This window comes from Dermochelys coriacea, chromosome 3 (assembly GCF_009764565.3).
Source record: "Dermochelys coriacea isolate rDerCor1 chromosome 3, rDerCor1.pri.v4, whole genome shotgun sequence".
In the NCBI taxonomy this organism is placed as follows: Eukaryota; Metazoa; Chordata; order Testudines; family Dermochelyidae; genus Dermochelys; species Dermochelys coriacea.
The window spans coordinates 95,194,110-95,326,155 of record NC_050070.1 but is presented as its reverse complement, the minus strand read 5'-3'; the positions used below and the strand labels follow the sequence as shown (position 1 = coordinate 95,326,155).

The window sequence follows — 132,046 nt, the reverse complement described above, 5'->3', positions numbered from 1 at the left end:
GAAGGGATATGGTGCAGTAAAGGTCTGCTCCTCTTCCCATTGAAATCAATGATAAAACTCCTATGGATTTGTGGCATGACTGAGACACAAAAGATTAACCAGATCTTTTCTACATTGTGCTGCCAAAATCCATGCTCAGTGGGAACTCTCCCTCTCTGTGTGTTTGTGTGTGTATCAAGGATGTTAATTACCTCCACACTACCATCACTCCTTTCCTTAGACCTCAAGGAGGATTCTGTATGAGGTTGGCTTCTATGAAGGGGAAAAGGCAGGAAATGCGGAGTGGGCAACTGACTATTGGGAGGGGCTTAGAGGGGAGAAATACTTCCTCCACACTCCAAGGCCATGAAACTTAGCTGTATGTGGAACTGGTAACATGGCCTGAGACTCATGGAGCCCCCTCAGCAATGAAAAACTCCAGGAGTCCCTAGTAATGTGACTGTAGAGTAGCCATGCAGGCAGAGAATGAGAACGTTTATGAGAGTAACAAAGCTGGCACAGAGACACGGGGTCTCTTATGGATCTCCTGAGATCAAGTTCAGATCCCAAGGGATCCTTCAGGCTTTGGTGCAGGCTCTGTGGTTCATTCCACTGGTGGGGAAGACAAAACCATATCCTAACAAATGATTGCAGAGGACCTGCATGGAGCCTAGTTTCTTCCTGCAGATTTTATTGTGTGAGGGAGCAATCTACCTCTGTGATTTTATTAAGTAAATTTTATTCTGTATTTGACATTTGTAAATACCACAAGCAGCTATCCTGCACCCAAGCTTATAAAAGTGGACCTGGCTAAAAGGAGTCTATACTTAAACATTATGACACACCCTTAACTGCAGAGGAACATTATTTCACAAGTTATGTGGTTGCTAAAAGTTGAAATGTCCCGGTTTTATCATCTACAATTTGTTAGATGCACTTCCCTCCTTACAGATCAAATTATCACTTTGTTCATCCTACTGGATGTGTATTAAACTCCCTGTGGGCTGATATTAGCAGGAGTTAGAGGTCACTAAAGTAAAAATAGTGAAAACACATACATGGAACTCATTAAAATTTGTCCCCACTAGAGTAGTCCTAAGTATATTTATTTGACTTCCACTGCTATTTGTGCTGCAAACTGCAATGTCACCTCTTTTACAATGTAATATTACAGTTATTGATCAGAGCACACAATTACCAGTGTAAATTTAATTTAGTAAGCAGTTCCGGCCACTAAAATAAGTAAAAAAATTCTAAGATCAGTGGACTGTTTACTCTAAATGAAAACTAAATATTCTTTGTGAATGGTGGGCTTCTATGTTTCTTTGAGCATGGAATGATCAGATACTATCTGCACGGCCAGATACCCATAATGGTAAAGAATTATCTTTAGGGAATCAGATGATTTTTTTTTTCCATTTGAGGTAGAAGGAACTCAAAAGAAATATGTTAGGAGAGAAAAACAGAACATAAGAAAGCACAGCTGCCTGAAGCAAGCTGTAGAAGGAGACATCCATTAAATAATTGAATTAACCTCTGTTCAGTCTTTTTCAACTGACTGAGATTTATTTTGATAGCTTGCTGTGTGATTTCTTCCAGGTTCACTCACAATATAGGAACCTTTTGCAATGGCTGCAAAAGAAGTTGAAGTATGCATCTCAGTAGTGGAAAAAGTCCCTTGAATGGGCAATAATACAATAAAAAGAAAAAATATCTGTAACAACTTATATTACTACAAATCTGGGGCAGCGGTACTCAAATATTTCATATTTCTGGACCATATCTTAATAGAGAGATTGTCCGGTGGACACCTCCGCTCCTATTTGCCACTGCACAGTCCTCCTAATAATCACATAACATCCAACAGCAATTTGTGTACTTGCTCAGCATAGGTCATTAATGAACTTTGAACTCAGCACCTGAATCTCCAATGAACCCACCTCTGCTGTTTCAGCTAAAACAAACTCCATTAACTGAAAGCAATAATAAGTTGTTCTATTCTCCGTGGACAAGATACTAGAGAGAAACACAATATGCAAGGTACCATCTTCTGATCCTCCTGTTCAATGTGTACACAAAACTGGTGTGAGGGTTAGAGAGGAGATGAGGGTTGCTGTGTCTTCAGTATGCCAATAACTCCCAGTTGTATATCTCCATATCTCCTGAACCAAACAAAGCAATCGATTACCTAACATTTGGATGAGACTGGGGCTAGCTGGCCAAGACTCAATTCAGGAAAGAATGAGGTGATGTTGGAACAGACGGGGCAGATACTGTCTCCTTTGACTGAAGGCTTCTCTCACCATTTTTGGGGCAGGTGGGTAATCTAAAAGTTTGATTTGTCTCACGGTTATTAGAAAATCAAGTGACAGCTACAACCAGGTCACATGTTTTTCATGTATGTACAACCAGGTAGTTGTGCCCATTTCTTTCAGACAGGAACTTTGAAACTGTCATCCATATTTTTTTTGCAGTGTTGTTATAGCCATGTTGGTCCCAAGATATTGAGGACCTGGTGGGTGAGATAATATACTGTATTGGACCAACTTCTGTTGGTGAAAGAGCCAAGCTTTCAAACTACACATAGAACACATCAAGAAATCTGTTATCTACTGCCAGGCACTCAGATACCAAAGAATATCCTCCAAGAAGATCCAGAATCCACACCTTAACACACTTAAACGTCCCCTCACCAAATAAGGACTCTTCACTAGAGAGGTAAATCACATAATGGAACAGGCCACCCAAATTCCCCAAGAGAACCTGCTTCAATGTAGAAAAAAAAACCCAGCAATGTTCGACTACATACCCCTAGCTGCCACCTACCACCCCCACAAACCTGTTGTGAAACCTGCACAACACCTTCAGAAGAGCCTAGGAGCTTAAATTCATAATTTTGCTAGACACCACAAAATCAGTCTCTGAAAAGACACTGATGTAGGGCTTATTACCACAATCTGTAATCCGCTAACCCCCCATTTTTTGTCTTATGACTGGAGGGATGTTAATGGACCCCTTCACCTTCAATAGTCCCTTACATTGTATTAAATACTTATGTTAAACAATCTGTTGCACCTTGTATTTAGCTGTGACACTTTCCCAGACCTGAAGAAGAGTATGTAGCTCAAAACTTGTCTTTTTCACCAGTAGAAGTTGGTGTTCTGAAAGATATTACCTGACCCACTTTATCCATTCCTTTGTTAACTCCAGGTTAGATTTTGCAATTCATTTTACACAGAGCTACATCTGAAGTCCATCTGAAGCTGGTGCAGGAATCAGCACTCCGCTTGATATGAGATACATCATTCTGGGAGCATAGGACACTATGCATTTGGATCTGCACTCGCTTCTTATAAGAAACTAAGTGGAATTTAATTTGATTTAATAGCCTGGGACCTAGTTAGTTGAAAGATCTCCTTTATCCCCATGCCATACTGCAACAGCTGTCATCATAGTAGGTGCCAGAGCAGAAATCACACTCATATGATAGAGAGGGGAGAGCTGTCAGTGCATTCTCTATGCGGGACCCTCAACTTTGTATCTCCCTCCACATGTGGGTCCAAAATGGTCCTAGTTTGTTAACCTCCAGGACACATTTCAGGACATAAATGTCACCCACTCGGTGGGTGTTGATGGGAGATCAAAAAGATCTGCAAAAATAAATAGCAGCGTTGAATGTTTCTGTACGTGAGGCATGGACACGCTCAGTGTTCAACAAATAATTTTGGGATACAATCTGAACACAGAATCTGAACATCAATACTGACAATTGTTCGACTGTACACAATGAGTATCATGTAGCTACAAACCCTGTAGATTATTGATGCATAGAAGAGTTGGGGCAGGGGAGGGGATTGTCACTGAAAATCCATGCCATTTGATGTGCTCATAATGAGGAAGAAGTCCCTGTCCTCAGACAGTAGAGTATCAGACCTCCCTGCTCTATCAGTTTCTGATAGCACCGGTTCTGGAATTCTCCTGGTGCTGCTTCCTGCTTTCCAAACACTTCAGGATGCTAGAGTCACTGCACCCATTGAGTTATTCTGCATCTTTTCTGCAGTCACAGTGGAAAACCAGCCTGATGCCCCCAGGTTTCCACAATGAGCTATGGGAAATCATTCAGTACATATGTCAGCTGAGGACCAGATTTTGGTACTCTCCCTCACACTCAGTAGTGCCTTAGTCACAAGTATTCTCACTGACTTCAATGGATGACTCATGGTGTAAGGTGCTGTTCAAAGGAATATGTGTAACAGAATCTGATCCTGAGAAAACATCACTACTGTATTTTACCAAAAAAAACCAAAAACAAAAACAAAAAAACCACCTTACATTTCCCTGGTCTATGGCTGATTTCTCATTTTCCTCACTTTGCTTTACCACCCACCAGGCCCATCTGCACTACCCAGTTGGTTTACAGTGTGGTGGTGACATATTTTGAGAACATTCTCTTCATCCCGATCTATGTACTTCAAGAGCTTATTAATTCCCATTCCTGTAATGTCCGAGTATCTCATAAGCTTTCATGTATTTATCCTCAAAACACATCTGTGAGGGAGGGCAGTGCTATTACCCTCATTTTACAGATGGGGAACTGAGGCACAGAGAGACTTACCCAAAGTCACAAAGGAAGTCTTTGGAAGAGAAGGAAACCAATTCTGAGGACCCAGCTAGTAGCCTAACCAGTGGACTATCCTTCCTCTCTCTCCCCATCAGCAGGAAGGCTATTGAGGGTCTTTCTTCCTCTCAAACAATGTTGTTGAAATAATGCCTGACAGGCTGCTATAAACTCAGATGTATTTGAATGTAGTCAGTTATAATTTAAAAGTTACATCTTGAGCACCTTTCAAACTTCACAGAATAATGTCGTGTGTTTTTGTGTTACGCCCATGCTATTTTCCTTCTTTATCCTTGACTATATGTTTATGTTCTTTATTAAAGGTCAGCTGTGTAACGCTAATAGAAACAAATCCCCTTGAGCAGATCCCTGTTATTTTACGATGTACAGCAAACCAAAATGACTTTAGTTGCACACAAAGAGTGATCAAGAAAGCAAAGAACCAGAGACAAAAATGACAACGGTTTTCAAAATCCAGGTGTAAGCTAGTAATAATTAGTCTGTTTCTACTTCAGCCTCTCTAGGTACATTCATGCAGGGTGATTTTTGACCTCCATTAGCTGTGCCCATTTGAAAGATCCTTATTAAAGGTTTGCATTGATTCTTATATTTTTCTGCTTACATTGAGTCAAATACAATAGACGTATTTTAAGAAAGAGCTGGATAATTTTGTGGCCATTATAACACTGCAGTAGTGATGCATGCAAAGAAAATGATCATCAAGTCTCATTGTTTAGAACATATCTGGATTGCCAGAAGGGTCAGAAAGGAATCCCTGCACTACACCTTCTCTCATGTAGAGCACTGCACAACAGTCCGGATGCATTATGGGTTTTTTCCGCTCCACTTCTTCTGAAGTATCAGGTCTTAGTCATTGTCAGAGGCAGGATATCAGATTTGATGGACCAGTGATACGATCCAATATGGCAAATTCTATGTTTCTGTGATGAAAAATAAACAAAACATGCACACAGAGCTACTTCGCTATAATGAGCCATGTGCCTTGATATATTTAAAGGGTTGGCATGTATAGTCCCTGTGACAGTCTGTACCCGTGTTCACCCCTTTCACAGGATTATGATACATGTTGTATAAAGTATGTCTTGAAAACTCACAATTTGCTGATCATTACTGTCTGGGTAAAATATGTGTGGCAACATTGTATGTAAAGTTATACAAGATTCCTCTGTATGGTATAACTAAGACATGTTCCAAGTCTGGGGAGTGGCCACAAAGGCAAAAGGCAAGCTGACCTAAGTCAGGTGTCAACAAAATTGAATGGACCATCATCTGTCTAAGTGACCGCTCTTTGGCAGGAAAGAGGTTATGGGTGAAAAATTGACATCTTGACAAAGAAAGAGCTTGTGATTCCCATCCACACAGACGTTTTGTCTCCTGAACCTCAGCTGGAGATACGTCTTGAAGGAGAGAAAAAACTATAAGAAGGGAGAGTAGACACCTCAAATCATCCCTCCCTTTCTCTCTCCCCACAGTATCCACAACACCTGAAGAACAAAAGAAGCAGCAATGGTCTGGGGGAGAGATGCAGAAATTCAGCTAGTAAGACTGCTGAAACATATGGGCAGAGAGACTTTGCTTTGAATTCAGTTAGCTTGTTTAGTTAGGCATTAGATGCATTTTATTTTTATTTTTCTTGTAACGTTTTCTCCTATTCTGACTCTCATACCTGATTATCCAAGAGAGGTTGTAGAATCTCCATCACTGGAGGTTTTTAAAAGCCAGTTCGACAGACTCCTGTCAGGGATGGTCTAGGTTTACCTTATCCTTCATTAGTGCAGGGGGCTGGACTTGCAGCCCAAGTTGGAAAACTGAGAGGATGCAGCTGTTCATCAGTCTAGATTGTACCCTGGGTATGTCACAGTCCCCAGATATGATATTTTGCTGTGATGAAAAAAAGGCTCAAAGGCCCATCTCAGATACTGAGAAGAGATGCTCAGTACAATTCTGTAGTTACAGGGGGATTGTAACTACTGAGGAATATTATCCAATCTAATCTTTCATTCAGACTGGAGGTTAACCACACAGCGTGCAGCTGCCAGAAATAGCTTTCTCCTTTATTCCCGTTTAGTTTCAGAGTGATGAACGTACAAACAACAACAAATTCAGTGCTGAACATAATAGCCAAAACCCTCTTTCAAATGTAGAGTCACACACCTAATCCCAGTATTTTAGAAGAAGGAAGAACAACATATCAGAATGAATTCTCTCTGTGGTGTATCCGTAAGTATGCTGAACAGCTTCCTTTGTTTATTGGTGTAATTTCCATGATGGGAGAGAGAATCACCAGTGTGCATGCATGCTAACATAGTTAAGGGGACACTGTCAACCACAGGGCTAGCTGTTACTGTGTTAAAACTACCTCCAGGTATGCCCTCTTCATGCTACAGGTTCTATGATTAGTTACACTGGTGGAGTGTCACTGCAGAAAAAAAAAAAGTACACATTTTCCTTGCATAGACATATCCTGAGTGACTGGAACAGCAACAGTGCATGCTATGGCTCAGGCCCTGTCTACACTAGCATTTTTTTCTGCATACCACATTTAGCACCAGTGCAGTTCTATGGCCACAAACATGGGGGTGCTTAGGTAGATGAGGAACCTGCTACTGGAGGGATTTTTAACTACCGTCTCATGTAGCTGCTCAGGCCAGGTCTATGTTATGTCATGATTGAAATGACAGCAAGCTGCCCCTACACTATCTACTGGCACTCCTGCTATTGCTATGGCTGGTGCAGCTGGTGTTAGCAACTGCAAGACATTTTTCAGAAAAAGTCTAATGTCTGACACACCCTTAGCATTCAAGAGAATGAATCTGCTGAGCATGATTGAAATGTCGTGAGCGGGTGAGGGAAAAGCAGACAAGAGCTGAGCTATGGAATGGCAAAGAAGCCATGCCTAGCCCAGCATTTATACGCAACAAGATGTGTTCTCTCCCAAAGAAGCTTCCCAGCTGAGCACCCATTTGTTCCCATATTCTAGTGCCATCTGTGGTTCTATTCCCGCCAGCCTGCGGCCTGAAAAGGTGTCTCTACAAGGTCCAAGGTCCTCAGATGTGAGGAAAAGTTGGAAAGTTGGTCACAGAGATTCATTGGTTTCCCAACACTGGAAAACCTGCTCAGATTGCTCAACTGGGCCCTCCATGCAATAAATCCCCTTTAAAGGAGTTTCCATGACTTGCTGCCTACAGGGAAAGCCATCTAAGGGTGGCTCAACCTGAGTGAAATCCTCATTTAAAAAAAAAAACCCACAAACAAGTTGCTTTATTGCCAGAGAAATATTCATTTTTTTTTTTAAAATGGCATATGAATTTAGGACTTCCTGTCAGAATTAAAGGAGATACTGTCAGATTACATGTCTTGGGTCAAAGTGTTCTTTTTATAGGGTTGTCCCATACAGGGGACCGCAACCTCTGGGAGTTTTGACCAAGAGAGTCTTCATCTGACTGTTCTCCAGTCTTCATCTGACTGGAGATTGCTCTTTTACCGACTGAGAGGGAGTTGAATCGAGAGATCCTTTGATATGTGATAGAGGCTGTGTGGCTCTACACCGTTTTCTGGCCTCCCCATGCTTCCTTAGTAGTATAGCTTCTTCTCATTACCGCTTTTAGAACCCCTAAATACTGGGCTTTCAATCAACAGTGGGGAAGACAATTTAAATTAATATTGACAGTGTCCTCACTACCATATGCCTGGAATCGCAGAAGGGTTGACAGGGAGATTAACAAATATTTTTACTAAACAAATATTTTTCATGTTATGTTATATAATCTATGCATTTATCAAAGCTAAACTCTTAGGCTCAATTAGCACATAGTGTCTCTAACAATAACAAATTGCTTCTTTGTTCAGATTTCAAAGACTGGGACAACAGCTAATGTATCACTCCTTGGGGAGGGAAAGGGGAGAGAGAGTGTGTATATGTTGAGGGGAGAGCCCACTGGCTTAAATGCTTTGATTTAAAATGTCATTTGCAAAGAGACCTTGCCTGTTTACCCTTGTGAGGAAAAAAAAGTCTGGAAAATAAGAAACAGTTAATGGAGAAATTTTAATGTAATCCTTTAATTACCTCATCTGCATGAGATTAGATACAGAGTGAATTAGACCAAGCAGAGAAAGAAGAAATTTAAAAAACCCCAAAACCCTAAAATTGCTGTCTCCAAACATCATGAATTTGCAGCCAGATAGTTTGTCACCATTCACAAAAAATAGATATCCATGTACAAAATAAAAAATAATAATCCAGAGGAAATTGTTTTCTGGTGTAATTGACTGTGGAGACTGAATGTACTGAACTGTTTGGGATATCACAGTCACTTCTGTGCTAATGAAGTGAAATAACACAAACACAAGGTGAATTTGTGACATCAGTAATAGCCAGATCCCCATGGCCAGTTACCTGGGAGTAAGAGACATAGTAGTCCTTTATTCCTGCATATACTGATTCTTTACAAGCCAGAATGGTCTTGAAGACTGTTAGCCTGAAGAGAGGGTTCATCACTGAATTCATAGAGCTACTTGCAGCTCCGGAGGGTCTGACCTCCTGTGTGACACGGGAAGTTTTCTGGCATGTGTTATGCAGAGTTAAGACTAGGTGAGCATAATGGTCCCCCTTCTAGCCTTAGAATTTCTGAATTGATGCAAATATATTTAGAACTTGATTTTGATGTGACAAGGTTTCATATAAAATACATCCTTTGTATGGATGGTTGTATGCATGTCATTTTTGTAACAGATGTATTGACCTGTGGTGTTGTGAAACTTCATATTTATTAGTAATGCAACGTGACATTGCTCTGTGCATTTGAGATAAAAATGTACAAAATATTCATTGTGAAATATGCATTGTGAAATCTAATCCAAACTTTCTCATTTTACTAGGAATTGGAAAATGGACCAATTTTGTGTGTGTGTAGGAAAAAAATATACTCTATGAATTCCCAAGAATTTGTTTGGAGAGAACATGGAGCAGTTTTTGAGTGAAAATGCACTGAAGACATGTATGGGGGGGCAAATTTCATACAACGTAAAATTTGAGGCCTCTGAAATCATACACCACCATACTTCAAAGATTCAGAAATGTCATGAAATACAAGTTTTGAATCTCACACCAGTCATTTGAGGACAGTATTGAGTTTTATGATTGCCATGGGTAAGACAACAGAGAAAGTGGTGGTATTCTTTCACATTAACTTTCACTTTCACCGTAACCATATATGGAGCTCCAAATAAGTGGCTTTACAAGTAACGTTGGAATTGGGAACAGGTACTGCTGGAAAGCAAACAACACAGTTGCAGAGATGGGCTATTGGGATGAGGTAAGGAACAATGTACTGAGGTCAAAGCCACTATTACTGTGTGCTTTTCTGAATAAAAGAAGCACTAGCTAAATCTGTGCATCATAAGATATTCTCATTGTGATCACTCCTGAGATTTTCCCTTAGAACTGGCTTTTCAAGAGCCTGCTCCATGCTGTAAATGAGCTTCTGTCTCCTACTTTATTCCCACATCCAGAGACAAGACCATATGGGCTACACATATATTATAACCACCCATTCTGAAACACTTTGGGCTATGCATTACTTTCAAACGTGACTTTCTTGGAAGTACTAAGCTAGCTAGTCATTAGCTCTTGTGATATGCCACTACTCCACAGCATTGCCACACAGTCCATTGGGCTACTTAATTTTATAAGTATTGCCACATCAAATCATGTGAGGCTTCTAAAGACACTTGTGTAATTCAGCTGGAATTGGCAGGGAATGACATTTCCATGAACAATACCTTGAAGAAATTATCTTTGAGTATTTTCTTAAATATTGTATTATCCTGCTTCAGCTTTGAAGTCACCAATGTATAATTACTTGTAAATTAATACAGAAAAAAATTGTGAATCAATGTTTCATAATATGCTTCAGGATAAAAGAATGAAAGATTTTTGTCTGATGAGTTATCAAGAATAAGATTATGCACAGAAAATATTTAACAAGTTCACTTAAAGAACTACTGTCCCCTTATTGAAACCCCAAATTTGATCTGCCTTACAATTGTTATAATCTGGTGGGAAATGCCATCCAATTTAACTTTTAAAGAAAATCCATGACTATCTCCGGCATACTAAACAAAACCAAACAACATGTAAAGAATTGTTTACATAGGACCTCCAATCTGTGTTCTCCTGATGTACAGACAGCAGAAGGGAATACATTATCTAATTAGCCTGTTTGTTTCCAAAATGTTTGCTGATATCAGTGTTCCAAATCATGCAGCTCTCCAATTTTTATATTTTTAAAGTCAGCCCCAAAGGACTGCCGATCAGCTTGGGAGAGCAATATTTTAAGTGACTTCCAGAAAGCCACAGTTAGTTGTATTCCTGACTGTGAAAAACCGGCTGACCAGAATATCTCCTGAATGGCGGGGGCTAAAATTAAAGGATGGAGTTACTGTAACAGCTACAGGAGAACTGGAACAGTTGCAGAGATGGGCTATTGAGATGCTCAGAGGAATGGAAAACCTACCGTATGAGAGGAGACTCAAAGAGCTTGCTTTGTTTATCCTAATGAAAAGAATGCTGAGGGGAGATATGATTGCTCTCTATAAATAGATCGGAGGGATAAATACGAGGGAGGGAGAGGAGTTATTTAAGTTAGTTGCCAATGTGGACACAAGAACAAATGGATATAAGCTGGCCATCAACAAATTTAGGCTTGAAATTAGATGAAGGTTTCTAACCATCAGAAGAGTGAAGTTCTGGAACAGCCTTACAAGGGGAGCAGTGGGGACAAAAAGCCAAACCGGCTTCAAGACCGAGCTTGATAAATTTATGGAGAGGATGGTATGATGAAACTGCCGACAATGGCACATGGCCAGTCTGCAACTCCTAGCGGCACATATCTCCAATGACCGGTGATGGGACACTGGATATAGAGAGCTACAGTTACTAAGTTATTACAGTGAATTCTTTCCCAGTTGTCTGGCTGGTGGGCCTTGTCCACATGCTCAGGGTCTAATTGATCACCATATTTGGGGTCAGGAAGGAGTTTTCCCCCTGATGAAATCAGTAGAGAACCTGTGGGGTTTTTTGCCTTCCTTTGCATCATGGGACACGGCTCACTTTCAGGTTTAAATTAGTGTAAATGGTGGATTCTCTATAACTTGAAGTCTTTAAATCATGATTTGAGGACTTCAGTAACACAGCTGGAGGTTATGGGTCTACACCAGGAGCGGATGGGCGAGACTCTGTGGCCTGCAGTGTGCAGAAGGTCAGTCTAGATGGTCATGGGGGTCCCCTGAACTTAAGGTCTATGAGGAGAGGACTGACTGCTAGGATAGCCAATGAGATCAATCATATGATCCCAGGCTATCAGAGTTACTGACTGGAAAGTACATCCTGCTCAGTACTGCCAACCCAAAGAGTTAAAAAAATCATGAGCCAAGTCCCCAAAATCATGGGATTGGTTTAAAAATAAAGATTTTTTAAAAAAAATAAAACATACATTTTAGCAGGGGTGTTGGAACAATTTGTATAGTGGGGGTGCTGAGAGCCATTGAACCAAACTGCAAATCCTGTACATGATGGAAACCACTTCAAGCCGGAGGGCTGTGGCACCCAGTTCCAGCACCTATGCATTTTGATTCTTATTGTTTGTTTTATTGTCATGGATTCTAAAAGCTACATTAGAGCCACATTCTCATGCTTTTCTCTACAGCCATGAGTGCTAGAAACTCACTTTTATTTTTTAAATGAAAGCTCCAGCTCACAACTGCAGGAATTGGGTTTAAGAAAAATACCAAATATAGCAATATGGCCAATAAAATTGTGTAAATGGGCAACACTGCCGGTACCACTAATGGACACCATTCATGCTAGTGCATTAATAAAAAAAAGTAAGCAGGAAAGTTGTATTATTTTCAAATTATAGTAGAAATATGGAAAATAAATATTTCCTAAATGGAGGAGGACACAAATGGCAGAATGAGCAACCCTTTTCTTATTCCCCTCCCCCCCAAACTTTGCTACACCAGTAGCTGATGGCACACGCAAAGCAACCTAACATTGGCTCTTTAGAAAGCTGCGGCCTTCTCTGGAAAAAAAAAAACGTGGTGCTACTATGCACAGAGGCAAAAGAATGGGCAGGAGTTAAGGCATGACTAAAATTGAGTAAGACAGACAAATTGGGGGTGTATAAACCTGACAATGGCCCTTTTAAGTGACACCAGTCTTCCATATGATTTGCTTTACTTAACTTAATTCTTGGAAACAAGTGACATTTTAAAAGCTTTTTTTTTTAAACCCAAAGCATATGATAAAATGTCTATACAGTATTACACATGCTAAAGCCCAGATTCTGGACTGTGTAGTAAGCTCCGATTGATATCTCAAGGGTGATCAACAAAGATACAATTAAGCCAAATTTATGGTCCCCCTGATCCTGGAGCCATCCAACCACAGGACCTATTCCTAGCCTGAAGTAAAGTAGTCTTAGGGTTTTCCTATTTTGTGCATAAGGGCTGTTCTGACAGTTGAGGATTGCTGAGGTTATAGAGATGCCCTGACCATAACCTCTTTCGACCAGACATCTCTTATGCTGACGGCTAGAAGGACAGTGGCGTGGGAACTGTTATGACCCCCTACCTCACCTGAAGATTTATACGCACAGGAGGAATCCTTGGGAGACTGGCTTTGTTCTGCTAGAGCAGGGACTAGGATTTGGCCCTGTACATACAATTGTATAATATAAAAGAGAGTGAAGATGTCAATTTGTGGTGGTGATATCTGAGCCCTGGCTACACCCCCACTAAAAAGTTAGAAGGGAAGCAGCATTCTCTATCTGTCTCACTAAGAAGCAATTCAATTCTATGCTTCAGCTCTCATTGCCTCCCTTAAATAATCACATGGAGATTGTCCTTGCCTGCAAATGGAGCAGAAATGTTTCCACAGTGACAACATTGCACTGCAAGAAATCTCATGCGTCAGGTTTTGTCTTCAGCATCATTGTGAAAACTAAACCATCGTTACAATTTAATTGCTTATATCCAAAGCAGATATGCTCTCATAAGGAAGAATCGTGCTTACTCTAAAGGGATTTAAAGCACATTCAGCCACAGTATAAAAAGATTCCTGCTCATGCAATTATGCTACTGAGTTTCCAACATCAGGGTGTTTTGTCTGGTATTTTGAAAAGCATTCTGGGATAAATTCATTTATGATGAAAATATGTTCTTAATGACGCAGCTTTTCAGAGGCCTGAAGAGATATGAAAAACAGTTTATGCAATATACCTAAGACTTTGAGTCTGAGTATTCAAAATTCAACATCCTTAACTATTTAAGCCCTAATGACAAACGTATTTGTTTTGATGGGCCTCCACTGAAGTATTACAAGTAGATGAATTCAACTCCAGACCCTCTTCTGTTGTCTCATCTCACTGTGGAGCGCTATGTCACTTCTGCACCATATTCATTGCCTGATCTGGGCCATCTCCAGTGTGCTGGATCATATCCAGATGATGGTATCAGAAACTGACAGCAGGCTGAGGGAATAGGGAGGTGAGGTTGGGTCTGGCTTCTTTTTAGTGAGCCAGATCCACTTCCCAAAGGCTCTCAGATACTACGGTGATGAGGGAGATACAAGAACCTTTACAGTATAGAACAGAATGAGCAGAAACACTTTCCCCGCATCACATTGATTTCAAGAGGCTGCCCCAACAACTGTGGGAATTGTCCAGTTCCTACAGTGTTGACTACCTAGATTAGCCAGTGGTCAAACAGTTAAAGTCCTGGGGTCTGATTCTCCATGCATTTACACAAGTGTAAATCAGGAATAACCATGGTGACGTAAATAGAATTATACTGACATGAAATGGGTGTAAATAAGAGAAGAGAATCAGGCCTGTTTATTCAAAACGCCATGATTTCCATAGGGGTTCTGTGGTCCATTACAAATCTCTTGAACCACACATTCTCCTCCTTCCCACACACCCCATCAAAGAGAAATACTTATTGAGCCACTATGCTTATAAAAATAATCCCTGATTTAAAGGGTCAAGAAAAAAAAGAGATGGTAATTGGACTGTCACTGTGATTTTTTTAATGATATCCATGTAAGCCAATAATGTGAGTGCTATTAGACCAACAGAAGGATAAGTAATTACTAAAATATATAAACTTAGTCAGAATCACATGCTGAACATCAGGGGAGTCAAAGTGTTATTTTGGTTCTCAAAGAAGCAAAAAACCTACTTTACTTCCATGGTCAGTTACCCTAGTTACTCATTCAAATATGCCATACTAAGTGAAACTAGGTGAAACGGACTGGTTTCCAGCAATTAGTTTGTCAGTGCTCAGCTGAGGCCTAAAGCTTTGGGAAGGGTTGGCACCTGGTCTGCCAGTTTCACATACCCTATCTCATTTCTCAGTTTATAGACACTATTCTGCAACAATCTAATCCATATATTAGACTTCTGACAGTAATAAAGTACAAACAGTAGTGCCATATGAATTTATGACTGTTTTCTTTCAGTCCTGGGACCTACAGATTGTACTATGCATTTTCATTTGTGTGTCTGAACAGCAAGAAGCTTTGTTTTTAACTAGGGTTTCATTTAATTCACTAAGGGCCAGATTTTCAATGTCAGACAGACACAGATGTTTATGGATGCCTGACCTATGTGCATAAATACCAGATGTGTGATGACAAATCAGGTATTTGTACACACATTTAGCCAGTTATATGTCTGACAGGCTCTGCATGCATGCAAATACCTGATACGAGCATGCATATCTGTACATTTAAGTTAGACATGGGAAAATATTTGGGGTGAACTCTGGTCTCCACTGAAGTCAATAGCAAAACTCCCATTGACATCAATGGGACTAGAAAGCAATGCTTAGTACATAGGAACACAGGATTTGCAATACTTATTGCATCAGACCCCCGGTCCCTCTAGTCCAATAGCCTGACTGACAGTAGCCGGCACCAAATGCTTTAAAAGAAGCATTTGAATGAAACCTTGCATTAGGCAGATGTAAGATACGAGTCTCCTCCTAATTGTTAGAGATTGTCTTAAACCTGAAGCATGAGATTTAATATCTCTTCCAAAAATTTATTAACATTAATTGTAACAACTCTGGATATTCTTGTTATCCCTACAAATATCCAATCTTGGTATGTTTTTGGTCTCAATGACATCCCGTGGCAGTGAGTTCCACAGTTTAATCAAACATTATGTGAAAAAGTATAAGTTTTTAATGCTCTTGTGTTATGAGACAGAGAGAACAGAAGCTACTAATCTACCTTCTCGACACAAATTATTATATATGCTTTTGTGATGTCCTTTCTTAGTAATCTCCTTTCTAAAGAAAATGATCCCAATCTTTTCAACCTCTCTTCATAAGCGAGTTCTTCCATGCCCTTTATCATTCTCTTGCCCTTCTCTGAATGCCCTCTATTTCTACAATATCCTCTTTGAGATGTGGTGACCAGCACTGCAAACCGTATTCCAGACAAGGATGCACCACTGATTTATATAATGACATTTTTGTATGAATAATCATCCTCCATCCCATTCCTTATCCATTTTAATACCATGTTTGCTTTTCTGACTGCAGCTGCACATTGAGCAGAGGTCTTCATTGATCTGTCTACAATGACACCCACTCTGTTTACTGGAGTTGTTATAGTTAATTAAGAAGGTGCCCACATGCTAATGCTAACATGAAAATCTGACCATGAAGCAGCAGGGGGTTTGCAAGAACCTAGCACAAAATTATTAATGTGACAAAACTCTCTGGCTCATGCCTTGATGCATTCAGATTTCAGCACTCAGCCTTATGGGCCAGATACCCCACTGAAATTGGGCCCCTCTGCACAATACAGGAGGGGAAAATGAGCTGCAAATCACCAGCAGAGCATTTCCCTGAAAAAGGGGATGGGCACAAGTGCACCTGCTACAGTACTTACAGCTCAGTCTAGGGAGCCATGTTGGCAGGGGCAGGAAGTGAGGAGTGGGAAGTGGAAGTGGCGCAGCTCTGATATACCAGTCCTCCAGCAATTTAGGGGCTCACTGGGGACCATAAGCCAGATGCTCAATCAGCCTGGCAGCAGCACTAAGTGACTTTGGAAGCAGGGTTGACCCTCAGAACCAAGGATCTGAAACAAGCTCCCTGACTTTCCTTCCTCTCCTGTGCTAAGCAGAGCTCTGGAATAGGAGCCAATCTGCCTCAAAGTCTTTGGCACCAGTTTAAACTCCCAAATGTAGGTCAGATCCTTGGTAAATACAAAATTTTACTATCTTGTTTTCTGTTAACTAATGCTGGATTGTATAAGGAACCAACTTAATCTTTGGTGTAACTCCTATTATATCTAAATCCATTCCCTTCTCCATTCAAGTGACAATGATTACCTGAAGGAATAGTGTTTGACAACCACTCTAAATCCTCCAACACCTGCAGAGTTAAATTACAACAAAGCTCATAAAGCTGCTAGATGTGTGACAGAATGGAAGTATATTTAAAAATTATGATTTAGATGGCTGGATAGATCTGATAACACATTATCCCCAAAAGTCTGCATGATTTTCCTTGTGTGCTGTTATTTTATATAATATAGCAATTAACATGGAATACCCTAATAGTTATTTCTGAGCTATTAATATTTATAAGCATGATAAAATTACTGCTTTCAGTTAATAGGCACCTGTTCAGGTAGGATAAATGAAGAAAAAATAGTAGATCAAATGTGTAATTGGAATATCATTCCAAAGACTCTTACTGGACTTTCAACATAAATAGAGCATATAAAGGCAATTTCCCTCCTTATTACCAATTTAATATTTAAAAATATTTTTCTTAAATATTTAAAATTCTTTAAATGTTTTGTTTGGATCAAAAGAGGTTTTCATCCAAATATTTGAACTTAAATGTCAGGATGACTGTTTTTCCATACTTCTTTCTCTCCCACTCAATTTAACACAGGGTAAAATACTTCCCCCTCACCCCACAAAAAAACCTAAGTAGTTCTGCAGTGGTATAACTTAACTCTATATTTTAACTCCTATGATAGCAGGATTTAAATAATCTGAAAAACGATGTTTAGGAAAACAGGAAATATGGTACAATAGACACATTCAAATAATTACAATTGACATTCACTTCTCATTTCATTAACCATTATGTTGATGGATTTTTAATGTGATTATATTCTTTAAAGTGGCTCTGTGTTAATGGTATTATGGGATTCCATTATATTGTCCGTCAGTGATTGAGATGAAACTGTCCTCGGTTAACAGTTAAAATGTTTTTTTTTCATAATATTGACCCCTGAACATTCAATCCAGGATCCAATGTTCCAGCTGAGTTATTGCCTTCTTGCACAATCTTACCAGTAAGAGTTTCTGCAGGCCAAACTGTATTCCCTGTGAAACCTATTCAGCCCCATTACCTTCAGATTATATCCTGAGGAACACCTGTGTAATTCCATAGTCTTCAGTGTGTGTGGGGGAAGTAATCAGATGTAACTGATTAGCTCTCCAATTGGAATTTAGAAAATATTTGTACTGTAACAAAAGTTCCTGTTCTACCTCGGTGGGTCATGCACTTATTAGCAGATTTGCTCACCTTGGAGCTTCACGGCAACCCTCAGCTTAGTTGTTTTTCTGAACCCACAGTCCAGGTTGACTCCTCCTGTGTCTGACCAGGAGTTGGGAAGATTTGGGGGGAACCTAGGCCTGCCCTCTACTCCGGGTTCCAACCCAGGGCCCTGTAGAATGCAGCTGTCTAGAGTGCCTCCTGGAACAGCTGTGCGACAGCTACAACTCCCCAGGCTACTTCCCCATGGCCTCCTCCCAACACCTTCTTTATCCTCACCATAGGACCTTCCTCCTGGTGTCTGATAATGCTTGTACACCTCAGTCCTCCAACAGTCAACATTTTCACTCTCAGTTCCTAGTGCCTCTTACTCCCAGCTTCTCTCACACACACACAAACCACAAACTGAAGTGAGCTCCTTTTTAAAACCCAGGTGCCCTGATTAGCCTGCCTTAATTGATTCTAGCAGCTTCTTTTTGGCTGCAGGTGCTCTAATCAGCATGTCTTAATTGTCTCCAGAAAGTTCCTGATTGTTCTGGAACCTTCCCTGTTCCCTTACCTAGGGAAAAGGGACCTGCTTAACCTAGGATCCACAGCCCTTTCATTGATTGCTCTCCTGTAGTCCTCTGGTCTGGAGGGAGAAGGCTGCTGCTAGTACTGCTGCTACACACTGGGCTCTCCCTGCTGTTCCAGCTGCTCCCTTGGCTGGGCCAGATACCGTCCCCCCCTTCTCTGATACCTGGTTGCTGGCTGGCTGTTAGACCCCCCACCCAGTTGTAGAGTGATGCTACTGCTCCAACTGCAGCCCCTTGGGAGGGGCCTGCTAGCCCACTCCCCAGAAGGGGGGGAGTGAGGGACCCCAGCTGTTGCTGCTGTGGACACCACCTGAGAGGGGTCCTTTCTGCCTGCCTGGATCACCACCTGGAGTTCCTAGAGCTGCTGCTGCAGAGTCTGCTGCCTGCTGAAGCCCTGAGGAGGAGAAGAAGAGGACCATCTGCCAGTGGGGCAGCACCTAGAGACTTTGCAGACCACCGTGGAGGGGGCCTTAAGACCGAGTAACTTTCAAACTGTGCTCTTGTGATGGGGATCTTCACCGTGTTTCCAGGGACACAGGGGGTATGGTGTGGAGCTGCCCCCTGATCCATCTGTGTCACCCCCCCACCCAGACCCCACCACTACTACCACCACTGCTGCCCCCTCCACCACCCCCGCTGGCTGTATACCATCTGCCTCAGCTCCTGCCTCTGGACTCAGCTACTTGCTTGGCTTACCACGCCCTATTTCCACCCTTTGGGCCAGAAACAGCAACCAGCCTAAACAGACTTTGTGCAAGGGCATGTGGGCGCACGTACTTCCCCTCCCCCCGGACTACCTACCTCACAGCTTTGCCCTTGCAACCTGCCCCATTTTCCCTTTGCAGCTTTTGCCCCCCCTTATGCCCCAGCCCCCCCTTACTAGCTTCAGTTTGTTTGCCTGCCCCACCCATTTCCTTCTGCAGCCTTTGTTTCTTTGCCCTGCCCCAGCCTCTGAAGCTAGACCCTTGGTTTCCCTGCCCTAACTCCAGACCGCTTAGCCTCTTGCTCTGTGTGCCCATGCCCCCTCCCATGCGCTTTTGCCACTCCCCATTTTAGTTTCAACCCTCTTCACTGCACCCCCAATGTTGTTGTATCCCCCGCTCCCCTAGTGCAGCTAGAGGAGCTGGAATTCCACCTTGTGTCGACGACTGACCCCTAACCCCTGATTGCCCCCACGTCCAGCCCACCCCTTTTGGCGCCCTCCTCCCCTGCCTGCAGCCTAGCGGGGAGGAGTGGTTGACTTGCTTCCCCTTTCGCTTCCTTATTCTGATGTCTCCCCTTCCCTCCCTGCTCATGATGGCGAGGGACGAGACGGATGGGGGCCCCCCTAGCAGCCCCAGCTACCCCTCCCCCGCCTGCCCCTCCATCACCCCCCTCAAGCCTCTACCTCTGCTGCTGCTGCCGAACCACCTGCCACCGCCCCCGCTGGAGCACCAGCAGCGATGGGCACCAGGATGACCTCCACTGCTGCCACTTCCTTCCCCCCTCAAATTCTGGGGGAGCCCCCCCAGCTGGCAGGAAGGGCCTCCATGGCAGGGGCTGCCCCCAGTTCTCCAGCCCCACCACCAGCTGGGGCATCCCTCCCCGCTGTTCCCTCCACCAGCTCTGCGGGTGTCCCTCCCCCGGCCCCCAAGGTGTATGCCCAGGTGGTAGCAGCCCCCCCGCCTGCCGCTACGTCATCTCTCCTGCCCACAGCCTCTGCTACCATCTATAGCGGCCGGGGCCCCTTTCCCACCATGACCAGGAAGCACGGCATCCGTTGCCTCATGGTGCCCTCCTTACCCCACGTGGAGACTGACGTGCGGGTGTTGGCGAGGGTGGTGGGGCCCACGGCCATTGTGGCGGCCTCCAAAATGTATGGCAAGGTCATCTTCTTCTTAGCATCGGAGGCCGCCGCCCAGGAGGCGGTGGAGAAGGGCCTGGCAGTGGGGGGCGTGTTCGTCCCCTTGGAGCCGCTAGAGGACCTGGGCGTCCGCCTGGTCCTGACCTCCATCCCTCCCTTTCTCCCCAATGCCACCCTGTTACCCGCCCTCTCTACCCTGGGGAAGCCCATCTCTGTCATCAGCCCTCTCCCGTTGGGCTGCAAAGACCTTGCCCTCCGTCACATCCTCTCATTCTGCTGGCAAGTGCAACTTCAACTGCCACTGGCGGCGCGTGATGGAGAGGCGCTCGAGGGGTCCTTCCTAGTCCCCTACTGGGGGCCCATTACCATGTCACTACTCCATGGGAGAGGCCCGGTGCTACCTCTGCCGGGCAATGGGGCACGTCCAGAGGGACTGCCCCTTGGCCCAGCAAGGAGGGGCATCCAGGACCCCCGAGCCCCGGCAGGGCACCCGCCCTGTCATCGCCGGCACCCCTGGCTGACGGGTGCCCGAAACCACCCCTCCTACTGCCCAGTCCACCATTGCTCCCACTTGGTCCCAAGGAGCACCTCCCCAACTATGCCGAGATGAGCGGGAGAGCCCCGCCCCTGCTGCTTGAAATCTGGTGGGGCCTGTGGAGGAGGGTGTAACAGGGACACCGCTGGGCATGGGAGAGAGCACACCCCAAGGGGAATCTTCCCTCCCTTGTGCTGCCCCACCGTTACCCCCTCGAGTCCCTGAGCCATCGCCTCTGCCCCCTGACACGACCCCTGCTAGCCAGCCCCCGGATGGAGGGCTGGGCCCTAGTCCAGGGAAGCGGGGCAAGCAGAAGGCTCGAGCTCCGCTCCTCCCATTGGATGCGGAGGCCCCCCGGCAGACCAGGAAGGGGGGCACCAATGCTGAGCCTTCCGCTTTATCCACGGGTGTGTTCCATCCACCGGTGCCGGCTGGGGAAGACGTGGCAGCACTGGAAGGCAGTATTTCCCCTCCAGGGGAGTCCCTCTCCTCCAAGGCCCCTGAGGAAGCCCCTCCTACCCTGGTGCCATCTGAAACCTCAGTGAGCCCCAAGGCGACCGGAGGGATGCAGCGATAGAGCAGTTGGAACGGGAGGTCTTAGAGCTGGAGAGGCATCTGGCCACCAGCCCCGAGGATCCGCCCCTCTGCGGAGCGTGCCGGGAGAAGTGGGAGGAGCTCCGGGCCCTCGAGAACCATCGGGCCTGGGATGCCTTTGTTCGATCCTGCATCAGTCTCCTTCAGGAGATGGATCGCGGATCCCGCTTCTTCTACGGAGAAAAAGAGGGGGGCCAAGAAACATGTCCTCTGCCTTCTGGCAGAAGATGGCATCCCCCCCACGGATCCGGTTGAGATGTGCGGGAGGGTGAGAGCCTTCTACGCAAGCCTTTTCTCCCCGGTTCCGACCGATCCTCATGCTTGCAGAGTGTTCTGGGAGGAGCTCCCTACAGTCAGCGCGGGCGACCAAGACTGGCTAGAGCTGCCTCTCACCCTGGCCGCGTTCTCGGAAGCCCTCTGTCGCATGCCCACCAATAAATCTCCGGGCATGGACAGGCTGACCGTGGAGTTCTACTGCGTGTTCTGAGATGTCCTCAGCCCAGACCTAGTCACCGTCCGGGCCGAGTCTTTGCAGAGCGGGGTCCTCCCTCTTTCGTGCAGGTGAGCCGTGCTCGCCTTATTGCCGAAGAAGGGGGACCTCCGCGATTTATGAAATTGGCGTCCCGTCTTGCTCCTCAGCACGGATTACAAAGTTGTGGCAAAAGCAATCTCGCTGCGGCCAGGGTCCGTGCTGGCGCTGCAGGAGCCGGAGCTGCGGCTGGTCCTGTCGGCATACGCTGACAATGTGCTCCTCGTGGTCCAGGACCCGGGCGACTTGGTGCGGGTGGAGGCTTGCCAGGCCGTTTACTTGGCAGCCTCCTCCGCCCGGGTCAAGTGGGTCAAGAGCTCTGGCTTGGTGGTAGGGGACTGGCGGCAGGCGAGCTCCCTCCCACCCGCGCTTCAGGCCATCCGGTGGAGCGCGGGTCCGCTGCTCTATCTCGGTGTTTACCTTTCTGCCACACATCCCTCTCCACCAGAGAACTGGCAGAATTTAGAGGGCGGGATGATAGTGGCTCCAGAAATGGACAGGACTACTCCGGTGCCTCTTCCTTTGAGGAAGAGCGCTGGTGCTTAATCAACTAATCCTGTCCATGCTCTGGTACCGGCTCAACACCCTGGTCCAGGCCCCAGGTTTCCTGGCCAACCTCCGGACATCGATTCTGGAGTTCTTTTAGTCAGGACTGCTCTGGGTCCCTGCAGGGGTTCTCCATCTACCCCAGGAGGAGGGAGGGCAGGGCCTGAAATGTCTGCTCACTCAGGTCCATGTCTTCCGCCTCCAGGCCCTGCAGAGGCTCCTTTATGGTGCAGGTGGAGCATACTGGCACACGCCTTCCTGTGCCGCTTCTGAGGGCTCCGATACGACCGGCAGCTCTTTTATCTCCATCCGAGAGGTCTTCCTCGAGACCTCTCCGGGCTGCCGGTCTTCTACCAGGACCTCCTCCGGACCTGGAAACTCTTTACAACAACCAGGTCTGTAAAGGCCACCGAAGGGGCAGATCTCCTCGTGGATCCCCTGCTACACAACCCCCAGCTCTGTGTGCAGGTGGCAGAGTCCCGTTCGGTGCTCCAGAGGTTGGTCCTGGCAGAAGTCACAAGAGTCGAAGACCTCCTGGACTATGACCAGGGAGACTGGTTGGGTCCCCTGATGCTCGCTCAGCGCATGCGGCTCTCCAGACCCTGTACTCCCTGGAACATACTTCAGGACGTGAAGGCCACTTTGCCGCCCGCTGCTCGGGTTTATCTCGACCGGGTCCTGCACGAGGGCACACCCTGCCCACCCTCTACCCCAGGCCCGCTGGACCTTTAAATTGGACCCCTGCCCCATGGACCCAACCAACCCCCCCCCCCCCACACACACCCCTTCACTGTAAGCCGGCTGCACGAGATGCAGCCGGTCTGCTTTCAAACCGCGCCAAGAAAACATCTATACACGCTCGTGCTCGTCACCCTCGTGTCCCACCCCGATACAAACTGGCGGGACCTCCTGCCACCTTTGGAGGGTGAGGAGCCCCGGTGGGCCAGCCTATATTCCACCTTAGTGCTGCCGGGGATGTCAGTTGGTGGCTCCTTCACGGAGCCATGAGCACGGGCGTGTACTTGGTGCGGTTCACCTCAATCCCAGACACCTGCACCTTTTGCGGCGTGAGGGAAACCCTGGCACACACATACCTGGAGTGTGCCAGGCTGCAGCCCCTATTCCGGCTTCTCACCAATATTTTATTACGTTTTTGGTTGCACTTTTCCCCTCACCTTCTTATTTATGCACTCCCTATCCGTGGCCCCACAAAATCATGGAATCTCCTAGTCAACCTCCTTCTGGCCCTAGCTAAAATGGCCATCTACAAAACCAGAGCGAGGAGGCTGGCTGATGGAGTCTCCTGTGACTGTGGGGCCTATTTCCAATCCTTGGTCTGTTCACATATCCTGGCAGAGTTCCTCTGGGCGGTGTCCTCTGACTCCCTTGAAGCCTCTGAGGAGCAGTGGGTGCTGTCTGCTCGGTGTCCCCGTCCAGTTCCCTTTGTTTGACACTTTGACCACACTCCTGTCCCTGTTGTTTCATTAGTTGTCCCCTGGAATTATTTGGTATCTAGGTCCTGTGGATCCCCTTTTAGGCTGTGGGGAATCCTTTAGCAGTGGACAGGCTTCGCCCGCCCACTTCCCGGATCCCAATAGGATTACTCTCCTATAGCCATCTAGCCTGACCCTGTCACAGTACTAATGATGATGCTCAATCTGGAATAGATTTCAGATGAGTTTGGCTCTAGGGTGAATAAGAGCAAAATTTCGTAAAAACACATTTTTTTGGTCAATGTTATGGCTCTGAATACAAACAGGGTACATCTTTGGTGAGAATAAAATTGTTATTTTGCATGTTTAGTTTTCAGGCTAGGTAAATTTACAGTTTTTATTCCTTCTACAGTGGTGGCCCTTAATAACTTTCTGATTGCTTTAGCTAACTAAGGTCCTGATCTTACCTAAATTATATTGAAATCAGTGGGATTGTTTTCAGAATAAGGAATTACACAATTTGAGTAGGAATGGCAGAATCTGATCCTAAATAAGTCTCTGAAGTCTGATGATCTCAATATTTGAAATATTTAAGGTATTTCTTATGGTAAGTAAGGTACAGGGAATCACAAGAAAGTACTGTAGATAGTGAGGTAACCTTATCTATTTAGCTTAGATAAAAATGAAACGTTTTTAGGAGCTGCCTCTGTACCTTTTTCTTTATACACAGGCAATACTTCTTGTTCACTGTTATTTTCTAAGGAGTCCCTTTTACATTTTTGTCTTGGTCTAATGTTATAACTAACAAATGGACTGCCTGTTCCTGGAATAGCTTCTTTATTTCCTGATGTCATTTGTTTACCATTAATATGGGACAAATGTTGGAGTGGGGAAATGGTGAATGTTGAATTTCTTTTGAATTTTCTCTGTTTGCTTAAGTTTTGTGTCCACTTTCAGTGAATATTTTCAGGAATGCATTTATGAGCAAGTATATCTGTGAAGATAGCAAATATACAGGAAATTGAGGGACGGATCCTCCACTGAGAGCTACCAAGAACAAGAGCAGTCAGGGAGTCACCTAACTGTCTCTTTGAGTCAGTGGCCAGTTTTGCATTAGTCCCAGTGGTACAATCTCCTTGACGATTTCTTATGATGCTCCAGCATCAGACTGTGGAAGATTAGTGCACAGTAGTTTGACCAGGAGTTGACCAGTTCCCCTTTGTGATATCCTGTCCCTTTAAATGTTTCAGCACTGCCCCCCTTCCCTATGCAAAGCCTCATTTTTTGGTTGGTTTCAGTTTTGCTGCAGGAACAATAAAAGTTTTAGCAGGAGTTAGCTGTGCTTAAATGAACTTCTCTTTGTTTGCCTATATCCTTCTCTGCTGAGTCCACATATAGCATCCTTCACACTGAGACAGTACCCAGCACTATAATTGGAGAGGGTACTATATCCATGGCACAGATAGGCTGTCCTGAACTGTACGTGGTCCTCTGTTTTTTCAAAGTTTAAAGTTCCATTCCCACAGGCTGCTCAAACTCTCTGCAGTTTTTGGCTAGGCCTGAAATGGATACAGATATGGCATATTTAAGCAAGACAGCCCGAGCAGCCAGAGGAGACCTCTCCTAGTAAAGACAGTGAGACTCTCAGTTATTATGAGAGTAGGAAAACATCAGAGCTAATTTGGTTCTGAAAGACTGCACACAGAATATTGTCTCATTAACCATAGAAAAAAATTCTTACCTGGCGTAATTTGATATTCCCTGCCCTTATCATTTGTATGTCTCCTACTGTACTGTAGAGCAGGACAGCACTGGTCTATCTATGCAGGACAGTGGCTTTTTCAACTTCTGGGATGTGCAGGAACTATTCTATGTTTAAGATATCATTAACGAAGCAGCCCACTAAGGATTATGGATCAAAGATGAAGCATCATTTCCTTTTCCATGAGTGGGAGAAAACTGGTTAGATGGGATGCCTTAGTTGAGAATGGAGGAATGTCTTCTAAGTGTGTGGCCCTAAGAGGGATAAGTGAAGAAATCTGAGAGGAATGCTAGCTTACCCTATTTATAGGATGCATGCACACACTCTTTCAGGTAATGGCTTCATTAATCTCTTGTACTTGAGGGATTTAAAGGGAATGGTGATAAACTAATTGTAAAAAATAATTTATTTACTCCCCGAGGTATGAAACAGTAAAATCACCTTCAGAAGGGGCCCTGCTCCTTGCTTTATGAATCATCATACATCACTTCAGTCTCAGCACACAGCAGTCAGGAAAAGAGGCTGCACTCTATGGCAAGTTTATCATCAACCAAACTCCTAGAATGTGGAGTGGGGGGTAGGAAGGGTGGTTCAGAAGGTCTTTCTGCCTGGCACCTCCAATTGGCTTACACATTCAGAGATGAACCATTGTTGTATTTCTGCTCGCCCTCTCTCTTTCATCTGAGGCTATGTTGTTCTAATCTATTGTATGTGAGCAGGACTTCGCCCTCCTCCTCCCCCTCCCCTCACTCCTTCATATTTATGACTAATTTTCTCCCCACTCCTGTGGAATAAAAGCCTAGTCTACTGCCCGATGTCCCAGATCTGATTACTGTATTCCCCGAGGAAAACTGTGATTAGTATACAGCACCTTGATGCCCGACTGTATGCTCAGTAAAAGCTCAGCTTCTTCAGTCTACTTAATGTGTAGATAGATGCCAGCCATCCTAAATCAGTAGTAAATATGAGACCAGGAGGATATGCACTGGACTAAAATCAGTGAAATATAATGGACTGTTATGATTAGCACTTTTCCAAAGGAAGGAATTTACTGATTTCCAATAAAAGCCTTTGGTTGGAAACAGGGGAGCTGCCATCTGCTGCTGTTAAAAAGAATGCTGGCATTTTCTGAGCTAGTCTGTGCACTGCATTTCCTTTTCCTGCTGTGTCTCCTGGTTCCTTAAATTGCCTGTTAACCGCTGCTGGCACCATTTATTTCTTGTTCATTAGCTTTAGACGACCCTATCACAGAAATCTCATAACAAGCCAAGAAACTATTGTTCCACCCGGTACAGTAATCGTTGTCACAGTTCACCCTTCCACATGAATGCAGCAGGCACGAATGGTACAGTATGTCCTCACAGGAATAGAAACATGCACTCATGGAGCCAGAAGGAGAATCTGGCCTCGAGAGGATAATAAGCAGGTGGCTCCAGGAGTCAGGGACTTGCTTGGTGTGGTGTAAGAACAAGAGGAGCTCTAAAAGATATAGGGGAGGAGGTTTAAAACTGGTAAGTAGGGCACTGAGCCAACAGCCACTAGAAAGTAGATTCTGATTCCAGCTGGTCCTGCTCCTCAGGAGATAGATATGGTCTGACCACATCTGGCTTTCAGGCTCCATATTTTCCCTGTGCTACCCACATCCATTCTGAAAATGACTTGGGCTCAGCTATCCCCACAATTTGACTCCAAGTATCCAGTCTCATTCTTGTGTCCCCGCCCTTTGAAAGTTGCATAGGTTCATAGATGAACGGTATCATCCTCAAAGGATAAAGGACAAATTAGATGCCTAAATGCATTTGAGGTCTAGATTCACAAAGGTGACTAACTGCCATTGTAGGTGCCAAAGTCCCAGATTTAGGCACCAGTGGTCTTCATAAAACCCCTATTCAGCTGCTGCCAAGCACTGTAGGTGCCTAAATTCACTCAGCACATACATTTTTGCAGTCAAAGTTCCCTAGGCAACTGTGTTACCTCCATTCTCTGGGAGAAGATGGGCGTTCCTCTGCCTAACTCGCCTGAGGGGCCTGATCTGGTAGATTGGCTCAGAGCACATCTAATAACAATGGCCTACCTTATAACCTTTAGCCGAGTAGTTAGGGTACTCACTCAGGATGTTGGAGACCAGGAGCTCAAGTCCCCTCACTTCCCAGCTGATGAGGAGAAAGGAGTGGAACAGGGATTTGTCAACTCTCAAATTAGTATTCTAACCACTGGGATGTGGGATATTCTGATGTGGGGCTCCCTCATACTCTCCCATTGAAGCTGTTCCACTTCAATAAATAAGTAAAGAGTCATTAGAGCAAGGGGACTGGATTCTAGATTGTCTTCATCATGGGTGAGTGCACCGACCACCAGACTATAGTCATAGATTCCAAGGCCGGAAGGGACCATTGTTCTGTAATAATCTAGTCTGACCTCCTGTAAAACACAGGACATAGAACTTCCCCCAAAATAATTCCTAGAGCATGCTCAGCATCACAACACTTAAGTTCTTTTGTAATCTAGCCTTACAGTCCAACCAAACCCAACTGGCTACCCCGTCTTTGAACTACGGATGTGGCTAATTCTAAGCACCTAGAGGCTTTGGCCATGCCTCTTGCCCCCTTTGAAAACTGCATTCACTTAGGTGAATAATAGATTCCAATGTAAGCACCTAGATAGCTTTGAAAATCCTGCCCATGCTACTATATACAAAATTATCAAGCAGCAAACAGTACTGTGCAGTCCTGAGGAAGCTTCTAGAAGGATGGCGTGAAGCCTTCTTCCTTACTTGAACAGAGACAGAGTTCTTATAGCAGATGCCCCCAATTCTCTGATAAATATATGGTACCCCCAAAAATGACTGGTGGGATCTAGGCAGTGGGTCCCTAACTTCTTAATGGGGGGCTATAATCAGAGGGTTCTATTTTTTAAGAAAAAGGAAATTTATATTACAGTGTACAATAGCCCAAGATGTTAATTTAAAATTAAATGTGCACATGGTATGGTAACTCAAAAGGCAGTCATGTTTGATTATATCATTAAATATGCTAGGCCTGTGTTTTAGTGACCCATAAATATACAGATCAGTTGCTTTGTAAAGCAGGACCTGCAGCAGTCCTGCCTTTGACCAATGGAGGATGTATTCTATTATAGGACAAATAAAATTACCCTTTTGAGAGTCTTAATGCTGTTAGAATATAAATACTTGCTTTCGGCCCTAGCCTGCAAACAGTCACTGCTGTATGTTTACTCCCATGCATAATCCCATAGAAATCAATGACACTATGTTTGGGAGAAACTGAAGGATCAGGACTTATTTAATTTTTAAAAAATTAATTTTAAAAATATTTCTCTTTTTAGAGCTATCTTGTCATGACAAATTGTTCATAGGGGCAGGATGGGAGGAAATATTTTGTTCCACTTTTTGAAAATAACATGTAAACATTTAAAATTAATTTACAGTTTAAAATTTTTAAAGGTAACATTTTCTTCACTTCTCTATTCCTCACATGGCTTATAAGCTGGATCACCTCTCTTGTTACACCTCTTTCTAATATTGTCTCTCTTCTCTACCCTTCTGCCCCTCAACTTTGCCCATTTCCAGCAACTTCTTATAGGAGGGTGAAATATTTTCAAAATGTTCGGTATTAATGAAGGCCCAATCAGTTGCTTACACAACCCCAAAGGAGGTTCAGTTGTGCTAGAGGAGCTGCTGAAGTGAAGTGCCCACCACACCACCAGAGGGACCTGGCTAGGAGCAGGTTGGGGGAAGCTGAGGATGGGCTCGAGTGCTGAGAGGAGTATCTAGTTAGATGCAAAGGAAGGCTGGAGGTAGAATTAGAGACCAAGAAGGAAGACAAAACCTCTTAACCTTGGTCAAATGTACCTATCAATAATTAGTATTAAAACCCTAAAGCCTGGGAATGGAAGGAAGCTCACAGGCTCAAGCTCCTCCCTTCTCTCCCGAGCCAGACACCTCCTGGTGATCCCCATGTGAAGAACTATGTTGCCATAAGGTAGTCACATTCATCAAACACAGGCTGGTTGAAATATGGTACTCACTGCCAGGAGACATCATGGAGGTAAATCAGCACAAGGAAGGTTGATCAAATTTATAAAGAAGAAGGTGCAATCACCAACTAGGCTTTTTAATAGGCTGACTTCAATATAAGATGGTAGTAAATGAACTGATTATTTTTTCTAGGGCTAATATGTCAGTCAGCGAGAGACCCTATGGAGTCCTCTCTTCACTTAAATGTACCTCACTGAAGGCAAAGTTTATAAAAAAGAGGTTTGGGGGGGCTCAAGCCCAAATCAAAGAGTTATGCTTTGCATGGCCTCCTTGGTCCCTCATTGTTTAAGAACTTTGCTGCCGCCACTTCCTCCCATTAAAGAGGTCCCATTGCATCCATGGGTGCATGTGATGGGTGCATGTGATGTAAACACTGTTCTGTAAATATGCAGTGGTGAAATGCAACGGGCAGTTATCCCTCCCAGTTATATAGCATTCAGCTCATGCATGCCAGTTCCTGCTGGTCATTTGTAATCAGCAACCTATTATTTCAGCCTAAAGTGAGAGCAATCATGTTATTCGTGTTTATTTCTTGCTCAAGGGAAAATAATGAGAAGGTAAAATTATATTTTCTAGGGGAAAATATTCAAGCTAAACTACGCTATTTGCATTTTATTATCTTTGCAGAGGTGTTAAATTTCTGTCAACCTGGATTTTATGTGATACTGATAAGGGAAAGGAAACTAGACAGAAAATTGGCATTGTTATGCATTTCTGAGATGCTCACATTTAATCCTTTCAAACAGCTGAACTTTGAATAATACAGTCAAAATGATTTTCAGAGTCTGCTAGGTTATGTGAACGCCATTCCATGAGTTATGCAAAAGTTACTTCTTCACCCCATCCACACCACAAATGAAACAAGAAAAAAAAATCACAAGGAGGCAGCTCGATTTCAGTGGAGAATGAAGCAATTCCTATTATATTATCTTCAGAGCTAATTATTTCCTTCCATACTGCAGCACAAAGGGGGCCAATGAAGAAGAATTAAAGGGCAGAATGGCCCTGAAACCAGCAGAAGAGAAGGAGCAATGACTACAGCATATTCTGCCTTTCCCTGCAAGTCCACAGAATACCATCCACAAGAAATGAACATGTCTAAAGATTTGAGAAGAGGCTGCTATCCCTTTTCCACAGCATACTGGTTCCAAGCCTAACTGATTTACATAAACTCCTAGCAGCTTTCACTACCCCTCCATGTCTTCTACTATCCTAGCTTCTGGGATTTGAAGATCATGATGCTTGAGGGAGGCTGCAAACACATTTCTTGAAGTGAGAGTGGATTGGAAACCCCACAACAGTCTCCTTGCAAAGCTTTTCCAAACACTTGCACCCCTCCTGTAGGGTTACTCTAAGGCTAAGTTTAGTCAATAAATGCTGTGGGGTTCTTTAGAAGGAAAAGCACGACATGAATATAAGCTGCTATTAGGTTTTAGAGTGCCTATGCACCTGGAATTTGTATAGTTAAAAGTAAAATCATCTTTATGTTACTGAATAGGGCATGGACAAAGGCTATGATTTTTAAAGGATAAGAAAAGAAAGGAACATCTCTAAGAAATGCAGAGCGCAGGCAGGAAAAAGCAAATACAAAATGTGTTCTTAGTTTTTTTTTCCCCCTGATTCTTTGTGGAAACATGCTGCTCACTCTTTATTTCTTCTTTAGGCTTTTGTAATATGACCATTAAGTGGACCTAATAATAATGTAAAACTCTCATGGGCAAAAAATTTCCAGCTGATAGACCAATACAGGAGAGTATCTCTGCTGTAGGTAATACTTTGTTATCTAGATCACTTCAAGCTGTCAAACTGTTCTTGCTATTTCTAGTTAGCATGGCATCAGCAGCAAAAGTGTGATATAACATACAAAAAAACCCAAGGGAAATACAATGCTTTGGTATCACCAACATTTTCATCTGGCATAATTTTAAAACTTTGTAAAATGCTTTGTCTTATATGTGACTATCCACTAACAATGGAAATAAAACATTGTTGACACTTATATTGGTTGAGTGGGTTAACCATGCAAGGGTTTCTGGGATGATTCTCAGGACCAGAGCTCAGAAAGAGTGAACTGTTCCCCATTCTCACTGCTTCAGGACAGGGGAGAGGGAAAAGCAGAAGGAGTTTCCCAGTTTGAGAACTTTTTGTAGATCGAGGCAATAGGCCAGTAACTGGCAGTGCCCTGACAGAATGAGATGAAGGTGGTGGTCACTCAGCATTCCTGAAGGTTGTAGTAAAAGGTAGTGGGAAAGTTGCCCCTCCCCAGATAAATTAGTAAATTGGCTTCTTCACAGCCATGGGTGAAGTCTGGCTTGGGAATCACTACAAAAGTGATAGAAAATAAGACAGAAAATATCATACTGCTGCTATATAAATCCATGGTACACCCACATCTTGAATACTGCATGCAGATGTGGTCGATCCATCTCAAAAAAGATATTTTGGAATTGGAAATGGTTCAGAAAAGGGCAACAAACATGATTGGGGTATGGAACGGCTGCCATATGAAGAGAGATTAATAAGACTGGGACTTTTCAGCTTGGAAAAGACACGACTGGGGTGGAGGGAATGATAGAGGTCTATAAAATCATGACTGGAGTAGAGAAAGTAAATAAGGAAGTGTTATTTACTCCTTCTCATAACACAAGAACTAGGGGTCTCCAAATGAAATTAATAGGCAGCAGGTTTAAAACAAAAAAAGGAAGTATTTTTTCACACAGTGCACAGTCAACCTGTGGAACTTCTTGCCAGGGGATGTTCTGAAGGCCAAGACTATAACAGGGGTTCAAAAAATGAACTAGATAAGTTCATGGAGGATAGGTCCATCAGTGGCTATTAGCCAGGATGAGCAGAGATGGTGTCCTTAGCCTCTGTCAGAAGCTGGGAATGGGTGATAGGGGATGGATCACTTGATGATTACCTGTTCTGTTCATTCCCTCTGGGGCATTGGTCACTGTCAGAAAACAGGGTACTGGGCTAGATAGACCTTTGGTCTGACCCAGTATGGCCTTTCTTATGTTCTTGTTTCATCTCTTTATCAGAGCTGTGGAGAGGTGTTTTGAGAACTTGATTCCCTGCTCTGTCAAGCAATGTCCCTTCCCATATAAGAATCAAACAGTTTGTACAAATCTTCAAGCATGCAAGCCTAGAATGTGCATTCTATAAACATTCATGCAAACAAAACTCAATTGCCCAGAATGTTTGCGAATAACAAGCACAAAACAGGTGCAAACACAGACATAGTAAATTTGCTTTTACATTTCAATTTTTTTGAAAATTAGTGTAGGGTTTATTATCAACCACAGAAAAAAATAATCTGATAGAAGAATGTGAGGTTAAAATGTTACTATCCAATCAAATGACTGCTCATAGCACATAAAATTACTAAATCACCAGCGCTTCATTGGAAAATACAATTTGGTTCACTGGTTTTTTTTTTAATAGCACACAAACCAAACTTTCATTACTAGGAAATAATCTGACTTCTCTTCTGCAAACTTGGGGTGGGTGAGGCATCATTAAAATTATATGAAAGAAGTGCACAAGTAAATAGAGCAGAGGCTTATGTGGATATGGGAGGAGGGACAACAACTTGTCCCATTAACTGAAGACTGATGTCCTTAAAAGATCTCCCATCTTGGCCTTCATGATAATGTTATCAGATGGATATTCTTTCAGGTGTCGAGCTGGCTGGCTAGCATCAGCTGTATAAGATAATAGATGAAGGGAAAAAAACAGTCTGGTAATCTATCCCGAGGGAAGGGGTGATTAGTCAAGGTTCAGCTACTAAAAATGCTCTTACCCAGCCAACCGTGTACAAGTACGCTGAAGAAGTATTGATGTGTTAAATTTATTTTTCTCCATAGCCCAGCATGTAGGAACTTCACTGATAATGGAACCAGCATCATCAGGTTACCCGTTCAGCTGATAAGACTAAAGTAAAGCCTTGCCTATATTAGAGAATTTTGGGAGTGCAAGCATCTGTAATGCTTGTATCATGATTTATGACCACACATGGGGTGCTTGCCAGCACCATTGCAGTTGCATTTGTTCAAAACAACGTTCTCCACTGTAGTATCCTGGACTGTTGTAGTTCTAATATAGGCAGGAAACACTGGTGTGGAAGTTGCACCATTGCTAGTTACTCCTCCCAGTCTAGACCACAATGTTCCAGCAACCCGTTCAACAATCACTGTGGCTCCTGTACTCCTGCATGCTTTCTTCCTGTGAGCTAGTGCAGTTTGAGTCTTCACTTTTATAAGGTGCAGTACAAGCAGAAGGAGGTTTTTCTTCTGTAAAAAACCAAAATCTCTCTGCCATTTAATTCTTTACAAAACATGTTATTTTATACATTTTAAAAAGCTATGCTAATTTATATTTTATTTTATTAAAAAATGCTACAGCATCTCTCCCAAATGTGGGTTGCTAGTTTTATAAACTGGGCACTATGGCATGAGTACCCACAATGCACTGGAACTCAGACAGAGAAGGGAATGCTATGGGGATGTGCTGACCAGGTCTCCCAGAGCCAGGATGGCTGGTGTGAACACAAGGTACATACCATACAACCTACTATGGTTGTAACTTGTAGTGGTGTAATTCTCTATTATAGGCAAAACCCTTTAGTGTTGGCCTAATTCTGCTACCACTGAAGTTAATGGAAGCAGAATTAGGCCAACACTGAGCCCTACTGAAAATTCCATCCTTATGTCTAGTGATACAGTGCTTGTATGTGCAGCAGTGATTGTATATGCATTCCAGATAGAACAATAACTGAGCTTGTGAAAATTGTAAAATATATTTCTCTGGAAGGGTAATGAGGATGTTATAATTTTTTTAAAGTAGCCAGGAAATAAGAACTCACCCTTGGAAATTGTACCTTACCAACATTTAAACAAGGAATGCTGCTGAAGCTCATCATTAAATATGATAAATGAGCTTACAGTCACAATGTAAAATTGCAAAGAGTAGCTTTTTGATCTCTGCATGGTAAAAACCTAGATAAAAGAAATTATTAAAAAAAATTGATTAGATATCCATAAGCTTCAAGGAAAGAGGATCGCAAAAGTGACATGAGATAAATGCTTGAAGTCATCAGCCAAAAATATGACTACATCTTAAAAAAATCAGCCAACGCTAGCACCCTGGAATCTGGGACGAATCAAGAGGATCTGGAGTGATGACGTTGTTGTGCAAACACTGTTTCAACCTCCTCACCACTATGTTGTGACTGCCTTTTCATAGGAACGGTATCATTGTCTTGGAGAAGCTGACTTCAGTGGAGTTATTCTAGCTTTAAAGTGGTGTAACATCAGATTCTGCCCTTCCTGGCTCTCCTACCCAGATGTAACTCCAATGAATGTGAGAGGAAAATAAGATATGGTAAACAGCAGCGAAGTAGGAAGCAGCAGGTTGAGAGGTGCAGGAGCTAGTTCTATTGACAAGCATGACCTATTCCTGGGATACATTTCCTGGCGTTCTTCATCTCTGCATATATTGATGACCAGATTGCACACTTTTCCAATAAGTGTCAGCACATAACAGTATTGTGAATGTGAAAATGTGCCACCTCTCTAACACCTACTATTGAATTGTTAAAGTGTCATCCAGTATCACCAGAGTTAACACAAATGTTGATTTTTCCACTCAATTATATCTCCTTGTTCTTAACATAAGTCAGTTTCAACCCATTCAAGCAAAGTATTTCCTCCACACTCATTTTAGCACAAGCAGCCTGACAAACACCCTTGTGTACAAACAAAAATATATGTATTTTAATTTTCATTTGGTCATATTTTATTTAACATAATGTCATTCTTCCTTAGTAACCAACAATGATTTAAACGAGTTCACTTTCCAAAGTAGCCCACTGATCACAGAGAACTGATGATATTTAAATATACAATATAAACAGTGACAATGTTTCACAAAATTGTTAAATCTGCAGATTATAGGGCGGAACACAACAGATTAAAAAAACAAACTATGTTATTACTGCCCAGGAATGAAATTCAAACCGGAGGACCACTTGTGAAAAGAATTTTTACTGAAAATATATAGAGAGAGAACATGATCGATAGTTTTATCTTGTCATTACAAGTTTCAGACCCCCCTGAGTCCTAATAGTTCTAGGCTATGAAATAAAAAACAAAGTTATTCTGAGGATACAAGCACTATTTGTAAATTAGTCCTGTAATTTGTATATTTGATATGATGCTGATGCATATTTTCTATACTGCTCCAAAGTAGATTGTTACATGAGAAAAATGTATTTAGTGGTTACTGCTATTGAGAAGTACAGAACATGAGAGTCTTAGTGACCCTTAGCCGGAACCTTACGTGTATTCCTCTGTGGAGGAGGTCAGCTGTTGTTATAACTTACCAGTTCACCCTGTTACCATAGATTTGTATAGGGAAACATTTAAAATAGTTCTCAAACTATTGTCTGCACATCACCAGTGGATTATGGAGCCCTGTTCCTCAGTGATTCACCCAATGAAATATTTTGAGAACCCAAGATGGTATAGGGATGAGAGGGGACAGGAAGGAGAAAAGTTGCAGTCCTCGGAAAGGATCGCAGGATCTCTTTTGCAATATGGTCTACAGAACGAAAAAACTGGAGGAGAACCAATTTAAAAGAAGCACTATCAACTTGAAATCTAGTCAGCTGCAAAAAGAGAAGCAGTTTCAGGTACTACACCTGTCTCTGAATCCCCTTGCCAATGTTTGTGGTTTTGCAAATGTTTTCCTATTTAAAATATATATTTTTCCCCTGTTGCTCTGCGACAGACCCAAAGAAATCTCATGGAAAACCACATGAGGAAACCAGTGAAGGTGATTATATAAGAAGCGTTGTCAAAGGTACGAAGCAAATGAATTCTGAAGCTGAAGAGAAGAGAGAAAGTCCTGATTTCAATTACAATAATCTTCGCTGTTACTTGCAACAGTAATAGGTAATACTTTTACAGACAGAAGTGTGATGTTCAAAGTTGTTAGCGTTCCTTTAGTCATTTAGAATCTGAGTGACTAATATCTATCATCATCATTAAGTCTGGGTAGAACTCTTTTTTTTTTACATAATTTCAATGGATAATATTGATGTTTATTTTTAAAGATTTTTATCAAATAAAATTTTCATAATTGTGGGACATTGGGGGGAAGACAATTATTTAATGACACTAAATGTTGAGATTCAACAATTTAAAGCTTTATAACCCATTAAAACACAAACTGTCAACATCAACTGTCAAAATATACAACAAATACTACCTTTTTTACTATTCAATCACTAACCTATTTGTAACAAGCCTAAATCAGGCATCTAAAAATCACTGGATTTTTGTTCCTAAATAAGTTCTCAAGTAGCATTTTTCTTATTTTGCCTATTTGTAGATTTCAGTTATCATCAATTGAATTATTTTTCATGTTTGTGTGCGCACAGTGAAATCAACATTTACTGACACTTACTGATAAAAATCTAATCCTTCCAAGCCCAATTAACATCACTTGCAGAACTGCTTAATACCGGAGACAGATCAACTATAGTTTCCTAAGAGCTCGAGAATCTTTCAAAGTGTTTAAGGATAATTCCCACCTCATATATATTTGCAGCCTTTTAAACAGGGAAGGCCCAGGTACTGTTTTCAGAACAGGCTGGACTATCATCTGGTACTGCAGGACCAACCCATACAAAATAAGCATTGTGGCAAGGAGTTGCAAAACACATCCTTTCTTCCCCGGCCTGGAAGAACTCATGCAAAAGAGATCTCCAGCTCTCTTGTTCCACTACAAGTAAATCTCAGGCCTGGTTGTTTGTCCTGCTACAAATGACTGCATAGGCTGCTGGGAAATATTCCAGCAGAAATAGAGAGAAGAGATGAGATAAGAAAAGACTCAGACTGGCATATGGGTCAAGGTTAAAAATAAGATATTATGTTAGAGTGAGGAGAAAACATTTCCGCTCCCTCCTGACTACTGCTGTGCAGCATACTAAGTAAAAGGAAGGCCTCTCTCACCATCACACTAGGATTGTTGGGGCAGCCCTTCTATCTCCTAATTTGCCATTCTTTTCGCAGGCCACCTGGCTTTTCTTTTTCTTAATGGTACTTTGTCTCCTTGTCTCCTCTCTGCCTCATGACCTCTGAAATGGACCTGTCAACCAAGGAGGGCACAATACTTACTCCCCCAGGTCTTTGATGTCTTCTCTTTGGAAATGTAACAGCATTTCCACACCAAAATAGGCATCCTAATTAACCTGTCATTTGTTTTCTGTTCAAATGCTATCATCTACTTCTGTGTTAACAGCACATTGTTTGTCATAACTTTTTGGAGAAGTCTTTTTGTGAATGAATGGCACTGAATCTTTCTGATTCATATGCTTTTTTGATCTGTTTTGGCACCAAACCAGTTATATGCCCTCCCAGTCACTGGGTCAAGCAAGTAGTTGGCTTGGTAGAAGGACTCTAATAGGCAAAATACTTTGGACTTATTTTAAACCAGTTTGTTGTGCTGTATTATTAAAAACTAAAGTCAAATCCCTCCCCGCTACTCCATGAGCTCACTTTTCAGAATTCCCTTGCTTGTTTGTAATTGTTCCGTCCCATTCAAAGTCAGCATTAACAACTCAGGTGACAAATCATTCAAAAGAGTGGACAGCCACCACAATATAAAATGATTCTGAATGTCGGTGTAGAACCTTTATTCCATTACTATCCTCCCAAACATCATTTGGTATAAATTTAACCAATTTATTCACAGGAAACAAGTAGCACTGAGGCATGAAAGAAAAAGTAGTGAGAGTTTGTGAGCTATGATTCGACCATATATCAACAGCTGCCATACCATGGAAAAGATAAAAATGACAAAACTGTATGCTGGGCTGTATGATAATCATCCACCAGGGACCAATATCATTTTGTGGTTTTATACCCCTATGTGGAAAAATTGGTCAGGATCTCAGAAACTGATATGGACATGTTCTTGGAGAATTAAGATATGAAAACCTGGCTGAAAGACATCTCGATGTTAATATGTACGCTAAATTTAAATCCCAGGTACGGGCCTGTTACACGTTCTCAAGGCAATCAAGAGTTAGGGCCACAACAGTTTGTGGGGAACATTTTCTTCTTCATTTCTGCAGCAGCAAGTATATATCTATTTATGCCCCTAATTCACAAAGGAATTTTGGAATGCAGGTCATTTCTGGTTTTGAAGGCTTTCAAGCTAGAATGTTTAGGGAATTTCTAAGAAAATTTTTGATTTAATCATCTCAATTTTCTCAAACAAAAGAAAATAGGGACAGTTTAAATTACTGAGTTATTAATGCAAGTGAGCTAAACACCCCAAAAATATCATTCCTACCATATGTCAGTACCATATGTATGCCTTCTCTTAGGAACCTTGCATGTCTAGCTCTCTTTCCCATTGCCTCCCTATCTGAAAAAAAAGGGTATAACTATCTACTTGCCTTTGTAATGCTCTTTGAGATCTATGGATGAAACCCACTATTCTCAGTACCACAAAAATGCAGGCTAAGCTGCCAGCACAATACGATAAGCAGGATGATGTGAATACTTTCATATCATAATGAGATTCCATTCCATTCCTATGATATCATACTAGAAGCCCTGAATTGAAGCAACTTCTCAAGACCAACCCCATGCATTGCTTTCCCTTATCCTTCACATACACATCTACCTTATGGCCATCTACCTAGCACTGGTGATATCCCAACAAATCATCCCCAAAAAGCAACTGAAGGGTTTTTTTGTTTTTAAAAGGAAAAATCACATCGATCTCTGATGCCTGATTTGAGGGTATTTCTTCTCCTGCTTCCCCAAACCCACCCTTTCCTGAAATCCTGAGGTGATGCCAAAACCAACAGAGCAGAAGAGGACATGCAGTCAGAGGGTCTTTTTGTTAAGTATTCCCAACCCTTTTGCATGATGGTTCTCAGAAGGTTTGGAAACCTTTTTAGTCACCATTATAGTATAGGCCTAAGTAACAAAAAAGGAAAGGTATAATTTTGTCTAGTGCTATACTTAGAATTTGTTGAGCTTGCAATTAAACAGCACAGAGGACATTTCTCTGCGTAAAGCACTGAGGTAAAACAATGCTTGTGAATGTACACTACAAAAATATACATTTCCTTCAGCATGTAGACTTGATTAAACTAAAATAATGGTTTATTTCTGTGAAGAGGCATAATATACTCACTGGAGTCTAAAACAATTCTTTTTTATATTGTACAAGGAACTTGCACTCCTTCTGGGACGTAACTGAGATAAAAACCATGTTACATGTAATCATTTTTGGATCTGAGAAGTCATGTACATTTTGGTATTTATAAGAGGTTACTGTGACCTGATCCAATGCTCAGTGAAGTGAACAAAAAGATCCCCATTGAGTTCCTTGGGTACTGGCTTAGGTCTTTTGAGCACAAAAGGTTCCATGAATTCTCAATATTTTACAAGCATCAGTTTTACACACAGAGACATAGTTTAAAGGGAATTATTAGAGCCTGTTTAAGACCTGTAACTATCATTTTTAAACCATATGTCTTCTTCACTTAGTCACCAGACTAACTGCATTTAATACTGCTATCTAATTCCTTTTCCATGAAAGATTTATTTTTTTCCTGACATTTAAGCAAAATAGCACAGAACTTGGGTTAATACTGCCCAAACAAACAAAAGCAGGAACACAAGATTCCAACCTATGTTTGAAGTTATACAACTGAAGCATTAATGGTACAGCACAAAAACGAATCATCCATCTTCCATAATAATGAAAGTAGCTGAAATTTGGACTGAAAAATGGACTGAAAACTATTACAAATTAACCCTATTTTTAGACAAAATTGGCTTTCCTTTTGCTAAAAATTATTTTCTACAAGAAGCAGAAGCTAGAAACTCCTTCTCTGTAGATGCTGACAAGTTAAGTGAAAAGCTTTATGCAACAATTGTTTTTTCTCTTATTCACTCTCAGATTCTTATCCAGTGTCAGGAATTGCTGCTGTAACATGAAATTGCTTCTGCTAGACATAGACACCAAACAAAATGCACTGAAGTTCAATTCTTCAGTGATGAGACTCTTTCATGGAAAAGTTAGCTTTGTTCTTGGTAAAAGGGTGAGTTCTCCAGTATGTAAGCACTCTACTATATCCTATGCTTATGCTCAAATAAATTTGTTAGTCTCTAAGGTGCCACAAGTACTAGTTTTCTTTCTTCCTACTATATCCTAGTTTTACTTTTTGGAAAGAATCTATAAATGCTCATTAAAGTGAGGACTAGATTAGGCATCAGAACACATTACATAAATTGCAGTTAAGTGCATCCTGTAAGGAATTAAAAACAAAAAACAAATTAGCCAGTTGGTATAAGAAGTTTCATAAAGTCACATTTTTCTACCATGAAGCTTCATAAAGATTTAAGAGGCAAATGATCTCATTCCTACATTTAACAGAATCTAGTGAGCCTACACTTCAACTGGTTTAGATTAAAATCAATAGAGTTATGCTGATTTACAACAGGATCTGGCATTGTCTCCACAAAGCTTCAACCAAGATTTGGACCATCCCTATCTTTAGTTATGCTGAGACAAGGAACATTAACTCTGGGCAAAACTTTGAAACCCATATGCAGGAAAAAACTTCTATTGTGAGAATTTTGCCTGAGTAAGGATTTCAAGATCAGGATTTATGTGAACATACGATTTTGCTATCCCTGAGTGCCCAGTATGTGCAGCATACATCCAAATATGGCATCTTTATGAGCCTTCGGGGTGTAAGTTGGATATATAGCATGGTGTTACTCTGGTTGTGATAGCGTAATAGCACAGAATTCATAACTTGGTTCCGTAGTCTGTTAAAAGGGTAACAATAGTAATAAATATACTTGTTTCCACCATTGAAAAGGAGGTTTCTATAAAATCTGGGAGATGGTGTATTTCAAAGGTGTGAGCACCTACAGTTCCCACAGACTTCCGTTGGAACTGTCAGGGCTCAACATTTTTGAAATTCAGGGCCTGTATATAGTTATGAAATGAACAATATTTTCAGGGTATAGTTTGTGTGTAGAAGTACAATGATTTGTTCAAAGAGATTCCTGGAATATAATCACATGTTGAGGCATTAAGTGCAGACATATACCTCTCAGCAATCTTACTAATCAATCAATCAATAAGTAAGTACTAAAGCTGTATCTCTGTTTTGCTTGTACTAGTCAGATGACTTATGGTGGTTTCTGGGTAAAAAGAGAGGATGCCACTTTGGAAGGGGCAGGACGAACTTCTGACAATACGAACGTTCATGCATCTTTATAGCTTTAGTGCTGAAAGAAACAGTTCTCCAGTAGGATTTCTTACTTAAAATTCTGTATTAATTCTTCACTCTAAAGCCACCACTGGAAATGATAAGTGACCTGTGAATAATATCTTTGCGTTTTAAATAGAAAACACATCGTTGCTGTAGTAGAAGATCTTCCTTGAATCACAGACACCTCAATATTGGTGTTTCTAGGGGATCCCAAGGTTCTTCCCAGCTGTTAGGGACCAAGTAAGAATACCTTAACTGATTCTGATATGTTCCTACAGTACCCCTACTATTCAGCAGTATGATCTTGGCTTTCCTGTGTCTTCCCATCCTTGTCTGAGTGCAGTTTTAATCCCGATGAAGATGTCTGGTCAAGTTCATGGGCACATTCTCATCTTGATGCATATGCATATCAACACAACAGACATGAACTTATAGCTCCCAAATTTCAGGTGACTTAGTTCAGTCCATAGTGAAACTGGTTGCTCTTATGAGATAAGAGTATTTCTGTAATATGGCACATGTTTAATATATACAACTACACCACAACCGAAACAAAAATGTCTTTAATGGCTATGTTGAGTAGCTTGACGATGCCTCATTCATATTAATCCGTGCTTGAAGTGAGATGCTGTACATAAGAGTCTACTATGCTAATGATCACAGTCTCAATATACAATCTATAATATCTCTAAGTATATTGAATAGGTATGATTTATTTTTTATAAACCCTTGATTAAATATACTTGTCTAACAATGCCACTTCATATGTTTGTTAGAGATTGGTAAAAATATATATGTATTCAGTCACCGAGTGCACAGGGTTTCATAATTAACCCTGAGCCTGCAGCTGCAGTTCAAAATACTAGTTATTACACTGCATTGGGATGAATATTTTTTCACTCCAAGAGAGGAAAATGTTCTGGAAAAATTCTTGAAGTGAACATAATATGCAACAGAAGTGACTCCAATATGGCACATACTGAAAGGCCCAGATTAGGCAAATGAGCTTCCAAACCCACAAACTTCTCTTGTAAACTAAACAGAACAAAAGCTCACAAATCCATACAGCCAAACAACGAGGCAGGAGAGGCATTTGTTCCCTGCTCATCTGTTACCTCTTTTCCCCTATAATGCATGACTTATCCCAAGTCACCACCCAAAATCACAAGGTTACTGTGAAATTAATTCCTGTAGATAGTGTTGTAACCAGTGTGGTTTTACCTATCTCCAAGTTCTTATATTCCCCCTTATCTTTGAATGCTGCATGAGCATGACAGGGAAAAGAAAAAAAAACAGTCAATATGATAGCTGCAAGATAGCTTCCTATAGAAAGGACAAAACTTAATTAACGAGTGTGTGTGTATGTGTGTGTGTGTGGGTGTTCATTCCCTTTTTACAGTGCTTTTCACAGACAAATTTTAATAATCACTTTTCCATATTACTTGCCTACCATAACTTACAAATTCAAAGTGGAAGATTACATAATATTTACAAACAAGTTGGCACTTACAGAATAAATTCTTTTTTTTTTTCAAACCCAGGGCACCCATGTTTCAGGCAGACTAGCATAACCTGCTGCCTGATTACATTATGCTACATTAACATGAATAAATAGAATTCCAGCTGGTACATGCCTTTCCAATGGTTTGCTTGCTGCTGAAAAGCAGTACCTTCCACCCCAATTCACGTTCGATGCTCAGAAACTGTTAGTCCAGTGAAAGCAGAGGCTGCATGTTTTCCTCCTCATTTTTATCCAGGCATTTTGGCACCCCAGGATCTACAACTGACTGAGATCTGTAAAAGGAAAACATGTTTTGACTTTTCTTGATCGAGACAAACAAAAGTACATCAGTTTTTTTAAAGGGCTCAGAAATAATGGCACAGGCAGCAAAACTATCTTATCACAGCAAGTGATCAGAAATACCCTCATGAAACAAATGCAGGGAAGGGCCAGTGCTGGTTTGCTGATGTAGGAGTAGAGAACAGAGCAACAAGGCAGGATCTCTCCCTAACACACAATATAGTGCAAGCTGTCTACTCTGTCAGCTCATGTACTGACCTACTCCACCAAAAAGTGAGAGCCTGCTGGTAAAGGGGTGCATCCTGCATCCAATTGGCTAATGGAACACTGCAGTTGGTAGCACATTTTAGTTAGAGGCACAAGTTTCTACTTCTGTTCAGAAGGGAAAAGTGCACCCAGCAGTGCATTCCACCAAGCCAGTCCCATTGAATCCTGCCATGGCCAGTAGGACTCCCAGAACAGATAACACATCCCTCAACCTCCATAATCAGCTTTACAGGGCTAACCAGGGAAGGATTGTAAGGCTAAAGTCACTGATACTTGTGAAGCTCTTTGAGATCCTCAGATGGAAGGCAATATAAAAGTGCAAAGCTGGTGTTATAATACCCTGCTGCAGCCTTGATTAAGGGGGCAGCTTGGTAGATGGCACTTTCTAACACTAATTTCTGCAGCTCCCTGGGTTTTCCATGGAAACCTTCCATCCATGTACTAACTAGGCTTCACCCTGCTGGGCTTTTGAGACTAGAAAGCGTCACTTCCAGAAGAGGTCTGGCTTCCGGCCTTACATGTTCATTCCAAAACCAAAATACTTCATTTCAAAAGCCAGTAAAAATTGTGAAGTGTCAGCAGTCTAGTTCCCTATTATACCATTTACAGAATTCAAGCACCTAACAAAAAGCTAAGAACACTACGAATTCTGCACTTCTTGCATGGTAAAAAATAACACATACTGGACCAAGTGCTGTACCAGTGTAAACGGGCACTGCTCCAAGGAAGTCAACGGAGTTATACATTTATTCCAGGAGAGAATTTGGTCCATCTTTCTCATCAAGTACAGTCAATAAATAATAATAATCGTGAGCTTTTCAGGGCAGGAATTCTGTCCGTTTTATATAGCTCCTATCACAATGGGGTCCTGATCTTGTTCAAGTCTTTGGCTATTACTGCAATACATGTAAATAAATAATAATTCTTCCCAATGAAAAAATAGAAATCTTTCTTTTCCAATTGTATAAAGCCCCTGTTTCTACCTTCATCCCTTAAACCTATCAATGGCATGGCATTGAAATATTGCCTGTCCTCGGTCACAACTTTCTGTACTTTTGGGAGAGATACTTCACATTGTGGGATGGAAGAAGGAAATATTTTAGTGGCAGACACATAACCCTATGTGTGTCTGAGTGTATATGCATGCACTCATATACAAGGTAGGAACAAGAAAGAGAAAAGTGGTGTAGGCAAAAAAGCTCACAAATAATGGGAAAATATAAAAATGTTTGACTACAGTATCTTCTGGAAACCCCTTTGTTTATCTTTCTATTCTTACATTAATATTTATTTCTGACCTAATAAATAATAAAATAATGCACTTGTTCCCAAGTACATGCTGGAACTCGGCACTTGTCCCCAGGTTCAGGAGGAGAACCCTTCAGTAGTGTTAATAAGTTGGTGTGCTCGAGTGCAAGGCTAATTTCTCTGTTATATTTCACTCTTCAACAGGTAATTTAAAAAAACCCTCTGACACAGGAGGCATTGCGATTGTCATTTCTAAGGAGCCATACTGAATTTCAGTGAACCCACACTTTTGCTCATGAAGTTAGTAAACAATCAAGTATGACACAGAGCTGACATGCTTACAATCTGGAAGAGAATACAGAGATGACAGTCACCCTTCACTAGTTTCTTGCTATGCTGTTTAAGGGTGCCCTGACTCTAGTGGCCTTGCAAGGGTGTACATTCCCTCCATCCCACTCCCTGCAACCGGCTGTATACCCCATATTTCCCACTGTAAGCAAGTGAGCAAGGTGGGAATGGAGTGGGTGGGGCTGAGGATCCATCATCAGTATCCCTTTCAGGCTGGACATTGAAATTTGCTGAGGTGGCAGGGAAAGGCACCACAACTGTCACCAAATAATTAGAAATGAGAGAGAATGAGGACACGGAGGGCATATATGTACTGATTTCAGTCAAGCCACATATGGGCCTGGAGAGAGCCCCCTACCCAAAACCCACAAAAAACCTGAACAAGCCTTCAAAGGGAAAGACACGTTCCAGTAAAATGTAACATCTTCCCTTAATATTCACATCAATGAAGTTAGCTTTAAAAATCTGTGGCTGCTTTTGCTGTACTCATCTCTCAATGTTTATTGCTTCTTTAAAGCACCTCTCTCTTTCTCTCTCTCTCTCTCTTTCCATACTGTGGTACTTCAGTGACACATCAAGGTAACAGCAGCAGCGCTTTTTCATTTCTACAATCATTCTTCCTCAGATGGAAGGTATTTTAAATATTTTTAAAAAATCTTCTATCCCCCCTGTGAAATAGGGTGGTATTGTTAACCCCCATTTTAGTGATGGTAAATTGAAGCACAAAGTTGAGTTGTAAAGGAGCCTTAGTACAAATGAGAATTTGGCACAGGAAGTTTAGTAGAGACTAGAACTCAGGTTTCTTTACCAACAGAACATACTTCTTCTCAAGTTTGGTTCACCTAATCCCAGAGAATTTGAATGAGCTCTAAGGCATTTCTGAAGGATACGTTATGGATTTAAAGAAGGTGTATAGGAGCAAGCTGAATGACAGAGTAACGATATTATTGGCAGAATTTTAGTTTGTGAGGGCAGTAGTTACTGAAATAGCAAAAGGAGTTAAACAAGAAAATAGTTGGCTTTGAGATAAATATAAAAGCCAGGAAATTCAGATAGGGCTGTCACTCTACTCTTTGTTTGCTCTCTTGTTACTATAGATGTCAGACAACAGTGTGTGCTGCTGCATACCAAGGCAAAACAAATCAGTCATGTGTGCTGTTGGATACCATACCAGTGTAATACCTAGGCAAAACAAGTTAGTCAAGGAGAGAGCATCAGCCTTAATTCTGAATTTTACTTACTTCTGTCATTTTCTATCTTAACCTCAACTTTATATTTAATAAACCAAAGCTCCAGGGCTTTCTGTCCAGCATCCTGACGGCTCCTCTCTTCTGCAGAAGTTGCACTTAGGGCTTTCTGTATTCAACAGCTGGGAAGGAGAATTCCAGTGTACACTGCAGATGCACTATGCAGAAATCTGAAGGCATGCATTTCAGATGCAAAACATTCAGTTAAGTTACATGCACACAGAAATAAAAAGTTTTTGTTGTTGTTGAATACCCTCTCCTGTTCTCATGTGTCTACAACCCAGATGGAAAGAATACCATTCATTGAATCTGAAGATTCATTTGAAGGCTAAAAGTGAAGGGTTTTTCAAGCCATGAATAAAATGGGGAGAAAATAGATGCATATTCTACATTAGAAAAACAGAATGAGGAAGTCAGTCAATTAATTGCTGTGCTTCTCTAGTCTACGCTAGAGATTTGCCTCTGGGGATCTGCCCTTGGCCCTCTGACTGTCTCCTGTTATACTCACCCCCTTAGGTGAGATCATTTGCTGTCATGGCATCAGATACCATCTTTACAACGATGAGTCCTGCAGATCTACATCTCCACCTCTGCTCTCACCCTCTGTCCAAGATTGCATAACTATCCATGTCTCATAACTCCTCATTAATCATGTGCAAGCTGAACCAAATTTCTCATCTTCACCCACTCAAGCCCTCTACAATCCTATTTGTTCCATCTTTTTTGATGACTCCATCATTGTCTCTGTCTCTCAGGTTCAGGATCATTCTTCTCTACTCCCATAAAACTTGTAAAGTAAGTGAGAATTATCACTTCTCCCAATATACAAATAATAATAAACTAACGTTTCCCTTTTCTCTATTTCTACAACTCTCATCCCTCCCATTTCCAATGTTCTGCAGTCAAAATTATCTTCCTTGTCCACAACTCTGAAAAACACTTCCCTCTGTTAGAATTCCTCCTCTGGCTTCCTCTCTCTTTCTGCACCAAACTCAATCTCTTTGAATTAGATCTTCAAGTCTGAATCTGAACCAGTTGCTGAAAGCAGATTTTGCCCCCTCATCCTCACTTTAAAGGCTCTACATTGTTCTTTCCTGCCTATATTTCTGCTCTCATTTCTTGCTACTCCTACCCACCTATGCCCTGCACTCTGACAACTCTGCCTTCCTATCATTCCATTTGCAGTCTTGCACTTCTTTTCCATACTATCACTCCTCTAATGTGCTAAGCCATATTGGTCTCCTTCAGCTCTTTCCTAAAAAACTAACTTGTTCCAGTTGGTCCTGTCCTCGTGCTATATAACTGTAAGATAACAAACTACACTATATAAACAAAGAAATCACAGCATACCGAGAGATTTGGCACTTTCTGTTCTCTCTTTTTCTCCCCATTACTTGGTCCTTATGTAGTCTAACCTATTGTAAGCAACTTGGTGAGGGACTTTCATTTCTTATCTATAAAGTGCGATGTACACCTACTGTAGAAATTACACTGATTATGATTCTTATGAAAATCAGTGTAGCAGACTTCTTTCAAATGATTTCCCAGGTTATAAATTGTTTGGGGGAAATTATCTGTGGCATCAAGAACAACTATTATAAGGAATTAGGGAAGTGTTAACACCACCAGAAGCTGATTTAACAAACCTCTTCATGGATTTGGGAGAGAGATCTTTTTCTAGTTCTTTCGCAGGAGTGCTGTAGGAATCCACACTGTATTCACTGTCATCATCATACTCATGGTCTAGCAGAGTTCTCGCCCATGTGCCCATGTCGTAGGGTGGCAGCATCCCTCCAAACTCAGAAGGTAGGATCTCAGGATGAATTAGCTGATGCAGACTGTTGAGATTATTACCATGCAGAAATATCTGTACATATGAGAATAAAGCCAAAGAAGTGACACAAATCAACACAGCACAGAATAATATAATGATTATAACTGGAAATAAATATTTATACTGGGGCCCCATTGGGCTAGGTGACAGAAGCAGACAGAATCCTTGCCTTGAGCTATCATTTTGTGTCTATGAGCCTACAAATCCACAAGTGAATCACTTTAAGCATATGAACAGTTCCACTTAAAGAGTTTGCAAGATTAAGTGTCAAAGATGACTAGCATACAAAAAATTAGAAGACATAATCCAATACATATTTTTTCTTTAAGTGTTGTAATTCCATAAGAAATGAATATTGACTTTTACCAGCTAGCCTTCAAACATTCTCTGAGTTTTTCAGAAACAAAAGTGGTTTAGGACAGTGGTTCTCAACCCTTCTTTACCCAGGTACCCCCTAAATCTAGAGAGACAAACCTGCAAATCCCCAACCAGGGGGAAGGGGAAGGGGGGGGGGGTCACAATTACAAGTGCTGATGTAGCAGGGCAGAGCAGTGATGTGTCTCCTTGGAGAGCTGCTGCCTCCTTGTGGAGTCAATGGCTGTGAGGGATTCCCTTCCGATGACAGGGGAAGAGCTCTCTTCTGCACTGACTCTGCAATTTTTGATTTTGCACCCCCAAACTAGACAGGCTGGTGGCTTGCTGAGGTGAGTCAGGGGGTGGAGGTGGTGCTCCCTTCCCAAGCCCTGTGCCTGCGGCTGAAGCCGAGCCAAAGTGCCCCAGGCCGGGGCTGAAGTCCAGTTTATTTTGGCCAACCCCTGAAACCTGCTGGAGGCCACAGACCCCTAGGTTGAGAGCCAGTGCTATAGACCACCTAACTAGGCCTACCCCCAGAAACCTGCTGGGGACCATGGACCATTGGCGGAGAACCAGTGTAGACCACCTAATCGGGAAGATGTTGATGAAGATTTTTAAAAACAAAAAACAAAACCCCTCACACATCCAAAGCACAGGACTTGGTGGTGATGGGGGACTTCAACTACCCAGGCACTTGTTAGGAAAATAATACTGTGGGGGCACAAAATTCACGAGTTCTCAGAACATATTGGGAACAACTTTTATTGAAGAAGGTGAAAAAAGTGACTGGGGAGAGGGCCATTCTACCTTTGATTCTGAAAAATAGGGAGGAACTGGTTGAGAATTTGAGGGTGGAAAGCAGCTTGGGCGAAAGTTATCATGAAATGAAGTGTTAATGTTCCTAAGGAATTGTAGGAGGGAAAAAACTCCAAGAATTAGCAGGTAAGGTCCCATGGGAAGCAATTATTCAAGAGTTTTCTGTTTTTTTAAAGATGTACTATTAAAGACACAGGAACAAACTACCCTAATGCACAGGAAAGATGGGACATATGGTAAGAGACCACACTGCCTTAACCAGGAGATTTTAGATGACCTGCAACTCAAAAAGTCATACAAAAACTAGAAAATAGGTCAATTTATGAAGAGTGAATATATATAAAAAAAAGCCAACACAAACATGTAGGGGGAAAATTAGAAAGCTCAAGGCACAAAATGAGATTAAACTACCTAGAGACAAAAAGAGTAATAAGAAAACATTTTACAAATACATTAGAAGTAAGAGGAAGACCAAGGACAGGGTAGGCCCATTACCTATTATTTTCTTTCCCTCCTCATTAAGTAATACATCAATGGCTGAAGTCTTGAGTGCCTTTTTTGTTTCAGTTTTCACCAACAAGATTAACAATTATCTGATGACTAACAGTGAACATCAGTATAAATGGGGTAGGATCTGAGTGTAAACACATGTTAAGAATTACTTAGACAAGTTAGGTGTCTTGAAGTCAGCAGAGCCTGAGTAAATACATCGTAGAATAGCACTGGCTGAAGAGATCTCAGAGCTATTAGCGATTATCTTTGAGAATTTGTGGAGGATGGGAGTGATCCCCAGAGGACTGGAAAATGGGAATAAAAGAACACAGGGAATTACAGACCAGTCAATTTAACTTCAGCACCAGGCAAGATAATGGACCAAATAATCAAAACAACTGTGAAGCACCCAGAAGATAATAAGGTGATAAGTAACAGTCTATATGGATTTGTCAAAAACAAATCATGTCAAACCAACCCAGTTTCCTTCTCTGACGGAGTAATAAGGCTTGTGGATGGGAACAAGGGGAGCAGTAGACATAATATCTCAACTTTAGTAAGGCTTCTGATATTGTCTCACATGAACTTCTCAAACAAACTAGGGAAATATAGCCTAGATGAACCTACTATAAAGGTGGGTGCAAAACTGGTTGGAAAAGTGTACTCAGAGAGCAGTTATCACTGGCTCACAGTCAAACTGGAAAGGCATGTTGAGCGGGGTTCCACAGAGAGATCCCTGGAGGTCCTGGATCTGGTTCTATGCAATATCTTCATAAGTGACTTGGATAATGGCAGAGAGAGTACACATATAACATCTGTGAATGATACCAAGCTGGGAAGATTTCAAGGGCTTTGGAGGACAGGATTAGAATTCAAAGTTATCTTGACAAACTGGAGAAAGGGTCTGAATTAAATAGGATGAAATTCAAGACAGACAAGTGCAAAGTACTACACTCAGGAAGGAATAATCAGTTACACAAATACAAGATGGGAAATGACTGCCTAGGAAGGAGTACTGCAGAAAAGGATCCGTGGAGTTACAGTGGATAACAAAATAAAGATAAGTCAAAATGTAATACTGTTGAAAAAAAGTGACCAACATTCTGGGATGTATTAGCGGGGGTGTTGTAAGCAAGACACAAGTAATTCTTCCAGTCTATTCAGTACTGATCAGGAATCAGGTGGAGTATTGTGTCCAGTTCTGGATGCCACACTTCAGAACAAATGTGAACAAATTAGAGAAAGTCCAGAGGAAAGCGACAGAAATGATTAAAGGGTCCAGAAAACATGACTTACAAGGAAAGATTGAAAAAAAAATGGGTTTGTTCAGTCTGGAAAAGAGAAGAATGGGGAGGGGCTGCAATATGATAACCATCTTCAAATGAGTAAAAGGTTGTTATAAAGAGGAGGGTGATAAATTGTTCTACTTAACCACCAAGGACAAGACAAGAAGTAATGGACTCAAGTTGCAGCAGAGATTTAGGTTAGACTTTAGGAAAAACTTCCTAACCATAAGGGTACTTAAGTGCTGGAACAGGTTACCTAGGCAGGTTGTGGAATCTCCATCACTGGAGGTTTTTAAACAGGTTAGACAAACTCCTGTCAGGGGTGATCTACAATACTACTTAATCTTGCTTAAGTCCAGGGAATTGAACTCGCTGACCTATCACGGTCCTTTCCAGTTCTACAGCTCTGACTTTCTAAGAATTTCAGGTCCCAGGTTCATATTTTGAAGGTGTTGTACAAGTTCCGTTTGAGGACAGGAACTGATAGGTCAGATGTGGAGTTATCGCTTTGTGAAAGGTGTTTGTCCATGTGTGATAGAAAAACGATAAGACAAAAACATCCTATGTGAGTTCATTTCAGAGCATAGTGATTGTCTGGTTTCACTGACATAATTGTTGTTGGGACATCTGATGCACTGGATGAGGTACACCACATGTGATAAGAATGTGTAAGACCCATGGATCTTGAAAGGTGTGTTGTGGGGGGTATTAGTCATCATAGTAGTGGAAATATGTCTGTAGGTTTTGCATCTGTTATGGCAGGGTCTAATTCTGCTTCAAGAAGGACAAGTGCAAAATACTACATTCAGTTGGCATTCTGTGATCTGTAGGGAGCTTGCTTCTGATGAGCCCAGTTGGTTGGGGGGTTGCTTGAAGTCCAGAAGAGGAGGGTTAGAAAAGATTTTTCAGGATATGGTCATAACTGTGTAATGATACCCCAAGAAAGCTTACTTCCACACAGGAAAAAACCCCACTGGATTGCACACCCCTATTTGTCCCCCAACCCCCTTCTGGCCTTCAAACACCCACCCCCACTCCGTAGCTCAACATCAGAAACAAGCTCCCCATATACCAGGATAGCTATATGGGTGAAACCAGACAGACAATCTAACTCTGATTTAATTACAAATGATGTACATGAGGCAAATTAAAACTACATCTCAGAAGTTACTGTGGTATGCACATACACAAATCCCTTTCCATAGGCATTTATACTGAACATTTTATATAATATGTGCATTTGGCAGCAGTTGTATCTTTGGAGTAACTCCACTGATGTCAATGCAATTGAATCAGGGAAGAATATGGCACTACTTACTTAAAACAAAACAAACAAAAAAAACCACTCAAGTCGTTTTTTAAATCTTTTTTTTTTTTTTTGGAGGCAGGAGAGAAGCCCTTCATAACAGAAATCTTTAAAAGCTATATTGAAATACATTACACAAATACCAATTGAAGATTTTGAGCATGTCTATTTACAATACACTAGGATACATCTGCAGACTATAATTGTTTAACAATATAAAAAAAAACAAACAAACAGAATACCCTTTTCCGTGTTTTCTCCTTTAAAAAGGGCCGTATAACTGTGTAGAGGGCATGGATATACCATGGTTGATTGACAAAATGAATTCCTCCAAACCGAGCTGGAAAACTGTCCTATAGAACATAAAACAAACATACATCATGAGTAAAGTAGATTCTTAAGAGAAGACATATGGTGTGCGTCAACTCAATTTTTTTATGCTGAAATACATTGATTTGCTTACTTAACCTTAAAGAACTCTTTTCCAAAATGGTGTCCACTCAATGATGGTCCAACATTCCATTCCAGAGTAGCAATACTTTTAGGCACACAATTTCCTGACAGAATGATTACAAAGGGCTTCACAGCACTGGGATGACCTCTTGATGTCCCCTCCAGCCCTGCATTCCTATGATTCTATGAACAGCATTCTAATAAAGAGGGCATTTTTGTCCCCTAGATATACTTTACACATTTATGATCTGCCCAGAATTCACCAATACAACATGCTTTCCCATGCCTTTCTCCATTCAATTTCATTTATCTTTAATCTTAATAGTAGTGCAACACATTCCCATCTCTGCCAGTATTGCTGAAATACATTAGAAATATTCCTATTTTCTTGTTCCAGTCTTAAAAATGAAATGTAAACCTAAGCTGCAAGTCAAAATGTATACAATATTGTTTACATTTTGCAAGATTAAAATGCATTAAACATGATCATACAATATTTATGAGCCTTGTTCTCATCACATATTCAGAAGCTGTGAGCTGAAGTATATGGAGCAAGCTTCTGTAGATTCATAGATAGATACTAAGGTCAGAAGGGACCACTCTGATCATCTAGTCCGACCTCCTGCACAGCGCAGGCCACAGAATGTCACCCACCACTCCTATGAAAAACCTCACCCATGTCTGAGCTATTGAAGTCCTCAAATCATGGTTCAAAACTTCAAGGAGCAGAGAAGCCTCCCTCCAGTCAACCATGCCCCATGCTACAGAGGAAGGCAAAAAAACTTCCAGGGCCTCTCCAATCTGCCCTGGAGGAAAACTCCCTCCCGACCCCAAACATGGCAATCAGCCAAACCCTGAGCACATGGGCAAGATTCACCAGCCAGATACCCAGGAAAGAGTTTTCTATAGTAAATCAGATCCCATCCATATAATATCCCATCTCAGGGGATTTGGCCTATTTACCCTGAATATTTAAAGATCAATTACTTACCAAAATCCCATTATCCCATCATACCATCTCCTCCATAAACTTATCGAGTAGAATCGATTGAATGTAGAATGTACTGAGCCAACCATTTCTTTCTAAATTGGTTTTGGCTGTTTCGCCAGACACCTTTACTAAAGAAATACAAGAGGGTGGAGAATTCATCTATATGGCTATTTGCATGCAGTATTTTGGTTCTCAGGGTCAAAAACTGCAATACTATTATATGATCAAGTATGCATATTATTTTTGAAAGTTGATATAGCTGGCAACAGACACCCTTCCTTTTACTGCCAGAAAGAAAACTTGAAGAGGCAAGTTTCAGAGTAGCAGCTGTGTTAGTCTGTATTTGCAAAAAGAAAAAGGAGTATGTGGCACATTAGAGACTAACAAATTAGAAGAGGCAAGAAATTTCACTATCCCTGTTCTGGAATATTGCCACCAAATTTATTATGTCCATGTGTGTGCATATGCCCAGCTACTGGGATAGTCTACTTCCTTCTGATGTCTAAGCTAGACCTCTTGCATTAGGCATAAGTGCAAGAGGTTGTGCTAATAAGCGATGGTCACATAAACACCACCCTATACCGGAAACCTACTGACCGCTATACTTACCTACATGCCTCCAGCTTCCATCCAGGACACACCACACGATCCATTGTCTACAGCCAAGCTCTAAGATACGACCGCATTTGCTCCAATCCCTCAGACAGAGACAAACACCTACAAGATCTCTAGCAAACATTCTTACAACTACAATACCCACCTGCTGAAGTGAAAAAACAGATTGACAGAGCCAGAAGAGTACCCAGAAGTCACCTACTAGGACAGGCCCAACAAAGAAAATAACAGAATGCCACTAGCTGTCACCTTTAGACCCCAACTAAAACCTCTCCAGTGCATCGTCAAAGATTTACAACCTATCCTGAAAAATGATCCCTCACTCTCACAGATTTTGCAGACAGACCAGTCCTCGCTTACAGACAGCTCCCCAACCTGAAGCAAATACTCACCAGCAACCACACACTAAAAACACTTACCCAGGAACCTATCCTTGCAACAAAGCCCGATGACAACTCTGTCCATATATTTATTCAAGTGACACCGTCATAGGACTAATCACATTAGCCATGCCATCATAGGCTCATTCACCTGCACATCTACCAATGTGAAATATGCCATCATGTGCCAGCAATGCCCCTCTGCCATGTACATTGGCCAAACCGGACAGTCTCTATGCAAAAGAATAAATGGACACAAATCTGACATCAGGAATCATAACATCCAAAAACCAGTAGGAGAACACTTCAACCTCTCTGGCCACTCAGTAATAGATTTAAGGGTGGCAATTTTGCAACAGAAAAGCTTCAAAAACAGACTCCAACAAGAAACTGCTGAGCTTGAATTAACATGCAAACTAGATACCATTAACTTGGATTTGAATAGATACCAGGAGTGGCTGGGTCATTACACATATTGAATCTATTTCCCTAAGTTAAGTATCCTCACACCTTCTTGTCAACTGTCTAAATGGGTCATCTTGATTATCACTACGAAAGTTTTTTTCTCCTGCTGATAATAGCTCATCTTAACTAATTCGCCTCTCACAGTTTGTATGGCAACTTCCAACTTATCTGTATGTATATATATCTTCTTACTATATGTTCCATTCAATGCATCCGATGAAGTGGGCTGTAGCCCACAAAAGCTTATGCTCTAATAAATTTGTTAGTCTCTAGGGTGCCACAAGTACTCCTGTTCTTTTTGCGGATACAAACTAACACAGCTGCTACTCTGAAGCCAATAATTTAAAGTGCCTCCCAGTTTCACATATATAGCATTGCAGGAGTAGTACCGGTTTCTTTACACTAGATAATATTTAGGTACATCGATGAGCTATATAATGGCTTTCACTTGAATCCTTTCTATATTTCATTACTTCATCATTCGTTTGTCTTGTGCAGAATGCCCATGTTAGCCAGTTCTCAGATCCCCAGAGGGAAAAACCAATTGAGCTCTGAGAAACTTCTTTAGCCCTAAAAGGACTTTTGATCCCGTGAGAGGTGGTTTGTTCCTCCCAGAAGCTCCACTCAAGATGGACCCACACTATAAAGAGCGCATCCTTACTCCAGTCTCATCTTTATAAAAGCAAAAAAGGCACCATTTTACCACAACCAGTAACGTCAAAGGAAGGACACGTGCCTGCACGAACACACAAAATTCCCTAGTCAGTCTTGCAGATCTCAGCCCAAGCAATCATTAAGTTCCTTTACTCTTTAATTCTTTTATTTGATCAAAATCACTAGGCTCCATATCACAATATCTGGCTCAGTCTCCAGGGATGAAAACAGCTAAAACAGAACCACAGAATTGGAAGGGACCTCCTGGGTCACAGTGTCCATAGCAGGCAACTCCAGCATATAATCCCATACATACATTTATCAAACTCCATCTTAAAACAAGTTGGGTTGTTTGCCTCCACTAATCCTATGGGGAAGCTGTTTCAGAACCTCACTCCTCTGACGGTTAGAAATCTTCTAGTTTTCAGCCTGAATTTGTTGATGGCCAGAGTATATCCATCCATTTGTTCTTGTGCCAACATTGTCCTTAATCTTAAATAGCTTTTTTACCTCCCTGGGATTTACTTCTCAATGTATTTATGGAGAACAATTATATCCCATATGAACCTATTTTTTTGCTAGGCTAAACAAGCCAAGTTTTTAGTTGCTTCTTATAAGATAGTTCCTCCGTACCCCTAATCATCCTAGTAGCTCTTCTCTGCATCTGTTCCAGTTTGAATCATCTTTCTTGAACATGGGTGGCCAGAATGGTGCACAGTGTTCCAGATGAAGTCTTTCCATTGCCTTGTACAATGCATTAATACTTCCCTATCTCCACTGTAATGGATGCATCCGATGAAGTGAGCTGTAGCTCACGAAAGCTTATGCTCTAATAAATTTGTTAGTCTCTAAGGTGCCACAAGTACTCCTTTTCTTTTTGTCAAGTCACTGTATTCCCTGCAGATAAAAGGAGTATCTGGAGAATGTGCCACTTAGGGCAATGCAGTTACCACCTCCAGTTACCACCTCCTCCTCCTTCTGAAACTGGTTATGCTGAAGGCCTGGATATGTGTGGAGTAACACTGACATAATCAATGTCATTGGATACGAGATGGTAGCTGCTGTCTCACTGTGCAAGTGAACATACCCTAGAGCTACTGAAAATTTCTTCAGAGGGTTTCAATGATTTTTAAGGTTTGGGGGTTTTTTTTGTTTTTTTTTAAGTGACTTATGATTTTGGGTACCTCAAGTTCTGGGTGCCCAACTTGAGATGCCTGATTTTCAGAAAGCAGGCGGTCAGTACTTTCTAAAAATCAGGCACCTGTAATGTCTCTCCAATTGGGCACCCAAAACTTGAGGCACCCATAAAGACTTAGGTGTTGTTCCACTCAGCCTTGCAATGCCCTACTGACTTAGGAGTCCAAGCCTCATTTTCCAAAGTGACTTAGACTCTGATTTTTAAGTCTCAAGTGCCTGGACCAAAGTTACACAGCAGGTTAGCAGCAATGCTGGGACTAGAACTCATGGATTCAGGTCCTATGCTCAATCCAGTAGAACATACTGCCTTGTAAGAGCAGAAAGAGGCAGAATAAGTAGCACCAGATGCTGGAGGAACACTAAGAACAGGTGTATTAAGGAGTGTAGCTCTGGAGCTAGAAGTGTATCTGACATTCTGGCACTACTCACATATAACTAACTTTTACACCAGGGATGCATCAGGCAGATAGCCATCTTACAAATCAGCAGGTGAGAAATTCTTCCAAATCAACGATTCCTGTGTTTTTATATAGGTTAAGTCACAGACACGGTGACAGTTGCAAGTGCCCCTAGAGACATATTGCATGGCAGCAGAGCAACCTGTAACCCAGAAATCACATTCTTCATGGACTCTGTGAAAAAGAAATCCCATGCCAAAAACTGACAAGAGACATGTATCTAGGAAGGAGCCACAAAGCAAGCTATGCACTTGTCTGGAGAAATGATTAGCCAGCTGATGGAGCATACCTGAATGGTTAAGAAGAGTGTACTTAATCTCTTCCTTTATTCGCAACACAGACAACTAATTACATTTGTTTGTGTGGGTTTTTTCATATTAACCACTGAGAAACATCACTGATTGTGTGGAATAGTGCAAGATAAGTACACATCTGATAAATAATCAATTCTAAATACAGTTATTCCATGTATGATGAGTAGTACTGCTAATTAGTATTGTTCACAGCCCTAATGAGCCAAGGCTTACAAATGCTGGTTAATAGCGTGCGGTCAGATAAAAGACAGAGCCCTACAAGCTTACATGCAAGGTTGCCTGATCATGACTGTTAAACTGGCCTCTTCTCTAAGGTCACTAAGACAGTTAAGGGGAATGGTCCTGAACAAACTGCCTTATTACAGCATTTTCAGTTCCAAGTCCAAGGAACCCTAATTTACTCACAGCATAGTGGTTCCCGCCGCCCCTCCCAGCCCCCGCTGCTTCTCAATTTGTATGATGAGTCTTTACATGCTTCTTTTCCAGCAACCTGCTGCTTTCAACTTCTAGGCCATGGCACATGCCAAAGAAGCCTGGTTTCTGCTTTCTAGTTGCATTGGCACAGTGTTCTAGTCCAGTAGTCTCTTCTGTTCAGATTTTGCTGTTATCTCTATATGCATAGGCTCAAAGAGAAGAAATAAAGACTGCTACCCATAACTCACACTGCCTGGGTCCACGGACAAATAACTGGGATCATTCTACTTCAACTGAGTGGACGTAATCATCCTCTTTGGATGTGCTCAATTGACTTTATGCCGCCAGTGTTCAGGTATTACTGATATATATTTATTTAATTCTTATTCAGTTTGAAATGTCTCAACACCATCAAGGTGTGCACACAACAAGTCTGTTACCCCATGCTCCCACAACTGTTACTCTAATTTTCTTTCTACCCTTCCTCCTCACCCCCAGTTACTTGTTACCACTGTGCGTCTTGTCTTTTAGCATGTGTACACTACCACAGCAGCGCCACTGTAATGCCATAATATAGATGCTTCCTACATTGATGGGAGGGTTTTGCCATCAATGTAGGTAATCCACCTCTCCAAGAAGAGATAGTTCAGGTGATGAAAGAACTCTTCTGTTGACCTAGCTGCATCTATACCGAGGTTACGTCAACCTAACTATGCACTCACAGCTCCAAGAGATGTAGCTAGGTTGATTTCATTTTTAAGTGTAGACCAGGTCTTATATTTGATGGTAAATTCTTGGAAGCAGGGACTGTCACCTATTGTGTGTTTGTACAAGGCCTATCACTAGGGCCCACTTATTTTGACTGGGCTTGCAGGCACTATTATAATGCAGGTAATAATGAGTTATATTCAAAAGCACAGTAAGGTACCCACCTTTCATTGAAAATCAGTTGGAGTTAAGGAAATTAGAACTCTAGGAATTTTTGAAAATCCCACCTTTGCATCAGCACCTTAATCTATAGGAAGGCTCAGATTTCTTTCATATTAGAAAGAGTCTTTCCAAAGCCTGCATTCTGAATTCCTTGGGTGCCAGCCATCTTGGAGAAGTACAGTGCAGTACCTGATGGATTAGGCCCCAATTCAGTCTTGAAGTCAATGGGTCTATTCATGTGTTTTCCAGCTAAGCATATCTTAAAGTGCTATGATGAATCAGAGCCCTAGCATCTAAAGGAGACCAGCTGGACCAGCCCTGTGGAACTTAGAGCCAAAACTGGGGGCAACTGAATTCTAATAAAACACAAGCCCAAAATTACCATATTACCTTATTAAAGGCTTAACTATCAGTGCTTTGTTTGATAGTTCTTCCTGCAGACAAAAATTCAGATCTCCTACAGCTATTCAGAAGAGTCAATCTTTTTTTGGGAGGAGGGTGGGGAGTCAATATCGTTTTAAGCAGTGTCTAACAGCACACTACAATAAACTTCTTATGCAATATCTGTATATATGCTGTATCTTTGTACTAGAAACCTGATCAAGACACTATAACGTTTCTGCCTGATATAAGGCACAGAGTTCCCAAGCTTCATTTTTAGGACATTAAACAAAAAAACAGGGGAACAATTGAAAAATTTGGACTGGTCCAAAATGTTAACACCTGCCAAGAAATTTTTTTCCTGGAGCAGAAAATTTGAACTAATCTGGGAACTGAGAGCCACCACTGCCCACATTAGGGATGGATAAACCTTCGATCTGCTCCCAAGCACAAATCTTCATTGAAGATATCCAAAAAACTAGGCATTCCAAATAGATTGCAGTGAAATGTGTGCTGTGTATTGTAGGATATTTGTAGTGTCCCCGAATATCTGCACTAAGATCCTGATCCTTTATACACTTGCATATCTAAAGCTATCCAGAGCTGAAGCAAAAACCACAATTACTGTAGAAGAAAAAGCCTTCTCTGGAAGATTTAGACAGTAGTGAGATTTTATTTGGTACCCTGAGCACCTTTCCAATCCAGACAGGTGGGTCAAAAACTGCAGAATTAAAAAAATTAAAACAAACAAACAAACAAACAAACAAACAAACCACCACCACCACCACCACCACCTGATATTAAATAGGAAATCTGCCAATGTGATATATGCCATCATGTGCCAGCAAAGCCCCTCTGCCATGTACATTGGCCAAACTGGACAGTCTCTACATAAAAGAATAAATGGACACAAATCAGACGTCAAGAATTAAAACATTCAAAAACCCAGTTGGAGAACACTTCAATCTCTTCGGTCACTCGATTACAGACCTAAAACTGGCAATTCTTCAACAAAAAAAACTTCAAAAACAGACTCCAACGAGAGACTGCTGAATTGGAATTAATTTGCATACTGGATACAATTATAATTAGGCTTGAATAAAGACTGGGAGTGGATGGGTCATTACACAAAGTAAAACTATTCCCCCATGTTTATTCCTTACCCTCCCCCACCACTCAGAAGTTCTTGTCAACTGCTGGAAATGGCCCACCTTGATTAGCACAACAAAAGATTTTTCCCCCACTCTCCTGCTGGTAATAGCTCACCTTACCTGATCACTCTTGTTACAGTGTGTATGGTAACACCCATTGTTTCATGTTCTCTGTGTATATAAATCTCCCCAGTGTATTTTCCACTGAATGCATCCGATGAAGTGAGCTGTAGCTCACGAAAGCTTATGTTCAAATAAATTTGTTAGTCTCTAAGGTGCCACAAGTCCTCCTTTTCTCTTTTTTTAAAAAAGTGAGTTTCTCACTTCAACTGTCTCAGCATTTATGACTCTCGAAAAGTTACTTACAGCGTAGAACCCCATCACAACTTTTCACACTTCTGCTACTTGGAAAACAGTAAGAAAATGGGGAAAAGCGGGTTGCTCCACACAAATTTCTTTTAATTTTCCTGTGGGAAAACAATTATTTATCAATAGGATATTTTCCAATGGGGGACTTCTCCTAGGAAAATTCTCATGGGGAAAAAAATTCCATTTTCCACCTAGCTCTAGTTGTGAATATCTTGTTAAAGTATATGGCAGTTAGATTTTATTGAAAATTGCACTGTGAATAAATATAGCAACAATATTTTCCTAGCATTTTGAATAAACAGTGTGAAATTACTGATCATGGAAGGTGCCATATTGGTACAGCTAAAGACAAAAGTCTCTCTCCACAAAATACATATCAAGTAGACAGATGAAATGCAGTTCAGTCTTCTCTCATTACACCACCTCTGTGCCTCAACTCTGATCCGAAGGGACCACCTCTATGGAAGATGGAATATTTTTATCACCATAAACATGCAGTCTGATCTCTCTGCTTGAGGCTACTCAAAAGGACCAATTGTTGTGATGGTTTTAGTGATTTGGACATTTTCCCAGTCCATTGAGACCAAGGACATTTTACAGAGTCCACAGATAGCCTCTACCTTCTGCTGTGATTGTTCCAGAATTTAGCTGTATAAAATTTGAATTGGTTACCTAGAGGTGAAAGTCTCTATATCCCATTATAATATACCAATCTCATAAGCCATCTAATTTATAGCAAGGAAGGAAACAAAGAGCTTCAGGTAGCGGCAAAATGAAAAGATAATGAAATGGGGATAGGAGAAACATGAGAAAGATATAGTAATAGTGGGGAATGGAAAAGAGAATGGAAATGACCAGACAGCAATTAATTTGGGGAGGAATACATAAGATGTGCCCCTACTTACATGCAGGGCAATAAAGAAATATTCAAGTCAATATAACATGCCCCTTCCAACCAGGCTTTTCCAAAAATTGCACACAGGGAGATAGGAAAGAAGAAAATGGAAAAGTAGTATTTCATGAAGAGTCCATTTATTTCAGAATGAATTTTAAACATTTAATGGATTTTGTAGAGCTCTAACTAGATTCCCAGCACATACAATTTGTTTACAAACACAGTGTAAGTAAATCACAAGAAAAATATGGGATTTCATTTATTATTTCTGCATATCATCTCAGCAATTTTCCATAAGATTTGGATCCAAATATTTCCCTATAATTTTATAAATTTTATTATATAAATGTCTGGTTGAAACTCACAAGCAGCTACTTTTGGTCTGCATTCAATATGCAGAATGGTATATATGTGGACACAGCACAGTCTACATGTACTTATTTTTGGTGGAGAGAATATGCATACATAATATTTATGTAGATGGTTTATTCCAAATCCTGGGATTCTCTACTTACATTAGTTTTATACCAGTAGTGCTGATTTGCACCATATGTAACAGAAGACTCATGTGCACTCATGTACCAAACTCTATGAATGGCACAAGTATTAAAAAAGACTGACAGAAGAGAAGACCTCCCTGCAGCAACTATGATAGTAAACATTAAATCCTGAATGAGTTTTATCATCTTTTAACTGATCAGTCAAGAACCATCCCTTCGTAACTAAGTAGACAGAATTATTCTCACCAGCTGCATCCTCTATCAGTGAAGCCATATGACAAGCTGAAACAAAATCAGAGTCGCTCTGCCTTGATGTGAGTAGACATGGCCTGTTTCAATCTGTCCACTGATGGAGGAGGCAGGTGGCAAGACAATCTGGAGACCATGTCACAGAGTTACTCTCATACCTCTGGAGGAGGAAAAACAACACATCAAGCAAGAAAGAGGTTTAGTCAGGCAACAGCAGCAGCCAGGTCACAATAGGAGACCAAAAAAACCCAAAAACCCAACCTGTCCAACGTGCTAATTTTAAGCTTTATAAATTCATGAATTGTGTTACCAGATCTTATTTTAAGAAATAAACAGATAGCAAAAGTCATACCTCCCGTTACCAAACTGAAACATCCAAGATAATGGACTATGTAGAAAAAGGGTTGCCAGCTTTCCAATTTCTGAAAACTAGGCACCCCCTGCCCTGAGGTCCTGCCAACCTGCTCCACCCACTCCCTCAAGGTTCCACCCCACCCTGGGAACCGTCGCACTCTCCCCATCCCACCAGTTACCTGTGGGGGGATTGGGAAAGGCTCTCTTCATAAGCCACTTACACAAGTCACACAACAAGTCTCTGTGGAGGAGCTGGGAGTAGAACTCAAGAGTCCTGACTTCCAGCTGTTCCCCACCTCCCCGCTCTAACACACTAGCCCCCACTCCCCTCCCAGAGACAAGACCCAGGGATAGAACCCAGGAGTACTGGCTCCCACTCTTCCCCCCCCCCCCCTTCTCTAACCACAAAACACCATTTTCCTCTCTGAGCTAGGAATAGAGCTCTGGAGCCCTTAGTTCCATCCCCTCCTTGCTCTAACCCATTAGGCCCCACTCCCCTCCCACAGCCAGGGAGAGAACCCAGGAGTCCTGACTCCCAGCTTCCATAGACCTCCAACACCAAGGCACGGGACAGTTCCAAACATGCTCAGGCATCCCCTATCCATCTGGGACTGTGGAGCTGGGGGCAGAAGGCTGCTCACTTTCATCTTGGGAACTTGCCATTGTTTGTAGCCACAACCCGCTCGCCGTGGCTGGCTCAAGAAAACTTGCATGGAAATATTGATTCTGCTTCTCCCAAGGGGTTTAATGATCCTCCATTCCTGGTTCCTCCACACCCCAGGGCGAGGGGCTCTTGGGGCCCCAGCTACCGGGCTACCTCGACTGCAGCTAGGGTGGGTGGGCTGGCTGCAAAGCGCCAGAGCCTGCCAACTTGAGCCACCTGGAGCGAGCGGGCTCCCGAGTTCCCAGGGAGTAGCGCCCAGGGGCAGTAGGGCTCCTATCTGCATGGTGATTGCACCACACATGAAGCTGGGATTCAAAGCCCAGCCCTTCAGGGAAAGCAGCCCCACGTGGAGCTTGAGCCCCTTTGTGGCCAGTGGGGGGCGAGCAGAGCGTAGGGTTGCCAATTCTCCAGGATTGTGCTAGAGTCTCCAGGAATTAAAGATTAATCTTTAATTAAATATGTCATGTGATGAAACCTCTAGGAATATGTCCAACCAAAATTGGTAACCCTAGCGGAGCAGGGCTAGGGGCTGCTCTCCGAATGGCCCTCTCCAGACATCTGCGCCCTGCTGGTAGCGGGCTGCTCCCTTACTTCCCATGGCCTCTCCAGTGTGCTTGGAGCTTGCCTTCCCCTCACCCACTCTGCTTGCAGCATCAGTGCGAACCTGCAGGTGCTTCCCTTCCCCAGCCCCTGGCTGGCCTCCTCCTCAGCCGGAGCCACCTCCACGGGGAGCAAGAGGCCCCCTCTAGCTGCCATTGAGGCTCTCCATTAGCAGCTGCTGGTCTTTCTGCCCTCTCAGCTGGGAGTTGATCACGATTACTTTAGGAATCGGATTTTTAGTGTCCCGTCAGCAATGCTGACCACTGCCAGATCCCCTTTTCAACCAGACTTTCTGGTCAAAAACCAGACATCTGGCAACCTTAAGAATTTGTTAAAAAAAAAAGCCACACTTAATAGATTACTACAAATTAAAGATTAATGATTTCAGAGGTCAGACAATCAGCATAAGACATGAGGATAGAATTTCCTATCTACACACCAGATTGAGCAGACAGGCCTCAGCGTTCTACTGATAGATCAATAATGTATCAAAGTAGCTGTTTAATTTTTAATCTACATAGTTCTCACACACACACACACACACACACACACACGACAATTTTGATGTTACCACAGTAAAAAGGGAAACAACCAGAGCATGCTTACGAAACAAAAAAACAAACAAACAAAACAAGCCACCCAAAACCAAAACCCAGCACACATAGCCAAAGCAAAAAGGCAGTTAGTCAGCAGAACACCAACCATGAGAAAGGGCGCTACCTACCACCTGGATGCAGAGAAATAATAAAGGCACAGATTACTTATTTAGACTCTCTGATACACAATAACTTCTATTTGAAAGGTACATCAAATCATTTTAAAATCCAGCACTGTTAACTATACTCAGTGATTATTCATGCAGAGGAACCTGCTGACATATACACAAGGCCGGCTCTTGGTTTTTTGCCCCCCCAGGCAAAAACAATTTTGGTTCCCCCCTCCCTTTTTGGCCAGAATGCCACCCCTGGAAATGTGCCCATAAGCACCGACTCCGGGGGTGCTCTGCACCCACTGGCAGCTCCCAGCCCCAGCTCACTTCTACTCTGCCTCCGCCGAGCGCACCACCGCTGCTCCGCTTCTCCCTCCCTCCCAGACTTGCCATGAAACAGCTGTTTCACTCAGCAAGCCTGGGAGGGAGGGGGAAAAGCGGAGCAGTGGTGTACTTGGGGGAGGAGGTGGTGGTGGAACGGAGGTGAGCTGGGGCAGAGAGTGGTTCCTCTGCCCCCCCCCCCGAGAGTTACTTCCTGCGGCCCTCCCCATGCGCCCCCTCCCCAGCTCACCTCTGCTCCGCCTCCTCCCTTGAGCACACCACCGCTTCACTTCTCCCCCCTCCCTCCCAGGCTTGCCGCGCGAAGCCTGGGAGAGAGGAGGGGAAATGCGGCACACCTGGGGGAGGAGGTGCGGTTGGGGATTTGGGGAAGGGGTTGGAATGGGGGTGGGAAAGGGACGGAGTTGGGGGCGAGGGCACGAGCTCCCACTGGTGCCAGGTAAAGTCGGCGCCTATGAACGTGCCGCCCCAACCACGTGCTTGCTTTGCTAGTGCCTAGAGCCGGTCCTGCATATACAGCATGTTTTAGCATAATGGGCATAGCATGCTGTTTCCAATCCCAAATGAATTTCTTGCTTGTTTATTGATAGGAGATGCTAGGCATAAAGTTAGACATAATGACCTGGGTTTCTGTTTATTCTGAATCATTTCCACAGGTGTTGCACATGTACAAACAAGACCCTGCTATCTCAATCATGTTGTTTGCCAGAATGGCTACCTTCTTGTATTTCTATGAGAACTTTTTTAAACGACGATCGGTTGTTAGCTGATAGCTCAATCCCTAACCTGGATGCTTGTGGACTGCTTTTCACTGGTCCCTATTCTTTGATTTGTCCAGCTTGCATGGCTGTACCAAGAGATAAAACTCCCTCTGGCATAGCTTGCAGGGTCATTTGAGTTATGTTTATTAAAATATACATTTTAATGAAACATCCCATTTAACTCAAACCAGAGGCAGATTTTTAAGTCTTTACAGCAAGCTGCATTGTTAAAAATACTTCCATTTTCCTACTCCACATCACTGCCTCCTCAGTCAGTTTCACAGACTAAAGCTGCCAATATGCAAAAGGCAAAGGCAACCATAGAATTAAAATGGGTCAAAACTGCGTTTTTTCCCATGGAAAGTTTTGGTTTTCAAATGAAACTTTAACAACAAAAAAATGTAACTGGAATATATTAAATTTGGAAATGCTGATGCTATGCTTCATGAGAGTTGCAGTTTTGGTGACTCAATCTCCCATTCTCCTCCATAGGCTGGACTCTCTAGTTGGACTACACGTCCAATGATCTGCCAGAGTCTCCTTGTGGAGAGAAGAGGAAGTTCATCATGGGAGCCCGACCATGGTTCAAAATGGGGACATAAGGCAACTGAACTACAACTCCTATGAGGCAGTATAGCTGCATTTCAAAACCTGCTTAGAATTAAAGATCCCATGCATTCTCAAAAGCTGTAACGTTTCTGTTTAAATGTAAACAAATGCATCAGGGGAAAACATTTTAACAATCTCATGATCAGAAATTGGATACCATGTAGTTATATTTTGGTCAGTTATGCAATGAAGCAAACAAGTTACAAGTGTTATATATGTCCCAAGACATCTTCACTGCTCAAAGCCCTCAGCTGCCAAATAGATTGCTTTGCTTTCTGAAAAAATGTTATTGCCTGAAACTATCACCTCAAGCTATGATTATGTCAGAATTCACAAGCTAAACAAGGCAAAACTAAGTTAATATTTTGGTGGGAAAGTCAGTGCTGTTGAATTGGTGTTGGCAGTTCAGTAAGTGGCGCTCTTTCTTCTGACACAACTGAGATAATGCTCCAAATCAGTGTTACAAGGGTACTGGGCTTGCTGGAGTTGCTTTCAGATGAGATGTCATATTGAGGACTTGACCACTTGTGGTTGTGAAAGATCCCATGGTACCCTTTGTATGAGATATAGGGCATTAGCCTCAATGTCTTGGCCAAATTTCAACTTGTGTTATCACATTCTGCCTACCTAAATTCCTCCTATAGTCAACACTTTGCTACAGTATTCTTTACTTTAAGTCAAACTGCCTTGAGGAGTAGTTATACACTGTTAAACAGATCCTGCATTCCACCCAAGAGATTACTGTATTTCTTTGATGGAGGATGTGATCCTTGGAGATATACAAAATATAGGCTTGTCATCATAAACACTATTGACTGGGAAGATCCATGGAGGAGAAGGGTTGGTAGATCCACTGGTCTCATTTCAATTTTGTTTCTCTATTCCTCCCCCACAATATGGCTGCATGCTTAGGGACAGAACACCCGCAAAGTTGTGTTCCCCAAGAGTCAGATTCCCCAAATCTTGCACATGTCCACAGTTGCACTGGTTCCACTGCATCAAGAGCCCTGCACATTCTCCGATGAGGGAGCACGACTTGCCCCATAGAAGTATATAAAAAAAAAAAAAAGAATATTCAGATGCAACAAGGTTTCAGAGTAGCAGCCGTGTTAGTCTGTATTCGCAAAAAGAAAAGGAGTACTTGTGGCACCTTAGAGACTAACAAATTTATTTGAGCATAAGCTTTCGTGAGCTACAGCTCACTTCATTGGATGCATTCAGTGGAAAATACAGTGGGGAGATTTACACACACACACACACACACACACACACAGAACATGAAACAATGGGTTTTATCATACATACTGTAAGGAGATTGATCACTTAAGATGAGTCATCACCAGCGGCGGGAAGGGAAGGAGGAAAACCTTACATGGTGACAAGCAAGATGGGCCATTTCCAGCAGTTAACAAGAATGTCTGAGGAACAGTGGGGGTGGGGTGAGGGGAGAAATAACATGGGGAAATAGTTTTACTTTGTGTAATGACTCATCCACTCCCAGTCTCTATTCAAGCCTAAGTTAATTGTATCCAGTTTGCAAATTAATTCCAATTCAGCAGTCTCTCGTTGGAGTCTGTTTCTGAAGAAGTTTTTTTTGTTGAAGGATAGCCACCCTCAGGTCTGTAATCGAGTGACAGGAGAGATTGAAGTGTTCTCCGACTGGTTTTTGAATGTTATAATTCTTGACGTCTGATTTGTGTCCATTTATTCTTCTATGTAGAGATTGTCCAGTTTGACCAATGTACATGGCAGAGGGGCATTGCTGGCACATGATGGCATATATCACATTGGTAGATGCGCAGGTGAACGAGCCTCTGATAGTGTGGCTGATGTGATTAGGCCCTATGATGTGTCCCCTGAATAGATATGTGGACACAGTTGGCAACGGGCTTTGTTGCAAGGATAGGTTCCTGGGTTAGTGGTTCTGTTGTGTGGTTGCTGGTGAGTATTTGCTTCAGGTTGGGGGGCTGTCTGTAAGCAAGGACTGGCCTCTCTCCCAAGATCTGTGAGAGTGATGGGTCATCCTTCAGGATAGGTTGTAGATCCTTGATGATGCGTTGGAGGGGTTTTAGTTGGGGGCTGAAGGTGATGGCTATGGCGTTCTGTTATTTTCTTTGTTGGGCCTGTCCTGTAGTAGGTACCTTCTGGGTACTCTTCTGGCTCTGTCAATCTGTTTCTTCACTTCAGCAGGTGGGTATTGTAGTTGTAAGAATGCATGATAGAGATCTTGTACGTGTTTGTTTCTGTCTGAGGGGTTGGAGCAAATGTGGTTATATCGTAGAGCTTGGCTGTAGACAATGGTTCGTGTGGTGTGACCTGGATGAAAGCTAGAAGCATGTAGGTAGGAATAGTGGTCAGTAGGTTTCCGATATAGGGTGGTGTTTATGTGACCATAGCTTATTAGCACCCTAGCGTCCAGGAAGTGGATCTCTTGTGTAGACTGGTCCAGGCTGAGGTTGATGGTGGGATGGAAATTGTTGAAATCCTGGTGGAATTCCTCAAGGGCTTCTTTTCCAGGGGTCCAGATGATGAAGATGTCATCAATGCAGTGCAAGTAGAGTAGGGGCAGTAGGCCACGAGAGCTGAGGAAGCGTTGTTCTAAGTCAGCCATAAAAATGTTGGCATACTGTGGGGCCATGCGGGTACCCATCGCAGTGCCGCTGATTTGAAGGTATACATTGTCCCCAAATGTGAAATAGTTATGGGTGAGGACAAAGTCACAAAGTTCAGCCACCAGGTTAGCCGTGACATTATTGGGGATACTGTTCCTGACGGCTTGTACTCCATCTTTGTGTGGAATGTTGGTGTAGAGGGCTTCTACATCCATAGTGGCTAGGATGGTGTTTTTAGGAAGATCACTGATGGATTGTAGTTTCCTCAGGAAGTCAGTGGTGTCTCGAAGATAGCTGGGAGTGCTGGTAACGTAGGGCCTGAGGAGGGAGTCTACATAGCCAGACAATCCTACTGTCAGGGTACCAATGCCTGAGATGATGGGGCGTTCAGGATTTCCAGATTTATGGATATATGCCATCATGTGCCAGCAATGCCCCTCTGCCATGTACATTGGTCAAACTGGACAGTCTCTACGTAAAAGAATAAATGGACACAAATCAGACATCAAGAATTATAACATTCAAAAACCAGTCGGAGAACACTTTAATCTCTCCTGTCACTCGATTACAGACCTGAGGGTGGCTATCCTTCAACAAAAAAGCTTCAAAAACAGACTCCAACGAGAGACTGCTGAATTGGAATTAATTTGCAAACTGGATACAATTAACTTAGGCTTGAATAGAGACCGAGAGTGGATGAGTCATTACAGAAAGTAAAACTATTTCCCCATGAAGAAAAGGAGTACTTGTGGCACCTTAGAGACTAACAAATTTATTAGAGCATAAGCTTTCGTGAGCTACAGCTCACTTCATCGGATGCATTTGGTCGTTATCTCTCCCCCCCACCCCACCCCCCACTGTTCCTCAGACGTTCTTGTTAACTGCTGGAAATGGCCCACCTTGCTTGTCACCATGAAAGGTTTTCCTCCTTCCCCCTCCCCCCCCCCCCCCCCCGCTGCTGGTGATGGCTCATCTTAAGTGATCACTCTCCTTACAGTGTGTATGATAAAACCCATTGTTTCATGTTCCGTGTGTGTGTATAAAAATCTCCCCACTGTATTTTCCACTGAATGCATCCGATGAAGTGAGCTGAAGCTCACGAAAGCTTATGCTCAAATAAATTTGTTAGTCTCTAAGGTGCCACAAGTACTCTTTCTTTTTGCAGATGAAACAAGTAACTTGTTTTGAGGTACAGCATCTTTCACAGGCATTCCCCAGTGGCAGCTGCAAGTTAGTTACAGCACAGCAAAAATCTTCCAACCAAACCAAGAGTACTTTAAAAAAATTAAATACAATTAAAGAATAAACATAGTTCATAAAAATGCAAACATATGGACTTTTACAAGTTCTTAAATTTGTCTTTATGTTAGTACTTTTAATGATACGCATTATTGATTAGACAGACGTTAATGGCTATTCTGGAGCTATTAGAGGCTATTGTTTAAATACATATTTATGGAGATTTGGAACTATTCCCATCTACCATATAAATCCCTATTTAAAAAAAAGATGCATAGCACATAGATGTTCATCTCATTAAAAGCCATTGTAGTCTATGGAGGAAACTTACATTTAAACAATCCATTCGGATTGGAACGCAGAATGAAAATAACTGTAAAATACAAGATATTCTGCAAGAAGAACAACCACATTATAATAATTAGTCTCTTACCCAGTTATGTTTTTCTCCACACCCAGACCCCAAAACATCCTACAGGGATTAGACTACTTTATTATTTGTATTGCAGTAGCATCTAGACACCCCAGTCAGGATTCAGGTCCCATTACACTATGCACTGTACATACTCCTTTCACGAAAAGAGAGTCTCTGACCCAGACGAGCTTACCATCCAAGTATACAATGAGCAATAACATGTGGATATGAAATAAGAAAAATACAAATTAACAGCCAATCATGATTACTATAATAAGCAGTGACCACTGCGCACCAGCTGCCTAACCAGTGTTCAGAGTATTGCAGGTATCATGATAGAAGTGTTAAGGAGACATTACAAGGAGGATAATGGGGAGGCTTTGAAAAAAAAATTAATTTTTCTTTCCCCTCCCACATAAGGGGAATTATGTGTGGGGGGGGGGGGAGTGCAAAGATGCTTGTTGCAAAACCTAAAAAAATAAAGGCTGGTCTCAATTGGAAATGCGGAAGACTTTGCGATAGCTAAATACTTACCACATTTCTTTTTTCTTCATTCATGGATGTCCTCTCAGTAAGGGGCAAAGGCTGCCTGTGAGGCCCACTGCAAAAACGAACTCTCTCAGGTGTGTCTAAAGTAGCCTGGTATCTAAGCATGGAGACCTCCCCCAAATGGATTTCTTTTACAAAAATTAATCAATTAATTTGATTAAAATATAGGCCAGAACATGATGCATAGAAGCGCCAATATTTTATTTTTATCTTCACTTTGTGAAGTAAGAAAAGAGGCGGAAAAAGAAAAAGGGACAAAGAGCAGAAAGAAAAGGAGCTATATGCATGGAGCAAGTTGGCTCAGAACTTTCTAACAGTTCAAAGGCCGACACAGTCCCTAGGCAGCGATGCTCCCAAGTACAAAACTCCAACTACAACATATTGCATTCAAGGATATATGATCACAGAAATGCTGAGGGATGAAGGGATCTTTTCTGTTCCTGACAATATTTTCTTAGTGCCACCCAAAGTGATAAGTTATTTGAATTTCATGTTTTCAAATATTGAAATCTTAAATTTCACATGTTGTAACAAAGCATGAATATGTATTTAAAAAATGGCAAAATATAAGCATGTAAAGCCCTTAAGTCATCGTTTCTCAAACTGTGGGGCCCCGATTCAAAAGGGGGTCACTAGGCTATTATAGGAGGTTTGTAGTATTGCCACCCTTACTTCTGCACTGCCTTCAGAGCTGGGCAGCTGGAGAGGGGCAGCTGCTGGCCGGGCACCCAGCTCTGAAGTCTGCACCGCCACCAGCAGCAGCGCAGAAAGTAAGGGTGGCATGATATGGTATTGCCACCCTTAGTTCTGTGCTGCTGCTGCTGATGGCGCTGCCTTCAGAGCTGCTCCATTAGGTCTGATGTGGAGGCTACCCGGGCCATTGTCCAAGCACTCCTTTCCTGGGCCGAACTTCAGTGGCACTGCAACCCTGCCCAAACCACTCACTTAAATCTATTTGAGGGGGAGGGGTGCAATAAAATCTATGCCCCCCTACCCACTTCAAATGGTGCTCTGTAGTTCACTAGTTCCCGTTTCCACATATACTGTATGAAGATGTAGATCATTCTAGCATGTAGATTGAATGGGGTACAAACATACAGGTAACAGTTATGCTGAAATGAGACTTCCTACATCCCTACCATTTTTTTCATCTTTAAACTGTACAGAGTGCTGAAAAAAAAATCTCAGTTTTAATTAAAAATGTAATTTCTATATTGGCCTTCCTGTTTTGTGATTTAATGAAATATTGAGACTGTCTGATGAAGGCTCACCATGGCAACTGTTAACATCATTGGGAATTGTGTGGGATTACAGAAAAATTGAAGAGCTGTTGATAATTGACAATATTTCCACTATTATTCATCAGAATAACTAAGGGGCTGCTCAATGCTACCTAGGCACAAAGTTAGTTAACCAAGATGGAATAAAAAGTGAAATGCTTTTAATACAGTTTCTTGATGGTTTTAATATCAATTTAGTGAAGAGGGCATAGTTGATTAACTTCTTTACCATTCAACACCACTGAGAAAAAACAGGAAAGAATTATTTATGTATCTTTTTGATGGATAGTAGTTTGTCTGCGGGTGTCACTTAGAAAAGAAACATATGGCAAGTCTCTCAAAAGATACAATAGCTAAGTTTATTTCACAAAATTCAGCGAATAGAAACAACTTTGAGTTTTATCCATTTCATTGCAATCATATTTAGGTGTCAAGGGAAAGGAGGTACAAGTTTCTAGCTTAGACAACTATGCATATGAGGCACAAACAAACATTTGATTCCCCCCCCCCTCACTTTTCGTCATCCTTTTTAGACTAAATACAGTTCTGTTTGCCCTGGGTACAAATATAAAAAGCAAACGCACCTCTTTAGGCTGCTTCAGTGCATATGCATAGCTGGATGTTTGAGTTTGGAGGATATTATCAATACAATAACCATACAGCAGTTAGGAGTTACTGGCTCCATCTTTCTATAGGATACTCAGTAACAAATATTCAGAGGCAAATAGCCCCATACCAAGCAGGTAAGCTTGGTGAAAAAAAAAAAAATACTTAGCTCTTATATAGCACTTTTCATCAGTAGGTCTCAAAGCACTTTACAAAGCATGGTACTATCATTAACCCTCTTTTACAGATGGGAAAACTGAGGCAGAGAGGCAAAGTGACTTGCCCAAGGTCACCCAGCAAGCCAGTGGCAGACCCAGGAGTAAAACCAAGGCCTTTTGAGTCCCAGTTGTCCATCCATTAAAATGTCAGAAAAAAAAAAAGACACCCCCCCCATACACACACACAAAGTTTCCTGCAGATTCTGCTAACGTTTTCTAGCCAGTCACACAAACAGTACACTTAAGGCAAACACACAAATGCTCTCACACAACCTCTGACGGACACTAGTAACGAATATTAGAAGGTATACAAGCCTTTACTATTATAGTAGGAAGTACCTGGCTGAAGGAACAGAAATGAAAGTGTTAATAGAAACATCTTCTCCATTTGCTTATCTATGACAGCAGTATGCCCAGTCTCTGGCAGAATTCCTCAGTCATCACTGCAGTTCCACAAAGCCAGAGACAACAGACTGCACCATTCAGTTATCCGATGCTGCTGTCACCTCTGGGACATCAGAGTCTGCGGCAAAAAAGCAACAGGTTGTCAAGCCTGCGGCTGAAGACATTTAGGAGGGGAAAAGCAACATCAAGACCATACAATGGTAACATGATTCATCAAAAAGAATAACTGGGCAGGAGAAGAAAGTGTATATGAAGGTTAGTGACAGTCCAATTATTTTGGCTTAATTTCTACCACTTACAATAAGAGCACACATGGCCTTAGCTGTTCCCACGTGTAATCAAATGGATTTTATTTTAATTGGCTTTCCATACTGGTTTCTTCAGAGGTTTGAGTGTCACCTTCATTTGATCCTGCACTGATTTTCTCTGAAGTTTCATCTTTCCATGGCTACCATGATCAATTAATGTACTATATATAGATTGGTCAGTTTCTCTTCAGTGTTTTCATTATATTGCACCTGCACTCACTGCCTAAGGTTCCTTATTGTGAGCAATAGGGTTGAGTATATTAATAGCAAAGGTATGAAGATGCCCTCAGGTTTTCTAATGCAAATGGGGAAGTTTTAATCAATAGCTCAATATTTCCAAACAAAAAGCTTCAAGAAAGAATCAAGGTTGGAAGTAGGCCTCAACAGAGTCCAGATCATGCCTCAAATCAATAATAAATAGTTCCAAAAAAACCACCCCACTAGCTCTTAAAAAGCCCAAATATTAAGGAATCTGGAAATGAACAGTTAAGGGATTCAGCCAATTCCTCATTGCCAGATAATTCTCCTTCCCACTCCCATCAGTCACTATCACTTAACTTTGTCTCTATTCTGCAATGGAAATATGCTGTTGACGTACACAGTTGGCTTCATATCGTGCTTACATGTACAGTAAAGTTTCTGAAAGGACTCTAGTCCCAAGATCATTCATTCTACAAGCCAGGGGATCTCAACCTTTTTCTTTCTGAGCTCCCCCCCCCCCCCCCAACATACAATAAAAACTCCACGACCCACCTGTGCCACAATAACTGGTTTTCTGCATATAAAAGCCAGGGTTGGCATTAGGGGGTAGCAAGCAGGGCAATTGCCTGGAGCCCCATGCCAAAAGGGACAAAGCTACATTGTTCAGGCTTCAGCTTTAGCCCCATGTGGCAGAGATCAGGGCCCTGGTCTTCAGCCCCATGCGGTGAGGTTTTGGCTTTCTACCTGGACCCCAGAGAGTGCTGGCCCTGCTTGGTGGCTCCCTGAAACCTGTTTGCGTCCCCTCGGGGGCCCCAGACCCCTGGTTGAGAACCACTGCTAGAACCACAGTGTGATGCACTGGTGGAAGAGAAAAATATTTTTATGAATAAAACTGGAGTAGCTTGGTGGTATGCAATGGGTTGATTCAGTCATATTGCCAGTATATATAAGTGTGTGGTTTCACAAGACTGGGTCTTGATTTTTATATCTACTCATTCCAAAAACAAAAAAGGTACATCAATAACATAGTAGTACAGTGCATGCGATTATATACTGGAAATAGATTCTTTGATTATGAAGTGAAGTTGTACAAGCATTTATAATTTAACTGGCTGGCTAAGACTTGTTTCCTCATCCCCCAGCCCTTCAAGCCTCCACTGCACCTCACCTCCATGACCCACAATCCCCCTGCTCCCCTCTGTTCATGTCCATTCACTGTCCCTGCATTCCCTGCACTCTTCTTCCCTTTAATGTCCCACAAGGCTCCTGACCCCTCTACCATCTCTCTAAGGGTATGTCTACACCACAGCGAGAAGCATGCTTTCCAGCACAGGTAGACGCATGCACTACCTTTGCTTGACCTAGCACACTAAAGATACCAGTGTAGACAGAGTGAGAGGGGGTAGCAAGGGCAGCCAGGGCCATAAATAGGGCAGGGTGAGTGGAGAAGCCAGGGCACAAAGCCACAGCAGAAAAATGGGGCCAGAGGCAACATGTGTGTACACCTCAAATGTGGTATCTGGGGGTCATGTACCCCACCCTTGGATTTTTTTTGATTACACCCTACAACCCAGACAGGCTGGTTGACCCTTTGAGGCGAGTCAGGAGGTGAAGGTGACACTCCCTTTCTGAGCTCCCCTAGAGGCATGTCCCGATCCAGCCTCGCTCCTCTTGGGAGCACACCCCACAGTTTGAAAACCTCTGTGGGATGGCCCCCTGAACCTTTAAATTGTGTGTGTGTGTGTGTGTGTGTGATGCTTTTGCTGGAACCAGAGCAGGAATGCAGGTCAGAACTCCTGTAAAAAGTCAGTAAGCAATCTAGTTAGATATGCATTAGATTCTGTTTTGTTTAAATGGCTGATAAAATAAGTTGTGCTGAATGGAATGTATATTCCTGTTTTTGTGTCTTTTTGTAACTTAAGGTTTTGCCTAGAGGAATTCTCTATGTTTTGAATCAGATTACCCTGTAAAGTATTTACCATCCTGATTTTACAGAGGTGATTCTTTTACTTTTTCTTCAATTAAAATTCTTCTTTTAAGAACCTGATTGCTTTTTCATTGTTCTTAAGATCCAAGGGCTTGGGTCTGTGTTCACCTATGCAAATTGGTGAGGATTTTTATCAAGCCTTCCCCAGGAGAGGGGGTGTAGGATTTGAGAGGATTTTGGAGGGAAAGACATTTCCAAACTCTTTCCCGGTTATATATTTGTTAGACGCTTGGTGGTGGCAGCAATAAACCCAAGGGCAAAAGGTAAAATAGTTTGTACCTTGGGGAAGTTTTAATCTAAGCTGGTAAAAATAAGCTTGGGGGGTTTTCATGCAGGTCCCCACATCTGTACCCTAGAGTTCAGAGTGGGGAAGGAACCTTGACAGGCTGCTATTTTTTAGCACCCTAGTTCAATTAGACCTAGCATGTGTCAATCCACACATGCTAGGAAGCAGGCTGCAGTGCAGACATACCCTCAGAGAGCCTCCTTTCAAGACTGAGCAGCATAGCACAGTTTTCAGTGAGTTTTAACAAGGTGGCAAGTTTGAAACTTGAGTATCAAATTGTCAGCTACAGGTGCCCCAAAATGACTCAAGCTTTTTTAAAGAGGCTCACTTTTAAATCATTTTAACTTGGCAAAGTAATTATTTACCTGAAAATCCTGTCACAGGTGATGTGATAAATTTGATGAAGACATACTGAATTATTCCTACAAAACAAGGACGTTGAATCCCTGCTTTAGAAGCATCCCCTCTTTAGAGGTAGAACTCCACCTTACCTATGGAGGCACTACAGCAGGAAAGCTAGCTCCAACATACGCCACAATGAAGTGACTAGCTCTACTCCATCACTGGAGTGCCAGAAGTGTTCTGAGCGAAATGCTGGTATGTCATATTGTTCTCAATTCCAGATGGTGGAGATGCATTCAATTTTATCGACTGAAGTACACTTCAAATCCTACCCTTGGATTTACATACACAGAGCTCACTGACTTCACTGAAAAGCACATGCAGGTGTCTGAAGGGCAGATTTTGTGCATGTCATAGCTCCATTAATCCTCAGATCCTTGTCAGCAGTGCCCTTTTGGAGTCTTGCTTGATATTTGGAGATTGGATGCTATCTCATGCACCAGGCTGTGACTTCAAGTGCAGACATTTGATATATGTACCCACATGCTTGCAGACATGTAGATAGCACTCACTCTAGCTAACATTGCAAAGAAATCTCTTTTAGTTGGCAGCCTGTTTTCACATACTCCTTGCTTTCCAAAACATTAAACTTTGGGACTGAAACATGCAAGGTGGGAAATATGCGCAAAGCCTCATTGGACTTTATTTAAGTTATGGGAGATATGAGAAAAATTTTTAAAAGGTACTTTTTCTACCCTGCATAGCAACAATATTCATACTAAGTCACAGCTGTTTGTTAATTTAAATATTTGGATCTATGCAGGAAGTGAGGGGAAACTGGTTTCCAGACATTCTGGTGGTGTATTACGTCACAAGTCAAAGTGTGAACATTTTTAACAAGAGACCATATTTCCCACAACAATAAGGACTCTACAGTTTATATTACTGCAAATGCAAGGCTTGCAGTTCTCTTTTAAAGATTATGGTCCAGTTCCTCAACTGCTGTAAGTCACCACGGATCCATTGATGGATCTCCGTTTCCAGATGAGATAAGGAAGTTTTAGTACCGTTATACAAAGCACTGGTGAGACCTCACCTGGAATACTGTGTGCTGCTCTGGTCTCCCACATTTAAGAAGAATGAATTCAAACTGGAACAGGTACAGAGAAGGGCTACTAGGATGATCTGAGGAATGGAAAACTTGTCTTATGAAAGGAGGCTCAAGGAGCTTGGCTTGTTTAGCCTAACTAAAAGAAGGTTGAGGGGAGATATGATTGCTCTCTATAAATATATCAGAGGGATAAATACCGGAGAGGGAGAGGAATTATTTAAGCTCAGTACCAATGTGGACACAAGAACAAACAGATATGAACTGGTCATTGGGAAGTTTAGACTTGAAATTAGATGAAGGTTTCTAACCATCAGAGGAGTGAAGTTTTGGAATAGCCTTCCAAGGAAAGCAGTGGGGGCAAAAGACCTATCTGGCTTTAAGATTAAACTCAATAAGTTTATGGAGGAGATGGGATAACATGATTTTGGTAATTAATTGATCTTTAAATATTCACGGTAAATAGGCCCAATGGCCCGTGACGGGATGTTAGATGGGGTGGGATATGAGTTACTACAGAAACTCTTTCCTGGGTATCTGGTTGGTGAATCTTGCCCATATGCTCAGGGTTTAGCTGATCACCATATTTGGGGTCGGAAAGGAATTTTCCTCCAGGGCAGATTGGAAGACGCCCTGGAGGTTTTTCGCCTTCCTCTGTAGCATGGGGCCTGGGTCACTTGCTGGAGGATTCTCTGTTCCTTGAAGTCTTTAAACCATGATTTGAGGACTTCAATAGCTCAGACATAGGGGAGAGGTTTTTCGCAGGAGTGGGTGGGTGAGATTCTGTGGCCTGCGTTGTGCAGGAGGTCAGACTAGATGATCATAATGGTCCCTTCTGACCTTAGTATCCATGAATCTATGACTGGGGTGACTGCTGCCGGACTACCGTGTTCTGGTGCCCACAATTCAAGAAGGATGATAAATTGGAGATGGTTCAGAGAGCCAGGAGAAAACGTAAAGGATTAGAAAACTTGCCTTATAGTGATAAGCTAAATAGATTGAGCTCATTGAGTCTAACAAAAAGAAGGTTAAAGGGTGACATGATTACAGTCTAAGTATCTACATGGGGAAAATATTTAATAATAGGCTCTTCAATCTGGCAGAGAAAGTTATCACATGATTCAATGTCCAGAAGTTGCAGCTAGACAAATTCAGATAGGAAACAAGATATACATTTTTTGTCAGTGAGGTTAATTAACCACTGGAACAATTTACCAAGAGTCATGGTGGATTCTCCATCACTGACAATTTTAAATTCAAGATTGGATTTTTTCTCAAAGCTCTGCTCTGGGATTTATTTTGGGGAAGTTCTATGGCCTGTAATCTGATGTCCTGTAGAACACATGATCATAACAGTTCCTTTAGCCTTGGAATCCAGGACTTCAATGAGGCTACACCAATTACAGCAGCTGAGTATTGAATCCTCTATAGTCTTCCAAAGATACAACCTTGACAGATTGGAAACTATCTCTAGAGAAACAATAAAACCTTGTGCTTGTATAATGCTTTGCATCAGAGGATCCCAAGTGCACTTAGCAAAATTTAGTTAAATGCCATTGCAGTATTTACTGTATGGTAGTAGCTCATAGCCAAATTTAAATTGGCTTAGACAGGATCACTCATGTGAACTGACTACTTGCTAAGAGATTGTAAACAAGGAGTGAAAACGAATAGTGATTTTGGAGGAAAAAAATACTACAGGATTACATATGCAAAGACAGCGTGTCACAGAAAAGGGTAATAAAAGTCCACCTCTGATATGGTCACTACTGCATGCTAGGCATCACAGTACCAGAAAGATTAACAAACTTGACTGAGTTTCAGAGAAGAGCCCCAGAAAGTGATCAGGCAGCTGTACTTATGAGAAAAGATTTAAAGAGCTAACAATGTAGCTTGCAGATACTAGGGGGTGGGGGGTAGGGAGGTTTCATAACAGTCTAGAAATATCTGAAAGATGTTAAACTCCACAGATGTTAAAGAACCATTTAGTGTGGTTCTCAGATGCACGGATAATGTCAAAAGAGACTGTAGCAATCTATTCTAATCTCTTGCATAACACAGACCACAGAAATTCACCCAGCAAATCCTGCATTGAGCCCAATCACTTTTGGTGCAATACTCAGAGGTATAAGTTGAAGTAATGGGATGAAGTTATGGAAGAGAAAAAAATAAGATGAATATCAGGAAAAAATATGAACAATAAGATGAATTAAGTCATGGAATGGTCTCAAGGGACATGGAAGACACATTGCTCAGGGTGAGAGCTAGTCAGGAATTTTCAGATGAAAATATTTTTTCATTGGAAAAAGTCAATATATCAGAACCAGAGTATTTAATGGGAAAGTGCCAGTTTTAACAAAACTGGTGTTCGGTAGGTTTCTCAGGTCCAGGGTGGAATTTCTGGCCAGGGAGAAAGCAAGCCCCCAGAATTGCCAATAGCTCAATGGTTAGGGAATTCACCTTAGACAAGGAAGGCCCAGGTTAAAGTCCCTGAATCAGAAAGAGCGGGAGCTTGATTCTGGGTTCTCCCACATCCCAGGTGAGTACCCAAAACACTAGTCTATTAGCTATTCTGGAGACACTTTCCCATTTTTCCCCCCAGCTCTACTTTGGCTTCTACTTCTAAAATCAAGATACTAGAAACTATAATGCAGGAGATAATTCTGTATTGGCAGGAAGGTTCACTGGATGATCTAGAACATAGTTTTGATCTCTGAGAGACAGCAATACCCTAATCCAGACAGCACTTAATATGTTTAAATGCTTTGCCAAAAGTGGATGGACAGAAGCTCATGCTAAAGTGCTTTGTTGAATTGGCAGAGGTTACCTGGGAATTCAGTGGCACAGTCAGGAATATATTCCCTGCTCTTGTTTCCCAGCTCTGAGCCTGAACCATAAGGACTTCTTCTTCCAATACCAGCAGCACTCCATCCACCTCAATGAGATGTGAACTTGATGGCCTAATCAGCGCCATTTGTTTACTAACATTATTCAGCCTAGGCAATCTCCATTTTAATTTGTTCAATCAGAGAAGTGAAACGTGATTAGAGCTTAACATTGGCTAACGTAGAGGTAGTTTTTAAGAGCAAGAAGTATGAAACGTTTCCAATATTCGTATTGTTTGAAAAATTGACATTGTTCTCTGTCAGTACAGCTGATGAAGAGCAGTGGCAACAGAATACTTTCATTGACTTCCAACAAGCCAAGACTACTTTTCATAAATAAAAAGGAAACTCCAGGTAAAATGCTTCCTCTTGAATTCCTCTCACCCCACCTCCCAAGTGCCACCAGAGCCTAAGGGGAAGTGTGCTTAGGTATGTTTTCTGGATGGTGCAGTGAAGGAACTGGCTGTAGATAAGTTGTGACAAGTTACTTAGGAAACTTGGCTCCAAGTTGGTATTGCAGACTTAGCTTATTGCCTCTCATACAAATTGGTTCAAGTGTCTGCACTTCATTAGGCCAGCTGTGACAATCATAGAATCATAGAATCATAGAATATCAGGGTTGGAAGGGACCCCAGAAGGTCATCTAGTCCAACCCCCTGCTCAAAGCAGGACCAAGTCCCAGTTAAATCATCCTAGCCAGGGCTTTGTCAAGCCTGACCTTAAAAACCTCTAAGGAAGGAGATTCTACCACCTCCCTAGGTAACGCATTCCAGTGTTTCACCACCCTCTTAGTGAAAAAGTTTTTCCTAATATCCAATCTAAACCTCCCCCATTGCAACTTGAGACCATTACTCCTCGTTCTGTCATCTGCTACCATTGAGAACAGTCTAGAGCCATCCTCTTTGAAACCCCCTTTCAGGTAGTTGAAAGCAGCTATCAAATCCCCCCTCATTCTTCTCTTCTGCAGACTAAACAATCCCAGCTCCCTCAGCCTCTCCTCATAAGTCATGTGCTCTAGACCCCTAATCATTTTTGTTGCCCTTCGCTGTACTCTTTCCAATTTATCCACATCCTTCTTGTAGTGTGGGGCCCAAAACTGGACACAGTACTCCAGATGAGGCCTCACCAGTGTCGAATAGAGGGGAACGATCACGTCCCTCGATCTGCTCGCTATGCCCCTACTTATACATCCCAAAATGCCATTGGCCTTCTTGGCAACAAGGGCACACTGCTGACTCATATCCAGCTTCTCGTCCACTGTCACCCCTAGGTCCTTTTCCGCAGAACTGCTGCCGAGCCATTCGGTCCCTAGTCTGTAGCGGTGCATTGGATTCTTCCATCCTAAGTGCAGGACCCTGCACTTATCCTTATTGAACCTCATTAATTTCTTTTGGCCCAATCTTCCAATTTGTCTAGGTCCTTCTGTATCCTATCCCTCCCCTCCAGCGTATCTACCACTCCTCCCAGTTTAGTATCATCCGCAAATTTGCTGAGAGTGCAATCCACACCATCCTCCAGATCATTTATGAAGATATTGAACAAAACGGGCCCCAGGACCGACCCCTGGGGCACTCCACTTGACACCGGCTGCCAACTAGACATGGAGCCATTGATCACTACCCGTTGAGCCCGACAATCTAGCCAGCTTTCTACCCACCTTATAGTGCATTCATCCAGCCCATACTTCCTTAACTTGCTGACAAGAATGCTGTGGGAGACCGTGTCAAAAGCTTTGCTAAAGTCAAGAAACAATACATCCACTGCTTTCCCTTCATCCACAGAACCAGTAATCTCATCATAAAAGGCGATTAGATTAGTCAGGCATGACCTTCCCTTGGTGAATCCATGCTGACTGTTCCTGATCACTTTCCTCTCCTCTAAGTGCTTCAGGATTGATTCTTTGAGGACCTGCTCCATGATTTTTCCAGGGACTGAGGTGAGGCTGACCGGCCTGTAGTTCCCAGGATCCTCCTTCTTCCCTTTTTTAAAGATGGGCACTACATTAGCCTTTTTCCAGTCATCCGGGACTTCCCCCGTTCGCCACGAGTTTTCAAAGATAATGGCCAAGGGCTCTGCAATCACAGCCGCCAATTCCCTCAGCACTCTCGGATGCAATTCGTCCGGCCCCATGGACTTGTGCACGTCCAGCTTTTCTAAATAGTCCCTAACCACCTCTATCTCTACAGAGGGCTGGCCATCTCTTCCCCATTTTGTGATGCCCAGCACAGCAGTCTGGGAGCTGACCTTGTTAGTGAAAACAGAGGCAAAAAAAGCATTGAGTACATTAGCTTTTTCCACATCCTCTGTCACTAGCTTGTCTCCCTCATTCAGTAAGGGGCCCACACTTTCCTTGGCTTTCTTCTTGTTGCCAACATACCTGAAGAAACCCTTCTTGTTACTCTTGACATCTCTTGCTAGCTGCAGCTCCAGGTGCGATTTGGCCCTCCTGATATCTTTCCTACATGCCCGAGCAATATTTTTATACTCTTCCCTGGTCATATGTCCAACCTTCCACTTCTTGTAAGCTTCTTTTTTATGTTTAAGATCCACTAGGATTTCACCATTAAGCCAAGCTGGTCGCCTGCCATATTTACTATTCTTTCGACTCATCGGGATGGTTTGTCCCTGTAACCTCAACAGGGATTCCTTGAAATACAGCCAGCTCTCCTGGACTCCCTTCCCTTTCATGTTAGTCCCCCAGGGGATCCTGGCCATCTGTTCCCTGAGGGAGTCAAAGTCTGCTTTCCTGAAGTCCAGGGTCCGTATCCTGCTGCTTACCTTTCTTCCCTGCGTCAGGATCCTGAACTCAACCAACTCATGGTCACTGCCTCCCAGATTCCCATCCACTTTTGCTTCCCCCACTAATTCTACCCGGTTTGTGAGCAGCAGGTCAAGAAAAGCGCTCCCCCTAGTTGGCTCCCCTAGCACTTGCACCAGGAAATTGTCCCCTACGCTTTCCAAAAACTTCCTGGATTGTCTATGCACCGCTGTATTGCTCTCCCAGCAGATATCAGGAAAATTAAAGTCACCCATGAGAATCAGGGCATGCGATCTAGTAGCTTCCGTGAGTTGCCGGAAGAAAGCCTCATCAATGTTCACCTACCTTTGCCAAGTACTTTGAGAACTACAGATGGAAAAGTGTTATTAGTTACTACAGTTTTAGACATTGTAATTAAGGATCAGAAAGGTTCAATAGCTTGGCTGGGAGGCCCTGTGGGTTACACACTGACTGTGCAGCTAACTAGTGTGGGTTCTAGCCTTGGCTCTGATTCTTAATTTACTAAGCTATTTTATAGACACTTAGAATGAACGTAGGGTGGCACTGTGCATACCCACTTTTTGATACAGGTCCAAGGGGGTGGGGAGTAGCTACATAGTGAACATGCCTATCATGTACCAATATGCTTTGACTAAGATAAGGGTTGTTCCCGAGGAACCCTATCATAGCCAACAGCTCACTCCTTTATCAAATCGGACACATTCCATTCTATTCCCACCATTAAATGAGGCTTGAATAAAGACTGGGAGTGGATGCGTCATTACACAATGTAAAACTATTTCCCTATGTTTATTCCCCTCCCTCCCCAGTTCCTCACACGTTCTTATCAACTGCTGGAAATGGCCCATCTTGATCATCATTACAAAAGGGTTTTTTTCTCTCCTGCTAGTAATAGGTCACCTTAACTGATCACTCTCGTTACAGTGTGTATGGTAACACCCATTGTTTCATGTTCTCTGTGTACATAAAATCGTCCTACTGTATTTTCCACTGTATGCATCCAATGAAGTGGGCTTTAGCCCATGAAAGCTTATGCTCAAATAAATGTGTTAGTCTCTAAGGTGCCACAAGTACTCCTGTTCTACTTATGCTAAACTTGTATTATGCTAAACTGATCTTGTATTTAGCTGTGATACTTATTACCTTTCCCAGACCTGAAGAAGAGCTCTGTGTTGCTTGAAATCATCTCTCTCACCAACAGAAGTTGGTCTAACAAGAAATATTACCTCACCCACCTTATCTCCAAAAAGAATGGTGGCATTCTGAAAGCTTCTCAGAAATCTGGAGCATTAGTTATAGGCCAGAGGAATGAGTTGCTGGATAGAGGGTAGGTCACGTGGTGAAAAGTTGGTGACAAATGCAACTTACTACCTGGGTATCACCACCAAATGGGTGGCATAGAGGTTTCATTTGCTGTTAGAGACCTTGTACACTAAAGCTGGCCTATTTTTGTAACACAGACTTCCTAGCTTTCACTAGGTCACCTGTTCACAATTGTGCAAAGTACTCATTTTTTCTAACAGGGAAAAAAAAATCATGCAAATAGAAATATCTATAAATAAAAATGTCAACCAGGCCACATACTGTAAGAAAGGGAAACCCAGACTGCAAGTTTGTTACTGAGAAAGCATGGCTTCTCCTGACTGACTAAAAATATTGAATATCAACACATTCTAAGCTCATTGTGTACATAGGCGATAAGCAGCACCTTACATTCAGATCAGTAATTTTGTGGTCTCACAGGTCCATGGAAAATTATTAAAGCATACAACTGTGTCTATAACTGGTGTGACCACAACATAACAGTGCTGATAAGACAAGAGAGCAATGCAAACAGATAGAGCATAGAAGGCAATTAAATCAACACCATAACATACATATGCCAGGAGTCAGCAAGTGCTACATTATGAACGAAATTGTATTTCTTGGAGTCCACAGTATTAGATACCATGTAGCACCTTGGCCACCACCAGCTCTATTTCCCCTTCAGCAGGGCCCCTTTAAGAACTCACTCAGCTTCCAGTCACCTTCTCAGCCCAAAATCCCTTCACCAGGCTGGCAGCACACTGTCAAAAACAGAAGTCCCAAAACAAACAAAGTCGTTCATCAGTTCCAGCTCTACAGCCCCGTTTCCTGAGATTACTGTCAGGCTTCCAGACATCCCAGTTACTTCTCTCAACCATGCAACCCTCTTCCTGGTTCCAGCTGCCTTTTAAATTTGAATCACCTGATTCATCTCAGGTGGGGCTCAGCTTGTAACCAGGGCTGGCTTAGCCCCAGGCTCTCCAGCCCAAGGGCAAGCCACCCTGTTACAATCCAGTTAGACTTTGTGGCAACGTAAGGGTAGAAAGTGAAGAGGTGTTTAAGGAAGAAGCTATGTGGTGGATCTAAAGGTTCCAATCTTGTTGATGACCGATAAGGGTGTTCTTATAATGCTCTCTGATGGACTTTTGGGTTTTTTTCAGTTTGATTTTTTAAAACCTAGGAAATTTCACCCCCAAAATTGTTAGAACACATTATTAATGTTGCAAAGTCAAGCATTCAGAAGTTACAAAACATCATAATTCAGTTAAATGTTAAGTTGTCTGAAAAAATCAGGTCATAAGCATGTTATATTGGGAACGCAAAATTAATGGGAACTTTTGACTTTACAGATGGGAAACACAGGCAAAGGGCAATTAAAATGGGGATGATGCCTGCCTCTCACTCCCTCCTCACCAGAATCAATGACCTCCTGGACTACGACCAGGGAGACTGGCTGCATCCCCGGACACTCGCTCAGCACATGGGGCTCTCCATGCCTCCGACTCCCCAGCACATACTTCAGGAGGTGAGGGCTGCTTTACCACCCACTGCTCGGGTCTTCCTTGACTGGGTCCTGCGAGAGGACATGCCTAGCCCACCCTCCACCCCAGACCCTACGGACCTTTTCATCGGGCCCCTGCCCCGTCGACCTGCCAGGCCATCCCACCCCTTTACCATGATCCAGCTGCATGACTTGCAGCCAGTTCAGTTCTGTACCGCGTCAAGAAAATACCTGTACACACTCGACGTTCACACTCTTCACGTCCTCACCCTTGCATCCCGCCCCGACACAAAATGGAAGGACCTCTTGCCACCTCTGGAGGGCAAGGAACCCTGGTGGACCAGCCTATGCTCCACCCTGGTCCTGAGGCCCACTGGGGGCATCAGCTGGCGGATCCTTCATGGAGTTGTGAGCACCGGCATGTACTTGGCGTGGTTCACTCCCCTCCCAGACACCTGCCCCTTTTGCGGCATGAGGGAGATCCTGGCACACATGTACCTGGAGTGCGCCACTTTGCAGCCCCTATTCCGGCTCCTCTTGGCTATCTTGTTATGTTTTTGGTTGCACTTTTCCCCACACCTGTTCATCTATGCACTCCCCATCCATGGCCCCACAAAGTCGCAGGACCTCCTTGTCAACCTCCTCCTAGCCCCGGACAAAATGGCCAGCTACAAAACCAGGGAGAGAAGGTTGGCTGACAGGGTTTCCTGTGACTGTGGGGCCTATTTCTGTTCCTCATTCCGTTCACGCATCTGGGCAGAGTTCCTCTGGGCGGCGTCCGCGGGTTCTCTCTTGACACCTTCAAGAAGCAGTGGGCGCTGTCTGGGGTTCTCTGCTCCGTGTCCCTGTCAGGTTCCCTTCGTTTAGCCCTGTGACCTCACTCCCGTTCCTGTTATCTCGTTAGTTGTCTCCCGTAATTATTTCAAATGCTGATTGATATTGCAAAATAAAAATCACATACTAAATCCAAATTTTCCAAAAACAAGAGGAAAACCCCCACACAAATAAAACACACAAGGTGCCCTTAGTCTCTCATATACCTTGTGCCACAGTGTCACTTTATGTGATTTCTGTTCAAAGCATAACAATCCAACCTGCATCTTTGCTCTTTGTCCCAGCTTACACACAGACTGTTCATTTTAGCTCACTGTTTCACATATGGAGCTTGATTGTCCTCTCACTTGACTGGAATGCATCAGTGTAAGACCAGGGAGCTCCACCAGAGTAAGTGAGGGGAAAAATCAGGATCACAGTCTCTTAGCTCTAACCATTCACCTATGTGGTAGTAGACTGAACTCTGGTTAAGGCATTTCAAGAATTAGATAAAAACTTGACCCAGCACTACACAGTTCATGCAAAGCTAGCAATATCCAAGTGAGTAAAATGCAAATATAAGGTTGTTCTTTTGTTTTATACAAGTAATGAAAATATTTAAATAATTAAAATCAGAAAAAAAAAAACAAAGAAAAGGAATATATGGCCTTATAAAAGCAAAGCACACTGCCACAAGGGTGAATCATAGGTATTTTTCCATAATGATTCCTGCTTATGTTCAATGGAGCAAATATTTCACAGATTACAGTTTTTCATTTTAACAATCATTAAAGACCACAGAAAACAACTGGCAGTTGTATAGTATCCTTCAAAATGTCTCTGGGCCAAGTAGAATGCTCTAAAATGATCAGCATCTGTAGCAGCTGTAAATTACAGTAAATATATAGGGTCTCAATTCTCCAACGCGCCTAGCACTTTGGATCCTGATCCAAAAATACTTAAGCACCTGATTAGCTTTAAGCCAGGGCACAGTCCCAGTGAAGTCAGATGTGAAACCAGAGTGCCCTGCACCTTGCAGGACCAAGTACTAGGGCATGATTCTACTGCCATTGAAGTCAATGACAAAACTCCAGTTGTGGGAGCCAGGGAGGACCAATAGTTCATTAGCCCTGTCTAAAATGATGAGGCAACCCGATTATCTCAAAAGGCGAAAATGTCCCTATTTTAAACAAATGTGCCTCTTTTGTTTGTTTTTAATATGCAGGTTTTCAACCTGGAGCCAAGGAAACAGAGTAAGGAGTGAAAAAGGGAACCTTACCTGAAGGCCTTCTATGGCTAATCTCAGCATGCTTGGTGTGAGTTTGGAGGCCTGCTTGAAGGTGAAGTTGCTCCAGTCGATAATCAAAACAAATCCATTCACTTGAAGTTCAGGATCTTCAATCATGGCTTCTAAAGAAAGAAGTATGGCACGCAAAATATCCACCAGTGTGTACCTGTCGATAATAGATAGTGAACTGGGTTAGGCTAACCAGAAGGGATGGTTGGCATGCAAAAACATGAGTTAAAAAACTTCTAACCATTTCCTCTCATGTTATTTATCAAACGTAAACCAAAGGATGGATTTTGATTTTATATTTACCATGTAGGTAACCTCGGATAAAATTAGCTATCAAATATAAGCAGCAAAAATATAAACTGCCAAAGCAAATGTAAGTTTTCCCATAGAAAGTGACAACCTTCTAAGCTGTATAATTATTTTCCCATTTATCAAATGTATACACTGTAAGATCTGTGCAACTTCTATTGTTTTAAGATCATAGCTGCATGGAAGATAATTACAGTCCAACACTACAAATATGCACCCAATGTTCCCTGGCATAACTTTCCAAAGGTAGAGATTACAACTCCCCAGTCTTCAACTGCTAACAAAAGGGAATTTCAACACCTCTCTCTCTCTCATTATTGTTTACTCTCAGATCCATAAAGTACACTGTAGAATTTTCAAAGCACAACAAAAGAGAGTCTCTTCATGAAAACAAAAAAAGAAACACACCACTGCTTTGGAACATCTCTGGTTAAAAGCAATGTCAGGCTATTAAGATTTAATCAATCACCTTCTGAGTACTTTTTACCCCCTAGCAAGGAAGTTTCAATACTCAGTTTAGAATCTGATAATCATTTTCTTTTGCTACGGTCCACATTAAATTTTAGTACACAGATTGCATGACATGTGCACGCTGCATCTAGAAATAGAAATAGTATATAATGATGTATTTTACACACACATAAATATAAAGATTCCTATATAAATAAACATGCAATAGAAATTATAATTCCATGCTGGTCTCACTACCTAAATTTGGTCTCTCTGAGTCACAGCCTAGTATGGCCTACAAAAACTGTGGACTTTCCAGAATAGGCTGCTAGGGAGTTCTTCCTTATTCCAAGGAGGTTCTTCCCTTGTAATTATTCTGCCATCTGAACAATATTGGTAAAGGCCCCAGGTCTGCAAAGAGATCTGCTAGCAAACCAAAAAACAAACGGGAAAATGGTAAGCATGTTTCATGAAAAACTTTGAAAGAAATTAAACATTATTCATTTAATTCAATTTTCATGATTTTTTTATTTTGAAAAATTTTAATTTTCTAATCTTTTACGTTATTTTGTTGAGATAAATCCCACTCTCTATTATATGTTAAAACTTTCCCCCCTTTTTTCCACGCTGGTAAAAAGCGGGCATGGTAAGAGAAATTTGGGGGAAAAAACAATTTCTCTCTCTCACTTTATTACTTGCTCTTTCTTTACTTCCATTAGAAATTTTTAAAAGGGAAAAAGTGGAATTGCCTTTTAATTTCCAAATGAAAGATTGCAAAAAGGTGAAATTTTTCAATTTTTGCCAAAAAAAATATATGTATTTTTTTTGGATGAAAAGTTTCCATAAAATGAAATTTTCCATGGGAGGAAAAAAGTCAGTCTTTGAAACTCCATTTTTTGATGCAAAATGGTCAAAAACATTTTGACCAGCTGTTCATGGACTCTTACACCCCTCTGTGTCCTACTGGAGTCAGTGGGGCTCTGCATGATCATGGGATCTGCTGTAGTCAGCTACTTTTGCAGGGCTGAGACTTTCAGCATTCCACAGCCACCCATAACTGGCCACTTTTCAGAAGCTGAGCAATAGACTCCACCCAGCCAAACTGCCATATCATCTGGGTTGGAAGGGACCTTAGGAGGTCATCTAGTCCAACCCTCTGCTCAAAGCAGAAAATCCCCAATTTTTGCCCCAGATACCTAAATGGCCCCCTCAAGGATTGAACTCACAACCCTGGATTTAGCAGGTCAATGCTCAAACCGCTGAACTATCTGTCCCCCACACCCCGTTCAGTCAAAGAAGAAACATTTTAAAATAAAAATGGAATCTGAGTTGTCAGCTCTATCCCAAAGCTCAACTGGAGGGGAAAAAAAGTTCATCAGTTCAAAGACGTCTCTCCCATGTAAGGTGTGTGTACACTAGGAAACTTTGTGAGCATTCTTCAGCTCCAGTATAAACCACAGAGTAGACCAAGCACCAAGTTTTTACCACCATGTCATCAAATCCTGTGTGTCAGAAAGACAGATATAGATATATGTATATGTTAATCTGAGACATCACGCATCTTCCTATGTAGTCGTCTCCTAACCCACCACTGGAAAGGGGTGCAGGACACCCAATGAAAGTGGTCTTGAAAACACACAGTACAGTCTATATTGCACAGTTGGTAGCACAAGCACTATAAAACACTCCCACTTTTTTTCTACTTCAGAAGCAGCTGCAGCTCTCTTGTTTGGGAGCATGAGAGCTCCACTTTGATGACTGTCCTGCATTCCTTTCCAGTGGTGGGGAATGGAAGAGGCACAGACATACGCTTCCACAGGCACACTAACTTGTATTAGGGATGATCAGAAAAGTTAAAAATTTTGATGAAAAAGAGAAAATAGTCCATGAAAATGTTCACCAAAAACATTATCTGACTAGCTGTAGTACATAAGGTATTTAAAGATGGCTAAGGCATCTCTCTTCCATTGGGACCATGCATTGGGATTATGCCATCCTTAAAATGGTAGGCACCCTTTTGGTTTACGTAATCCCACGTGAATGTGGGCAGCTCATTTACATTAAATGCCAAGATGCTGCCCGAAGTCCCCAGTGGGCTGAGCTGGGTTTGCGGAGATTTGTTTTCATTCAGGGGGACAGATAACATTTCTTCTGAACACACAAGTCCGTTACAAAGCAAGTCTGTCGGGGATCCAGAATGCCACATATATATTGTTTGCTAGATCAGACCCCTAAACTATCATAACACAGAGAGTGAAATCCTGACCCTGCTGAAGTCAATGACAAAATTTCCATTGACTTTAATGGAGTCAGGATTTCACCCATAGTGTTGAAGGAGCTGTGATTCTACAGGGCTAGATTCTGATACCCTTACTCACATTCTATCGTACCTTATTCCACAAAAAGTCCCATTAAGGTGGTACTCAATGCGAGTATGAGTCTCACAATTTAGCCTATAAAACTTATAATTTCATGGTTCTGAGCTGAAAAAGGCAAGGATTTCTCCCTCCAATGAAGAGGACAAAAAGAACAATGATTCAACTACCAGAAAATGCTTTCACTTGTTATCAGGAGGAGACACCCAATTTATCCATGAAATAAAATAAATCAAGTTAGAACCATTCAGGAACCTGTCCATGTTAAAAAAAAAAAAAAACAAAAACACCTTGATAGGAAATTAGCTGAAAATAAAAGATAAGCTATCTATACTGGGCTTTCTTTCTTGATTTTGCTATATTACTTAAGTCAGATACATTGCTGAAAACAACAAAAGAAAGAAAAATCCACTATGGACAGTGCTTAATTTTTGCCGGGGCTGAACCCTGGCACCTGTGAGCTTGGCAGTTCGTAGCCCCAGCACCCCCTGGGATATCAGCCAGCAGCTGCCACTCTCTGGCCACCCAGCTCTGAAGGCAGCACCACTGCCAGCAGCAGTGCAGAAGTAAGGGTGGCAATTCACCATATCATGCCATAGTTCTGTGCTGCTGCTGGCAGTGGTGCTGCCTTCAGAGCTGGGTGGCCCTTGAGCCCTGGCACCTCCTTCATTACAAATTAAGCACCGATTATAGGCCATTTAACACAGCTTTTACTTTGAGCAAATGCTGAGGCTACCCAGAAATCTAAATCCAACATGACAGAGAAAATCTTAGGTGTTGCAAATTGCAAGTTGTGTATTAAAGTCAAAGCAGAAAAGCTCTATAAAATGAAATTTGAATAAAGGAGCTATATTACAGTTGTTACATAGCACAGAGTTATTTGCATAAAGCTTCATCTCTAGTCCACTCTACACAATACATGGGACCTATGTAAACTGAAGTCCCTTCACAGGCTTGTGACGGACTTGTCCTGCTATATGATGAACCATAACACATGTTCCATTCTCATCTGGACTTGAAGTGTGCGTGACTATGGTTGGTAGAAAATTACCCGCCACTGAGACATGCAATTTTTAAAAAAAAACTGGATACCTATAATCATACAGCTACATACCCAGTCGCCAACAACAAACTAATTCAAGTCCCATGCAACAACAATCAATCTTTGCATATTTCCTAAAATTTTCCAGAGACTTATTAGGAAACGTAACGGAAGGTAGAGCTGGATAGCTATTTTGTAGTTGTTAGTCAAATCATTGCATGAATAATTACCCACTCCTCCATCCAGTTTTCGACCACCTCAATAGCTGGTCAAATACTTCTCGTTCCATACATTCTTCAATTCATAATGGCAATGTTTGTGGACTAATTTACCTGGGCAGCTCTAGAAGATGTATTATGGAATAACCATTAGTAGCTCCATAGTTAAGATTGCAACACTGTTTCCATTTAAAAAAGAATTTTGAATCCTCTCTAAATCTGAACAGCTTGAAAACCATTAGTCCAGTTCAGGGGCTGGGGTAGAGTTTGTGGTGTGCCTCAGAGGCCATTTGATCAAGCAGTTCCTGAGACAGAGCCCTCCAAAATGATCTGTTTAAGTATTGCTAACCTAAAATGTGTTTCTCTCATGGGATTACATTTCTTTTGACCTTCTTTCTCTCTAATTTCATTTAGCCTCTTTTTATCCTCTCTCCTTATTCCAATCTTTCTTCAGTCTCCTCTTTTCATTGCAGATTGATAAATACACACACATGTTCATTCCTTACAGCCCCACCCCTTTCCTGTTTTATGTTTTCCCTTTATTAATTGTTGTCTCTTTCCTGACTACCACTTTTCTTTCTCCCTTTCCTCCCTATTGCTTGCCTACTCTCTCCTTTTCTTGTCATCGCCCCAATCAATGCTTCCTCCTCCCCAGATCCTATGAAAAAACCCTTAACTTTGATGCCCCACTGGTCAAGCATTATTCAAAAACAGGTGCACTAATCTAAATGTATTAAGCTCTATTTATATAAAAATTTGACATCAAAAGTATTATATAAAGAGATGCAAAAAGAAAACTATGGGATTTTTGAGACTTGGTTTATATTTTAGTGTTCTGCAGACCCCCAATTTTACAATTTTTATATACAATTTCTTTGATTTCCTTGGATTTATAAAAGCCTCAGTAGGTGCCCATCCTACCCCCTGGGTTGTACTGCTGAGATCCATGTGCAGTGTTCAGATAACTTTCCGTTTAACTAGAGAAATGTCACAAAGCAAAAATGAAAAGTAGCATTAACTGCAAGCACTACCACAAAATATAACCGGAATGAGATGAGATCTGTTGCAGTTACTAGTTTTTAACTACTGCCATTGTATAGCGTGAAAGAAAGAAGCCATCATTTTATTCTATCGATCTGTACTGTTACAGCCATTGGCCAGCTCAGTGTGTGTGATAAGTAGCATGTGCCCATACTTCACAGCAAGACCCAAAGACTCCAACAGATTAAGTCATTTTGACCTCCAGGCCTTTCAGCTTTTAGGGTGTTTGTTTATTGAGGGGACACTGAGTGCTTTATTTTCCTCTGACCCCAGTTTTCCAATTATTTCTACAGTGGTTTCAGGTGAGCAATGTGCATTGTGTCCGATTTGCTATAATGTATGGCTTTACAATAACCTAGAGCTAACCTGAACCCCCCTGCTGGAGAAATAAATCCTGTTTTATTAACGTCTGACTTCAGTCACACTTTTTTATATAGCCTCTCACATGACATACAGTAGCTAGTAGTGTGTAACTAATTCTTTTAAATAATCTAGAATTCACTATTAACCGTATTTAATGCCTCCTATTTATATAACCATGATTTATACAACTGTTTATACAATACTTTTAGCCTAGAAAAATGTATCAATAACAAAGCTGGAAACAGGTGATCATGTACTGAATGAATACTGTGGGCTAGGTTCACAAAAAGCATCAAACGTCCAATTTTTAGGCACCTAGGAAATCACTGGGATACACAAGGCCTGAGTTAGGTGCCCAGGCTTTCTGTGCAATGAATGGAGAGAGACAGGTACCTAAGAATACGATTCAAAAAACAAGCATGCTAGGCAGCTCTTTGCCTAAGCCAACCAATGGGAGATGCTGAGGAGAGGGGTGTGTCCTAAGCTCCACTCCCTCACAGAATTCAGCACCTACATATAGGCTGGAAGGAAGCAGCTCTCTTGGCATGGGATTCTCAGATGTGAACCCTTGCTTAGAATTAGGTGCATATGGCATTTTTTGCAAGAAGCTGGGGTGGGGTGGGGTGGAGAGAAGGAGGAAGAAGAGCAAGCATCCTGTGCCCTGGCTTCATCCTCATACAACAACCGAAGCTAGAGAGAGGACAGCTAAACACTGGTGGCAGAAGTCTTATGTCAAATCAAATCACCTATGTCAGATGTTTTTAACATCTTATGCCAGAGTTATGTAGGAAACAAAGTAGAGTTTCTTTGCCTTTACCATAGCATCTGTCAAATCTTGCATCAGCTAATTCCCATTTGTTTTGAATAGTAGACAGTCTGGTTCCTCTGAGATGTCATATTAGCTCTATGGCTGACACGAGTCCCTACCATTATGAGGAAATTTTGTGTAGATTCAGTCTGCTTCCATGGATGCAAAATGGTATCTGGGTCTCCACTTGAGTTTAGGTCAGTGTAGCTTCCTGAGGTACTAGATGTGTTGGGAATATAATCATACCACTACCTTTTAGAATCATGTCCACCCTGGCTGGTGAAGGCTTCTATTAAAGAAGCTATTGTACAGTCATTGCTCAAAAAAAAAAAATCACTTCATTCTGGCAGTCTCTAGCATCCAGTATCTAATCTACCATTCTTGGTTAACAATTTTAGAAGGTTTACACAACTTTACAAGAGATGCCTCAGATTTCCTTGACTCTTGTCAATCCGGGTACAGGTGTCGGTACTGACAAAAGAGGAGAACTCAAAAGTCAGCTAAAGTTAAAAATCTTTTGTTTTATGTATATCGTGTTAGCACCCAGAGGCCGCAATTGGGATCAAACAGCCTACTGTGTTAGATGTTGTACAAAGCATACCGAAGTATAGCATTTGCCCCAAAGATCTTACAGCTTCGGTATGCTTTGTACAACATCTAACACATCCCATTGGTTGGCTTCTATTATAGTGTTTTCATTAATTATAATTCATATTTGAAAAAAAATATTATTTCACACATAGACTGACCTTAATATCCAAATAGTGTTACTATATATTTGTATAATTATTTTGACATTTTGTTCAACTCATCGCTTCAAAAATCTACTTGCCAACTCATCTGGTGACTAGGGAGTTGCAGAGTAGGATGAGCCCTTAATGTTTGCAGAATTTAAGCTGCCATGTAAAAAAGTTTCTAACCGGTGAAAACAGCCTTTTGAACGTGAAGCCGTGCAGTGTCTTGTTCCCGAGTCCTCAACAGACCGCTCCAATGCCTTTGATTTGGCTTATAGGTTTCCCCATGGGACAGCAGAGTAAAATTAACAAATCTGGTCAATTTCACTGCTGATATTCAGAACCCTGCAAACAGCTGTGAAACTGACAGGAACCATGCCAATTTTATTCGGCCATTCTTGGGAAAGCTCTGAGTGATAGTTGAAGCAAACATTAGTGGTAGTTATCTAGGAAGATATTCCAAAACACCCACAAAGGGTAGTGGAGGATGAGGATACAAAAAAAAAACAAGCCCTCACACACTGCAATAGCCAGAAAATTTTTTGGAAAGAGTAAGATAATAGAGATCCTATGCCCGGGGGGCAGGGGAGGAGAAGACAATCTCCCTTCCAGCAACCAGTTGGAAGCATAAGATAGATAAATTATACACCTATTATCCAAATGTAATCATATACCTTATATTAATCAGAAGTTAATATGAAAGATTGAGCCCCATGTACAATCCAGGCACAGCCCCTGGTAGGAATCCCATCACCTTTTCCCTACCCAACTGCTGAGAGAGGTGTTGGACTGCTCACTGAGACATTCCCCTTAGCCCTTCCATTAGAACCTCACCCCATCTTTTTATAGATTTCTAGTTTAGTCTTTCAGACTGTAGGGCATCTGGCAGAGTTTTCAGGCCCTGCTTTAATTTAGTGAATGTAATGTCTTGTTTGGCACATGGGCTTGTTTTTTCATAGGAATGTTTTGTTTTGTCCTTTTCCTATTCCTAAATCCTTTAATTGGTCTGATGGTAATTGGAACTATATAAATGACTGTTGATGCTATATAAATCCTCTGGTCTGTGGCTGTTATTCATTTAAAAAAAACAATTGGCACTTTTTAGTTGGAATTGTTAATATGTTGGCTATAATAAATTGTACACCTATGATGAATTATATTTATTGGCTTGTAGTGCACTGTTAACTTAGTCAAGAAAGTATGCTGGGAATTCACTGATTGAACAGAAGCTTTTGAAGAGTTTTGTTATAAGTAAAAAGCACATTGGTTTGTGTACTGTTAACGCATTAAGGGCTTAATCAATGTGAGAGACGGGTGCATAGCACCACTCAGGATCAGGCATTAAATGAATATCAGGTCAGCTGCATTCGTGGGGAGGCAGTGCAGTCCCTTGGATGGGATACTCGCCTGGGAGTCAGGAAATCTAAGTTTTATTCCCAGATCTGCCACTGACCTGCTGTGTGACCTTCAGCAAGTCAATTCCCCTTTCTCTACCTTTGTTCTCTTCCCTTTGTCTGTCTTATCGCTGTGGACAAATAACTCTCTCTTTGGGGGCAAGGACAGTGGGATTCCAATCTCAGTCGGGGTACCTAGGTAGTTGGGTTACCTCAGTCACACTACAACTGTAATATAAATAATGTGTTCAGTTAAACTTGCATAAAATTGTAATTATGTTTTGTCTTTTTAATATTCTCCCAGATGATCTCATGTAATTTAAATCAAATAAGAACACATCTCACTATTAATACAGAATAAACCCACTCTTGCCACATTAAAAACAAGTGATTAACAAGTGCTATTTTTTGTACTTTGACTAAGCACTAGTGCTCTATGTATTTCCACAAAACTTATTTTACCAGAGTGCAATTATGAAGAAAATAGATCATACTCTAGAAAGGCCTGCTATGATGAAATTCTCTCACAAATCTAGTCTGAAGTACAACTTCAACAAGATGTCTAACTTGTCATGTCCTTGCACTTATTCCTGTCATTTTGCTCTTTCTTTTAGGATATTACCAGCTTCTTAATTTAAGAAAAGGCTTGAGGTTGTCTTTACAGGGTAAGGATGTAATAATATAATGATGTAACTATTTATTATTATTATTATTTTTGTGGCAGTGCCTAATCCTGCAACCTTTGCACACATCAATAGTACTCACTCTCTTGGGTAACCTTAGTGATTTTAATGAGATTACTCGCAGGAGTATAGTTTGCAGGAGTGGGCCATAAATAGTTCGCACTTAATGGATCCCTGAATAGATCTTTACTGAAAGTTAAACAAAGTTTAAACTGCCTGCAATTTGAAGGCTATAGGTGATCCACCAACAACAGAAGGAAATTATGTATAGCATCCCCAGTAATGCATTTTTAAACCAATATTTCCCCCCACAGAACATGTTGCCTGTTGCTCACATACCAGGCCTTGATGATAATAATACACAGCACTTGCATGAGCTCACTAAGCCATCCTCACGCCAACGGACCACAATCAGTTTTAGGGCACTTGTAGCCTCATTCAGTTTTGAAACCTTGCTGCAAAAAACTTGTATAAAGACCCCTCTCGTCTCACTGATAATTTCACCAAGGAGACTGTCACCTGCGATGCAGAGTAGGAGAGGAGAAGGGAAGAGGTGTTTAACATTAAGCTGACACATACATAATTAGATGGTTCAGTAACTATTCTTGCCTTCTCTGGCTGAGGAAAAGCACTCAGAGCCTGAGCTTCATATGCATCCAGACTTTTCAGTTCCTCTTCAGAAATGGGAATTAGCCCTGAGTTGGAAGAGCATTGTGGGTATTACTGATATGCAAATGAGCACTACCAAGCAGCCCTCTCTTGCTTAAGCACACAATACATCTCAAACAATGAAAAAGGAGCTGAGACAAGATCCAATAAATATTTGTCAGGCCAGTTGGACAAATTATCTGTTTTGCCTCTTTTAAATGCATCATTATTTCAGCTGGGGAAGAGGCAGAGGAATGTAAATCAAGAAGCATGTCCTTTGCCTAATCCATCAATACCGGAAAAAGGAGTCCCTATCCCCCGCCCTGAATATACAGAGCAGTGGACAGAGGGGGCTTTAAGTCAAAATGTGTCATCTCTATTTTCTTCTTCCCGCTCCATGCTGCAGTCCAGTCCTGCTGTGTGTAAAGCAGGGTGTGTCCCTATTGCCCTCCCCATCATCCTGTAACTCCTGGATTTCATCAGTGGTGGGGGGAGAGTTCAATCATAGAGTCATAAAGTTTAAAGCTAGAAGGGACCACCGGATCATCTCAACCTTCTGTATATCACAGGCCACCAACACTCAGCACCTGCATGCTAAACTCAACAACTGAAATCAGACCAAAAGTATTACAGTCCAAAGGAGTCTAGACTGTTCTGTGCCACAGGAGGGACTTGGGTGCACCAGTGCCCAAGGCCCCTGCAATGGCAGCGAAATGATTAAGGAAGATACACCCAGATGATCCTGGCACATGATCTGCACCCATACGCTGCAGAAGAAGGTGATGGCCCGCCAACGTCACTACCAATCTGACCTGGGGAAAAATTCCTTCCAGGTACCACATATGGTGATCAGTTAGACCCTGAGCACATGAGCCAGCCAAGCACCTGAGAGAGAGAGAGAGAGAGAGAGAATATGCTTGGTGCCACCTCACAGCCTTCGCTCACCCTGTCCATCTCTAGCTGTGGCCATTCCTGATGCTTCAGAGGAAGGAGATACAACTACCACCACCCCAAAAAAAACCCAGAATACACTGGGAGGAAGAGTCCCTTCTGACCCTGGCTGGTAGCCAACTGAAACCCCGAAGCATGAGCTTTTAGGACCATAAGACATGCAGTCCAATGGTGGTGGGTGGGTTAATGAATGAGTGTGTCTCAGCCAGGTGGGAAGGGGCATGTGTTAGAGTCTGGGCTCAGTATTTACCTGCTCTGGTCCCAGTTGGCAGCGAACAGGACCAGGATCTTCCTTCCGTAGTGGTCAAGGTTGGCCAGCCCGCCAGGGAAGCCGTCCTTCAGTGCCTGCTTGATGCCAGGGTCAGTGGCTTTGAAGCTCTTGAACATGTCCAGGTTCTGTTGCCGGTACTCAAAGTACTGAGCCAGCAGGCGGAACGCCTCGAAGTGCTGAAATTTCCTGGCTCTCAGGAAGCGTAGAATGAATGTATCATCTGTGCGGAGGAAGCCAATGTCCGGCCGAGTGATCACCATGTCCCGCACCTCCTGGATGTCCTGGTGCAGGGTATCCGGGTTCTCATTCAGCTCCAGCCGGGCTTTCTCCAGCGTCTCTGGGGACAGACCTGCCTGCAAATGAGTCATAGTGCTGCTCCCTCCTCTGTCGCTGCTAACTGTGCTCCTTTCCCTTATAGGATGCACCCCCACACAACCCCAAAAGGCTGATGCAGTTGTTCCTCACTCTTAGAGCATGTTCCCCCCTCCCCAAATCTCCCTTCAATCTGCTGCTCCTCTTCCTTGTAGGATGTATCCCCTAGTCCCAGCAACCTGCTGCTCCTGTCCCTTATGAGACTCCTCTTTCACCCCACAAATAACCTTTCCCCCAGAACCCCAATAGCCTGATGCTGCAGTCACTGTAAAGAGAAACACCAATATAACAATAACACCACGCCACACACAAACACCCTATTGCTGCAAATCACTATGGAAAGAAGCCCAGCAACAGCTAGTAATAACAATTAATAAAGTGGATCCCCAGCAGAGTTTCCAGGAAGGGGGGGAAGAGTTCTTTCCCCCAGAAGACCCAAGTTTGCCCCTTTGGTTAAGTAGGCATTTTATCGGTGTAACAAAAAGCTGCAGTTGTGGTGGTTTTTTAAGAGCCACATGATCACGGAGAGCGAGTCCAAAAAGCAGGACGAAGGACTACCTCTGGATTTGGGATGAGGTTTTTATCCCTCCCCCATGCAAACAGTGATCTCACCCCGATACTGCAGTCACTAGAGAAACAATAATAAATAATAAAATAATAAAATAAATAAAGGTGGCTCCTCAAACTGAGAGTTCCCGGTAGAGGTTGCTTTCCAAAAGAAGGACCATTTACTTAAGACCAAGGTTTGCCATGGTTAAGAGGCATTTTTCTTTGATTTAAAAAGAAAAAAAAAAAAAAAGCTACATGTCGTTCGTTTGCTGGTCTATATTTAAAGATCCTCTTGAGCGCAGACAAGGACTCCAGAAAACAAAACTGCCTATGGCTTGGGGTGGGTTTTTTCCCTTCTCCCCACCTACACACACAGTGATCTGCGATGGTACCAGCAGGATCTGGTGCTGGTTGTTGTACTTCCCCCACCCCCTTCTATTATTTTATTTTATTTTATTTTTTATCTCAGCCAGGTCTTCCCACACACTGCACTCCGCCTTGGAGGGACTGGTCTCCAGCCCATCCTCCGCCTTCGCCCGGACAGCTCAATTCAATCGCTTTGCAAAACGCACGGTACTCGGCAGCAAGGGAAAAAGGGCTGGAAAGACAGCTCGCCAGGCAAACAAAACCCTAGGCAATGCGGCACCTCCCGGCATCCATCAGCAACAGCAGCTCCTCGTGGTGGCAAGCCCGGAGCTAGGGCAGCGGGGAGGAGAGGCAGAGCCGCCGAGCCCGGCACCCGGCTCAGACTCCTCGAGGCGCGCGCTGCCCGCAGCCCTGCTGGTGTCTGGCCGCGGCCGGCGCTGCCGCTCTGCTTGAGGGGAGCGCGGGCTCCGCGCCGCCGCCCGCCGCGCGCCGCCCGCCGCCTTTGTGTGGTTCCGGAGCAAGCCGGCGGCTGCTGCGGCTGCTGGCAGGTTTGCGTCAATCAGGGCCCCCTGGGCGGCTGCTGCCGGTCACTCCAGCTCGGATCAGCCCCTCTCTCGCTCACGTTGTTGTTACCCAGCACAGCCCTTCCCTCTGCTTCCTGTCCGCGGGATAAAGACAAAAACCAAAGAGCGGCCCCCAGTTCCACCCTGCACCTGCACCTGCTCCCTTGCCCCTCCTGGAGCCACCAGCAGGCCTCTTGCAATTGAATATTTATATCCCGGCCGCTGAGAAACGCCCCCTGCCCTCCCTTTTCCCCCCAACCCCTCTGTGCCTTCCCACTCTTTTGTGTACAGAGCGCCAAACTGCAGTGGAATTAGCAGCTATTGTTGATTTAGATTCATATTGACACTCATTAGTGTCTAGTTCCTACAGGAAGCATCCCTCTTCTAAATGCATTTGAGATACTAAAAAAACAAAAAACCCAACACCCCCCACACAGCGGTGGCTTTGGGTTATTGAAAACGCCTTTGCGGCAGGAAAGTTTAGAAGAGAAATCCAGGAGAACTACTTGGCAGTATGTAGGGGATGGAGAAAGGGGGTTCAGCAATGGTAAATTACAGCAGCCCCTGTGACCCTATAATTGTAAATCCTTTAATTCAGACACACACAACTGCTCGGGAAACAATTGACCCTTTGAGGAGAATGATTCTTCCTTGTTCTCCACCTAAAAGTGACTTCTGATGGATTTGGAAAGTTTAGTAAAATTCAAATTGGCCAGTTTTGAGACATTTGAACATTGTTTTCTGCTAAGATATTTTTTCAGTGATGATTTGCACTCTGACAACTTAAATACGGCTTCTTTTGACTGTGGTTTTCTGATTATAGAATACACAGGAAAACCAAAAAGAAAAGGAGGACTTGTGGCACCTTAGAGACTAACAAATTTATTAGAGCATAAACTTTCGTGAGCTACAGCTCACACAATCCCAGGTTAGGCCTCAATCCTGCAAATGCAAATCTCTTTGAATCCATTCAGATTACTGACATTTCTAAAATTAAACACATGCATATATCTTTGTAGGATCAAGTCCTGGTTGCAGTGCCAGAATTTTGGGTTTTTTTCTTTATCTGGCTGTTTCTTTTGGTTTTATACTCCAGTTATACTCACTCCTTTTTGGTCGAGTTTTCTGAAAACAAATGTTAAAGGAAAAGAGCCTCCATTTAATTAAAATGAATAAAAGTCCCAGTTTTCCTTGAGCTTCAGGCCATTCCTCTTTGAATTCATTATATTGCAAAGGAATACTCAGCTTCTTAAAATTGGATTTAGCCCTTAGTGAAAACTACTGTCTTTCCCTGCTGTCTTTCACCGTGAGCTTGCACTTCTTACTCAGGCTAAAGTCCCAGCTCTAGCTCCTTAGCATTGCATCACCTAACTCAATCACCAGCCCTTAGTTAGGTGCTGTAGCTCCCTACACAATGCACAGGTAGGTTAGGTGCCTAAGAATAGGATCCACAAAAGCCAGCAGGATGAGCAGGGATTTGCCTAAATTAGCCAATAGAAACTGCTAAAGAGAAGGGTGTGGCCTAAGGCCTCTTCTCTCAAAGGAAGTTAGGTTCATAAATCGAGGTTGGAAGAAAACTCTCTCTGCTTGGAATACACAGCTATGAACCCTCTCCTGGAGTTAGTTGTCAAAGTCCTTTTTTGCAACAAAAAAAAAAACACACACACACAAAAACAGACAAACAAAAAAAACCCAAAGAAGTAGATGCACCCTTCTAACCTTTAGCCTATCAGTTAGAGCACTCCCTTAGGTTGTAAAAGACCCAAATTCAAGTCCCTATTCCAATGACTACTTACACAAAGTGGAACAGTTTCAAAAGGAGAAACTGAGAGGACATAGCCCAGTAGCTTGTGCACTCAGCTAAGAGGGGGAACTATGGGTTCAAATCCAGACTCCACATTTGGCAGAGATAATAATTGAACCTGGTTCTCCCACGTTCTGGGTGTCTATACTAACCACTAAGCTACAACTTATAAGGAGGGATTAGTACTTCCTCTTCCTATGCCATTTTGTGCAAGGTTTGATCTGTTAGCGTCTAAACACACCTATTGTATTGGGCCCCACAGTTGAGATAGATAAGGAATGCCTAGTTTGAGGATCCCCCTAGTTTGAGGGTTTAGGAGTGAGCTAATTGTCCAAGCAACAGGAGTGAGGTGCCTATGTGCATGCCCAGCTGCAGATGTTTAGGTACTTAATGGACTTTAGCAGCAGAAACTTAGACTCCTAGGGACTTTAGGCACCTACCTCATTAAGTAGCAGCTATGCCATGGTTTTAAGTAGCTACATTTTGGACTTGGGTGCCTAAATCCCTTTGTGAATCTAACCCCCCACTGAAGCTAATGTGAGCTTTGCTTGAGAAAGGAGTGCATGACTGGGCCCTTAGTATGCAAATAAAGTTTATTAAGCTTTAAAAATCATTGAGTGTGCATGAAAGACTCTAACATGTACATAGTTCTTCTACCCAATCCAATATTACACTGTTTTCTTTGCAAGATTATCCAGTTAAAAACCCAAAACTTAAAGAGGTGCAAAGGCAGAAGAGGAAAAGCAATGGAAAGGATGATAAGGGCAAGGAGAGAGGCCCAGACCTACGAAAGGCGTTTAAGCAGCAAACTTCCATTGAAATAAAAGGAAATCAGGAGCCTTAACAGCTCTGTGAATCTGGGCCAGATTCAGATTTTCCTGAGTTAGTGAAAAAAGTGATCTAAATTACCCCAAATTTACCCACCCAAAATTGTAAATTTAATCAATTTCCCCCAATCAGTTAACCAAATCCTCTGTCCAGTGAACAAATAGCACTCAGATACTCAGAACATACTCATTACTGTGTAAAGAAACAGGTAAACGTAGAAGTATATACAGTGAACAGCAATGATAACACCTTTCTCAGTAAACCAACACAGGAGTACAGGAATGTGATGAGTGCCCCAAACTGCCATCCAAGTCAACACAAGATGAAGTTATTCAGCACCTTGTAACATCAGGCCCATTATGCACACTAGTTGTGACCTATCATAAGAAAACACGACATTTTGTAAAATATCTATTTTTTGCAATGGCAAATACCCATACATCAGTGTTCCCTACTATCCTGGTTTTCACCATTCCTCTATCTAGATATCAGAGTAGAGCTGATTGAAAAATGGAAAAAAATTGCTACAAGTGTTGAACATTTTGAAACATTTCAATTTTTTTTTTAAAAAAAAGAACTGATTTAGAAATTTTTTGCAAATTTTTTTCCTAAGAATTTTCAATAAATTTGGAGCTTTTCAGTTTCTTTCCTCAATTTTTCCTCTCTCAGCCCACATCCCCTTGATCCCTTTTTCTATTTTATCACTGAAAAAGAGGCAGGGGGTAGGAGAAAATCAGTAAGGGGGGAGGAGACAGAGAAAACAAAAATACTCTGTGAACATTTCATTTTTAGCAAAGGCCCTTTTTTTATTTAAAAAATTGTCATTCAAAAATTTTCAACCACTCTATACCACAGTAAAGTGCAATTCACAAGCTTCCTGTTATGAGTATTTTGATAAAAATCTGTGAATTGTACAGACAAAGACCAAAATGTCCTCAAAATAACTGAAACAGATGGCCCTTCCTGGACTGAATGGATCCAGAACAGGGACATTAAGAAAGAGGCACATAGCTGGGCAGCCTGAAACCAGAGGATGCTTAAAGAATGCAGCCTTGGACATGTTCTCCTTGAGCCAGATGGGCCACAGCAGGGGCTCACGGTGACAATGCTTTTGTGTTATTTTCAATTCTTGAATATAAAAATGTGAAAGGTTTGTTCTGAAATAAATGAGTTGCTAGAAGCAATAAGGGATTTTACTGTCATCTGAAAGCAGATTTACCAACCCATTTAAAATAGTGTAATGAAGAAACGTGTTTTCCAATGTCACCCAACCTAAACAGTAAGAAAAACAGAGCCAGCAGTGTAGTTAAATGTAACATATTGATGGCATGATGTAATTTATTTATGATGCATCTCTACTTTTCCCTCTGTAAAATGGTACGGGTGAATAAATCCATTATGTAAATCTAAGCCTATTTCCTGTTGCATTTATAAACTATTATTTTTCCTTGATGCTTTTAGAGTCACTTTAGCCCAAACTTCATAAATTAAAAATTAGAATCACAACAGTTCTACAAGTACCACAAATCAGTTGCCAGATTTGAAACAAAAATAATAGTCAATTAAGCAGAGGTTCTTACTGAAGTTGTCTTCAGAGATGCTAATTCTCATTTAGAATGAAATTGTTTAACAAAATTAATATACAGAGGAGTGTAGGAGCTGTAACAAGAATGTAAGAATGTGTAACCAGATAAAAAGAAATAATGGATGGGCTTATAAGGAAGTAATTACACCAGGGGTTCCTTGATCCCTTTCCACAGAGGGAAAAGGCATCAAGGCTTTCGGGCCATTCTTATTGCTGCAAGTAAGTAATTCAAGTTTTAGCAGCAGCAGCATTTCTGCTCCTGATTTTACCATAGTGCAGCTACACATATAAGGCCAGATTTTCAAAAGAGCTCATCTATCAATTAGGCACCAATAAAGCCCTGATTCACCAATGCAGGTAAATCCATGCTTAATTTCTAGCAAGTGAGTAACTAAAGTCCATTTATTCATGTCTGAACACTGGTGACATCATAGCAGAATTTTTAGAAGCCTTCACACATTCAGCAGCTGATCTCCTAGTGATCCACCATACACTGTCTATCTACCTCATTGCTGGTATTTCCCTACTATGGTGATCCACCTCCATTCCTTCCAGGATAACTTTCTCAAAGTTATTTCCATCTGATGTGACCAAAGTATATAAGTTTGCACCTGTTCATTTCCAAAAGCATAGTTTGTTTCTCTCCAGTAATATTTCTAACATTTGGTTCTTTTCCATCCAAGACATATGCAAGAGTTTTCGACAGCACCACAGCACAAAGTCTTTTATTTTCCTCTTGTCAGCAGCATTAGTTTCCCAAAATTCACATCTATAAGTCGCTATGGAAAAAATTATGCTTTTGACATGTCAAACCTTTGTAGGTTTAAAGATGCCACAGTTTTTCAATACTTCCATAAGGGAGACCATGGCTCAGCGAGACATCTCTAGTCTTCTAATTTATTTGGCCCAGCCTCCCTGGTTGGATATGTATGATCCCAAATAATTAAATTCATCTACTGGCTCTACAGCTTGGCCATTAATTGTGATGTTTGCTTGCATCCTATTATTATTGAGCTTGTCAATATATATGTATTTAATTTTTACTGTGTTCAGATACCCAATTTCACACACATGCTTTAATCTATGCTTATTCAGTTAAGCACTTGAGCATGTGCTTACAGTTAGCCACATGCCCATGTTCTTTGATCAGGGACTAACGGTAACATTTTCAAAAGTGCCTAAATTACTTTGGAAACTAAATTCCATTTTCAAAAACAATTTAGGAACTTAGGAGTTCAAGTTTCATAAAAGTCAATAAGAGTTAGACTCTGAAGTGCCCAAAACACTTTTGAAAATGGGACTCAGGTTCTGAAGTCATTCAGATGCTTTTTGAAAAATTGACCCTAAGTGGCCAGATTTTCAAAAGTGCTCAGCACATTCCCATAGTCTTAGAGGATACAAGGGGTAGCACCAGACCCAAACTTCACAAGTAAAAATAAATATTCCACTCTGCCAGGCACAACAGAAACAGAAAATCTTCCAGAGGTGAATTCTAGGTTGGAACAATTAATCTGTCATATAAAAAGTGCATGTCTGCCAGTCTGATGTAATACTGGAAGAGAAGCTTAAAGCAGGGCCAAATTTAGGGGCAGGCCACCCAGGTGACCAACTGGGGTATGGGGCTTGGGTCCCCCAGTCTTGGGTTGCTGTTTTTTTGTTAATGACAAAAGGGAAAATAGAATGTTTGAAATAAAATGTTTCAGGTATTCTGTGTGTGGATTCATTCTTCACTAACCACCTAGAATGTTCTGGACCTTTGTAAAATCGCATGGAACCTTCCAGACTTTCTGAGAACTACATTTTCCTTGAACCTCCTAGAAGATTGTCAGCCATGCCCTCGCAGATATAAGGGGTAGGGGGTTGCCAGTCAATCCGTGAGATGCAAGAATGAAATGAAGTGAAATGAGAGCCCAGCTGCGATATTGTAAAACTTGGGTAATTGAGAAAGTGTACTTTTGTATTAAGACTTGAAGAGTGAAAGTAGTGTCTAATAATGGACATACTTAATGAGTCGCCAGAGATATCAAATCCCTTTCTATGCAATAGTATAAAAGAAATAATGTTACTTCTTTTGCCATTCTTAACAAGTAATGTTTGATGATTTTCTAAGACTGGGGAAAATAGACCTTTGTTCTTCCTAATGCCACCTGTTTTCCCACATAGAAAATAAAAGATGCCCCCTGAAGAAGACTTCAAGAGCTCAATATAGCAAAAAGCTCAATTGCAATCTAGTTTGCAGCAAGGGGCAAATTTGATGGGAATAATATCTGAAACAGAACAACATAGACCATGCTTCAGGCAGTAGCGATCTTCCCAGTGCAGAAGAAATTGAGGAGTGAAGCGTAAGTTATGAAAGCCCTATAACTGAGGAATGTTGGTGCACAGTTCAATTTCTTATGTTAATACATTCCAGTTATTCTTAAAATTAAAAAGTTTCTATAAGCTTAGAGGAAATTAATTTTTCTTATTTACTTATATATGGCATGAATAAATACAGATTTACAGATCCTAATGTGCAAATTTATCATCTTATATGACAGGGATAAATCATGCATGCAAATTGTGCATCCAAGTCGTAAAATGGGCTACAAATGCAATAAAAGATAAGAGATTAAAAATTTAACAATTTTAAATTGGGGAGGGGGAGGTTTTGAAGATGCTCCTTGTCTGGGGCACCATTTGATCTAGGGCTAGCCATGGCTAAAATAAAACCCTTTGGCACCTATTTATATATTTTTTTAAGTACAGACATTCCCTCCTAAATTTATAACATTCTCAGCTTGTTTCAGAGATTAGTGAATTGTCTTATTGAAATGATATAACCAGACCTAGATGAATATCTTGTGTCCATATATCAACTCAAGAGGAAAACACCAGGGATGAAATTCTGATCAACTGAAGTCAAGGGGAGTTTTGCTACTGACTTCACTGGGGCTAGGACTGCACCCCAGGTTCCTAAATTTAGAGAAATAGGGAAGAATAATTCCCTCTACTGTCAGAATTACTGACTAAAATTCTGTGGCCATTGGCCATAATAGGAGGTTAGATCAAATAATCATAGTGCTCCTTTCTGGCCTGAAATTCTATAGCTCTATAAACTATAATGTTGATGAAAAGGTTAAACACTATGACCCGCTTCACTGTTAATGGGGGAATAAAATGATGTAATGACATACTACAGTGCTGACTGACAAAAATTCAGCCAGGGAAACTGGGAAATGCAGAATTGGACACAACCTGATTCACTGGATGAAATAAACTAGTTCTTGAGGCTCTGGATATTTTATGAGAAATCCATAAAAGATGATGATGAAACAACAGCTGTTTGTCCAAAAATAAGGAAGAGCAAGAATAAATAAGAGTTCTGGAATCTTAAAATTCCTTCTATCCTGTGGGGCTCTCCTGCCTTTCATGGTGAATGCTATTAAATAACACTGAGTTCCTATTTTAAAAAAAAAATATATAAATAAAAGGCTTTCTGTTGCTGTTAGACAAGTGTATTTTAATGCTCTTGTACTGTAGCAAAGTTAACCAAATCTTTGAGAAGTTCAAATCAGATCATCATTCCGCTTCAAACTTCCAGTTCCAAAACCTCATTTTGTGGTCATAGAGAATGTTTCCAGAATGGCTTCTGAGTCTGTTTTAGGACAACATTAAGAAGGACATTTTCAACACATATTTTTGCATTAGCACTTTCTCCAATTTTAATCATGTGACTGAATCTCCACACGGTGGCTTGATAGTCCAAGGCATAGTCCAAGTGCACAATGAAAGGGTTTAGACTCTGAACTGCCATCAACATTAATTGGAGTCTTTTGGCTAAATCTCTCTCCATTAAGTTGAGGAGTTACCCCTCAAGATCAGATACACCCCGTGGCATTTGGAAACATTAAAGTATATTTTCAAAGGATTACTTTGCCACTGCAAAATCTAGCTGTTGAGATTGTAAATCTTACCAAGCATACTATGATTTATAAAGACCACTGAGTACTGAAGTAGCTATGAAAAATACACAATCCAGACAGACAATCTGTACATAACTACAAATTGGATGTGACTTCACTATTTGCTGTAAAGTTGCAAATATTCATGTAGTAGTAAATTATTTGAATCATTCTAGATCTGTAGTTCTGGGGTGTTTTTGGAGGGGATATTCAGGGGTACCCATTTTGACCCCTTCACTTAACTTCACCTCAACCAAAGGTTCTTTCTGTGGCTAAGAAAGTACATGAGTATATCTTCATCTGGAGGTCACCAGTGCCACTCTGAGCCTCATAGGAGTTTACTAACACAAGGTTCACCAACTAGTCTGCCATGATGGATGAGTGTTCCCTAGAGCTCACTGCCACTAGACTACCAAGCCAGCTGAGAGGAATATTTAAAAACATGTTCTAGAAGTGCAAGTGAAAAATTCAGGGACACACATATATATACACACACACGCGTGCGCGGTTAATACTAGTGGTGCGGCAATGGCTAACAGCTTCTGCCTTCTGCACAAAACTAACCACCCACACTGTTGGGGTTCTGAGGTTACAAAACTATGATTTCCTTAAGGGGACCCATCAGAACATATAACAACTGTACTGTATAACCAGTTGCTTGGAAAGTGAAAACATTCTCTGAAGAAGCAAGAAAGAGGTGGGTAATTGGATTTCCTTCTGCTTCAGCTGTCAGGAACACAACACTCAACACAGGAGATTGAATGTACCACTGGAGAAGATGCAACTACTAAGTCATGGTAATTAGTCTAAGATGACCTCAAAGGAAGCTTGCCTCAAACATCTGTGAACAACAGGTATCAATTTATGAATGCTCTTGATTATGTTACCAATGCCTAACAAAGCAAAAGATGCAACAGAAACATACTTCAGACATTTAGGGCTGATACATAGAGACTGATTCTGATTTTATTTTTACTGGGTTTACACAGTTATAACTCTATTGACAACATTAGAGTTTTTGCTGAGTCACATCACTGTTCCCTTCATACTACCTTCCCTGAGCAAGCAAAGTTAGAATCAGGTCCCATCTGATTCAGGAGGTCTGTTTCACACTGCATTATTTATTTTATCATTGTGCCTAGGATCAGGACCCCATTGTGCGAGGCAAATAGAAAGAAAGACCAAAAAGACAGACCCTGTCCAAAGTACCTAAGACCTGGTCTACACTTAAAATTTAGGTTGACATAGCTGCATCACTCAGGGGAGTGAAAAATTCACACTCCTGAGAGCCACAGTTATGCTGAACTCACCCCTCGTGTAGCTGCAGCTAGGTCAATGGAAGGATGCTGTTGTTAACTTACCAACCACTGTCTGGGGAGATGGATTTCCTACAGCAACAGTAAACCCCTTTCCATTGTTTTAGGAAGCATCTACACTATGGTGCTACAGCACTACATCTACAGCATCAGCATCGTAGCTGTGCTGCTATAGCGCCCATAGAGTAGATCCGATGTAAACATAAGGCAAGAGACAAGAGATGGATACAGACAGATGGGGATGCACAAGGAAACAATGAGACAATATTGGTCAGCATAACAGACAGTAGTATCAGTATGCCAACAGGCTAAATGTTGTCAAGGAAAACACATTATGTCCTATTTGGCTGTTAATAACTATCGTGAATGAAGACCAGCATGAAAATATTCTAATAGCTTATACTAAATGATGGACAATACTGGAAATCAAAATTCTATTTATCCACTGAACAGATAAAACACAGGCAGAGTAAACCCCATTCGTTTCTACCAAAGGTGCTTCAGCCTGGTTCTAGAGTGACAAGATCTTTGTACTAAACTCCAGCTGTCCAACCAAATCTCCAGGCATGAAAGGAATGTTCATTCTCCATTAAAGCTGATCTAGAATTGAGAGGGGGGAAATCTCAGAACAAACTCAAAATGTTGAAAACATTTTCATTCTGCAGGTTTCATTTTTATCATGTTCTGTTTTGAGTTTTTTCATTTATTCATTTTTCCTTTTCTCAATGGTTTTTGTTTTTCCTTGTTTCTCTTTCTTTTTTATTCTCCTGCAACCTTTCCCCCTTTTTATTTTATTTTGTTATTCTTTTCTTTTTCTATTTTGTTTATCAGCTTTTGTTCTTTTCCTCCATTTTATACTTTTATATTTTGCGACTAAACAAAGAATGGTGGGATGGGAGAAAAAAACCCCAAGAAAACAAAAATGAAACATGAAAAATGCTATTTTTAATTTTCTCACTGTGTTAAAATGAGCATTTTTGCAAACACTTTTGAGTAAGGAAGAAAGGTCTTTTTTGATTAAAATCAATTTTGTTCAAAAAATGGAGAACAGCCATAATCTTCCTGTCCATTTAAACTTGGCTTCTTTTCTAAGATTGCCAGTAGGATTGCCATGTTGTGGCCCTTATAATGGTGATTATTGTGATGAAGTCCTGTCAGTAGAAACTTGAATAAGAACATCAAAAACTTCTCATATAAACCACTGAAAAGCCATACCACAGTAACAACTTTTCACTATTAGAACCTGAAAATCACACCAGCACCAGCTGTGTGGTGAATCCAAACCACATCACGTGATCCATTGGCTACAGCCAAGCTCTAAGATACAACCGCATTTGCTCCAATCCCTCAGACACAGACAAACACCTACAGGATCTCTATCAAGCATTCTTACAACTACAATACCCACCTGCTGAAGTGAAGAAACAGATTGACAGAGCCAGAAGAGTACCCGGAAGTCACCTACCTCAGGACAGGCCCAACAAAGAAAATAACAGAACGCCACTAGCCATCACCTTCAGCCCCCAACTAAAACCTCTCCAGTTCATCATCAAGGATCTACGACCTATCCTGAAGGACGACCCATCAGTATCACAGATCTTGGGAGACAGGCCAGTCCTTGCTTACAGACAGCCCTCCAACCTGAAGCAAATACTCAGTAGCAACCACACACCACACAACAAAAACACTAACTCAGGAACCTATCCTTGCAACAAAGCCTGTTGCCAACCCTGTCCATGTATTTATTCAAGGGACACCATCATAGGACCTAATCACATCAGCCACATCATCAGAGGCTCGTTCACCTGCGCATCTACCAATGTGATATATGCCATCATATGCCAACAATGCCCCTCTGCCATGTACATTGGCCAAACCAGACAGTCTCTACACAAAAAAATAAATGGACACAAATCAGATGTCAAGAATTATGATGTTCAAAAACCAATCGGCGAACACTTCAACCTCCCTGGACACTCAATTACAGACCTAAAAGTCTCAATCCTTCAACAAAAATGTTAAAAACAGACTCCAACGAGAAACGGCAGAACTGGAATTAATTTGCAAACTGGACACCATTAAATTAGGCTTGAATAAAGACTGGGAGTGGATGAGTCATTACACAAACTAAAAACTATTTCCCCATCATAATTTTTCCCCTGCTGTTACTCATACCTTTTCAACTGTTTGAAATTGGCCATCCTGATTATCACTACAAAAGTTTATTTCCTCCTGCTGGTAATAGCCCACCTTAATTGATGAGTCTTGTTAGAGTTGGTATGGCAACCCCCATTTTTTCATGTTCTCTGTATATCTTCCTACTGTATTTTCCACTGCATGCATCCAATGAAGTGGATTTTAGCCCACAAAAGCTTATGCCCTAATAAATTTGTTAGTCTCTAAGGTGCCACAAGTACTCCTCGTTCTTTCTACATTCTATTACCAATCATCTGAGCCACTCAAACTCTAATTTGTAATGCTGAATTCTATTTTAAACTGTGAGATGAGTATCCAGGATAATTTAAAATATAGGTAAATTGAGATTTTAAGGCCTACATTTTCAAAAAGTGACAACCAAAATGACCAGTTACTTTTTGAAAATGTAGGTCTAAACCTATCCTGCATTATTTTGTTCACTTTAATTATGCTAGCACACAGTCCTAGCCTGAAGACAACTTTTTACAACCAGAACCTTTCCTAATGTTCTCGAATCTCACTTTGAATGGAACACTCATCTGCTATTTGCATTTAGAAGTGACCGCACACAAGGAGAGAACCTCTAATTATGTGATTTCCAATTATTCCTTCGGAGCTGATGCAAGCACCCTGAGACTTCTGCCACTGCATTGTGTTATTCTCCCCACCTTGTGTTTATCTGTTCCTTATAAACTGATTGATATGAATAACCACAAAATTAAACAATTCCACTACAAAGGCATATCTACTTGTAATCACTTCACCTGAGAGTTGTTACGAGGCTGCTGTATGAAGAATGTGTTGCCACTACAATCACCTGTCCAGACTCACAGAACATCTGCACTCTTGGGATCACAGTTTCATGAGTGATCTTTAAATTTGTAACTTCAGTTTTGAAAACACTGATTGGATATTTAGATAACCAAGGGTGGGATCAACAAAGAGAGTTAAGTGTTGTGGTGCTGAGCATCGTGGCACCTAACTTTCAGGTACCTAGAAGATGATAGGAACAACACTGCAATCCACAAAGCCTGAATTAGGCCCCTAGGTTCCTATACAATGAATGAAGAGAGATAGGTGCCTCAGACCGTGATCCACACAACCAGCACGCTAAGCAGGGAGCCACTTAAGCTAGCCAGTGAGAGATGCTGACCGGGGGGGGGGGGTGCTAAGCTCTCCCCCTTTCTCGGAGATTGGTGCCTATCTCTGCTTGCAATCTACAAACCAGGGGAAAATAGGTGGCCAAATGCATAAGTCATGTGCTGGGCCTGAAACAAAATAGCTAGGGGTGGAGTGGAGGAGGTGCCTGAGCTCCTTCAGAATTTGCAGCCCAGTAGCTAGGGTACTCCTAGGGGAAGAGGGAGGCCAGCCAGTTCAAGTCCTCCTGATGGGGAGAGGGAATTTAAATAGGCATCTAGCACCTTTCCGATGAATGCCCTACCACTGGACTATAAATAGTCTGGTAAAGGTGTCTCTCAACCTCCCCTACTGAAGATGCTCTACTTTCTTTAAATAATTAAATATTAATTGGCCCAGTAAAAGATGTAGAATGACTCTATAACCCAGTGGTTAGGGCATTCACTTGCAACAAAGTAGAACCCTGTTCAAATCCCTTCTCTCCATGAGGATGGGAAACTTGAACCAGGAGCCTCCCACATCCTACATGAGTACCTTGAGCTAAAGGTTATAAGAGAAGTCTGCCTCTGTTTTGTGTGGAGTTCGGCAGCCTCTGAGGATACCTGCTGATTGAGTCCCCACATGTGACTTTGGTGGCCAAACGCCTATCTTCCCAAGTTTGTTAATTGTTCTGGCACTTAGGTGGGAGATCAGTGACCAGATGCCCAGAAGGAGGCAGCACTGCATATGGTTAGGCAGGAGATAGAAGCCTGGGAGACTTAAGTGAGGCTGTGTTGCACAGGCCCAGAGGCAAAGGCTTAGGCACTGAGTAAGTTTAGTGCCTATAAGGTTAGGCAGCTGTTAGGCAGGAGTCTTGTGGATTGCAGTGGTGCCTGAAAATGGGACTTAATGGAAATGGAATCTCAATGCCTTTGTGAATCTCACCCCCAACTGCCGTTTGTTCAGGCAAATGTTGCTTGCTGGTGCAGCTTTCAGGGCCTGCTTGAAGCCATTTTGAAAGTTAGCCTTGACCTTTCTGATCCTAATATTTACAGAACCACAACACTTCACACTGTGACTTCTTACATTCATGAGCCCTATACACTGATACAGGGGAAAACAGCAAGGAGTATCAGCAATTAACTTGATACAGTGGCTGCCATTAAAAAGTCAGTATTTGTTAGTAGTTACCACACTTATTTCAGTTACTTCCTGTTGGGTAAGGAATACGGAAAATTGTGCACTCTCACATACTGCTGGAAATTGGTGGTTTATAAATAGCAAATGCATACCTGACTGAGAGGACCAGTGCCATTAATATGTCTCAATGAAGGGCTTCAAAGCATGCATGACAAAGGAGAGCTACAGAAGAGGATCCATGCTATGGCTACTACTGCAGGGAAGATAACGAAGCAGCAGGCCAACTCTCCATTTTTTGAAGGTGAGTATTTGAGACAGGCCTACAGGCTCAGTCCTGATGGCAAAACATTAAAATGACTGGTGATCGCTAAGTAATGCATTTCCTGGGTTATCAAAATTAAGGATTTCATCTCTGAGTTGTGATCCCTTGTTTCACTGTACTCTCACCTATTTTTCACTTGGACATTACTACTTAAACTTACTGGGCCACTCTTGTGAACTGTTGACCTATCAGAGATAGTCATACCACTAACATATTCTTCTGCCAGAGGAGCTATTTCAAAAGTAGCACTGGCTCCATTATAGTAGAACTGATGGCGGCAGCAATAACTGTAAAGAGCTGCTTTCATGAAGCCATGTGGCTTCTATAACAACTTTTCAGAACTTACATAATTATGAACAATGCTACACATTTTTACATGACAGTAGAGGGAGCTTTATATATTAACCATAGATATGTAGGACTGGAAGGGACCTTGACAGGTCATCTAGTCCAGCCCCCTGGGCGGAGGCAAGACCACCGACAAATACATGTAAAGCTACTGATATATGTACCTTTTCTATAGAACTCATAACAGCAGCAAGGATGAGCACTCCTCTACTGACTCCAGGCCTGATACAGTGTCCACTGAAGTGGGTTTTGGATCAGGTCCTTACTGCAGATATTTCTCCAGCTTATTGGAAGGAGCACTTGAAAACAGATTTGTGTTTTGTAAGTAGCAAAGTGAATCAGGAGTCAAGGAGCACACGGAGCACTTTCCCACCATTGAAAATTAATGTTTGTGTTTGCATTTTAAACTAATGTTAGGTCAGAAAAACAGTCACCTCCTCAATTGTGTCATCTTGGTTTTTCTTTTCTTTGTCTTCATAGATTTATGTCTGACAACCTCCAGCTGACACATAGGTGTATACAGTGGACCCAACAGAAAGAAATTCACAAAGAAAAGTGAAAGGTAATTCCAAGAGATGACACAGTCCTGTTAGTTCTGTCAAAATAATTTGTTCTTTGGGTATTTATTCCACTGTTCCTGTCAGTTTCAGATTGGTGGCTTGGGCTTTTTACAGAAGTCCTTGTCAGAATAATAGAAAGAAAATTATAGAAAGGGAAACAAGGGAGACAATACTAAAAGTGTCACAAGTTTAATTGTAGGTTTCAGAGTAGCAGCCGTGTTAGTCTGAATTCGCAAAAAGAAAAGGAGTACTTGTGGCACGTTAGAGACTAACAAATTTATTAGAGCGTAAGCTTTCGTGAGCTACAGCTCACTTCATCGGATGCATTTGGTGGAAAAAATCTCCCCTCTGTTTTTTCCACCACATGCATCCGATGAAGTGAGCTGTAGCTCACGAAAGCTTATGCTCTAATAAATGTGTTAGTCTCTAAGGTGCCACAAGTACTCCTTTTCTTTTTAAGTTTAATTGTAAAACTGCATTTTTTTGTATGTATTGGTTTGGTTTATTTGTTTTTTTCTGCCAGTCTCAAACGGACACCTTGATGTTTGGAGATTATGACAGCAGAGGTAACAGAAAAAGGGAGGGAAAGTCTTGTGAAGAGATTTTTTCAAAGGCACAAAGAGGAATTAAACTTTCAAAGCAAGTTGGGTGCCTAACTGCCTTTTTGCCTTTGAAACTTTCCCCTGAAATCATAGGTTAGTGTTTTTTTTTAAAAATCACTGAAAATGCATACAAGAGCCATATTCCCCGGTGAACGAGGTTGTGACATATGGCTAGAAAGGGTTAAACATCCTGCAAAATAAATAACTCTCAAAAGACATGTGGGGCGATAATGTTTGCGTTTTTGTGTATTTACATATGTCTGAGTAGGATCCACAATATAATCAACAGTCTCTGTGGTGTATTCTGATAATTCAGAGATCAAAGAACATCCTAGCATTTAAATGAATTGTAAACATGGGATATCTCTGTATTCATCTCTCTTTGAGATGTATAGCAAATAATCTGTGAATGGTGGAGGAACAAGCGAATTACCTTATGTTAATTCTGTAGTTAAATACCAATGATGGACCTCCTTCAAAGTCATGCTAATTACTTTTTGAACTCCAACTTGTTGAAAAGGACATGAAATTGGATAAAAGATCCTTGGGTCCTGATTCTGTTATCTCAGATCTGCTTAGGCTTCATCAGGGGAAATTTGAGTCTCAAGACTGAGGTCCTAGTTATGCTGGTAACCCTGAATATGATATTTTGACATTGGACTATAATCAATGAACTATTTCTAAAAGAACTCTTTGCAACTACAAAGCTCACCATCTCTGCTATGACTCTGCACCTAAATGAATGAAACTCATGTCTGTATGTATATTGATCTTTTAACCATACTCTCTCTCTTTTCTTTTTTAATGAAGTTTAAGTTAGTTAATGAGAATTGGGTGTAGTATGTATTTGGGTAAGATTTGGAATATTCAATAACCTGGGAGGTAATGTGTCCAGTCCGTTGGGATTGATAGAACCTTGTCTTTTATATGATGAAATAAGATGTACAGAAATTTTCATCATATTTGACATGGGTACCTGGATGGAGGCCTGAGGCTGGATCACTTTAAGGGAGCTGTGTTGTTTGGATTTCTGAGTAACCAGTAAGGCAATAAAGAAGCTGATTTATGCTGTCTTGGTAAATTTAAAACAGCATATTGGAATATCCACCAGCTTTATGGGGATTGTCTGCCCCAATCTTTGCAGTTCACCCTAATTGAGTGACCATAGCTGGCCCCCACTAGGACCCCAGTCACAGGGCTTTCCTCAAAAATTCAAAAGTGCGAAGGACATGCATACGCTGTCCAGATATGCTAATCATCTACAAGCACTAAAGGTGTAAATAGCAAGGAGGAAGAATACTTGATAGGGTGCCTCAAGGAGCTATAACTAGGACCTTGTTTACACTACCAGGGTAAATCCAACCTTAAGTACACTACTCCAGCTATGTGAATAATGTAGCTGGAGTCGACATAGCTTAGGTGTCTTCACTGCGCTGAGTTGATGGGAGACACTCTCCCTTCGACTTACCTTAATCTTCTCGGGGAGCTGCAGTACCGGAGTTGACCGGAGAGCAGTCTTCCATCAATTTAACGGGTCTTCACCAGACCCACTAAATCAACACCCGCTGCATCAATTGCAGCAGCATCAATCTCCCCAGTAGTGAAGACAAACCCTAGGATTGATGGAATTTAGTAAAGCCAAAGAACATTTGGGCTGAAAACTCAAGAAATACTTCTTGACAGTTAATGAAATAGTCTCCCCTAGGGATGTGGCAGAAGTTCCCCATTGCTTAGGATATTTAAAACTAGACTGGACAAAGGAAAATTGTGAAGAAAACCGTGCTGCACTTGGTAGGAAATGGGCTATAAGAGGAGTTCTTAACTATTTTGTTGTCTGGTCCATATTTTAATAGTGATGGGATTGTGAAGCTGCTCTATACCTATTAGTGATCACACATACCACCGCTACTCCTATGCAAACTGTTTCCCCACTTTCGATTGCATAATGTCCACCTGCTAGCTACAGCAACTGGTTATATGGAAAAGTGACATTAGGAAAACATATGGACTTTTAGAAATCTTTTAATTTAGTTAAAACTGGAAACAAGAAGGAGAGCCAGCAAAATGAGACCATCCGCAAGCATTCTGTCAATCACCGACGGTACAGGGACCATAACTTGAGAACCACCAGGTTATATGATCTAATTCCTTTTAGACTTCTTTGGTTCAAGAAAGTACTGTACCATTTTGGCAGTGAATATGCCTTATTAATACATGAGTTAGAGATAACTGCATAACTCAAGTGTGGAAAAGCAATGAGTGAGTAGTGCTTGGATATCTATGATACATGGAATGAAAGGATATATTTTTACCACAGCCATACACAAAGTACTCTCTTTATATGACTGTGATGGGGTGTCCACCCCACACAAGGCCTGAAGGGCTAAATTAAGCCAATTAACCTACAGGTTGCACCTGCAGAAAAACCAGGGAATGCTAAGGCCTAATTTCTGACTAAATCCAGCTGCAGGAGGAGCTGGCCAGGGTTTATAAAAAGAGGAAGTTGGCAGTAGATAGGGGCTACAGTGAGGAAGCCTGCAGTCATACTCTTTGATATAAGGGAGAGAGCAGGAGCCCAAGAAAGGCAGCGTAAGAAGCACTCCAGTGAAGGAGCAGTAAGGTCTGAGAGGGATAGACCTAAACTGCTGGTTTGAGGGTCAGTGGACTGGAATTCAAAGTGGTGCAGTCAGCACAGAGGAGATGGAGACTGCCTGAGACTTTGAGGAAGGAGACTCTGATAATATACCAGAAGGGGAGGATGATGGGGACTTGGTCAGATAGCTAAGCCTTGAAGGAGAGACACTTCAGCTCCTGATGAGTGAGAGAGGGACTGCAGTGTGAGTGACTGAGGCAACAGGCTGAGTGACTGCTGGACAGGGTGCAGACAGAAGTGAGAATTTCACAGATGAACCAAAAGGAGGTGCTGTGGCGCAGTGAGTAGCATGACCCCATTACAGCCACACAACACAATCATTTGTAACTTGGTTATATTGTTCTCTTCTAGTTGTAAGTTTCCTTGCAGCAGTGATAGTTACAGATTGGGACAAACTGAGATTTCCACTCATGAGTGACTTAGAAAGAGGCCAGTTATTGGCAAAAAGGAAAAAGATCTCTCTTAGGTGAGAAAAAGTGTCTTCAGGCTGGACTTTTGTATTGCAAGCACATAGATACATCAGATGGTCTTAGCTGGTTCTTAGCAGCTCTCATGGCCTATTAACCATATTTTGCCTTTGTATCTCAGTGCAGATAATTGTTATACAAATGTTAACGGGTTCCACCAAGCAGACTGTGTAGGTTAACACAAGCTCTAAAACAATTGGAGATTTGGCAAAGAGCAAGAGAGGAATGTATTACTTTGAAAACAATACTGTTTTCAATTTGTATAGGATTCTTGGGATTTTCTCAGCAAACACTACAGCAGAAGGCAGTATACATTGTGAGATGCAGGGGGATAACAAACTTTGTAATGAAAAGTTTCAGAGTAGCAGCCGTGTTAGTCTATATCCGCAAAAAGAACAGGAGTTCTTGTGCCACCCTAGAGACTAACAAATTTATTTGAGCATAAGCTTTTGTGAGCTACATCCCACTTCATCAGATGCATAGAATAGAACATATAGTAAGAAGATATATATACATACAGAGAACATGAAAAGGTGGAAGCTGCCACACCAACTCTACGAGGCTAATTTAATTAAGATGAGCTATTATCAGCAGGAAAAAAACTTTTGTACTGATAATCAAGATGGCCCATTTTCAGACAGTTGACAAGAAGGTGTGAGGATGTGGAACATGTGGAAATAGATTCAATTTGTGTAATGACCCAGCCACCCCCAGTCTCTATTCAAGCCCAAGTTCATGGTATCTAGTTTGCAAATTAATTCCAGCTCAGCAGTTTCTCATTGGAGTCTGTTTTTGAAGCTTTTCTGTTGCAAAATTGCCACCTTTAAGTCTGTTACTGAGTGACCAGAAAGGTTGAAGTGTTCTCCTACTGGTTTTTGAATGTTAAGATTCCTGATGTCAGATTTGTGTCCATGGCAAACTAGATACCATGAACTTGGGCTTGAATAGAGACTGGGGGTGGCTGGGTCATTGTGGAAATAGATTCAATTTGTGTAATGACCCAGCCACCCCCAGTCTCTATTCAAGCCCAAGTTCATGGTATCTAGTTTGCCATGGACACAAATCTGACATCAGGAATCTTAACATTCAAAAACCAGTAGGAGAACACTTCAACCTTTCTGGTCACTCAGTAACAGACTTAAAGGTGGCAATTTTGCAACAGAAAAGCTTCAAAAACAGACTCCAATGAGAAACTGCTGAGCTGGAATTAATTTGCAAACTAGATACCATGAACTTGGGCTTGAATAGAGACTGGGGGTGGCTGGGTCATTACACAAATTGAATCTATTTCCACATGTTCCACATCCTCACACCTTCTTGTCAACTGTCTGAAAATGGGCCATCTTGATTATCAGTACAAAAGTTTTTTTCCTGCTGATAATAGCTCATCTTAATTAAATTAGCCTCGTAGAGTTGGTGTGGCAGCTTCCACCTTTTCATGTTCTCTGTATGTATATATATCTTCTTACTATATGTTCCATTCTATGCATCTGATGAAGTGGGCTGTAGCCCACGAAAGCTTATGCTCAAATAAATTTGTTAGTCTCTAAGGTGCCACAAGTACTCCTGTTTTTGTAATGACAGATTTTCAGTCTTGTACTTGAGTCAAGCATGATGAAAATGGGACTATAAAAGTCTCGTGTAGCTAATGGAAGATGAATGAACAATAGGAATAGAGTGGTTAAAGCAGTACCACCTCCTCCAATAGTTTCTCTAAACATCATACCCCCAGCCAAATCAACGTTGTCTCCATTCAGAAACTACAGTGAGTGGTTTGCAGGATGTATCATTTTGATCAATCCAGGGCATGTTTATCTCATATGTAACAATGGAACACATTTTCTAAGCACTTACTGACACAAGGAAGAGAAGGGTAAGTATACACTGCTGTGCAAGAACACATGTAGGGTACACTGTATTGTAAAAAAGGAGACATTAGTAGCAATTAGTCTGGAATTGAATTCTTGAAAGTGATGATGCCAAATTTGGTGCTAGTGATATTGATATCTCAGAAACCCTGCTGAAGGACACAAAGGAGAAATTATTGATCTTGCAGTTGTTGGAAGTGAAATAGAGAACTATGACTTTGTCAATATTCCCATTTCTAATTGCTTTGAATTGTTAGCAAGGAAAGTGTAATCAAGTCATCTTGTATCTTCTTTGTAAATGGAAGCAAAGGACACAATACTTTACATGTAAATGTAGGGAAAAAATGTTATAGGAGATGCATGTGGGAGCTAGGTTGTCAATCATAGGAGAGCTGAATTTACACTGGTGTAGATTATGCTATATGGCTTGTACTTGGCTGGATGGAGTGGTCAGCATGTCCTAGGAGCTCTGGAGGTTGGATGGTTTGCAATGGGGACACCCGCAATTTCAGTTAAAAGACCCTGAAGAGATGTTGTTGTCCTTTCAAAAAATAGCTTAGTATTCACTTATTTATGGAGATCAAAAGTGTATTTATATAGGTAGGAAGAAATTAGGTAGCTGGGGAAAAGCTTCCTTTCTGAGTAGTATTACTTAAAAATCACCCAATAAAAGATTTTGCATATCCTCTGTTCTTTGAGAGACTGTGTTAAGAGTCTAATAAACTACGTCATTTTTACTGCAGAACATGACTAATCTCAAACACTGGGAATAAAGTAGAAAGTTTGCACCATATAGTGGATGGAAGAAACTCTGGAAAAGAAAGTTTAGGAGTCAGTGGACTTAAAAGTAGACAGATATGGGTAAATAGCTGGATATTCAGAATGAATGAAGTGGCAAGGACACTTAGGTAATGCATAGCTCATAATGATGAGCTGAAAAAGGTCCCCAGGAAGAGTTGGGTTTTCTCATGAGCAGGAGGCAGTTTCATCAATGAAGTATCTGAAGAGCTGAAGTAAAATCCCCCTTAAAGAACTCTTCATTGACACAAGCAGCCAGCAAAGAGGTTCACACTCGTTGTGGCAGCTTATGTGAAAAGCATTTATATAGCTATCTATTGCAGCCACTGGAACATCCTTAGGGACAATTTGCTTCATGGCACCGAGTCTATAGTCTGTTATAAATTATTCATTGCTACTTGGATGCTTAAGAAATTAGATATCTTGTCACCACGTCACCCAAGCAGTTACATCTCGATTAAAAACTCAAATTTTTCTTCTATACCATTTGAAAGCTGGTTTAATACAGCTAATTTTAACTTATCCTTTATGAAAATAATAGCAGTGGAAAAGGCTTCCCTCTTGTTCAGCCTTGCCAGGAATTTGCCCAGCTCATAAACGAAAATTGCTGGGAAAATACTATGCTCACTTCAGCTATCCACATGACGATCAAGGAGGAGCGGCTCTAATTTTAGTACATTCAACTTTTCCAGTAACTTAGTGTCCTTTTTGACATAATACATTTTCTGATTACTGTAATAGTTTGTAATATAGTTTTGATTTGTAATTGTGATCTCTTTCCTATGAACTTGGAAAGCTATTAAAATACATTTCTTTGTATCTATATTTAGTTGCCTTTTCCACAGTAAAAAAAGAAAAGGAGTACTTTTGGCACCTTAGAGACTAACAAATTTATTTGAGCATAAGCTTTTGTGAGCTACAGCTCACTTCATCGGATGCATACGAAAGCTTATGCTCAAATAAATTTGTTAGTCTCTAAGGTGCCACAAGTACTCCTTTTTCTTTTTGCGAATACAGACTAACACGGTTGCTATTCTGAAACCTTTTCCACAGTAACACAGTTACTGTCAAAGATTATTTCTTCTTGACAAACTTTATTGCGATCATTCAATGACCATTTTACCCCCTGGATCTTTCAGAAGGAAGTTAATCAAATGTTATTGCTTTAGTACAGTGGTTCTCAAACTGTGGGTTGGGACCCCAAAGTGGGTCATGACCCCATTTTAATGGGGTAGCCAGGACTGTCTTAGACTTGCTGAAGCCTGAGCCGCATCACCGGAACCAAAGCCGAAGCCCGAGGTCTGAAGCCCTGGGCAGCAGGGTTCAGGTTACAGGCCCCCTGCCTGGAGGTAAAGACCCTTGGCATTTGGCTTTGGCCTCCTGGCCTGGGGTAATGCAGACTGGGCTTTGGCCTCCCCACCCAAGGCAGTGGGGCTCAGGTGGGCTCAGGCTTCAGTCCCCCCTCCTGGAGTTGATTAGTAATTTTTTGTTGTCAGAACGGGGTCATGGTGCAATGAAGTTTGAGAACCCCTGCTTTAGTATCTCTATCCCAGAACCTGCAACAAGACTGTCATGGGGACCTCTACTTTCTGCTGGTGGTGCCTCCTTCCAGCTATAGCTGTGGATTAGCTCTGCCAACCTGATACCCTCTTCTTGCAGTTCTTTGGCTCATCCTCTCTCTCTTTCTCATTCTGAAGCTCCTCTCTTGTTCCTCAGGAGCTGCCATATCTCATCTTCATGGCTTAGCCCTCCAGCCAAGTCACAATAGTCTTCCGCTTCTGGGATACTATTGAAGCCTATGTCTACACTAGAGACCTTACAGGGGCACAGTTGTACCGATGTAGCTGGGCTGCTGTAAGATCACTTGTGTAGTCGCTCTATGCCAATGGGAAAGAGCTCTCCCTTTGACCTAATTAAACCACCTTCAAGGACCAATGGTAACTATATCAGTGGGAGAAGCTCTCCTGCCAGCATAGCACTGTGCACACTGCCACTTATGCCAGTGAAACTTATGTCACTCCAGGGTGTGTGTTTTCACACCCGTAAGTGACAAGTTTTGCCAACATAAGTGGTAATGTAAACATGGCCTCAGTCTTCCACACTGTCCCAGGCAGTCCTTAAGTCCACTCCCTCAATGGCTAGAATGAATGGACCCTGATTGTGCCACTCATTCACTGGCTGTTAGGGGAACCAGCTGGGTTCCAGCACAGGGACCAGTTAATGTCTGTAATATTATGAACCCTCCTGCCACTCCCCTGGATTACTTCCTACCTTGCCTATCCCAGGTTCATATTCTCAGCCCTTTTAGTTAAATCCCGGTCTGCTAGACAGCTAGACAAATCCTTCCTCTTGGGTCCAAATCCCTTTTTCTCCCTTGTTCCAGGAAAGTAACTGCAGCCTTTCTGCTACCAGCTCCCTGGCTTTACAGAAGTTCCACCTGTTCCTACACAGGTCAGCTTCCCTTCCTTAGGACTTTCCTCTCAGCCTAAATGTCCCTTGGTTTTCAGTTTAATAGATTAATTGGCCCATCTGGCCTATATTAACTCCTTCAGGGTGAATGTGAGGAGCAGACCATATCACAAAGACACAATAAATGTGCAAATTAATTTAGATGATTTCAACAACTATTAATAGTCTAATGAAAAAGATATTATCCAACCAGTCTGACAGACATAGCTGAAAACTCATATTGCACTCTGACACAAATAATATGCATGTTATCCACAGGATTTCAGAAGGGTACTCAAATGTCTATCTGTGATAACATTCACATCACCCAGAGACACTATTTTAGCTAGGAATAATATTGTAAAAATTCTTTTCATACTAACTGAGAGCACAAACTTTCATTAGTTCAGTCTTATTTCCCTCCAGGATGCCCTCGATCTATATCCATTGCTCTACAATGTGAGATTTAACATTCCAACTTTGCAATAATGTCTGGAATTATATGAAGACAACCCCATGCTCTTGTAATAATCTGCTTAGTCCTTTTTCATATTATCATGTTCCCCTGAAGTCAAATTTGCCTCTAGAGGAAATGAAATATGAACATTATCTTTCTCAAAGGCAGGTGCATTTTTTTTTCCAATTGCAAAGGGTGGTTTACTACATATGTTCCAGGCATATAATGAATATGCATCTCTGAGTCACAACTAGCAGTTCAAAATGAAACCCAAAACACAATATTCGTTTGGACAGATCCCAAAAACAACTGTTTTCCCCACAGCCTTCATACTCCGGGGGGAAAAAAGAAGATGCTGGAAAGATGATCAACTGCTTTTAAGTCAATAGGATTTAGGCTCAGGGGTCACTTAGATGCTTTTGAAAATTTTCCAGAGCTGAGAGCCAGGGCCTCCTACGTTATAATCCCATTCATTCACTGTTACTGCAGGAGAGTCTCTCAGTTTCCCTGCCCACATTTCCCTATCTGTACAATGCATGGAATACTATTTAATTGCCTCACAGAGGCATTGTGAAGATTAATATGTTATTTGCACAGTGCTTTTGAAATATAAAGTGCTGTAGAAGTGGCAAGTAGTATTATCAGGGTGCTTTTATGGTACAGAACACGTTGCCACATACAAAGCAGAAAATATTAATTTAGTTGCTAACATTTTGAGCAATTCATAAAACAAGTGACATTACAAACATCACTATACATGAGAGCAAAAAGAAACACCTTTAGAAGACCTCTTCCAAAGGGAGAACACCTCAGTCAGTCTATTAAATTCAATGGGACTAGCTATCTGAAATGACTTAAAGCCTAAAAAAGACACAAAGCTAATAGTATTATGAGTCACACTGTCAAATTGCCTGGCCTCAATTTGTGCATGTGCAACATTGTATGTGCAAGAACATGCATAAAGCCATTTGCATTCATGCTGAATGTGCAAATGAAGTGTAGAGGAGTAAATATTATCAGTTGTCTGTACAGGTGACAGTTTCCAAAAGAAAATGTGCACAGATGCACTCATACAAAAGAGCAACATTTTAAAACTTGGTCCTAAATCTACTATATAGTGCCCCAGGGCTATGGAAAATTGCAGATGGAACTAAATCTAAATATACACACTTAACCATATCACTATCTACTACTCAGACAATAAATCTGAGGGGATGTGTAAGAATTCAAATCTGTTAAACTATTTAATAATCCTTGAATCTCAATCTCTACACTCTTAAATTTTATGTATATTTTGGCTCTTAGTAAACTGATGGACTGATAACACTGAAATGAACCTGACACGGAACAGACAATATTCAAGCTTCCACAGAAAGTCCCCCATCTTGATCTTGATCTATGACAATTTCAGTATTCTAGTCCTGGCAGGGACCTGTGTCAAATTACTTGATGAATTTTGAGGTGAACAAAAATCCAAAAGGAACCACAAAGAAGACACCAGATCCATTTCCTTTGTACCAGAGGTGAACAGCCTAATGTTCTATCCTACTCATTCTCCAAAGATGAAAGGCTAGTGCAGTATCTTGAATGCCAATGTATCCTTACTCTTTGTATTTTGTATATGTACCATATCTATCATTGGTATTTTGTGTCCATCACTGTAGTTTTAAAGCACTATGAGCTTGATCTTGCAGCATGAAAGTTTTTCCACTGATGGGAATGATGACAGGATCAAGCCCTACATATACAAATTAAAAGTATCTGCTCATTCTATAAGGACCCTACTTGCCATTTATCCTCTGTTTACTCTGCTTTCTTCAGATGGATGTTCTTTCTTTACCTCCACGAAAGATTCTACTGCAGTGACATTCTGAAGGGAAGGCCTAGCCCAAGAGACGCATCTTGTATTGCATTCTGAAGGTAGCAAGATTTGGGCTAAACTCGTTTTCTTGTGGTAGAGAATTCCCTTGTGTATAGACTTCCACAGAAAAGAACTGCCTCTGAGGTCTTGGCAACTAACCAAAAATAAAAACTTTTCTCTTTGCATTATTTAGCCCATTTCTGGATGGCTTCTCACAAGTGTCTCATCTTAAGGCTCATATTTCCAAGGTTCTTAAGAAGGTTAGGGCCCAGATCCTATTTAGGTGACTCGCTTCTGTTTATTTCAATGGGAGTTAGGCTCTTAAATATGCTTGAAGATTTACACCTAAGTGTCTAACTCCCATTGACTTTCAGTACCTACCTCCCCAAGTATCTGAAAATTCCAGCCTTAAGCCATATTTTCCAAAGAACTATACTTGATGACTTTTTTTTTTTTACTTGTTTTGCCTTGTTCACCACTTAAGCACTTCAGGTGAAATTTTCAAAAGCTCTACATGATTTTCAATTTTTATGCCCTTAAAATCAATTAGGTACATTTGAAAATCCCTTCCTTCATACTTTTCTGTTTTCCAATCGCACTAAAGGCATAAGACATGGAAGCAATGGCCACCCTAGCACTAGCTTAATCAATTATACCTGCTCTTATGTACATGAAGTTAGACCAACTACCATGATGCTAGGGAATAAAAGTGAAATCCTGACCACCCAAAGTCAATGGCAAAACTCCAACTGATTTCAATAAGACCAATATTTCGCCCTAAGAGAGGATTACATCTCCTTTTTAAACAGGTGTTTTTGGTTTAAAAAAGAACTAGAATGCAAGAATGTTTTGTGCTCTTTATATTGCCTGCAAAATGACAGAAGACTTTCAAAGTCTTTGCAGTTATTGTAGAAGAGAACCGGAAATAAAAGAAACATGCTTTGCCTCAGAAAGAAAAATATAGATTTCCCTTACCTTTTTCATATAAGCCTTCTAAATTCTTTGGCACCAGTCAACATAAAGTGCTTTTGTTTTGAAAACTGCATGATTTTATTTTGCCTTTTAAACTTTGCTCTGCAGGAAAACATATTCTGTAAAAACAAGAAAAAAAGGTAAATATAGTTAACAAGCAATGTTACTATTTTATTCTCTTCCATTTTATTTTCAGGGCATAAAAATACATTTTAAATATTAACAATGATACATCAAAAACAGATGATACAAGATGATATTAAGCACACATATCCAGAAAGCGTAACCCTATTTCCAAAAATATATTCTGTTGTTTATATAGATGGAATGATACCTTTGCTAAGAGTCTTAAACCTTTCTCAAGGTGAGCAATCATTACATATGAATAGAACTACTTACATAAATAGGACTATGTGGTGAGGCGGTGCCCCACCCTCATGCCAGATTGGGATACAACAGGCCAAAGTAGCTGCACAAGGTGGCAGCCAGTCAGGGAGGGCCTGTTAGAGAGCCAATCTGGGCCAGTATTACAGCCAGCCAATCAGGGCTGGGCTAGGCCCTATATAAAGGCTGCCCAGGAAGGGAATAGGCAGTCTCTCCCAGGCCTTCAGAGGGTGAAGGTCTGAAACCTGTGTGAGGAGATTAGCACCAGGGATAGTTTAGTGCTGGGCAGGTGGGGGGAGCAGAAGGGAACTCCCTGCTGGGCTTTGGGCCCTGAGAATAGGGGTTGAAGGGGAAATGGCCCAGAGAGAGAGATGGACAAAGGGAGAGAAGGAGGGCAGGCTGGAAGACTGCTGCCATAGGGTCCCTGGGTCAGGACCCAGAGTAGAGGGTGGGTCTGGGTCCTCCCCTTCTCCCTTGCACTTCCACGTGGCCATCATGGACTACACCTGACCCCTGCCAAAAGGGCTTTGGAGTGTGGTTGGCCATTGTGCCTGGGGCAAAGAGAAGGACTGCTGATAACACCAAACCCCTGGAAGGGGGTGAGACCAGAGCAGTGGGCATTGCTGGAGGGCAGTGTCCTGAAGAGGAGGCCACAAGCTGGGAGCAACTCAGGTTGAGATGCCAAACTAGGGCAAGAGATGGATGGGACACCACTGGCAGAGGGTGCTCTGCATGGACTGAGCTAATTCCCAAGGTCAAACAGCAAGAGGCACTGTGATGGTGAGTCCTAACCCTGTCACAGACTACTTGCATAAATAAGGATTCCTCTTAGGTGTGATCCAAAGGCCTTCAAAGTCAACAGAGACTCCTACTGACTTTAATGATCTTTGAGTCAGGTCTGCCGTGAGCAAGTTGCTGCAGAACTGAGGGCTTGGTTCAAACAGCAGTATGTCAAAGCACACTATTGAACTTGTTGTGCGCAGCTGCAGGGTCCACACAGCCAGTTACTGCCTGGCAGGCTAGTGCACTGTAGATTTACACCCGAGCTTGCCATGCACTAATTCTCCATATGGACAAATGCTGATACCTACATTTCATGAATTCATTCAGGCTTATTATGTACTTTCCATTTTTCAAGCATCAGTTACTATCAAAACTATCAGAAAATTTTGTTGCAGTTTACTAATATCTAGGTTCTGTAATAAAACAAATATTCTAAAATACAAATCATGCCAATTCTTTCAGGGAGTAGCAACTATGATTA

General features: G+C 41.8%; 1 protein-coding gene across 3 annotated transcripts; it reads right to left on the bottom strand.

Annotated features, from left to right (window-relative positions):
• Nucleotides 1–42,934: 42,934 nt before the first annotated feature.
• CLVS2 (clavesin 2) lies at nucleotides 42,935–130,517 on the bottom strand. 3 transcript variants are annotated; one of them, XM_038397535.2, is made up of 6 exons: nucleotides 130,402–130,517; nucleotides 101,243–101,616; nucleotides 89,959–90,133; nucleotides 53,631–53,741; nucleotides 48,947–49,167; nucleotides 42,935–44,183 (listed from the first exon to the last, which is right to left on the bottom strand). In XM_038397535.2, exons 1-6 carry the CDS (start codon nucleotides 130,408–130,410, stop codon nucleotides 44,096–44,098), a joined length of 978 nt encoding a protein of 325 aa, XP_038253463.1. In that variant the 5' UTR covers nucleotides 130,411–130,517; the 3' UTR covers nucleotides 42,935–44,095. The 3 variants fall into 3 exon arrangements, with proteins under 3 accessions (XP_038253463.1, XP_038253466.1, XP_038253462.1); XM_038397538.2 differs by lacking the exon at nucleotides 130,402–130,517 and adding an exon at nucleotides 102,831–103,299; XM_038397534.2 differs by lacking the exon at nucleotides 130,402–130,517 and having other exon boundaries at nucleotides 101,243–103,299.
• Nucleotides 130,518–132,046: the final 1,529 nt, after the last annotated feature.

Excerpts from the sequence above, each read along its gene's own strand:
- CLVS2 (XM_038397534.2), bottom strand. The coding sequence starts at position 101,631 with ATGACTCATTTGCAGGCAGGTCTGTCCCCAGAGACGCTGGAGAAAGCC. Across the intron at positions 49,168-53,630 it reads AGGAGAAAACACGGAAAAGG|ATATTTCTGCATGGTAATAA; the intron begins GTATTCTGTTTG and ends TCATATGTACAG. Across the intron at positions 44,184-48,946 it reads TCTCCCAAATCCATGAAGAG|ATCTCAGTCAGTTGTAGATC; the intron begins GTTTGTTAAATC and ends TTCCTTTTACAG.